We start from the raw sequence: 120,000 nt of genomic DNA on the forward strand, positions 1-120,000 counted from the left end.
TGAAATTTAAATTTTGACTGTTTTTGGTCCGATAAGACTAATGACTTTCCCTAAATAAAACTAATAATCTTGAAGATATTCCCCCCCTTGAAAGTTGTTTATCGGTTATTATAGACAATTGCAAATTTGCTTTTTCTTCGTAATAAAAAATTTATTTTTTTGTTTTACAATCGATAAGTATATTAAACAATGTTGCATCTGCTTGTTCCTTAAACCTGTTTGTTATCAAAAATGACAAGTAAAGAGAAATAATAGCAAAACAAAATAACGTAAAATGCATGTACAAAGGGATTAAAAGAATATTCAAACGCGTATAAAATCTCGCAAGAGTTTGAGTGCAAAAAGCTTGTACAATGAATTGTTCACGTGTGAGTTACTCTGGAGCAAAAATGATATGTTCCCGTTATCACGCTAAGGGAAGTTTTCAATAACAATAATTTGAACATTGAGATTGTAATCAGAATTTTTGGCATTATAATGGGTTTTTAATTCCCGGATACATTAAATGATAAATGATAAACATTTCAAAAAAACCCCTCAAATTTTGCCTATTAGACCTTCATTTGGAAACGGCGACATAGCTGCATATACTTTCATCTAAAAAAATTATTGGGTGTTTTTTTTATAATAAATATGTTTTGATATTTATCTTGAGGCATTGATAGAACAATTTTCCAGATTGACCAGACTTTTCAATGTATTGTTTCAGATATAAAGAATTATAAAAGATCTCTTCTTGTGCAAACAAACAAGTTGTAGTATTTGTCAGGAATTTTAATGTTCTAATTAAACAATCCTAACTCGGATTGATAATAGTTTTATTCGTCGACTTTCAAAATGTGAAGGTTTCTGGTTGAAATAACTGTTCATTTAACAATTCCCATCTGAGATTTTAAAAACCAGAGTAACAATAAATATGGCCTTTTATTAACAGTTAACTTTTCCTCAAACCAATTGAATCAGAAATTATGTTATTCTCTTGTCCCCAAGGTCATGTTTATATTGATAAAACGTGAGGTCCTTGTTTTTTTATTAGAGCCTGTTTTGTCTGAGAATGTAAATTAGGAGACTTTTACAATAGTTTTGAAAAATAAATTAAAGCAAAAGAAACAGTATCACAACAGTAAAACAAATCCTGAGATAACATGAAAGTATCAGTTATTCTTTGCTTAGCAAATGGAAGCAACTGATTCCTTTAAGAAAACGGTAACATGAACCTCGGGTGTTTTGATATTTCGAAATGCTTACATAAATTATTATAGATAATAATTGATTTTACATGACTACTGTAGGAATTTCCCTTTGTTATTATCGTCCATTTAAGTAACTAAAACAATATTTAGAAATTGTTAATGTGTTTACTCTTTGGTTAAGGCGAGTGATCATGGAAGAAATGATTTTAAAATCAGTATATATTTTGATTAACACGCTCATAGATGATGTGGTCTATATCGCTATAGGGCTTTTACTTACTGCATTGTCTGCGTTAGTTATAAACAGTGACGATACACATGCAATGCAATTATAATAACAGTCAAATTAAAATGTACGTATGTAAACGTTTTTGAGGGAATATCAAACGTGTGTGCATGGTGCAAAAGTCGGTTATCTAATTTTATTGATATGGTCTGTCTCTACACAGGTTCCACTTTAATAACAATTATAAGAAAGAAATATATTATCAGAAGACCAAAATGGTTTATTATTCCCATTAGACTATCAGATTGAAAATAACGTTTTAAAAATCCTGCAAACATATGAACTGCATTTGGCAAACATATTCCAAAGCACTGGAAAAAAAGACACAGCTATTCACTGTATAGTATTAAATGGCATATATAAATTAATATCTTTAAAAAAACATAAGAAAGGCGCTGATGACATCTAATTTTTGTTATCATTTTTTTGCCTTTTAAATTTGGCGGGTATTATCCGTTGCCTTGAGCAAGTTTTCGGAATGAGTCGTAATTTGCATATCAAACAGAGCATGTGAGCAACACAAACCTAAATGGGCTAATCCAGGAAAAAAGGATAAGTCAATAATAATTATTACAGAGTTAACTTGCAACAATCTATTTTTTGTTCCGTCGGTTTAATCGAAAAATTATCGGAGAATTTATACTTTCGGGCACTGGGTACCGGCAGCGATACTCACAATATAGAAAATGGATATACTCTCTGGTTGCATATGATATAATCAAAACAGATCTCCACAACAACTGCTTGCACTAGGCGAGTTCTACTACCCGTAATCTGAATTTCATAGTGCGAATTCACCGTATATTGAAACTGTTATATAGAAATATGCATGGTTCTTTCCCTTTGGTTTGGAATTATCAACATCGATGATTTTTATCTTATTGTTTCTATGCATATTGTTCCATAAATTCATCCCAGTTCATTTCAAAAATAATTTTGAGCGATCGCGTATTTGTTTCTCCTTTAAGCTCTTCGTAGATTTCTGACCAAATCAGCAACGGCGCTTTCACTTGTCCAAATAAGATCACGTGAGACTGTTTTCTACACAGCAAACTACCGATTTTAATCGTTAGACAAAATATTTTTGGAAATTAAATTTTTTTTTACTTTTCAGTTATCTTAGTAAATTACTGTTTAAAAGGCGATAATAATATCTCTGTTACACATTTTATAATTTAAAGGCTTTATTTTTGCATTCAGTTTGGCGAGTATTATCACTTCAATAAAACAAAAAAGAAAATATTAAATCTGTTTATGATCGATCAACATCAATTGACTTCAATTAACAATAAATATACTTTTCTGCCAATAAGTTAAAGTAGTATGACAACCATGGTAAAGATTTGGCAATTAAAATGAATTGGACTTTTGAATATAACACAATGATGTAAAACACTGGTCAACAGCATATCAAGAAAAAAGTACAAAGGTTTGCTTTTTTACATGATTGCCTACATTGTCTCTGCCAGACACATTTGGCTATTTTCATTGTACTTTAAATCATTGTTTAGGTCACAAAAATTTGAGTTGGTCTTGTTTCAGACTAATATGGAGCCGTTTTATAGACATTGACGTCATTTTCTATTTTGAGCTTTATACCGATGATGTGATTTATTTATTTTATGGATATATATTAACAAATACATGTATTGAAAAAAGATATTAGCAGTACATTGTATAAACATATATATGAATACTTTCAACATTGAATTTCATAAAGTCCTCTTTTTTATACCATGTAAACTCCAATAAAAAAAAAAAATTATTTCTAAAAATCTTAACTTCCACGATGTAATGGTCACAAACGGTAACTTTCAAAACATATCCTTTTTAAATACATTGAACGAGCAGGTTTACGGACAGAAGAAAAAAACATGCACTAACGGATAAAATTACGTAAAAAAACCGCGCCGTTGTTGTACGTTTTATAATATGTGTGATTAAGGGCGCCATACAAATAAATCTTACTGCAATGATTATATAAGAAATTAGTTTGCCTAGACATCAACAAATTGCTATGTTCTTAATACATCTACACAAAATATACATGTATAAATAAATAAATATTAAACAAATTAATAAATAAATAAATATTCAAGTGTGAACGAGTGTTTTTCCTTAGTACAATTGTGCATAAAGTCTACATTGTATAGATAAGTATTACCTAAATAGCGAAGTGTTGTCTCTAGCATATATTGAAAGGACGATAAAAGTCTTTATTTCATGCTTTCCAGTGTTTTATTGTAATATATCAGATGATTATATTCTGATAAACCACTAGTGAAATTTATAAAATATAATTTTCACTGTAGCCGGACTATATCCGAATGCGGATGAAAAGAAAATCATAACTAAATGGAATAACAGGCAGAAATAAATGCCGTCATACGTAAATTGTGATTCTTTAGGAAAAGAAAGTCGATGTCACCATACATCATGTTAAAAATGTAACAAAATTAGAGAAATTTAACAGAACTATATTTCAAAATTGATGATGTGACGTCATGATGTGATGACGTCACAAAGGAGAATGCGCGACGTTACGCGGCAAAATCAGTGAAAAATACTTAAAATCACTTAAAAAGCATGAAATAAAAAGAAAATTTATTTGGTTTACATATAAGATTGAAATATATTTCATTCGTGAACACCAGCTATTATATTTTCACTCGTGGCTACGCCACTCGTGAAAATATTTCATCTGGTGTTCACTTAGTGAAATTATATTTCAATCTTACATGCAAAACAAACAAATACCCTCTATGCATTCGGGGTTCACTAACCTTAATTTGAAATTTTGTGAACACCATTTTATTTTTTTGCCATCACATGTTTGGTGTTTGCGATAAGATTTTTATAGAAAACATACTAGGATATTTTAACCTTCCTTATAACACAAGAACATCGGAAAATATGTTCACAAATTTATATAAATGAGGCATATACACGGGGGGAGGGGACAATTACATCAGTTAAAAACATATGCTGGTTGATGTTGATTTATCTCCCATATGAAGATGATATTGAATGGCAAGATTAAAAATTTTTTAAGTTATTTTTGTTACGTTTGATCTTTTATTAAAAGAAAAATAAAAGCTATCCGATTCTAATACAGTTTCTTCATATTTACCCATTCATGCATTGTAATTGATGTAGTCTGATTTTTTTGAGAAATTATTATTGTCCTGTGACAAACATATAACGTGATGATAAAGAAAATGACTGAAAAAAGCTCAAAAACACTATAAAATCAAACAGTCTTAATTTGTGATGATGAAAAGCTAGCCCTTGTTTGATAATCATATAGAAATCAGCAACGTATGAGAATAATAGTCAAAATGCATATTGTGATCCATTTGTGTATATATGTTCCATATCCAGATTTTAATTCAATGAAAAAGATGGTCTTTTAGCAATCAAAACATTAAAGCTACATAGATGTTTAGCATATAGCATCGCGTTGTTGGCTTTGTACAAATCATGAACAAAATGTGAATGTATGTGTGGGTATTTATGTTTTCAATGTAAAGAGGAGACTATATCAGGGTCGAATATCATTTCATGTTTCTAACCATACATAAGATAATTCACAATTTTAAAACATACCGTTCAATTTCCCGAAAATGGCGTCTTCAAATTGGAGTTTAACTATCTCTTTCTAACCGATGCACATTTCACTGAAAAATATTTAGTTGGTCCAAACAATTTAGTTGGTATAAACAAAATAGATTTAAAAATACCCAGCAAACTTCCAAATTGTTAAAAAGTTTATTAAATATTATTGCCGCCTAGTATATAACTGACTTTGTTGATAGGATAGTATAAAGTTAATCGTCACTATTTTTTCATCACTATATTTGATGTAGTATTCAGCTCTAGTCATCTTGTTTGCAATACACTTTGAGTTTATAGAGGCAGACATCTGACTTATAATTAAAGTTTCTTAAAAAAAATATTCCTCCTAGGAAACTGTTTATTTCATGCCTGCTTGGTACACTTGTTTACAGACAAACACGAATTGTAAGTTCCGAAAAGGGGAAGTTCATTTAACGGCTGGCTGATAACTGTATGTTTCCGAGCTATATGTATCGCCTTAATTTAATTTTTGTAAGATTTCGTAGATAAAAGGAACAAAACTTCTGTTGCACAAAAATCACAAAATAGACTGATTTGATTGCCTCAAGGAAACTGATGACAATATACTGCTAGACATTAAAGCTACCAGTAACAGAAATGTTCTTAGTGTTAATAGTATTGACATCTTTGTAAAACTTGTTATTCAAATAATTGTAAAAGTACAAATTAAAGTTAAAGAAAAAACAATAACACAATTTGGATTCTCATAAAACATCTGCCGACAAAATTAGCTATAAAAGAATTATTATTGTTGTTCATTGTCGGAGATACAAAAAAAAGACATTAAACAAATGAAAACAAGAGGTAAAGAGACAAACACCAACAAACTAACAAACAAATTAAGAAGTCTTTTTTTTTGCATGTATCCTTTTGGTTGCGTATGTCTAAGTTTCTTAATTCTAATGTTTATAATTTTTTATTATCTCTAATAACTTTCTTATTTTTCCTGAAAATGATTGAACTACATTACGAGTTAAAAAGAGAACTTTGTAAAAAATATCTTATCTTGTTGTTTACTTAAAATATTGTGTTATAACCAAGCGAAAAAGGAGACCGCATTTGTTTTAAAAAAACAAATGCCTAGTGTTTAAAGAATATCATTTTCAGTTACTCGGTAAGAAACCCTTTTCACGTAAGTATACTATTTTTTATTCATTTTTTTGTAAAGAAATCCAACACATGATTATCTTTTAAGTCTAGTGAATTCAACTCATATTATAATGTCAGTGAGGCAGAATGAATACAGAAACCTTAAAGAAAGACGATATGTTATGATTGATTTTTACAATAAAATGGTAAATGTATTGAATTTGCAAAGTGTGTATTGCTTATATTAACAAAACCGAAATTGCAGAATTATTGATGTGAACAAGTGATGGGTACGGTATTCAAAGTAAAGGTTTTGTAATTAATATAAATGAGATTACATGTAAAGAAGTAAGCAAAGTGAATAATGTAATGATATTAATCACTGGTCACCGGTAAATGGAAAGATGGATATAAAAACATTAAGTGATGTAATGACATAAAAGGTTTGCATTAAATAGCGGCTATTTACGAAGTGTACTCTTAAGATGCTGACCTTGTGAAAATTAAGGGCGTTGTTAGATATAGCTAATAAGGTATGCACTTTTCTTGTTCAACAAGTATTTTAGTTCATCTGATCATGAATCTGTAACGTTGTCAATCATAACGCAATTTTGGAACAATTTTTTGTAGTATTCCAACTTCTCTTTACATACCAGCCTTTTCACATTATGTTCTACTAATTTAAACTACTTAGGTGCCCTTGTTTTAACTTACTATATACAAAATCGTCCTCAAATGGACGAGCTACATTTCTAAAATAACAAAAACATGTACAGTTACTAAAGCGATGAATTAAATCATAACTTTATACAGTATATAAAATAATTTCTGAAAGTATATTTTACAGTACAATATTGTACGAGTTGTTCTGTTGGAAGTACCAAAAGAAGGAATTGTTAATTTAGAAATAAATTTAGAAAAGTCTCTCGTATGCATTCATGCATATGAGTGTTTATATCAGTAAATCTATTTAAGAATTTAAGCAATATATTAAGAATTGCCAAGAGTATAGTTGAAATAACAAAGCATTTTCTTTTTCTGTTTAAATTTACAAATTTGTTTAAATGAAATGACAATTCTAAACCATTAAAATATCAAACATATTAGATGTCTTAATATTGTGATGCAAATATGAATTCCAGTATCATGGTATACATTTACTGCAAAATATGAATTAGCATTTACGGTATACATAAGATTGCATGAGTCATGGTATTAATATGCTCACGTCACACGTAAACTCACTATCCTCACTAAATATGATTACTCTTGTGACACGAAATCCTCCATTAGGCATCTAACACCTTAACAAATAACTTTCTAAAAATCTCCTTGTCAAAACAATTCTTTTGAGTTGCGTGAGATGTTATCACTATCTTTATTTTATTATGAAATTGAAACAAAACTTACTGCAATATTGACAGATATACTTGCGAAACTTCATAAACAACGAAATTGGTTTGCAAGCTTCAGGAAATTAAGAACATATTTATGTGATAAGAATGAATATTGTTTATTAACAAAGTAACAGCTTCAAGAAACAGGAGAATTAAAAGTTTTGTTTTCTAAGAACAAACTGTGATACAATTCTAACGTTCTAGATCATCAAAATAAATTAAATGTCTGTTAAATGACAAGCCTGTCTGTCTTCATTTAAACTAGGTGATACATAGTTTACGTGTGTTTGTGTGGCATAACTTTTAAACATATCACATCAAGCAACAATAAAGGTATTTCTATACAGAGATTTACGCAAAATAAAAACATCTAAACACCCCGAACCCGTACACGAACACGTGGAATTAAATGGTTTTGTCTCGCATATAATTACCATATCATCCATATTTGTAACTTAGCTTATCATATAATCTTTAAACATGTAGCTGGATATCACAGATATCGTAATTTGCAAAGTTGAAACAAAACAGATACAAATAAAACTACAATTTAACGCTTTATTATTCCTTACTACAACAAGGCGATTGTTACTCGGTTAGGCATTACTGGCTTCAAAAATCTTGGTTGCTATAAACGACCTTAGTACATGTGAAATTGATGTTAACACCCCTGAAGGAATATCAACGTTGTTTTTACATAAACCAGAATGTTAGAAGATTTCAAATATGGTTTTATGACTTAAAGTTAGCTACAGATTATCATTTTAGTTCGTAGAGTATGCATTTCCTTTGATTTCTTGTACAAAATTAAATGTTTTCCTGAGCAACATCTCTCTTAACCTTGATCTTAACCCACATAACTTATTATAAACAGACAATGTTATAAGGATCTTACACCGGCTGTCGGTACAGACCGGAATATCTAGCTCGAGAATAACTGGTTTCAGCGGTAATGAGGCTCTGTTGAGTTTCCGCTAAACAGTTACCGAGAGCTAGATATTCCTGTCTGTAACGATTACCGGTGAAGGGTATTTTTCTTGCATATTACAAATCTAATACAGTTCGAAAAGAAATTATGAAAACTAATATTTTCAGTTAACACTTTTATTCTTATAGAAACGTATGAGTACATAACTTCAGTCATAACGGCACAATGACGTCACCCTGAGAACGTTATTCATACATAAAAGGTGCGTGGGAAATACATGCTTAAAATAGTATTACGCGACTTGTCTTACATGGGGATTTTAGGCAGGTGTTTGTCAGCCATGTCAAAAAATATAAATGTATAAAATTAAAAAATACTATTTTTCTTTTCACCAAAAGTAAATCAGCAAAATTTAGATTAATCAAATATTAAGAACATTGAACGAACTGATTTTCGTATAACGCTTTTCTATTTTTTTATTATTATTTCTCTTTATTGTACAATGAAAACAATTAAATTCATGAAATAATACAATTATACAATACCATAAAATTTGATGTAATAACAGTGTTCTGAAATGATACACACAAATTCATACATTTGCAAAGTACTATTTGTATTTTCTTATTATATTTTTTTTAAAAAGGCAAAGTTTACTCTGCACAAACGTTTAAGTATTAAAGAGTTAAGTTACAACAACAATAAGTGTCAAAAATTTTGTTACAGCTAATAATGTCAGGTACTTTCGTTTTCATTGATTAATTTTATGTATTCTTTCCATACATCCAGCATTGTTTCAAACCTAAGCATTTTTTGGCATTAATTATTTCTGTTTTAACCAAAAATAGTAATTGATTTTAAAAGCCTCTAAGCTTTGCAATACGGACTTCATTTTATATTTGTAAATATAATGTTTTAATAATAATATTATATTATTCTCTGGAACTGTGAATCGGGAACAGCCGAAAATGACAGATTGTTCTGAAAAATGAAAAGATGAATTTGGAATTGTGTTTGTTAACCAGCCCTGCACGTCCCTTATAAACATGTTGACTATGTCACATTTCCAAAATAAATGTTTTATGGTTTCTGGATTGACATTACAAAATGTACAGTTGTCGTTGTCCCTAACATTAATCTTTTTCAGTAATACATTAGTACCTAAAATACGATGCGTTATTCTATATTGAAGCCATAAAAGTTTTGGATCCTTAGTCACTTTAAAGGGTAGGGAGTAAATACTTTTCCAGTTAAGATAAATATTAGAAAAATCATTTTGCTATTTTATTTCTGATTTTGTATGTCGATTATTATTGACCAGCACGTCGTATATTGCGCGACATCCTTTGCGACTTTTGTTAAGTATTTGGATGGCAATTGGCAATATCGGGTTTTTTACTTTGATGTCATTTTGATTTACATGAAAATCCGTCAAAGCTTTTCTAAAGGAACGTATTATACCTTCATATTCAAGAAAGTTTGAGCTAACATCAAATAATTTTTGAAATTCTTGAAAACTATAAAACAGCCCATTTTCATTTACAAAATCGTTGACAAACGAAACACCTTTTCTTAAGTAGTGTTTAAATTAAAACGATTTTCCTGCAATTTTGAAATTAGGATTTAACCATACCGGATTGGACAAGAAATCTGCCCAATTACCTGAACAAATCTTACATTGAAATAAATAAAATGAATTCAAAACATCCTTCCAAAACAAATTGTTTACTCTACTTTTATGTTGTAACAAATAGTCACTACCATATTTTGTCGACTGGTAAAGAGCTGGACAAAAAGCATATTTAGTGTTTGAAGAGAAAAGTCTTCTTATCCAAGTGATTTTCAAAGCACTGATGAAATGTATTAAGTCAACCGCTCTAAGCCCACCATTACATATATCTTGAAATGTTCATCTTGTTATCAACGATTTTAAACATGTCAAACTGGATTGCATTGTGTTTTCATCAATGCTCGATTGATCATTCTTCCGACCCTACCGATGTCCGTTTAGAATGATGTCATTTGTCAATAATCAAGTTGCAAATTAAGGGTGACTTCATTACGCTGCTGTTAATTTTATTAACTGATATCGATCAAACGTGTGGCGTTAATGTATGCGTTAAGTTATTTTAGCATCCATATTTAAACTCAGTAGATATGACTAAAGGCTTTCAAGATGTTCACATGGTATATAAATGATCTTTATATTCGTCTTTTAGATTAAAACGGACAGATAATCGTAACTATGGTAACCGTAAATGTTTACTGTTCATAAAATGCTTTTTAGCTTTAATACCTTGAATTAAGATCCTTTTCCATTTTTCATTTTTCCGTTTTTAATTCTACGACTTTACTTAAATAAAAAGTGCATGCATGTGAAAACTGAATTGATGATAATTATGCACTTTCAAAAAAAAAGAATTTGTTAACTATTTAGTCATTTAACCTTAAGATTTCAATTAAATCATGATTTATTTACATGAACTTATTTTTACCTATTGTGAAATTTAACAATATCTTAAAATTTGGGCATCACTTTGATTGTTCTTTTGGCCCCATTTTAATAGACAATCAAGGAAATGTCTATCGCCGTCGATACAGCTAATTTAATCAACAACACAAATTTGCCATTGTCCATAAAGAAATTAGACGACAATCAATTAGAGACATCAACGAACATTCTTCAATATATTCTTCAGAATCTAATTTGGATCAATATTTTCCATGTTGGCCTAACTTGCTAATCGTGACTTTAAGTGCATATCATTGTAAAATGAACGATCAATGCATAAACAGGTGATAACTTAAGTTACCAATAGTAACATAATTGTTTTGCAAAGAAAACTCGATGAGATGGTAACGAAAACAAACATACCAAGATTATTTTAAAACAATACATTTCTAAGAGGCTTATGATCAGTAAACATATCAAACATGTTTATCAAAAATATCTTTTAAACCTTTGCTTTGCATTTAAACTTTGAATATTATTATAATTGTTTGAAAATTTGAAGAAAAAATTGATACTGTATTATATCATCGGGTTTTTTTAAAGAAGTACAGTAAAGACTGTTTACAGTGACCTTCGATGGGAGAAAAGAAAAAAGGTCATTATAGACAGGGAGTCACTGTGGACAGTCTCTACATAATTCGGATATATGAACATATAATACCAATATTTTGTTGAAAAGCAGGATAGTACCATACTAAGGGTTTAATTATATTTTTTTTATTGATATTAAACATAGAAGTATTAAAATTGCATGTATAATTGGTTAAGATTATAAACTACACCATAACATTAGTATTTAAAAGCTACATATTCATTAAAATGTAATTTATATTGATAAATTTGTTTGTAAAAAATGTTTAATTTCAATTTTACTAATGAGATGTTACTGTAGAGACATTTTAATTTTGTATAATCAGCCTGTTTACTTTACGGAGTTCAATGTATTAATAAAACATTAGATACAAATCTTCACATAATTTCTACAGCTATAAGTGCTCCGAAAAAAATTAACAATCGAGGTTTCAAACATAACCACACCTTTAAGACGTTTGGCATTGTTTATCTTTACTCGCCAAAACACCGCAGCAATTATGTATATGCAGGTGTCTTTAATCATTCTATCGGCGAAAATTGATTGAATCTGTCGCCATTTTGTGTAATTGTCAACAAACAGACACAGTGTATTAGTGTGTCGCCAATTGGTCAATGCAAACTGCCGTAGATACAACGCGCGTTCTGATTCGTCAATCACAAGAATACGTAATGAGAAAGATAAACATAGTGAACTCTTGCCTTGCGGCGTGTATATTGAACTTTGTTGATGTTGACACGCGTTCTTAATTAGCGGATTAACGGTAATTGGTTGTAATTGAGAGGTAAACAAATTATTAACAGACCTAGCGGAGTAAATAAGTATGACGGAAAATTATAAAAATCGGGCGACTTCAAAATTTCTTTGAAGTTTGTTTTAGGCAAAGTCACTGATCCGAAGGCGACTTCTTCGCCAAAGTCGTCACCTAGTTCAAGCCTTGCTCCCCTTGCAAAAGTCGCTGTTCACGGCTCAAATACCGTAACGGGTGACTAAATCATGGTCGTTGTACGGACTAGACAGGGAGTCGCTACATACAGACCATTTATATAGTAAATACTGTTCGGCGCACCTAACTATGGTCGCTAAAGACAGAACGTCGCTATATACAGGGGGTCGCTAAGACAGTCTTTACTGTATCTATAATAAAACTGATTACAAATTCTTCAAGGAACTTAACTAAAGTCCAAAAGCCTAAAACATAAAATTCTATTTTCCCACAGTCTAGTACTTAAAACAGAAAATTATGCAAAAGATAATTAAGGAATAAACCAAGGATTTAATTGAAAAACGCATTTTATTTTAGCTGCTCTTAGTCCGATTTGAGTGCAATCCTTTTCACTTTTGGCATTTTTTTTTAAATTAAAAAGATTATTCACTAACAACAAAGTGAGCGAATGATCTTATATTTTGCTCACATGGTAATGATCTAGGCCTATATTAAATGGTACACGAATCTCTTAATGCCTTGTGCTTTCAATTTGTTGCAAACCTCTCTTCAAGTAATCTTAATTTATTAATGCCAGTCACATTGTTTGAGAATGCTGTATTAAATAACGCGCTTCTTGACTTGTGCTTATTTTCATAAAAGAAAATGTAGCTAAAAGTAAGCTATTGTATGTGATGAAAGAAATTAATTTACACAATACAAACGGCACTAACAATAACTAAAAAGAGGTCAGTATAGGCAAATTACTTTTTACTGTTTTAGTCACGCAGTGGAAATATTGTGATAAGTACTGCAAAATCACATGTAAATTCTCACTGAAATTTTGGATATTTTTATTTTTACTAATAATATTTTGAGAATAATGTTCCTATGACATAGGCCTAGACTAGTAACTTATGAACGCAATTCCAGACAATTCGCTGACTCCGTTTTTCCAGAATGATTATTCCAATTGTGAGAAATAATCCATAATTAAAAAGAGTTGCAACGTTTTCCACTGACATCGGGCTAAATTAGCTCAACAATACGATTTTCTGAAATGTTTCGCATATATTTCTGATTTAAGTGTCCAAGTCGATCTGTATAAGGAATTCAAGTTTCATGTTTCAAGGTTATTGGACCTCATTGGAGTTCCTTTAAGCTCATGAACGTATTTAAAACAGAACAACATTTAATTTAGAGGACATTGAATGAGTGTAGGTTCAATACTGAATTTATTGAACGTGTTAAAATTATATTATGCGCTAAATATTATTTTATTCAACGGGTTCAATAAGTTCAATAAGGAATCTACACGAATATAATATTCTATTTATCACATTCCCAAAATAAAATTAAGACTGTTTAAAGTGCAAAAGAATTATTTTTATTATATTTCATTGACGCGCCTTGAAGTGTAACGCTAACATTTTATCGCGTCTTTAAGTTATTCTATGTTTATATAACGGCAATGCAATACCATTTTACGGAGTTGCAAAATCGACAAGGGTATGTTTGATTAACATATTTATTTCCCGAATATAAAATTTTACATATATGCATGTACAATACAAATTAAACATTTTTATATTCAAGAAAAGTATTAGAACGGAAGATTTTTGTAATCTGTCGAGTTTTGTACTATATCAAAAAGTATGACAAATCGAGAATATAAATATTTGGGGAAAAGTAAAGATGCCAAAATGTGTAACACAAGTAAGAAACTATATAGCAATCAAAAAATGACTGCAAAGTATGGAATTAATGTTTTGTTAAGGCTAACAAAAACATAATTAAGAAGCAAAATTGGTTATGTAAAGAGAAAGAGAGAAGGAATTCTCACAAATAGATCAGAAACATATTTTTTGTTTCGGATATATTAATATATAACCATTTTTGAAGTGACATTGTATCAGGGATATCTCGGTTGCCAAAGAGAAGAGTATTAAGTGTAATGTTGCAATTGTTAAGACTTTGAAATAGCTTTTATCTAAATGTGTTAAAATTTGGGCATTCTAAGAAATAGTGTAATTCAGAACAAAAAATAAAAGTCTCGAGAGTTTGAATAAATTGTCTGAAACTTCAATTTTTACCTGTTTTTTTTTGTAAGTTACTCAACATAGTTATTAATGTGTAAATTACGATGCCGCTCAGAAACGGCACCAGTCAAAAAAAGAAAAGGCTATGACAAATTTATCATACAAATGATGTAAAATGTTGTTTTCAATTTTTCTATTCAAATTTGCGTTTCAAATTTCTTATAATAAATAAAAACAAATGTTTTTGTTTGCTACATTATTCTTGTTGTTGTTTTTGGTGATGATAATTTTGTTTTGTTTTTACATAACGAAAAATTGTTTTGTTATTTTTGTTTTTCGATTTGTTGTTATTTGTTTATTTATGTTTTATTTTGATATATGTCATCCTTGTTGTGCTTTTGAAAATATATATAAATGTACTTAAAAATTCTATTTTGAAGTTAATATATTCTATGTTTTTCAGAACTCGGCCTGTGGTCTTTCATTAACACTTTATGAACGTAGTTTATTACGGAAAATACGTGACTATCTCAGCAGGGTCAGTGCTGTTTAATAAACACCTTTTCTACGCTAATGAGATTTATAAGTCTGAGCAAAGTCTCTGTTTTTCCTTTCATACGTAGCATATAAAATGCAATAAGATATAAAATGTCAAGGCGATTTTTCTTCAGTATGTAAATCTGTATAAAAGAATGTATCATTTGAAGCTTCTGAGACATATCAAGACATACCTTTTTAACTAATTATTCTCAGTTTATGTCAAACTTTTTTAAAGTCTCAGACATATCAGTACAAAAGAACTCATTGACTATATATGTCTTTTAGTGAAGTAAGTTTGTTTCAGATATAAAATGGTAAAGTAAAAATACATTTTTCTTGAAGCCAGTATCATTTCATTATTAAATATCATCATAACAAGAAGTATCTATAAAAAAGGATACTCGGCCGAAGTAAAACTGATTAACTTCCATATGTTATTTCTAAGTTTTTGATACATACACAAATGTTAGCAATGCTTACATAACAATTACATATTAATAATTTATTGAAGCTAAAAAACAACCCATTTTGAAAACAAAGAAATTAAATTAAAAGCGTTTTGATATTGATGTCTCTTCAAAGTAAACTTTCAGGATCGTGACTCTTTATTTTGGACAAAACTTATAACTCACCAGAAATTGTAATGAGATCTAAATTCAGTGTAAAATGTTTTGTGTGAGGGAGTATCGTTAAACAGAACTTAAATGTCTAAGCTATTTAACCAGAAACTAAAGAACTATCCTGTACATTACTAGAACTATCCTTTACATTCTATTATTTAATGGCAGGAGCTATCCTGTACATTTTATTTTAGAACTATTATTTTAGAATTTCAAGAACTATCTTTACATTTTTTCAGAAAGAGCTATGAGATTCCCAGATTTCAATTTGTAATTTTAAAAAGACCAGTGAAAATTCTTCGTATATTCAGTACTGTCCTGTAAATTTTATAGGAAGTCAAACTGATTCTACGGAAAACGAGAAGAGAACATCAAACCATAACAAAATAAATAACACACACACAAACATGTCAGAAACGTGAATCAATTTTCTATAAAATGATGAATATCAGAATGCAGTTTGTATTTTTCATTTATTTCTTCATCACTTCAAAATATTGTTACAAAAGTAAGCGAAAGTACGAATTCTGTTAAACATCTTAATTTTGGTTAAAATTGAAGTTTACACGTATTATGCATGTTTAGTTGGTGATAACCAGGCAAATTACCATTTATGATAATTATCTCTTGAAAAAGATATTTCGCATTTTTATTTTTATTTTCTTGCTTTTAAAGAGTTGTCACATGTTTCCCATAATAAATGTGTTGAAATTAAGAATATTTTGTTTTGAAAGACGCTATATTGATATATGTCAGAACGATAACTCTATATGATATGAAATAATAACATAGTAACATAATTTCAAAAAATGAGAATACGAAACAATTCATTTATAGGCCCACTATCTTGTTATGCTTTTACATTTTTTTTGAAAAGCTTTTAAAAATATTTTGATCCCCTGCTATAGTTTCAAAAAGTTTCTCATTTAATTTTGACGTTTAACTTAATTATCATTTTTTTTTGCCAATTGGCAATTTTGCGCTAAAGTAGTTTGATGGAAGGCAAAATACTACTTTGTTTACATTTTGATACATTAATATCAAATAATTTCATATTCAGTGCTAAAGTTTAGGTGATCAGCATCTAACATGCTCTAAAACCATTATCTAAACGTCATAAAACTTATGTTTGCCCCTTCTGAAGAAGGAAAATATTCTTGTCTGAGATATAATAATCAAATGCCTTAATGCGATTTGACTAATTATTACTCGATTAAGAAATGGTATAATGTACAAATCGAGTTCAAAAAGACCATTCAATTAATATACGTTTTTTTTGTGTGTAACATTAAATGCATGTGTTGATATCTTCAACTAAAACGACCATCGGTTCTGGATTTTAACAAACATTACATAACAATGTTAATTTATCATGAATAATTATAAAGGTTAAATTGTAACAGATTTTCCTCCTTGATAAAGATGGTACCTTTAAACATACATACCTTGCAAATTTGGTTTGCTTTATTGTTTTGATGTTTGTGTTCATTATTGCTAGAAAATACATAACATGTTTATGAATTATAAAGTATACAGCTGCGTTATTTTATGTGTCGAAAGCTAAAAGCTTCTTATGGGATATTGGCAGAAACATATTATTTGTGAGTCAATAAAGATGATTGAGAAGATGATTATATAGACACTTGAGAAAATGAATCATAAACAAAAGAATGGTGTACGGATATTTAAAATATATATATAGGAAAAATGAACAGATGATGAGGTTGTCCATAAGGAAATAAAGCCAAAGTAATATAGTTAGAAAGAATAAGGAAAGAAATACAAAATGTTCCCTGTTCAATCTCTGTTAGAACGATACTTTGTTTAACAACAAACCACTTTTCAAACAACCAGTTATCTTTTTTAAAAAAGTAACAAATACATATGTTCAATGAATTAACATTTCTAAAAAACCAATCTCAATCAAACAACAAACATCTTTGACTTTGAATGAAGATAAAAGTATATGCATTTAGTAAGTTGTTGTTGGTTGATGTTGTTGTTGTTCTTTCTGCTGATCCTCTCCTGCGGGTTTTGTTCCGTTTTTGACCCGTTTGCTATTTTGTTGTTTCTCTGTTTTAATCACATACGTCTTATCCGAGTTTATATGATTTACCATACAAAAGCGTCAAAAACTTCACATGGTATAAACTTTTTTGTAATAATTTAAACAAAAGAGTAGATCTACAAAAGGTAATTTTGTTTTTGTTTCCTTTCGTTTAAATGTCATTGCATCCAGTCCTTTGCCGATGGGGCTCTTAAATTTCATTACAAATAATATGTACTTTTGTTTTTGTACTTTTACGATTTTTTTCAAACCAAACATATCAGCCTGATGGCGACAACAAAGGATTTGACGTATGCGATTATTGCAAACCAAAATCTACCGGCACACTCTAGACGTCTTTTCGGTCCGTTATTCATAACTACAAAGGCATAATGATAGCTTTACCATTATATTAAAAAAAGTTAAAATTATATAAAATTTTGATTATTGTTTTAGATCAAATTTTATTTGCTCCATTTTAAACAGCCCTATCAGTTGATACAGCTTGATAAAGATGTCGGATTTTGGGTGGTGTCTTTATTTTTCCCTGTTTGCAGGGATCCAATAACCCACAATATTCATGCATTTACAATGGGGTAACAATCAGTTTGAAGTTAAATCAAATCATTTACCTTTTTACAAAAGCCCGACAAATAGTCAATTTCTTGAAAAAATAAAAGATTTTTTAAACATCATTTGGTGCGTTTTGATTTTTAGACAATATTACACTACCTTTGTTATACCTGATTCAAATCGATTGTGTCGCCCGCAGGATACATTATCTTTCCAAATATCTCAGCTCTTAAAGTGCTTTGAATTAAAAATGCACCGGGATATTATAGGTGTTTATATCACTACTGATATTTGACATTTTGAATTTAAATGTACTTTTTTACAGTATTATAAACAATTTTTACGTTATTTGTTACTTTTTGCACAAAAGTGCCACTTGACATCTTGATTTATTCCAAATAATCGTTCGTTCCATAATAAAAAAGTTCCCCCGTTATATCATCACCATTTTACCAGATTTTTTTCCTAACATCAACAAAATGATATCATGGTCTTGAGGTATTGTACTGGCGTTGCCAGCAGAGTATGACTGTTTATATTTATTTAATATAAACAATTTATTAACGAGAAAAAAAAATATTGATTTATAATTTATATACAGATTGATATAAAAAGTCAAAGGTATTGGGGTGAGTTTATAAGAATATACAATTTTAGTGAAACTGAATTTTGGCATGATGGGAAAATTGTATATTTTTAATTTAATGAACATTTTAAGAAATCAAATAGAAATGGAGGTGAATATCAAACACATTGTCCCTGATAAATATTGATTGACACTTTGTAATAAGTTTCTTTGAAAATAGCCTTAACCTTAGTGGCAATGCTTTTTCATTCAAACACATTGAAGGAAAATAGACTATCTACCAGCATACATCAATATTAGTTAACAGTCAGTCCTACCAACTTCATGAAGTTACGTTAATTTTTTATTTTATTTGATGGGTCAGTCAGTGCGTTTTTGTGATATAGTCCAATCAATTTATATTATTTATAAATAAAAGCACTAGTGCTTCAAAAACATGGATCTCCGTGACAACACGCACTTGATGCTCGGATTTTTTGTTTTTGTATTGACATACAAACGGTACAATATATAGCTGCTAACAAGCTATTGAAAAATGTCGTTTAGTGCATTTGGACAACAATATGTAACAAAGGTCACGCAAACCATCACGTAAAGGCCTTAAATAGAAATGTACGTCATTCATTACGTGAATATTAACCTTTACAATAAATATTGTTAAAGAAATACCATATTAAAGGAATAACAAGTGTAAGGTCCCGGATCGCTCGCTTGACAAACAATGAAATATAATTACACTCTAGCAGCCATTTCGTTGCGAAGCAGACAATGAAATTGTTAAGATACATTTTATTGAAATATATCTAGTAATTCCAAGAGGGCAGAGCCAATATTGACCCCAGAGGCCATGAACAAATACTGCAGAGGTGCACCAGACGGTGCTTTACAAAAATATCATATGTGTGATTTCTGACAAAATGTATTATTATATAAGTCTGTGTAAATTCAAGTGCCCCCGGAGCGGGGCTAGTATTTCATTTTGGACACAATTTTTAGAAGATAGCTTCTGAGCGAGAAAGATCTCGAATCCAGGCGTCTAGTAGACAATGCTGCACATCAAATGTTCAGGCTCTGAGCTTCATGGTTTCTGACTGGGATGTTTAATTTCCTTGTTGACAAATAAGTTTATGAAAACTAAAGTGTCTGTTTTGGTGTTGTGTCATTAGTAAACAAAAGACTTTTTTAAAAAAATGGTTTTAAAAATGTGACCCTGTGGGTTTGGGCTTTAAATGAGTACTTGTGCTTCAGCAGGACTGGTGTTAATGCACGAGCAAATAGGCATGAACCCTTTATTATATTAGAATAAATGTAATTGATGTGTAAATTCTATGTATTCTATGTAACGTAAACATTTTGTATTTTTTAAGACATGCTGTCGCCATTCCATAAAGAAACTGAAATTTGATATACTACAAATACTTACCAAACATACAAAAAATATTATATTACCGTTACTAAGTTTGGTATCTGGTCGGTCCATTTCGTCAATACTATATATATATATTATTTGACGTAACAATAACATTAAGAGATCAACAAAATGAAGGTTATTATTTAATGCATTTTTTTTTCAATTATAGACAAAGAGTGTTCTTTTAAGCAAACAAGATATTCTGTGCACAATAAATATGCATGTATACCACCTGTATTCAACGTTTATATGTAACTATGTAGATATTTATATGTGATAAACATATTTATAATCATAGACCCGTTAAGTAAACCTTTAAGTAGGAATTTATACACTCACATAGTGCTTAAAAGTTCAAATGTGGTTTCAATTTTCTTTGTTTCGACTTGTTTATTCATTTTCGTTCTCAAAAACACTTACGAACTATATGCAGATTTTCAGGAAATTACTCGAAACTGGCACATTGAACGTTTCATGATCACTGCGGTATGGACAAAGTTATATGCTGTGTTTAACTGTTGAGTTTTGCTAATGCCGATGCTTAGGCATTCCCAGTGCTTTGAATTAACCACTTATATGAATAACTTAGCTTAAATGAAACGAGCGTGCAACATTTCCACATCGTTTTTTGTGGCGTTCGTTAATAATTTCATTTTACTTATGTTATGAATATAAAGTATTTTACGTATGTTGTTTTACGATGATGCCTAAAAGCTTTTGATAGAATACTGCCTAACATGTAATTTGTCACGTAAGAGAGATACTATGAGCACAAGAAAAGAGAAGAGAAAATGGATGATTAATGAAAGCTTGTAGGAAAATTTGACTGTCCGAAAAGAAGATAAGAGCTTACAAGGTTATATATTTATCTTTATCAAAAATGAAAATTTATAAACAAATATTGTTAACTGACAGGGTTGTTTAAAAAGAAAGTTATTTTCCTGCATAATTTGTTCGCAAATGGAACGGCTTGGTCTATTCTTCGTAATGATCACAGAGCTTCCTTTGTCAAAGATACAGCAATACATAAGTACATTGCTGGTCCTCACTTGCTCCCTTAAATATCATTTTAGAAGTTTGATAATTTTAGTTTTACTCTGGAACCTTTCGTGGAATCAGATTGGTCCTCGGTTATTTGGATTACCCATTACTTCATGAGCATTTTGTGAAAAATGACTGTTTTTTTCATTGAAACGTCTTCCGTTACAAGTTCAAATTTTGCCTATAAAACTATAATAAAAAACAGATTCAATCATTAATCAAAACTTGGCACAAGTGTTGACTGGACCATTTGCCCAATAGATTAAAAATAGAGTCAAATGCTTTTCAGCGTTGGTTACACGTTACCTTATGATCTAATCTGGGGTCATTTTTAGCCTCTCACAAGTCCAAAATTTTCTTGGCGATAAGGAGGACTGCCGCCCCCTTCAAACCCCCTTAACACAAGGGGGCATATCCCCCGTCTGGCAACCCCCTTATGTATCTTTTGGTTGGGAGACCGCGCCGAAAAAAGTGGTCACTTTTTTAAATAACATTTCTCAAAGAAAAAAAGTGTTGGGAGCCTAAATAAGGCATTTTTTAACCATATCAGACAACAAAAAGGGATTGAAAAAGGCGTTAAAAGGCGTGTATAGTGCGTCATGGGTTAACAGAAAATGATGAAAATACTTGAAATTACACAAAATCGCGTTTTTCCATGTTTAAACATGGCCTAACATAAAAATTTGAAGAAAAATTGTTGTTTTGTAGATTTTTTGATTTTTTTTCATTAACAGAAAATAATGAAAATACTTGAAATTACCCAAACTCGCGTTTTCCATGTTTAAACATGGCCTTACATATAAATTTGCAGAAAAATTGTTGTTTTGTATTTTATTTTTTTTTCATTAACAGAAAATGATGAAAATACTTGAACTTACCCAAAATCGCGTTTTTTCATGTAAAAACATGGCGTAACATATAAATTTGAAGAAAAGTTGTTGTTTTGTAGATTTGTTGATTTTTGTCATTAACCCATTACTTCATGAGCATTTTGTAAAAAAAGGTTGATTTCATTGAAAAGTCTCCCGTTACAAGTTCAAATTGCTATTTTACTATAAAAACTGCTTCAATACTAATCAAACTTGGCACAAGTGTTGACTGGACCATTGCCTTTGCAACAACATGCTCAGGCTTAAATTTCCTGTTACCATGGCAACGAGGGGACATCTCAAAATTGCCAAAAATCACAATTTTGCGTTGATTTTTTCCATCAAATTTATATCGCGTAATGGGTTCAAAATCAATAAAGTACAGCGTTACATGATGTAAAGAAGAATATTCTAGACTTATTCACAGTGACCTTAACTTCAATAACATTTAACCGTACCTGAGGTTTCTTTATGTTATTTTTATACCAATTACCTACGATTCTGGTCTGTGTATGTCATTTATAGGTCTAATTTGGAAATTCAAAATAAAATATTTTACCTGTTTTTTTTTACCAAGAATAAATCAAGTCCAAAGTCAATATCAAAGAAATAGTAAATTTGGTAAATGTTTGAAAGTATGAACTTGCTAGACGTGTAAAAATTAAGGTCATACTTGAATTTCTCTATGTACAAATGTTGACCTATGTGCTTTTCTACTCTAGTATGAGGGAGAGGAACTATATAAGTTTTCTTTCGTTCTTATCCCTTTCAATTTTATGTAACAATTATATACATATAAAATGATATATTCAAAATATTGATATAAATATGTTTAAACTTTTACCTTGATGTAACTGCCATTTCATTTTTGGAGATTTTTATTTTCCAGCAGATTTGAAATAAAGACAATTTATTAATTTTTAAAAAGAATAATCAGATATAAAAATAAGTTGGTCTTCGCTATTTCTGTAAACAGAAGCAGTATAGACCCTTTTATTTAAGACCGTATTAAAGTTGTCGCCCTTGGATGACGACAGACCTGAAATCGAATCCCACGGTATAGGACCCCCCTGTCAATGCTGGGATTTCCAAAAATTCTGAGAGGGCTTGATAAGTGTTGCTGAGAAATTCAAATTTTCCCCGCCGCCCAAATTTACCATTAAAATTTAAACCGGGTTTGCACCCCGTGCAACCCCGGCCCAAAAAAAATTTTATATTAAACCCTATAATAAGTAACGTTTGATTTTGTTATTGGGATATAACTTAATTACTTAATTTACTAAAATACTTTTGATGAGGAATCAAAATCAATTAATTCATCGCAATAAATATTTTGACATAATTTTGTTGTAGTTGTTTTTGTAATGTTTGTTTGTTTCTTGTTTTAATTATTTATTTATTTATTTATTTGTATCGAATTGTTCATGTTTTCATACCATGTAACTGTGCTTATTGGGAATGTTAGCAATGCAACATAACTTGTGTTATGAAGCATATTAAGAAATTTACACTTGAGTATGTAATATGTCAATGCTTAAAATACTATATACAACGCCAAAATGCATTTTGTTCATCAAAAAAAAAATCAAAACGTGTAAATGGAAGTACATTGTACTTCCAAATTGTTCATTGTTTTCAAATGTTGTCCATTTTGTCAGATATTGGCCTACAGCGAATGAGTTGGCTATTATTTCGATTTCTATGTAAATATTCTTGGGAATCCATACAAAGACGTAATTACTGCTTTATTGTCGTCTTGGAAACACACTATTATCAGTCAATCGAATGATAGAATTTGTTTTCAGTAATTCATTTGGCTGTTTATACACTATAAACATGGACATAAAATAAGAATCAAAGCAAAATAATGTCCGGCTTAAAAAGAGTGTTGTTAGACTAGTATTCTACGAACCCTTGTGAAAATATGGTATATAAAAGTTCCTATACATAGACCGAAAGGGTCCTACTAACCGGTCTTAGTTTACTACACTTTAAGCATTAATTGCAGCTTTTATAATTTAAAAGTCTCTGTTTAACTTTATTTCTGATGGCAACTCGTGTATTTGTAATTTTGTTAGATGTGATTAATTCAGGATACCTATTACAACACAAGTATATCAATTATGAATCTTCCTCTGTATGAAAATTTGAGAATTATTTGTTACATACTTATATATCTTCATTACATTTTATGCAACTACTTACAGGCCCACTCTATCCCAGAAATGCCTAAGTTTATTTAAAGTGATTAGGTATTTTGTACGGAAGTCTAAATACTATTTTGTTTACATCTTTCTACTTATATGAAAAATAATTTTCACATTCTGCGCTACTTTCTTTGAGTAGTAAGCATCTAACTTGAAATCCACTCGTTAAATATTATACATCTAATGTTTGTCATTTCTTAAGAATGAAAAGAAATCGTGTTTTATGGCATAATTTGCCATTAAAATTTAAAAATGGTTTTAGACGTCCAGTTGCAATTTATATATAAAAGATAAAGATTGATATACTTACCAATGCCGTTATAAGTAATGTATACCATGCAATAGAATGTGAATATATGTCATATTATTATAATGAATGTTTGATTTGATCTGTTTGGTTTTACGGCGCACCACACAATTTAGGTAATATGGCTCCAAAACAGGAAAGACGATTTTTGCTAACCTCGTTTGTTACAAACTTAAAGCAACACCGGGGGTCAAAACCACCTCACCTGTTGGAGAGTCTAGTAATTCAAACTCATTTAAGTCGCCTCTGACAATCACGCAGGGATAAACGGTGGCTGCAACAAGCAAGCCCTAATAAGCAACGAGGGGGTCATTCCAATGTAACTTAATGAAAAATAATATCGAGTATGATCTGATGAATTTAGATGTGTATCCGCAGAAAATGACATAAGATGAATTTCGTTTGTTTACTGAAGGCATGTATGTACATAAACCGTTGGGAATAAAATATGTTGAAACTCACTACTTAAATTGAATACTTTGCACGTTCTTTATAAAACATCATGACTTGTTGAGTGTCTGATATCATTATCTGAATATATCAGTGCTTACCAGAAAGTACATGTATATCTGACAACACAAAGACTTAATTTTGTTTAACACAAAACAACTTTCTATTTTTATCCCATTGAAAGTTTGTATTATTTCTTAATATTTTTTCTTATCTCAAAACCACAGGAACTTGAAATTCTCCTCGAATCAAAATCCAGTGACGTCACGGAATGGAAACGGCGACAAACTCAGATCGCGGGAAATAACCAGAAAACGTTGCATTATTCCTTCATAGCTACGCAGATTATGTTGGGGTGTAGAAAAGGCGTTTTATTCCTTGTGTTTATTTATACTGTATAGGGGGTATATTTTGGATATTATCATTAATACTGATAGAATTTCAAGTTTCTGTGCTCAAAACATGTATTTACGAAACAAATCAATATAGGTGTATAATATTTGTGAATGACATGAAAAAATACAGAATCGTAATAAATCATAGAAAACCATGTATAAATGCGATTTATCAAAACTTTATTTTGGGTTTAATTTATTTTAAGGTGAAAAAGTTTACTTTAATCAGAAAAAAATATAAGTATGGTAATTGGTTCGAAGTCTTTTTAAGTTTCCTATCATCCTTTCATGTTTATCTGTCTTAACATTTGCAACAGAATTGGTGAATAGTAAAAGAATACATATCTAGTTCTTAAACAAAACAAAGAATATTTCCGACATCCCGACGTTTTCAAATTGAAAACTGTAATTGTATATACTTACCATTAATTGAATTGTCTAAAATCAGGGAAAATGCTATCTTACTGAGAACATTTGACCTCAGGCCATACAATTCATTTTTTTTGTGATGTGAATAGAATAATTTCTTGATGAACAATGTTATTGATATAATTTCTAATCTAAAAATAAATAAACAATGTTATGTATTTGAAGGGTGGTGTATATGTTATGTAAGTGTTTCACTTTGTTCAATAATCCAGACGTTGTGAATAACACAAATAAAAAGATATAAAACATCTATTAAAACAGATTTGATCTTACTTTGTTGCATAAGCTCCATCTTAAAGCCTGATCGATTGCCTAAATCTATAAAAAGCTAATTAGATTTATATATTTGCACGAACACACTCAAACAAGCAAACACATTATCTATCAATGCAATGTAGACATTGCTTAAACTTTACAAATATCACTTTCTACTTAGGTAGATTAAGAATGAAATGTTCATTCGCTTGAACATTTTTTTTATTACCTAATGTCTTCTATAGATACTAATTCCTTACTTACAACTGATTAATTTAACCGCTGAAATCATGTTTGTTTGTTTGTTTTCGGTTTTAGGTCACATCGACACAGTATAGGTCATATCGCGACGTTCCAGCTTTGCTGGTGGAGGAAGACCTCAGGTGCCCCTCTGTGCATTATTTCAGACACGAACGGGCACCTGAAATAATGAAATGTGCAGTGATGAAATGAAAAGTTAAAGGGACAAAACACATTTTTATGGGCTTCTCGAAAAACAACTGAAATAATTGCATTTCATAATTATATATATATTTAATTCGAACCCACAGCGGAGAGGGGCAAGTGGTTTGAATTCAACGAACTTAACCACTCGACAATTGACAAGTATTGCAATTACATGCGCTAATGCTAAAAATGTTTGCCCTGCATTCAGAGAGAGGGAGCTGCTGCCATACCAGTCAGATGTTGAGACAAGTAAATCCAAAACTGACACACCAGCTTTAACGTCTAGACAATATTATGTATGTTCCATGAACAATCCCTTCGTAATAAGTTCAAAAATTATGAGAAAATGCCAAAATCCAAGCATGAAACAGAATTACAATAAAAGTTGTCAGACATGTTTTCTTCTAGCAGCTCTACAAATAACGGTATTGTAGAATTATACTCCCCTGAATAAAACCGTTACTCTATTGCCTGTCGAGGACAATTCGAGATAATTCTGCTGTAAGCAATTCCCAAATATCAGAAGTTTCATCATCTACTATTGCTTGTCAGTCAGCCAAAGGTAACTATCTGGTACAGAGAAAGAAACTTATGTTTTCTGTTTCAAGACGTAGAGCTGAAGAAAAGGTGTGTCATCCTCCTGGCTGGGGTTGAAACAAAGAAGGATGGTTAAAGACAAATAGGTCAGTGATAAACGTTTGGGAGACTCTCGAACAACTTCCTAAAGTGGTGTTCTTCGAATGACGAGTCCCAGTAATATAAGTTTATTATCAAAACAGGTGTATATAGTCTGTCTAATATATTGTACAGCTGGTTTGCTGTTTTACCATTTCCTTTACATGGTTGGCTGTTTAACTATACAAATAAACATTTTGAAGACAACAAATGTCTGAAACAATTTGTGCAAAAAATGAAAAGAAAAGAAAAACAGAATAAAGATCAACAGTGCAAGGCAACGTTTACAGAACATACATTATTTAAGAAGTAAACGTCTGTGTGTTCCAGACTATCAGTGAAAGCCAAGTCGCTATTTCTTTATACCAGTTCTTTACCTTAGCAGAAATAGAATAAAAGATATGCTCGCTGTTGGACTATCCACGGATATTACCATAGTTTATAGCAAGCTAAGATTTTCTTATCGACTCACAAAAGGAATATACTCATGCCGTGGCCGCTGTAAGGTTCCCATTCCCGGCTACTTATATCGAGTAGTCGCATTGTCCGGCACTCTTACTTCAACAAAAAATGTCAAGCATAATACTGTGAATGCTTCTTAAAAGAGATCATCTTTATTGCTTCCAATATCATGTCGCAAAAAATTCATTTGATTAGAAAAAGGTTAACTATTACTCATAAAAAATTTTATACCTAGTTCAAAATTAGGCAAATAAAAAAGTGTTCTAAATATGGCGTCGGCAAAAAAGAACATCTCCTACCGCCGAAAGCTTGACATTTTAAAGGTGATAATATTTGGATTTAAAAATTGGAGACGTGGATATGGTTACCTTCACAAAAGCAACTTCTTGTAACAATATTGCTTTTTTTATTTTTAGATTTTTCTTTTACATTTTTATACTGGAATTGACCATATAAACCAGAAAATCTATGCACTTGCTAGTCCAGAGTTCGTACCTTCATCAGCGGCAAATTTCATACTGTTTTTCAAAAGGGACTCGCTGTGACGATGGGGATACTGCATTTTTGACTCGTTTCTTAGACCTCTCAGTTTTGCTACAGTTATCTTTCTGTATTTTATGGATTATTTGAATTTCCTGGACTTGATGTGAAGGCCTTTTCTAAGACTGTCTTTGTTATAATGAAGAAAACCACCTGTTCTATGAATTGCATTGTTACAAGAACAAGATCTCCTATAAAATTCACTTTGTTTTATACTTGCAAGCAATTCTCTTGCATCTTCACTTGGAAAAATATTTCATTTAAAACGAAGTTTACAAATGATGCAATTTTGTCCCGATCTTCCCTAAAAAAGTTTTGATTTTTTGCTTTAAAACTATTGAAGCAATGGTACAGAAGAAACATTACAAAACACAAAAGACGTAAACAGTAAAGTCAAACACATTAAAAGAGTTATAACTTAATTTTAGGTAATTAATAAAGCATGAAATAAAATGCAAATAAAATATGTTATAAATGTTCTTAAAGTGCATTGATGTACGATTGCATATTTTCACAAGTTTTTCAAACATTGATAAAATTATTTTTATAATATATTTGTTAAAAACAAAATGGTATTGGAGTCATTAAGTATAAACATTTATGTAACGAATAATATTAATTTGTTCTAAACCAATATGTTATGTCTGCTAAACATAGATATATCTTATTGGATCTAAACAACAACACCTTATATAATAATTCGTGTTTGTTTGTGCTTTTTTTTCTTTTTGGTTGTTGTTTTGTTTTTGTAACCTATGATACTAAATATTATCACAATACTTGATAGTTTTGTATGGTCTAACTGACCTTTACGTACAAAATTCACTTTACCTGAGAAAAATAAGTTTCGTACGTTCATCTTGTGCTGTCGAAACTAATGTAAAACAAAACGTTACAATCAAATTTAGTTGAAAGGAGTCTATACAGGGGTTCTGTTTAAATCATACGCCCGTGAAATTTGGCATTACAAAAAATAATTTTCATAAAGTTAAGAAAAATAAAAGTTAACGATTCTTTCTCTCAAGATCATGGTTTTAAAAAATATGACAAACAAGATCAACAAGGAAAGACGGCGTTCATAAAGGCGACGTTCAATGAACACAACCCCAAACGACCAAGCAACAAGAATCAGTGACAAGGAGACCAGAAGGATCACAACCAAACAAACAAAAAGTCAAACTGATGTCAGTCTTCCTCCTGTGATGAATTTGGACTCGATGGTGGTTCCAGCAAGCTGCAATCAAATGCAATATAATATGCTTATACAAAATAATCATGGAATTGATGAGCGCAATGAATATTGTGTACAACCTTGTTATCAATCTGAAAACCGACGTTCTCAAACGAAATTTATGACTATTTATGATTGTATTATATGAGAGGTAAATGAAAACCAAATAAGCAGAACTTGATAGTTTTTTTTGGCCTCTTTATACTTAAAAATTTTCAAATGTACCTTTTGACCGATGAATAAATTGGCGTTCAATAACCAACTAAACATCTGCAAAGATTGGCGGCGTTCACTGAATGCAACCTCCAATTGATCCAGTAACAAGTACCAGCGGCAAGAAGCCAAGGGCACAAGACAGAGCATGGACAGGATAATCACTTTTATAATACATAAAAGGAAATTTAATAACCGACAAGGAGATCAATTAATAGTGCCACAAAGAAGTAAAAGGACACATGGGAAGGGGACTTGAATAACTGGGAAGGACTTCTTAGCCTTAGTGTTTTAACAATTTGTGAATAAGTACAAATAATAGCTATTACTTTGGTAATTTATTGTTGTTTCTTTAAATACTCGTTAACTCACTATAAAGTGTTGAGAATTGAGTACCGCTCAAGCCGGTGCTAGGGGGCGTGAGGGATGTTGTGATTAATGCTTCCGAGGGATCACTTTGTTTCCAGAATTTTGGAATACCCTCTTAAATTAGAACAGTTTAAATGTTGGTAGCATCAAAATTATTAAACAGTAAATGTGATAAAAACTACTATTTTGAGATAGACAGCGTATCAAATGGAATATAAATATGCACAAAAATATCAGACTTATATATGGGCATATCTGGAGTTTGGCAAGATACTGACGAGCATGGTATGACGCATGAATTACTTAACAAATTGCAAATTGTATGTTTTGCCGAAGTCGTTGCTTCCATGGTGACGGTGACTCTTGCCAGATGAAAGGTTACCGTAACGTTTTTTACAAGAATACAGTTAAAAACAGTGTAACTATGGAACCAACAGTTATCTGTCTTGAATTATGTGCAAAATCTAAAACATTAAAAATAACGCCTTTTATAAGCTGCAATAAAACTGCTTGCGTAATGCGCTTTATTGTTCGGTTTTCAAAATTCTTTACATCAATGAAAATATTAACTTCTACATATCTATTGACACCAAATTAAAGGTATTTGAACTATTTAAACTGTTTAACTTACCACCTAGGTTTTTGTTTGCTAGGGTTTTATTGTTTTGTTTTTTTTTGTTTTTTTTTTTTTTTGTTTTTTTTGTTGTTTTTTTTTGCTTTTGTTTAAATTTTTAGGTCTAACTGACTGATGACAATTTTAGCTTCATCCTTAAATTAGATGAGCATAGATAGAAATGATTATTTATAAATTGTACGACAATTTTGTATATTTACTTTAATTATTCACATAGTGTTTCAGAGTTTAAGTCGTAAGATAAAGATAAATATTGATGTTTTACCTCTTGAATGTATTTTCAAATCAACTTTTGGCATTTCATTTGGGATTTTGTAATTTTTTAAAGAAAAGCCCTGCGCCCCGATTTAGGGAAAGCAATCTTTAGCCCCATTAACAAAACAAGTAATAAGTGTTTTAATAAATTTTTCCCGGCTTTTTTTCTTAAACCGACAAATATAAAGCACAGGTAGGGGTTTTTGTTCTGTTTTTTTAAATTGCATATGTCATATGCCAAAGATATGTCGCAGAAAAAAAACGCCCGTACAAAAGGGAAAAGTGGTAAAATTTCGAAATCTTAAAAAAAATCGGATGGGGTTTCCCACTATGGGCAAAAAAAAAGTGTAGGGAAAATGTGTCATCGAGAAAACAGAACATCTGATGCATTGTTTACAGACTGGGACTTTTAAACTTTCATAGGGTTTTTCTAAACCTGAAGAAATTTTCCGGTGTCACTTTGTAGTTTACGAGAAAAGGGTTTTTCATATAAATCTTCCCGACCCCCGGAAACGTAAAGGACCAGAAAAGGACATGGGACTTCAAAAACGGGGAAAAAAGGAAAGTTTCAAGCAGAATGGATGCTAGTTTTCTAATTTCCCGAAAATTTTACCTTTAAGAAAGACGGGAAGAATATGAACATTCCACTGGGAAGTTTTTATATACGTGTTCAAACATGTTTTTTTTAAAATATTAAAATTTTTTTTTAAAAACGGAAAATTTTTTCCTCAAACAAAATGATAGGGATTGTTTATGTATTTTTGGGTTACCCTTTTATCATTAGGCAAAAAAAGTTTTATTCACTGATATTAGTTTGGGTGATTTTTTAAGGTTTGGGCAGTTTTCTAATTGGGAACCGATGTTATTTCACCCCTTGTCTTTTTTAAAAATGGTTTTTCGATTAAATGTTTTTTTTGGCGGTTTTTTAGACTTTTGTAAATAATTTCATTCACGGTTTCAGGGGTTATTACATGGTTAAATGTTTTATTTTTCCTTTTTACCATTAATGCTAATTCATATTAAAAGTATATAAATATTTACTTTGGAATAAATAAATAATATGAAATTGTCCTGGTTTTTTTTAACTTGTGTTTATAGTTTCGAAAAATTCTATTGAAGTGTTTTTAAAAATTAAATTGTATCCTTTAAAAGGGACAGTGCGTTAAAATAGAGTGCAGGTATTTCTTACCCTTCCCTTACCCCCACTGTCTGTCGTGGGAAAAATTTTAGAGCATAAAGTTGATATGCTACATTTTGTTCTGGGCTTTATTTTTATGCAACAGGGAAAAGATTTCAAAAAAAAAACATATTTGATTTCTCTTAACCCTTGGGTTATTTATGCTGAAGTTTCAGGGGGTTGACGACAAAGGGGATTAGGACCCAGCTATTAAATAAAATTCAAATTAAACTTAAACGTTTTTAAACAATTGGGGTTGGGGGACCAAAACGGTTTTTTTGAAATTTTTTAAACTACGTTGTATTATGGTCAAAACGAACAGGAATAATCTTTCTAATTTAAATTTTACATCCCAAAAATGGAAATAGCAGGTTTTAAATTCCCCTACCCTTTTTAAAAAGTAATTTAAAAAAAATAGCGTAACTACAGTACTTAAAAAACCAAAAATTGGGGTTTGGCCCAAAAAAAAAACGAATTATTTTTTATTTCGTTTTTGGGAGAGAGAGAAAAAAACACCAAACCCGACATCCAACTTTTACGGGGGGCATTTGATTGGGCAAAATTTAAAAATAAATTTGTAAAAACGAGGTTTTTAAAAGACAGGAAAAAATATTTGGGGAAAAATTTGCCCCCAAAGGTTTAAAAAAAAAGCACAGAAGGCGCTTGGGAATTTTTTTTTGGGGTCTTTGGAAAATCAGGGAAAAGGGTTTAAAGGTTTTTGAGATTATAAACCAAATTTTTTTTTTGATGTGCCCCCAATTTTCTTTCCCCGTCCCAGTGTTTAACTGTAGTAAATTTGGGTTTTAAGGGCTAATTTCAACCCCTGGGTATTTAAATTTAAAAGTGTTTTTTGGGCTTAAAAAATTTTAAAAAAAAGAGTTTGGGCCCCTTTAATGGGATTTTTAAACTCCAGACCTCTCGATTCCTAAGCCCAGCGTGCAAATCCCCGACCCCAGTGGGAAAAATTTTGTGGTAATGGCCAAAAAAAACATATTTTTCTAGATAAGGGTTTTTAAAACCCATTTTTATTTTTGACGCTAAAAAACCCGTTGTTTTAAAACAGAAAGTAAATAAACATTGCGGCTTACTATAAGCATGTATATCCATAAAGAATAAAACAATATTAGAAAACATCGACCCATTCAGGAACTATTTTTGCTTGAGAATAAATGCGCCTGTCAGTTGACAATCTTCACGCAATGATCTCCCCTGAATTTTTCGGCGTTAGTGTACATATACAGGGAAGTAACCTCTGCAAAAAAAGCGGACTACTTTAGGCATTTACAATTAACAGCATCAGGGTCTGAAATTATTTCGCTACCATTATTTGTTTGGTCTGACGACCCAAATAAATTTTAAAAAACTCACACATCATCGTACTTTCGACTTTTCATCATCGTTTTTCGACTTTTAACCATCGTGGTTCGTTATTTCGACTTTTCATCACCGAAGGGGCAGGTTTTCGAGGTGGTTTCACCACCTTTTGTTCAAGCGAGCGAAATGGTTGACAAGTGACTCTTCTGGTCGAGTTTTCTTCCCATTTATTAACTTCGTAAAAAGTACACAAATATGTTTCTATCCATATTGTAAAAATGATTAAATTTACATTTTCCCAAATAAAGTTCCAATACGCAAAAAATATCTTATTTCAAGAGCATTTTGGGTTGCAAACTTGTATTTCAAGCAGTTATTTTTTTGACATTTTTTGGGTCTTTCCTTATTAAGTTGCCAATTGTTATCTTCTATCGTACACCAAGCCATGTCTTTTTTACCCCTCCTGTTTGTTTTTTCAGTACACTCCTGAATGCCGTTTGAGGTGGCCCAGTTAACTGGTTTTTATCTATGAACGTCCGCTTCTGCTTTTGTTGACCTTTCCTCTTATAAGTCTTGCGAAATATGCATTTAAATTTAATTTTAAAAAGTTAAAGCTATCAACTAGCTTAAAAGGAGTTGCACGAGATCAAAAAAATGAAATGAATGTTGAAAATACTTAATTGAAAAAGTACCATCATTATAAAACCGCTTAATAACTTTTATCATGCATATTGAAACGCAAAGACATTGGGTCGAGTTATAGGTTGAAGAGTTTTTCCTGATGCTGCTAGGCGAAAAACAGTTTAATTTTTTTTCAAAGCACAAGAGCCCAATTTTTTTCTTTTTTTTTTGATTTTTTTTTAATATTTCCACTCGAGTTTCAATTAGCGTGTTGTTATATTTTATTATTATTGCCCCCTATATACCTAAATTACTAAAAAAAATTACGAAATAAATAGTTCTTTCATCAAAAGATAATTTTCTTTCTAATCAATAGTAAAACAATATGATTGAACGCATAAGTTTGCAAACCATAATGCTTGAAAATTTTAAGTTTGATATTTAATAATGATGAAAATAGATTTATGTAGTGTGGGACATGAAAATTAAAACATTTTTTTAAATAAATGGTTTTTGACAGATACACTATTTTGTCTTCGTTTTTGGGTGACTGCTTTAAAACTTACTTAGATAAGATAAATGAGTAGGTAGAAACCCCAGGGTCAGCAACCAAAAGCCCATTGTGTCAATTCCCTGAAAAAAAAAAAAACATGAACAATGGACCAGTTTTATATCAAACAATGTTCGTCAAAGCAGAGGATAAGATATGTTTGGGTGTTATTAATTTTATGACTGGTAAAAATGGTGAAAGTTGAAGGGAAAGATGGGGGCAAAGATACAAGGGGACGGAGGTTTCGAAATTGGGCCCTGTTTTAAACATAATAAGCCATAAAATTAAAAACATTTGGTTGATATTTTTTTTAAATTTGTTTTTCTTTTAAAAAAAACGAAAAGTATACGAAATTTTTTCTCGGTCTTTTTTAAACGTTTTTAGATTGTTTTTAATGGAAATGCGAAGAATGAAAATGATACATGTTATGCAAGTTGTTTATTTTTCCCAAACAAAATTTTGAATTTAAAAAGCCCGGGTTTTCCTAAAAGCAAAAACACGCGCGCGCCCCCTCAAATTTGGTTTTTGATGATAAAAAAATATAACTCTTGTCTTGTTCAAATTTTAAAAACTTTTTATGAGTGGCTCCCCTGAATGTTTAAAATTTCACCAAAAGTGTAAACCTATGGTAAAAAATTTTTTTTATGAATCTTTTTTTTAAATAACATAGAGATAAACTCAATGTAGGGAAAAAATAAAGCACAATTTATCTTTTTTTTGAAAAAAAAAGGCGGGCAAAAGTTTGCATTTTTCTACTTTTTTTTCTCGATTTTATAATAATTTTTATTAGAATGATTGATATGAAGTTTCTTTAAAGGGAAAAATTTCCCCCTGTCTGAATGAAAAAAGCCCGTTCAACCCCACTTCTATTTTTGATTTTTCAAAAATAAAAACGTCATTTTTTTCAAAAAAAATTCGTTTATGATATCAAAATACATCTTTTTGGCAACTAAAGGGGCTCTAAAGTTTCTTGCCCTGAAATAATTCAAAGTAATTAATTTTTTTTATTTTAAACATTTACCCTTTTTGAATGAAAGTGAATTTTGAAAACTCAAAAGCAATCTTTTTTTAAAACCCCACATTTTTTTAATTTCAAGCATTGGTTTCAATTATTCTTATTAACATTAATTTAATAACATCAAATACTAGTAATATGTATTGTGACTGAATACAAATTAAAAAGACAAATTCCGCAAAATAATTTAAAAACAGGAGAATCTGTTATTCAAATGTAGTGAATCCAAGAATAATGTGTTTAAAAGAAGAACAAAAAATATAAATATAAGATATCACACAAAATTTCTCTTAGCCTTTTTCAATGAATATCAGACCCAAAAGAAAAAATCGAAAAACCTAATTGGTCCGGCAAGGCAAATTTTTCCCTGTGACTTTTTGGTCTCGGAATTCATATCTTTTTAACACTGTTTTGGTTTATCATGGGGATAATAGTTGGCCACTGCGCAGAAAATGGTCGTTACGGTAATTAGCAGGAAAAATTTTAGTTGGCTTACCGCAAAATATGACCAAAAATTTTGTTAAGTTGGCAATATTCAAAAAGGATATTACGTATAAATTGATACTATTTCTTCAAGGGAAAAACTCGATTTACGTTTAAGTTTATTATTAGACATAACGAAACAGTATAAAGGTGCCCCGTAGTCATAGTGTCCCCCATTCCTACACAAAACTTGTATGAAAGGGAGAAGTTTTCTTTTTAAGATTAAATAAACACCTTTCCCAAAAAATGTCCAGGAAAAAGGGCATATTGATAAGAAAAAGCGGGGGAATACGGATCATAAAAAAAATCTGATCTGGTCGATTTTTTTGGGGAAACAAAGGGGACGCCAAAAAGTTCGTCGGAAATAAAGGAAATTTCCCGCAGCTGTTCACAGATTGGGCTATAAAAAATTCATACGGGTTTCTGAACGAAGAAATGTGCTGTTTCGTGTGCAAACGAAAGAAAATTGATATCAAAGTTTTCCGAAAATCGAAAAAGTGAGGGCCAGTTTTAAAAAATTTTGTTTTTCAAACGGCAAATGAAAAAACTGCGCAGAATGGTGCCAGTTTTTTATTCCGGAGGTTTACTGAAAAAAAGTCAAATTAAAATGAACAGGACGGAAACCCCAAAAGTAGCCCTTTTTAAAGTTCTTTCAATGGGGGAAAAATTTTTTAAAAGGGCTGTGCGTGTATTTCAAATCATGTTTTTCTTTTAAATGAACTGCTTTAACAGCAATGTTTCTGTTGTTGGATATATTTTTTTAAAACTGTTTCAAGCTAATCTTTCCGCACATGAAGTTGATCTTTTACAAAAATCAAAGGACAGTCTTTTTATCGTCATTTAAAATAAGAACATACTTGATGGATTTTCAGGCTATTAAGATCCATGGATTTATTGTCAAAGTACAACACTTGGTGAAAATGTTTTCATATACATATATCACTTTATATACATCACTGTCAAGCAACTAACTTTTTTTAATTTTGTACAAATGTATACATAGCTTTATTCTGCAAGTAACTTGTATTTGATTTATGTACAAAGAATGTATGTTTTTATTTACAAATAAATTGATTGAATATGTCTATTAATAGTGTTGTTTTACTCCTTTCTTCCTTCCTTTCTTTCTTTTTGCAAAAAAGTACAGTTACAGTGAATCAGTATTTTGTATGGAAGTGAAAATACCACTTTATTTAAATTCTGCTTCGTTTCTTACAACAAAAGAAGTCACATTCAATGCTATTTTCATCCTGCAAAAAGCATTTGAAAGGTTCTTGACCCATTATTACATTATTACAATTACAATACACATGTTTTACCTTTTTAAATAAGGAAAACATTTTCGTTTCTGAGACATAATGTGCGTTTAATTATTAAAACGTTTATTAATGAATCTCAACTGTGGAACATTGTAGCTTATGTGAGCAACTCCGAGTTTGCTTCCTTGAACTTAGAAAAACTAACCGATGTTTTTATCATAAAAAATGAAACATCCTAAACCGACAGATTATTGCACCCATCTTTATAGCTATATGATGCTAAAATATTCAAACAAACCGAATTACTGTCATGGTTATTTCTTTGATAAAAAGGTTTAAGAATTGATTTTCAAAATATTAAATAATAGAACAACCATAAGAACATGAATTTTACATAAATATACAGGTTTAAATTGATCTGTACTAATGATAAACACAGGTCAAATGGTGGTAAATGTTCGTCTAAAAAAACTAGGATATAGACCATTAGCGATATTTTCACAATTGTTTGTGTTTGTATGCACAAATATTGTTTGATACAAAGCATCAAAAGGCAAAATGTTTGTACCATTGTAACAAAATGCATGCGTCTAAGACATTGTAATATAAACATTTTTTGTATATTACAACCATGAACTATTCATATTTTATGTTTCATTGATATATATATAGATATGAAAAACGATCCAATAGTGACGTCATAACAACTTACATAACTATCCAGGAACGTCATCACAAACAAGAGCTGTCCGTAAGACAGCGCGCTCGACTTTTTTATTGCTTGCCAATAAAAAAAGTTTTTGCAGTAAAAGGCAATACAAGAATCTATGTGTTCTGTCCGTAGCTGGTCACTTGTCCACCAATCAAATAGGCGAGATAAAATGTGAAATATGCATATACTACTGATTTTAATTTCAAGTACAAAAAAGAGAAAAATAACTAGTTGTTTGATACCCTTGAATATTACAGCAATGTTTATATGACATAATTTATGGTAAAGTGAACAAGTGGATAGGAATGAATTTTTTTAGATTTTTTAAGTTTTTTAGTGCTTGCCTATAATACAAAACATTGACAGTTAAGGGCCATAATTCAAATAAAATCTTTGACAGAATTACCTTCTCCTGGACATGTTTGGGAATCATGATTGTAAACAAGTATTCCAACTTTCAAATTAATATCTCAAACAGTTCAGTCAAAAAGTGGACTGGTACTAAAAACTTAACCAAGATTCTAAGTCGATAAAAGGCCTTAATTTTTAAAACAAATCCTTGACAGAGTTACCTTCTCTTGCGTACAGATGGGGGTAATGATGTGAAATAGCATTAAAAGTTTCAAAGCAATATCTCAAAGGGTTAAGGCAATAAGTGGATTTTACCCATATTCAATGTATTTTCTAAGTCAAAAAGGGGCATAATTCTGTCAAAAACCTTGACAGAGTTATGTCCTCTTGTCTGTTGATGAAGGTCGTGATGGTAAACAAGTATGGTCAGTTTCAAAGCAATACCTCCAATGGTTTTGAAATAAAGTGAGGTGGTACAAAAAACTTAACCAAGCTCAATACACTTTCTAAGTCAAAAAAGGGCCATAATTCTGTCAAAAACCTTGACAGAGTTATGTACTCTTGTCTGTAGATGGAGGTTATGATGGTGAACAAGTATGGTAAGTTTCAAAGCCATACTTGTAATACTTCTGAAATAAAGTGGGGTGGTACGAAAAACTTAACCAAGGTGTGACGCCAACGCCGACGCCGACGCCGGGGCGAGTAGGATAGCTCCCCTTTTCATAGAAAAGTCGAGCTAAAAACTAATAGACGGTTCCGAATATTTCCGCCTATTGAGTTTTAGGGTTCGGAAATGTTATGAACCTGACCCCAATCATTTTCTCAGTATACCTGCAATCTGCATCCAGGCACATCTACGCACCATTTTTAATAAAACCGCGGTTAACTTTTTGATGAAGCAGTTGCCAAGTGAAAGCTTGTGAGCACAAGATGGCGGGTAGCAACAAGCAATAACGCACTGAAGTTAACGGATCATTTTCATTGGTTAAAAATATCTGTTGCGGAACCGTCATCTAAGTATCAAACATGATTTAATAGTGACGTCATCATTAATACAAACATAAAGCATGATTCACCAATTTTTTCATACTTAATATTGTTTATACATACGGCAAAATTGAAAATGTTGCCCTAAAAGTTTGTGCCCTAAAAAAGAAAACAGTGGATTTTGAAAGGGGTCACAGGTTATGAAGCCTGCATATCACATGCAAGAAAGATGAGACGAAAGAATCACTTAAGAACGCCAAAAAAAACGACAATATTGAAAATTTTGCAGGCTCGGTTTGATTGAGCCTGTTTATGAACGGTACTGGTAAGTGCAAGTTATGAAGAAATCTTGTTTCATTGTAAGGAAATTTGGAATCGGATATGTAAAGTTACAAGGATATTCCTTGCTCAAAAGACGGGAAAGATTTGAGCGATTTTGTAATGTACTACCTAATGATCATTGCTGTACAGATTCATCATACTAGATAGATACTTTAAATTACATCTCATGCTTAACCATTTTAAAGATCGTGATGCAATGGACAAGGTGGTTTTGCAAAAGCTTAAAATAGAATTAACTTTTAATTACATCTCCTCCTCACCCGCTTATCAGAGTTTGTTGAACAGAAATAATTATTATGTAGTAAAAAATATTGTGCAGTAACCCTAAACATTTTTAGCAATATAGTTAAGGATTCGCAGAACTTAATCAACTCTTACCACGCTGTATATATTAAACTTTAAATCTGAACACAACCATTCATTATTCTAGGGAAATTTTAAAACATGTACATTGTACTGACTAAATGGCAAACAGTGCAGACAATGATCAGTTAGCACAGACGAGCCATATGATATTGGTCTGCACTGGTCTCTTGGGTAGAATCTGGTGCAGCCAGCATGCTAAACTCTGATCTTCCATCATGAAAAGAGAACATGCATTGAATACATTAAATCTTTATTATCGTGGAAAAAGAACATTTACTAAAATAGAATGGACACGAAAATATCACGTAAATAAATACAAATAAAGTTATCAACTCTGACGCAAAGCAGTCCAGGAGGTGAAGTTTGGCGAAAACAATAGCTTGAAAAGACATGGAAACCATCACGTACTGATCACGCAATCAAATTTTTATGTAAGAAATTGTACATAATAAGGTCAAAGATATTTAAATAAAAAATCAAAATAGAAAAAATGTTATGTTACGTTCTGCAAATGACATCTTGTCCTGGCATGTACGGTGTTTTTAATACCTGATTGATTCAATTAAAAAATAAAGGTCGAAATAGCATTTAAACGACATAAATCAAAAACTGGTTATTCTTTGTCAGTTAAATTTTGAAATTGTGATGTAATATGTGAAAATGTTTAAACTAATAGATAAGCCACTGGTTGACTGCTATATGTAGACTTTGTCGTTGATGAGACGTTGAAATAAGACGCATTGCGGCATGTTACAAATGCGCGTAACCCTGAGGTTGTGACACTCCTAAGATAACTCAATATGATGCTATTCCGATTGTTGCCAACCGCTGACATCGCACAGAATACGCCACATTTTGCTTATGTAGTGATTATGGGAAGTAACCGCCCCAGGACGTTTGGTAAGGACAGTCAGTTATTTAGGCAAGTTCCTGTCATCAACGTCCAACCATCAAAACGTCTGATATCACTAATTCCAAGCCACACAGCAGGATAAAGAAGAGACTTTTATGTCATTACAATGAACATATTAAATGTTCTCTCATACATTCGTCAGGCAGTTTTTAAAGATGAGATTCATTCCGTAAAAATTCAAAATCCATTGTGGTCCGAGACCTGAAACAACATGGTTTTAATGCAATAAAAGGGGCTGCCGAAACAAAGTAACTGCCTTAGCTACCGCCATGCAAAATATCGTACAAAAGCAGACTTGATATTATCGGGTATGTAGTCAAAATGCACTAATTACAGAAAATGACATAATTGACATTTATAATTAACAGCATGTGACTAATTGCCATGTTTTCCAATTTGCTAAAGTTTATAAACAGTAGTCACAAAAACAGTTTCGATGCTGGAAATGAATTTTAAAAAAACCAGTAACAGTTATTTATATCCAAAAGTCACCACATTTAAAAACTCCCTAAACCCAGAGTCATTCCAAGCTGTGGCTACATTTAATCCTTTAAAAAATGAAATATTTAAAAGTTAACGAAGACAAAAATGCCCTAACTTTCTTTTATATTGGTTGTGTCCACCGGAGATCACAAAAAGTCAGGTAGTATAGGCCCCGGGTTTTAAGGCCCTAGAAGTTATGCATTGCTATAATTATTCAAGAATTATGGAAATTTTACAATGCCGTTTAGATATGTATATACATTGGGTGTACATGTATAGTATTATTTCCAGCAAAGGACTAAACTTTATATTATGAATGTATAAATTAAAAGAATCTTTATTGGTGGTTTTTTGTTGTTTTTTTTGTTGTTGTAGGTGGTGTTGTTTTACAACAATAATAAGGCCAAAATTTGGTCATTTTTTTAGTTTTAAAAAGGGCGTTGGGGGTTTGGGGGGGGGCAAATTTTCAGGGGGTTGAAAAATTGAGTACCGCTCAAACCGGTGCTAGGAGGCATAAGGAATATTGCACTTTTCATTATCCGTCATTGTACAGGCGCAATCGGACCGAGTCTGCAATTTTCATGTAATTTTGCAATTTTAATTGATTCCGAGGGTCATTATTTTCCATATATTTATAAAGCTAAAACTGTACTTTTATACGTGTAGTTAAGTAGATTGCTAAAATTGCTTCTGGTTAAAGAGATCAATATTCGCAAAGTAATCAATTATACATCATCCGAATTAATCGATGTTGACAAAAGTTAACCGATTTCTGTCACTATTACTCAACATGGTTAAAAAGCTCTGGACGTTCAACCGGAAACAGTAACTAAAATTAGCAGTATTTATGACGTCAATAACTGGTCCTTTTATAACTCTGAATCAGAAGAAAGTGGGTAAATAAACGGAAATTCTAGTGATTTTATACATAAGGATGGTGAACTTTGCCGTCAACTGTTATTATATCCCATCGAAACAAAAAGCCGATTGTGACAATTCAAATTCATGAACTCCCGATTTCATCTTAAAATTCGTGAATTCTTAATTTTAACTTCGTTAATGCACGTTTTTAACAAACAGAATTCACGAATTTACGATTTAAACTTCACGAATTCTCGATTCCAACGTCACGAAAACTTCGCGAATTCACGTTTTGGACTTAACGATGTCAGCCAAGTGAATTCACAATTTAAACTTCACAAATTTACTATTAACTTTATGAATTCATGATTTCATCTTTACAAATTCACGAGTTTAACTTTATAATTCAAATTCATGAACTCATGCCTGAACTTCACGATTTCAACTTTATGAATTTAAGTTGAAATCGTGAATTCATGAAGATGAAATCGGGAATTAATGTAGTTGAAATGTCTATCGTACATGGCTTTATAACTTCTTTTCTAACTAATTTCCGTTATATTTTATATGAGATTTCTTGTAAATTGTGAAGTACAATACTGCGCTAGTTTATAATCTCATTTTTCGTCCTTAGAATAAAAATTTCACTACTCTCGGAAATGCTTTAATAACTGTAAAATGAGGAAACATGGTCGTCATCCCAGTATAATACGAGTCCATGGTGCCTAGTATGAAGACACTTTAACCATTAAGTTACTGCTATCCATAAAAGTTATGGTTTCAACTTTAAGCTTCATGCCTCCAGATCTCCCGAAAATGATTAAGAAAACCAACTTTCAGGAAAAATAAAATAAGAAAAGAAAAATTATTCACAAAACAAGAAATGATATACATCTTATATGCAATGAATGGCTAATTGTACTGTATTTATCACCATATTACTACTGTTGACTAACGCAGTATGGGCTGTTGATATATATTTGGTAATTAACGTGGATAGGAAGTGCCGCAATGCGTAAATACGATAACTGCCCTGACGTAATGCAGCACGCCTCCAGAATCGTGCCTATTTTCATGAACATTTTGAAAATGTATTAAAAAGGTAAACTATTGTCAAGTAAACAAAGAACTAACTGTCGAAGTTTGTCGTCAATTTCCTATTCTGTATTCTTGACCCTCTTAATAAATCTAAAACAAGATGGTGCAAAGCGAATGAAAAACAGAAAGGAAATTGACGTCAAACTTCGACAAAAATAAATTATCGCATGGTGCTGAAAGTGTAAAACATGAGTAAGTTTCAAAACTAATAAACCTATACTTACAATAGCTGCATATGTATTTCATATATTAATTTATATATTCATTTTTTTTGTTTGAAAAGCGATATTAATAGATTCTAAGTGAAGATATACATGTATAGTTTGTACAATGAAACAAATGTGAATGATACTTTACGTAACTATGTAGATTTTAACATTATTTACTTAATTGAATGTGAACAAAGGTAACAACACCGAGTATGTTCTAATGTGATACGTATAACAACATTGAAATGATCTAAGACATTAAATTTAATGATCTCTTTTATTGGTTATTGTAAGTAGGACCAAAATACACACGAAAGTCCGCTTTTGCCAGTTGTTTGTTAAAATGGTAATTTAATATTCATTAAGTTCAATTCACACAACGGCGGTTGAGAGTCATGTGTCTTAGAAACATTTTTAAATCACATTTATTTATCAAGTAATGATTAGCATTGTTTATCCTTATTTTAATATGTATATAGTTTGTGACATAAATATGGATTTTAAAAGTATGAAAATTGTTTTAAGCCATTCAGACTCGTAATTTTTTCAACACATTTTTTCTGTACAAAATGCATTTTAAACAAAAAATAGTTAATTGTTTTTCATAAATGTTGAAAATACTTGATATTTAATATATATTAACATTTATGATGATGAAATTTTAAAATTTGGATATAGCGGCATGGCCGAGTTGTGAACACATCGGACTAGTGCATGTACTACAAGGATTGCTATACGCGTGGGTTCATACCCGTTCAGGGGTTGATTCCTTAATCAAGAAAGTTTACCACAGGTTAGTTCAAGGAACGATTATAGAGTTTGTCTATAAGCGAAAAGCTTGCTACACTATCGAACTAAAATAAATTCTGTATAAACAAAAGTTTCAAAAAGGGGGAATCCTTCGAGAGCACTCAAAACAAAGTTTAAAAGTGAAGATTGCAGACTCTTGTTCATGAGAGGTAATGGGATGTGCAAGATCACCCACGGTCCCGAGATCACTATAAGCCGAACACCAATCCCTGTTTTCCGAAAACAACAATGGATTTTTTTTCACCAAGATTTACGAGGTATTCATACCATAAATGGTCAAAAAGTCTGTCACGTGAATTAGACAAAGCTTCAAATCGAGCTGAATAAGAAATGATAAAAAGTAATACTAAAAGTAACAAAATCATGAAAGACGTAAATTTGCTATAATTTTCATAAAGTCTAAGACATACATCGTAAATATATATGCAGAATAAGAAGTATGTCATAGGATTTTTATGAAAGCTTTGCATGGTCATAGAATATGGTACAGGAAAAACTTCAAACCGAAATAAAAATGAGGGGATCGATTCCGTTTTGTAAATTTCAATTTATAAAATAGGATTTAAGTGTGAAATTTTTACCATAAATCTCTAAGAATTTAGTGAACTTCTGTGTAAAGACTATACTAATGACAATATTAATTACATTGTCTTATCTTGTACTATCATGAAATAAAACAACACTAAGCATGTATACAACTAGATGTATATTTTTATAATATACATGACATGTACTATAAAAATTAATAAAACTCTAAACTGTTAAAGACTCTATAAACGATCTTTAAGACATGTTAAACATACATTTGAAACAAAGTAAAAAATATAGCCGTAAACTGTGTAAAATCAATGTCTAAGGTGGAAAGCCGCATTATTTCATTTTGTTGATTTGTGTTTAGTTGGAGGTGAACCTTCATGACTAGCTTTTGTTGGGTGTCCTGTATGCGTGTCTTGTTTCTTCGCATGTTTCTTTACGTGTTTCAAGTGCGCATGCGCGTTGTCATGAAGCTGTTCCAAGTGTTCTTCATTCCTCACAACCAGGACCGGTATATGGGAATGATGGGATATGTAATCAGTGACACTTCCGGTGAACGTTTTGCGCGTTTTACCTTTACCTCTACATCCTACGACAATATAGCTGGCGTTCTTTTCTTTGGCCAAATTTATAATAGCAGGTCCAATATCACCACGAACACGTTCAGTCGTGCCATGCACCTGAACAAATAAAAGAAAGAAATTGCGCCTTTTTTAAATATTCACTGAAGACATATGCACGATAAAAGAACTTTAACACGTAGTGAATTTTGCCTGTAAATTGCTTTCAAGTTACAAAACATTCGATTTTAGATACATTTGTTAACTAAATGTCAGGCATTCGAAATATCATTATATATTTCTATTAAAAGACAGAAGAGGAAGTGAAAGTCTATCAACAATTCAACTACTTCTTAGACATGATAAAGAGCCTCAATATCAAAGTCATGAAATCAGTAATATGTGTTTCTTATATGATAATCGTTAAAAAGCTTTTAAGATTTCATCAAAAAATTACCCCTAGCTCTTTCATCTTCTGGGCGACATTGACAACAAACTCAGCTGATTTCTCTTCAATGTCTTTAAGTTCTTTAGCCATCTCAGCAACAGCATCAGATATATTGCCCGTAACTGTAATGTAATTTAAGCCGCGTCATGACAAAACCAACATAATGGGTTTGCAACCAGCATGGATCCAGACCAGCATGCGCATTCGCGCAGTGAATGCGCAGTCTGATCAGGATCCATGCTGTTCGCTATCAGTTTCTCTACTTGTTGTAGGGTTTGTAAGCCCTGATCAGACTGCGCGGCACTTACGAACTTTCGCTATATGTATATGCAGTATTTCGATAGAGCGGAAGTCAGTGCGCGAGCATGCGCTTTGCCATATCTCGTTCAGTTACCGCTCACGTTTTAAAGTCGGTTTGCTATGAAGCGACACTAAGTGTACATGGCTTTTACAACTAAAATATCAGACAAACACATTAAAACAATACACATAAACTACACATAGTTGTTTTCCATATTAATATTTTGCATTTGAAACTGATAGTCAAACAAATATCTCAATATTCTTACCGATTTAATGTATTGTTTACATGTGATGTGTTAGATTACTTTCGGTTCAGAAAATTCATTTGTTTACCATCAAAACTCATATGTTTACCATAGGAACCATATATAGATATAAAGCAAATTATACAAAGGTAAAGAAAAAAATGTCCGTTTCTGAACAAAAAATCGAATAAATAAATACAAAGTATTTTTAAAAAGTCCCTTCTTTAAGTTCATTTGAAAGGGGAATAATTTGGTGGAATTTTAGACAGGGAAAGGGAGTTATCATTCATGGCGACTGAAATCATGCAAGCAAGTTTGTAAGTGCGCGGATGCACAGGCTGGTTTGGATCCATGCTGGTCGCAAACGCATTATGTTGGTTTTGTCATGACGCGGCTCATATGTTCTTAACATCAACGAAATCATTGCTAAAGAGATAAAAGTTCTTAAAATGGCGGCATGATATTTTGTTGCATTAAACATATTTAACTTTTGTCAAGTTACAATGCGACACAACATACAGAAAATTTATACAATATCATGTTAAAATGGCTTCAACAGAAAGCTAAAAGCTTTATTTTGTTCCAGAACATTTTACTCAGTTTACACACAATATGCATCTGTGTTAAATAACCAAGACATTCTATGTAACTACTTACAGAATAGGACGTTAGATTATGAAAACAGCATAATTTTACTGTTTAAAAATTTCAAACACAAAAAACATTACGCACAGTTATATACCCTATATCCGTAGACACGTTGTGTGCTTCCGCGTGTACAGTAAAGTACATTACTTTTAACGCTGCCTGTACAATAAAGGTCATATTACCTTGTTTACATCAAAGTCACGTAACAAAAACATTTTTTTCAAAACTGATAATTAATTAAAAGAGAAAGGAATATAGATTTGAAAAATACTATGCAGTGGTCAAGGTCGGGAAATACTTTTATGACGCGTGCTTTTTTTACTATAATTACCTAAGTATCAACTTGTGAGTTAAGACTGGTAGGCAAATAATTACAAACGTTCTAGGGACCTATATTTTATATACATGTACATCAATATATAAATACCTGAATTTTCCAAACATGGGCTCTCAGTATAACGAATAGTGTCAATCAATTTGTGTCTATCTGTTTTTTATTGTTTGTTTTTTTGTTGTTTATTTTTTTGTTATTTTTCTTTTTTTTGTTTTTTTTTGGTTTTTTTATTTAACTAAGTGAAGATTTTAGCAGAATAAAATCTATACAGCAAATGAATAAGTACATGTTCATCCTTTTTAACATGATGGCGGCGGTTACAATATCAGCAAATGTGAAGAACATAGAAATATATAAACATACATTATCGTTAAAACCTATAATAATAAAGTCCAAGAAAATATACAGTTTCTATATCTATGTACCGATTCTTAAAGCGGACGAACTGACTAACGGGCGGATAAACGTAGTATGTTCATTTTTTCTGTGGTTAACTTATTGTACGACAGAGAAAGAGATAACGATCAGATGCTCGTACATTGGTTACTTTTATCTAGGGTTTAATAATGACGACATGGAACGTGTTTTTAATGTTGCCTATAAAGACAAAAATCTGATTAACTCGCCCACTCGTACAAATCTACGAAAGACCGGTAGGGCCATTTCAATCATGAATTCCCGGTTTCATCTTCATGAATTCACAGTTTAAACTTCGTGATTTTCCGTTTTCAACACACGGAATTCACGAATTCACGATTTCAGCTCCATGAATTCAAGATTTCAATTTCACGAATTCACGATTTCAACTTCACGAACTCAACTTCGTGAATTCACGATTTCAACTTCACGAATTCACGATTTCAACTTCATGAATTCACGATTTCAACTTCACGAATTCACGATTTCAACTTCATGAATTCACGATTTCAACTTCACGAATTCATGATTTCAACTTAACGAATTCACGATTTCAACTTCATGAATTCTCGATTTCAACTTCACGAATTACGATTTCAACTTTGAAATCGTGAACTCGTGAAGTTGAAATCGTGAAATCATGAAGTTGAAATCGAGAATTCATGACGCTGAAGTCGTGAAGTTGAAACGTCCCCTCCGGTCTTTCGTACAAATCAAATAGATTCGTGTTTCAATGCTTTTTTTATTACTTAGACTCAATTTTTGAGATCAATTGTGATTGTAGGAGAAAAAAAGTAAAATGAAGGATAAAAAATGACGTTATTTATCACAGTCTTACAAATGCCGCTTTTGCGACTCCGTAAAAATTGTATTGATATTTTGACGTGACGTCATTTGCGTTATACAAACATTGTAAAGACGAGCTAAATGTTAGCGTTTTACTATAGGCGCGTCAATGAAAAATGATTCTTTTGCACTTTAAACGATCTTTATTTTTGGTATGTGAATGTAAATAGAATATTATCTGTGTGTAAGTTCATTACTGAATTTATTGAACTCGTTGAATAAAAGAATATCATGCTCGCGAGAGACTCGCATAATATAACTTTTTTCAACTCGTTCAATAAATTCAGTATTAAACTCATTAGCATTATTTAATATCCTTTACAATGGTTACAAATATTACTTACTTGGGTCTGTAATGCACGTGAATTCTGATTTATGAGCACATATAATATGGTTGCCTGGTCTGTGAAGACAGTCTACATAAACTGAAATAAAACAGAAACGATTTTATTGCTTATTGATCTGGATGATTTTTAAGAAATAAAATATTCTCCTAAGGAGATTCTGTAAATTATCCCACTCAAGAACGACATTAATTGCAGACGGCATTATCTTCGTTGGGATTCTGTGGCCGAGTCATTTATATCATTGACTTAAATTTACTAGCCCCACAGTGTTGTGGGTTCGAGTCCTGCAATAATTTTATGTTATACTCTTTAATGTATTGTATGGTGGCTGATTTGGACCGCTTTTGTGTGTTGCTAGCGACAGCACGATAAAGCGCCAAACGGCGATTTGTCGGACTTTTGTGTTGTCGTCCTGTCGCTAACGATGCATGCCAAACGTTGCGTTCTCGTGCGGCTTGTTGTCGCGATGTCACATTGTCGCTCGCTCAAATCGAAGCATTGGCTTACATACGAAGCGACAGGGCGGCAACGCGCAGTTTGACGTGCTTCTCTAGAGACAAGACTGTGCTACAACGCGCCCTTTGGCGCTTTGTCGTGCTGTCGCTAGCGACAACTCGACAAACAAAAGTGTTTCAAATAAGCCACCATAAACAAATATCGCTTGTTATTTATTCTTTTATTTGATGATTTATTTGAATGATATACAGTAACTTATTTACTTTATTACAATTACGGTATTAAGATTTTCTAACAGGTTATATGGCCGTTCAAAATCTGTTTTTGCCATTTAACCAATGAATAGCAGCTTTAGTTTTATAAGTTTTGACCATATAACATGTTGAAATCTCTTTGGACAACAAACAAAAAAGGTAAATCAAAATAAAAACTTACATTTCAAAGCGTAATCGGCAAACTCGCTGCCATCCATGGCGATAATAACGGTAATCCCGTCCTTGGACACCGGATTTTTGGTTACGGCAGCCATACTTTAAACTCCTAAAATCCTTCTTTTATCAGCGAGAATAGGAAAATAATATTTATTCAAAATCAATAGATTATCAACCCACGGTTGTGTATGTTATTTTTCTTTGATTGTTTTTTTCTTTGTCGTAATGTACAGCCAATATCAAAGTCTAACATTTATAGATTTTAATATTGAATGTCTTAAAGTCAAATAATAAAATGATATGGAGTTACTTATTTAACAATATAGAACGGTAATTATTTCTATTATATGTAACGTAAGTAGCCCCCTAATTCATGAAACGGTCCATTACACTCGTAAAATAACGTGACTTTATCTGTATTTTTTTGCACTTGAAAGAGCAAGTTCAATGTCGTTTTTAATTTCAATTCTTCAAGGGTAAGGTCGATATTAGCATAAACCTTATTATTATATCTTAAAATTGTTTGTTGTGAATTCGAAATTATCCAAAAACAGACTCCAAGGTAAAATAAACCAAAATAGAAAAAGACTACATGGTAATGCTGACTGACGACCTTGTGTTATGCTGGACTGACGTCGGGCCTGACGTTAATGTCGCCTACGTTCAAACGATTATTCACCGTGAGGCCCGTCCGCTAATAAGATAAATGTTTATTTTTTGTAAATTATATAAATAAATGACCGGAGGAATACTAAATATTCTTATAAATCCATCTATGTCCAAATATCAAAAAAACTGTACCGACAAACTGAAGCTAAGCCGACAAAATGAGAGCAAAGTTATGCTAATCATCCTATTATCAATTTATCAAAAGATCTAAATTTCTTTATCGAAGCTACAACAAACAAAAGTTTAAAGTTGATAGAATCATTAAAGGGACTCCACTGAGGTTTGTTTTAACATGACGGGACTGGCAATATTGTTTTTGAGATGAATATTTCATTTGATGTATGCCTAGACCAATAACTTGTGTGCAAAATTTCAGACCATTCGCTTACTACCTTTTTCCAGAATGATTTTTTAATTTGTGAAAATGACCCAAAATTGAAAGCACACTGCAATGCTTTTCATTAATTTCGGACTTAAAAAGTATAAAAATACTAATTCCAATTTATTATTTTATATTTCCTAAATATATTTTGCATGTCTTTCTCTTCTAAGTGCCCCAGTGGATCTGTGTAAAAAAAATGATTTTATGTTTTTAGGCTTTTGGATCTCAGTGGAGTTCCTTTAACAAAAACTGATCACAGAACAATTGACCAGCAATTTATAACAAACACAGAGTGATTTAGAAAAAACAAATTTTGTTTTTGTTTGTTTATGCGGATTTTTATATTTCAATATCATTGCGTTTGTTGTTTTATTTTTGTTTTGTCGGGGTTCAAGCTTATACCGATGTTGTAAAAAAATGTCACTTTATTAGACCACTGTGTTACAATGCTCAAAGGTGACAATACACTTTAATGTCAAATACTTGAACAAGAAAAAAAAGACTATAATCACTTTGTTATCATATTCTTTAAAACTAGTTTATCTTTATCAATTGACAGAGATTCTCAAGCTAGATTGTAAACATGTTTTTGTTAAGCTTTAATGATCGGTTTTATCTAGTTATAAATTATCATTTTTTCACCCTGTCCAAAATCTAAGCCATATCAATCCGTAAAAGATCAATTTCGTTCTTTTCTCAAATTACAACTTGTCTTGTTTTGTTCGTCTATATTTTTGTGTATCAAATGACACAGTAGCGTGCTTATGAACGAAAAAGTATCGCCTATCACCAACGTACTTCACCGGAGTTATACGAAAACGCACGAGAAGACAAACTTGAATTCCGCTAGTCGTCGGATACAAAGAAAGGATTCGGTTCTTCGGTATAACCTACACTAAAAAATATAGATGTAAATAAAATGAAAGTAAATGTTGGGATTTGTTGAATTAGTTCATTTTTAATACCGTGTACGAGTCCACTTAAAAGTTGCATGTAATTGAAAAAAGTACATTACGTATATACTTACAAATGAGCCGCGTCATGACAAAACCAACATAATGGGTTTGCGACCAGCATGGATCGAGACCAGCCTGCGCATCCGCGCAGTCTGATCAGGATCCATGCTGTTCGCTTACAAAGTCTATAACAAGTAGAGAAACTGATAGCGAACAGCATGGATCCTGATCAGACTGCGCGGATGCGCAGGCTGGTCTGGATCCATGCTGGTCGCAAACCCATTATGTTGGTTTTGTCATGGAGCGGCTCAAATGTACTACTATATTTTTCGAAACCCAAAGAAAAAGCTGTATAACTGTGAACGATGTTTTGTGATTCGGTTTATAATGGGATGACAATGGGCATTCTTTAATTTAATTCTTTGATTGATTACGATTGTCAGACACATTTTCAATTAAACATATAAGTATTATTATTGATTTTAACTTTGAGTTTCCGTTAGTTGTCAAATAAATTTATTTGTTACTCATTATAGAAAGATTATATACTTTGTTTTGTATTTGAAAGCAGATGGTAGAACCACTTTCAATCAGTATTAACTCTGAGATTATTATGAATAATCGTCAAGGTGTTCATTGTTTGTTTGTTTGTTTGTTTATTTCATTTTACGCCTTTTCCCAACAGTATTTCAGTCATATAGGCGGGTAATTTCCTAACCATCGTTCCTGGAGAGTTACACCAGTACTAGACTACCTTCTTCCGTGTTAAACTACCAAAGCAACTCCCGGGGATCGAACCCGCGCCAGAGAGGTAACTGGATTAGAAGTCATAGACTCTAACCCTTCGACCACAGAGGCGGTCGAAGTGTTCCTATGAAAACGAATGTTATTGTATACGCCTACAGAAATATAAAAAAAAATATACTGGAGAACATTTTTTTTACCTTTTGACAAATCATCATGATATTTTTATATTTGTGCAGAAAAGGCACGAATTTACACACCAACATAACTTGGAAGTTTTTGGTCATCCCTTAAACGCATGATCGTTTACGTAACAGAAAGTTACTTTTAAGTTTTTTTACATAAACTACCTTACATGTACAAATTGACAATTTATCATACATGTTTATCACAACAAACCAGACTTGATAATAAACAGATATATAAAATCAATTTCAGTTTCTTTTTAATTAGTCTTTGTCAGGGATTAGTTGTTCGAAGTTTTGATAAGATGGGAATATATGAACATTGTTTGTCATGCTGACGGGAAATTTATCTACAGTTTGTAGCAATAGTTCTTCTTAAATGTCAATATATTTACAAAAAATGTTATGAATATCTACGTGCACACATGCGAGTGCACATGCGCGTTTAGATACATACAATCTCGATAATGTGTACAGATTTGTAATAACATTATTCTGAGTCCATTTTTACACCAATTAAGAAATTCAAAAAAAGGTGAATTGCTTCATGGAAATTTTAAAACAGGAGGTACTGGTATGATGTGAAGTTCTTTATTTTGTTATAAGCTCGTTTGTTTTGAAAAAAAGGTCAAGCTCATATGACCGCTGCGTCGTCATCGTCATTGACGTTGTCGTCGTGCAAAAACCGTAATGTGGCCCATTACTCAAAGAACTTCAAGATATATAATTCCTTGCTTATCGGGACAAGAAGAAGTTGAACAACAAGGAGCATTATTTGAAAGCTATATGCTAGGTGTTATACCTTTTTAATTTAACCTAGAAATTTTGTCAAAATTGCTTATCATACGTAGAATGATTTCAAAACTATATAAAAGGTTTTAGCATGAAACTTTGATCACGTGTTTATCGTGACAAGGCACAGTCGTCAGACTAGGGGTATTAGTCTGAACAAATTTATGTTAGGAGTTAAATATGCACTTTTATATTTACAATTTTTGTCAAATTGTTTATATAAGAGAATGGTTAAAAAACTGCGAAAGATATCAACATGAGAATCTTGGAATATTTTATTTTCATGATAATATACAGTTGTGGGAAAAGGGTATACTCCTGTAAAGCAATAATTTTAGGAGTTATGCTCGTTTTAACTTAGAATATTTAGGAGAATCGGTTATTGATAGTCATTGCCTTTGACAGGCGAGCATTTACACTGCACGTGGTCCTCTTGTTAATCATTCAATCAACTATACTTCCTGTAAATGGACAGCAAAGCGCATTTGGTTTATTATAATGTATTTAAACGTTACATTTTTGCAATTGATTTTATGGATTTCTTCAAGAAATTCAGTCAGTCAGTCAGTCTTTGCTAGTGAAATAATTATAAATCTCTCAGAAGAAAAATAATCCTTAACAATGTTGCATATATTAGATTCTACATTTATTTCATAATATTTTTACATATTGATTCAAGACATTTAAAACCTACACGCCTCTTTTCTGCTGCCACCATTTACTAAAATTCACCATTGAATAGTAACCGCGTTAATCACACAGTAGCGTCCAAATACTATAGAAGCGTCCTGGTGCCAATTTATAATGTTCTATAGAGAAGAATAACTCCTACGTTGGAGATAAAAAAGTCTCATACGGAGTTTATAACTCCTATGTAGGAGTTTATATCTCATACGTAGGAGATGAAAAAATATCCTAATTAGGACTTTGTAACTCTACGCAGGAGAAATCCTAATGTCTAATTTATACTTGGTTTTGTAACAAATTCGAAATAATAAAGCTAAACAGTTCTTTGAATTATAGATGATGCGTCGTCTTTATTGTTTCTTCAGTTTAAAAGGTGAATGAATGTGCAGCTTTTCTAGATGGTCGGAGTTTCTTGCAATAACCACTGGTACATGGGAATGATGAGTGATATAGTCGGCCACACTTCCGGTAAAGGTTCTGCGAATCTTTCCTTTACCACGGCAACCGACAACGACAAAGTCGGCGTTCTTCTCAGATGCAAATGTGATGATGGACGGCCCTACATCACCATGAACACTTTCTATGTGAGCATTCAGCTTAAAGAAAAAAACGTGAAAAATATATTTTGATTTTCAAGCATGGCAACGTGATCAACATGTTTTAGATATTTTCATAATTTTCAAATGTAGTCAAACGAATCTGTCAATTTATATTGAATGAAAAAAATATATACTTGTCATTGAAAACGGAAGAGTGTTAATGTTGCATTCCTCCAGATGAGTCAAACAATTTCAAAAAAATCAAACTTAAGAAAGATATTTATAGATTTCCTTTTTAAACATTTTCAAGCTCTATTTATTTTATTACACACAAAAAGAAATGGAGTAATACACTACATATATATTTATCCACTATTGTTCACAAGTTGTTTGGAAGTTTATATGACATGGGTTTTTTTTTATTTGATAATTTAATTCTTCATCATTAAAAAAAATAATCAGTACCTTCAGAAAACTTATTTTTTGCTTCAAATGATCAAACAGTTCAGTTGTCTTCTTTTCTTCAGCCTCTATTTCCTTGGTAATCAGCGACATATCTGTACTTCCTGACATTATAGCTAATGCTGTAATACAATAATTATGATCTTGAAATGTCTCGTATTTTTCGGTACAAAGATTGGAATAAGATAGGAATGGGTCAACTACTAGAGGTGGTATAAATTTTATCTCAGCAGTAAAGACATCCGTGTTTTAGTTTGTATTTTTTTCTTTTTCTTTTTCTCTTCAAACTCAACTGTATGTAGCTACCTGTTCATGATATTCATCAAGGAGCTTTTCATTTGCTCACTCGGTATCTTTCACTGATTTCTCGGTGAACCTTATAATGACCTACCAAAATGCATCTAATCATACATGCTTCGATTAAAAATATTTGTTGGTTTCAGTAGAACATTTGAGGGTTAAACAAATACATGTATGTGGATAGTAATTCCCTGAATTCGAAAACTGGTCAATCAAAGGTCGTTGAATGAAGGAAAGGATTTGTTTTCTATTTTTCAGCACGGTATGTCTTAAGACATATGCCCTTATATGGGTTTACTGCAAATAACAATATGGATTACCTGGTTGAGAGATTATTTTATATTCGGTCACATGCACTAACCAAACATTATTCTCCGGTCGATGTAAACAATCAGCATAAACTGAAAATAAATCAACATGTTACAATTCATTTCTATTGTTAATACAAACAGCGTAAATGATTTGGTTATTTTACTTAATTCTATGCGCGACAATTATCAATAATCTATACTTCTGTTCTTTCAATATAAGTCAAGTCTTATTGAGGCTAAAGGTCTTTGAATACAAGTCCTGTCTTATTTATGTAAAATATCTTTGAATGCAAGTCCTGTCTTATTTATGTAAAATATCTTTGAATGCAAGTCCTGTTTTATTTATGTAAAATATATTTGAATGCAAGTCCTGTTTTATTTATGTAAAATATCTTTGAATGCAAGTCCTGTCTTATTTATGTAAAATATATTTGAATGCAAGTCCTGTCTTATTAATGTAAAATATCTTTGAATGCAAGTCCTGTCTTATTTATGTAAAATATCTTTGAATGCAAGTCCTGTCTTATTTATGTAAAATATCTTTGAATGCAAGTCCTGTTTTATTTATGTAAAATATCTTTGAATGCAAGTCCTGTCTTATTTATGTAAAATATATTTGAATGCAAGTCCTGTTTCATTGATGTAAAAAAACTTTGAATGCAAGTCCTGTCTTATTTATGTAAAATATCTTTGAATGCAAGTCCTGTCTTTTTTATGTAAAATATCTTCGAATGCAAGTCCTGTCTTATTTATGTAAAATATCTTTGAATGCAAGTCCTGTCTTATTTATGTAAAATATCCATGAATGCAAGTCCTGTCTTACTTATGTAAAGTATCTTTGAATACAAGTCCTGTCCTATTAATGTAAAATGTCACATTATTATCGTTCCTTTTAAATTTATGAAAAGGGTCTCTGAATATAAGACATGTCTTATTAATAAAACGGTATTTGTATACATGTATAAACCCTGTATTATTAATGCAATGCAAGTCCTGTCTTATTGATGTAGAAGGTCTTTGAATATAAGTCCTTTGTTATTGATGAAAATGTCTTTGAATGTAAGTACTGTCTTACTGATGAAAAATGTCTCATAATATTTGATGAAAATTGTCTCTTAATTTAAACCCAGTCGTATTGATGAAAAAGGTCTCTCAATTTACCGTTAGTGTAAAGGGTATTTCAGTATAAGTCCTGTCTTATGTTGAAAAGGTTCTTTCATTTTGAACAAAAACACATCTGGCACTTCGTATTAAATTTTCATAGAAATTGTTCTTTGTGAAAGTAATTTTGTAAACATTTCGACATATGTAGTTTTTATTCAAGGTCTGTATTATAAATTGATTGAGAGTAACATATGTTATTGACCGATTTGTTAATATGGTCGTATATGCATGAACATTTATTTTATTTTTTTAAATCATAAACAAACAACACCTGTATTAAAGCGTATAATAACAATAAACGTTAAATGTTATATTGATTTAACAAATGAGGGAAAAAGTTGAAGCAATATGATTTCACAACAAACGATTGGTCTTCAAATGTATGAAAATGCTGAATGTAATCCAAGAATAAAATCAACAATCTTATAATTTTTGTTACTGGTCATATAAAATGGAATATCTTAATGATTTTCTAAAAAAAGATAATTTGCAAACCTATAGATCTAAAAGTAAATCTTTTAATTATTGTTAGTGGATGAAATTCGCTTACACTGCAGGGCATAGTCCGAGAATTCACTTCCATCCATGGCAATAACGACAGTTTGTGTATAATCCTTCTCTGCCAGCGGGCTGTCAACTAGCGGCTCCCTGTCTGCCATGTTGTCAAATCGTCAACTTTAAAACCAGTCTTTTATTGTTTTCCGGACAAACTTTTGTTCCTGATGACTTAAAAAATGATAAAAACAAGCTTCCAGATATTATACACGCACATATGTGTATCTCGGCAACATGAAATATTGATATTACGGTATAATATATTAACATCTGTTGACAATGTAAGAAAATATGTCCCGGTGTTTTATAGTTATTGAATAGCAGCTGGTGATATTTGTGTTTTCCTGCGATCGAAATCTCATTTCTATATCTATTTTTTATTTGCACCATTTTTCTTAATAATACTTTATGTATTTTTTACAGGAAGGAAATGATAAGAAAATGCCATTAACCATAGATAAGTCTTGAACGAATAAGGGACATGGAAATGCCGTTTACATTATTAGTTATAAAGATCGTTGACATGTTATATGGCCCTATATAAACGGCTATTTGTTAATATAACCCGAGCCATTATGCGAGGGTTATATTGCAAACAGCCGTTTATATACAGCCATATAACCTGTCAACAATCTTTATAATGAATTTATAATACAGCAAGCACCATTTTTAGAGAAAAAAGTAAGATTTCTTCATGAGTCTACTGCAGCCGTTATATAAAACTATTATCCAATGAAAAATGACGTTACAAACGCGCAGTATTATAAAAGAGAAATAGAATGCAGACTGGCACGTGTGCAAGTTACATGTGAGCTTCCTGATATTCCGTAACAAAACGTGCTTAGTATAATAAATTAAACCTTTACAGTGACTTTAAGTGTTGCCAAGGTAAAAACAAGTATCTTATTATAACCATTCTCATTTAAAGGGAAAAAGATCAAAATATATACCGTCGGGTGCCCTAAATTCCTGTCCTACAGTCAACACCCTTACTGAGTATGATAGAAAGTCTCAACAAATGTTCGTTACGAAAGAAAAGAGTTGAATATTTTTAAACATCAAAATTGATTTAATGTATCTGCTAAATTTCTTCATCATAGAACCACATTGGATTATAAGAAAATATAGTGTATCAATCTAGCACTGTGAAAGTCTAAGGGTAACGAATCATGGACATCCGTGGATACTGGCTACCATTCGACCATTGCAGAACATGATCATATGGTTAGTTTTGTTCTGCAATCGCCGAATGGTATATTTTAGTTAAGTGAAGAACCACATATACATATATATGGCAATCTAGTCCTTGTATGTTCATTTAAACATTTGAATTTTATTTGTTTTTCTTACTTTTTGAATTTTGTATTTATCATTTCATGCGTGTTCTGTCTTATGTTATTTGTTGATGTTGTTAAGTGATTGTTAATTTTATCACATGAGGTAGTCCTCCGCCAGTAATGATGGAACGTCGCAATATGACCTTAACAGTGTTTCCAAACCAAATCTGTGCTGGATAACCTTTCTTACTATCTAATGTATATATATTGTAATGTAAAATGATAAATTCTTGTATATTTGCTAAATGAAATATGTTTAAACTAATGTACATATCTATTATTCCATGTGCTTTACGTCTTGTTTTGTATACTGATGTTGCTATGGTGATGTCTGTTGTATATTTTATACATATACATACATGCTATTGTCTTGGTAACCATCTAACAACAAAATGGTCTGTAATATCTGGGTTATCCATTGTGTTCATGAACTTTTATATTTCTTAAAATTATGATGTGTTGGATTTTGCATTTATACATTGTATGAACATTTCAATAAAAAGGCGACATAAAGTGATTGTTTTTAATTATTTACAAAGATTATACTTTTATATGTATGCTTTTTTAGTTTACCAAGTGTCAATGTTACTAATTAACTTAAAGGGACTCCACTGTGGTTTTTTGACATGATGGGAATGAAAATATCTTTTCCAGATAAATGTACCATTTGATGTAGGTTAAGACCACTTATCTTTGTGAAAAATTTCAGATCATTCGCGCACTCCGTTTTCCAGAATAATTATTCAAATTGTAAAAATATGACCCAAAATGAAAAGCGTAAAAAACGCTTTTCACTCACATCGAGCTAAGAAAAGTATTAAAAGTCGATTTTCAATTTATTTCAAAATATATTTCTTAACTATCTTTGCATATTATATTTCTGTTTAAAGTGTCCTATCATGTTTTTAGGCTTTTAAACCGCAGTGAAGTCCCTTTAAAGCAGCATACCTGAAAAAGCATGCTCTATGATTCATAGATATACTCAACACTTGCTATATTTTTTCTCTTAAAATAGCTTTGGGAATGCCAGTATTCCTTTCACCTTCCAGCCGTAGAAAGTATGTGTTAACTTCAGTTAGTCATCTCGGAACGTTGAGTAAAACTGATTACAAATTACACAATGGTTTGCCTTTTTCTATGTTTTGTTTTGTTATTCCCCAATTTTTATAAAATATTTCTGCCGATTTTCTATCAACATTATTTATTGTTCAGAGAGAAGTTCGAGAAACTGTTGGCCGTTTTATCAACGTTCTACGACACATAGATAAAACGGTCCCCTGGTAATTATGATAACTCCTTCTGAACATTGACTTTATTTGTGGCAGCTACAATTTATTGAATACCTATATGTTATCAATCAAATACTTATTGTAAGGAATACATATTAAATGGTAAGTTGGAATTCTGGTATTGAATCATCATCATTATTTTTATATAGAGAGAATTTAATTTAGCAGTCTCATAACTGTCGTCCTAAATAAGGTATATTGAGACTGTTAAAGACTGGAATCATGTGGCCAAATAAGATTGTCGTCAAACAAATATAAAGGTAGGGAGACACAAATGTGTACCTAAAAATGAAGTGCTCATCATTACGTCTTCCTAACCCAATAATAGGTTTGGTGACTATAATCTGCTTTTGACCGAAAGATTCCAATATTTATATATATTCTGTGATCTAAATGATATAGAAGATGAATTCCACTTTTTAAATGTCCGACATTTTCTTATCTAAGGAGACAATTCGTTCCAAAATACTATTATTCCTAAACAAGTATGATTATTTTTGTATTGATGCAGATGGATAGAAAATGGAGAACGCAAAAGTTTACCTATAATTTTGTGATAAAGGTTTATGAATTGCGAGACATTTTTGTTATAATATGCTGACGTTAAATCCAGATGGCTTTGCGTTTTATATACAAAAAATTCATTGTCATTGTAATAACTTATTATTTTGAGTAACATGTCATCCACATACGAGGGGCATATTTTAATTAGTGGCAACGGAAGCGCGTTTTATTAAAGTCATACCTGTGAAAAATGATAAGAAGAGTCTTTCAAAAGCTCTACCTCAGAATCCATTCTGAAATGGCATTTTTGAGATGTTCTCTTGGTATACAATACCGTTTTAATTTCTGACGCGCATTTACCCTTAACCCACTTATTTTGCAACATGCTCTTTGCTTCTCTCTTAAATCATAATGTAACTCATCCATGATTACAACCACTATACAAAACCACATGTGCTAAAATTTTATTGCACGCGCAAATCGTGCGAAAATAGACTGTTGGTTAGAAAAATCAATAATCTTTCCAACGGTATATTATACATGTACCTTCACGTGCAAATCATAGTTAAATTGAGTTGTTGCAACTAATTAAAATATGCCCTTCGTACTCATACATGTATATGAAGCTTTTTAATTTATTTTTCATAAGTGGGGTTTTAATTAATAGTCCAAACTCAGAGTTCTTTTTTATTCTAAGTTTTACAACGCAATGGATATTGTTAATTTAGAAAAGAATGGTTTTTTGACTGAATCATTATCAATAACTCGTTTCATTATATAGTCAGTCTTATCAAATCAATGCATTCCTCTTTATATACATCTGATGCAAGGGAAGTAAATGCTAATATTTGTTATTGTAAGTTAAAACAGTTATTCCCCTTGTTATGATATTTATCCTTATGATATTACTGAATTTTTCACACACAAAAAATAAGCAGCAAAATATAGTGGTTAGTACTTATTAGTAGTTTATTAAATAAGTTGAATCTAGACATAACCGATTCTCATTTTAAGTGTGTAAATCTTTTTAAAACTAAAGGCATTGGATGATCCATATACATGTACATTGAAATGTAATTTTCTGTCTCATTAAAGAGTCTCAAAAATCTACAACATGCATTATTTTCATACATGTACTTTTGTCATGCTATCATTTGTGTATGTTTCATTTATACATCATACGGTGATAATCTTGTTATGCTTCAGCTATTATACATGTATGATTTATGTTCTGTTCTGTTCTGTTCCCTATTTTGGACACTTTCGCACTAATAGATAATTAAAAACAAAGATCTTTTTTTCAGGTAATCAAATCACCAAATGCTTATCATGATTAATGTCTACATTTCAGTAAAAAATTTGAAAACCCCTGTATTGAATTTATTTATTTCGTATCTGTTCACACGCGGTTGCAACTACATGTACACGTACATGCACATGTATTTGTAAACTGTGGTACTATGGACACTTTATTTAAAATGTTTATTTTTTTCGTGATAACATTAAGTGTGCAAAAGGATAAGACTAGTTTGTTGTTACTTTATTTGCAATAATTTCAATACATGCAATTTACATCAATTAAAACTGAATAGGGGCGTTTAAGTTAAAAGTGGGAAGCTTTTTTTTTCTTTTGGAAAGTGGGGACGTTCTGACCAGAATATACGGATGTTTTGACAAAAAAAATGGGAACGTATATACGTATAAACAACATACGTATTTGATTTTCATAAATATACCTACGTGTTAAAACAACGCATCAATAACAGAAATAACGCGTTGGTCTTTGATAATTGATTCTACTTCGAAACATTCCTGTCTTCACACTTTCCTCTTTAACACTCATATATGTATGATAGATTTGCGTTCGCTTCAAAATATATTTGGCACTCCCGGTTCTACATATTTGGCAAGAATCAAACTGATAAAACGCTTAGAAATTTAAGTGGGTTTTGAATCGACGCTGAAAATCATTCCGACCCATAATCATGAAACACTATATTTGGTAATTAGATAAAGTATTTTGAAAAATAGTCACATGGTTATAAAATGGCATGGGGCTTTATAGCGAGCTCGACGAGCTGGCCCGAAGGGCCTGCTCGCAAAGCGAGCTTTACGGTAACGCGAGTACCTGCTAAGTGATGGTTTTGAAAACTTTCGTTCGAAGTACCGAATTGGACACATCGCAACCTTTCGAATTTAAAGATAACGATAAAAACTGAGGAATTCTGACTGAAAACGGATGTGTAGACTGGTCACCCGCGCACGTCTATGGACAGGAAACCAGAATAACGGAAGCTGAACGGAAATGAAAATTGAAGGCGCCATTTTGTTTGAAAAATCTGATAAATTAAAACAATTTTTTGTCGAATTTTGTTGTGAAAACTATCTAGAATGAAAGAAAATGGTCTAACTAAGAAAATGAATCCGAACACCAATATCTTTTATTCAGTCGTTAACGCTGTACAGACGTTTAAAGTATTGTTTACGTGACGTCACAATGTAGCGCTAAACAGCACGTGCAAAACAAACAAATCAAGTACGCTATTTTAATGTCGCAAACGTTTTAAATTTTACATTTATTTCACTTAAAATAATCTTTATTTCGCTTGAAAAATTATAGAGTGAAATAAAATAAACAAAGTTTTATCAACGTTTTCAAAACTCGTTATTCATTTCACGACAGGGACGGGGTCATATTTAACACAGTACGTGTGACGTCACACGCACTCGTCACTGCATTTGAGGTTATTTCATACTATTTCACGTAAAAAGTACATCGAGCTCGCTTTGAGGCTTTGCCTTTTTCATATTAATATATCTGCAATAAAAGTCTCTGAAAATGATAAACAAAAAAGAAAACACTATTTGAATTTAATCTATAATTAATATACATGTATAAAACGTCATTTCAATAATTGCAAATTGACAGCAATAAATGTACATGTAGATGTAGTGTTTCTGTTAAACTGAAAGTGGCATTATTCAATGTACAAGAAATTATTAATTCTTAAAAAAAGATGGGGACAGTCTTTTTTTAATTTCTATAAATACTTTACTAGACATCGAAAAAAATGAGCAAAATGTCATGTCAAAAATAAATAGCCGTTAAAAAAATGATGACTATGTATGACTTTTCTCGGCATGTTTCTTATGGTGATGGAACGGATTATGTAAATGGAAGCCATGATGGTGTTTTAAGTGATCCTTATGCCGTGCTATCATCACGGGCACCTCTGCATGATGGGATACGTAATCGGTCACACTTCCGGTGAATGTTCGCCGCACTGAGCCTTTTCCTCGACAACCAATTACAATGTAATCGGCGTGTTTTTCATGTGCAACAGTAAGTATAGCTGGTCCGGCTTCGCCGTGGATACGGGCTATTTCTCCGTCTATCTGTATATCATTAAAAAATAAAATACAAATCTTAAAACCGAACAATAAAAAGGCTAAAAGTTATGTGTTTTATCAAGAGCTGCTGTAATGGCAATAGCAATATTTTATATATACTCTTAAATAATTAATCAAATGATGTATTTTACGGATGCTTTTTAAAGCGCTTGTTTTCATTGAACTGATTATATTTTAAAGTTGTTAAAATATTGGTTCATTATCACTACAAAAGCATATAAATGATTTGACAACTTTTACTTTAATAGAAATGAGGTTATCTTTCCACTTTTACCGAAATTACCAGATTCTAAAATAGTCATTTTTCAAATAAAAGATAAAATTATTATATAGTTAGTATATGTTGGTGTTTAATAAGTGAAAATTAAACAATTAAGCGACCGGTAGGGAGAAGATTAGAGTAAAGTTTTCATAGCTGTATGTGCTATCTTGTTTACAAAAATGTTTAATTTGATTTGCATATTCAAAACATTGCTCACTTGGTTGCAAAATATTGTGTAAACTTTGCATCAAGTTTAGGTCACTGATAAGAGGAGCACACTAGACATCCTAGATAAAAGTCAAGTATTTGTTTAGTGTACCATGTACATGATAACATAGATGGTAAACCTACCTTAAGATTGTCCATTTGCTGGGTTAGTTTTTCAACAAATGCATTACTCTTCATCTCCTCTGCTTCAATTTCTTTCGTCATCATTGTCATGTCTGTGTTACCTCCCATTACAGCTACAGCTGTAAATTTATATAGATATACATGAAAATGTAGATCTCTTTTTAATAGATAAAATTTCTAATCTGTCGTATATAATTAAAAAAAACCGCTAGTTTGAATATGCCGAAGGGCCGAAAGCTACGGCAAATTCAAAATAGCGTTTTAATTAATTTCTAATATACTATATATATACAAATATGCAAGCACTTCGTGTATTTGTTAAAAATACTGCAACAATATAGATGATTAAATGTAATAAAACTGTACATGGATCTCTGAACCTGAATGAATTCATAACAATTATTGTTTGTCACGAAATATCATGTTTTGAGGGGACTAAATTGCACGGCCTTTACGACCTACTAGGTGACCTCTCGTTATTAATCACTGTCTTCTAGTGAGACAGAGCAACAATGTCCACTGTGCAGAAACACATCTACTTCCTGTGATCGCAAAAGAATGATACAAGTTTGCAATATATGATACAGTGCTCGGAAGGAAGTAGAAGGAGGCTGTTATCACAATAACCCATATTTGAATTGTATAGGCTTGCAGTAAATGATACTGTGATCCCGTTTCTACACATCGGTATCTTGTTGTTAAAGATAAACAAATCTTGTCAAAACGTATTGTTTGTGCTTAATACTACGGATGCACAAGCAAGTACTAGTATCGGTGTTGATTGATATACAGTGGGCTTCATACACAAATACATTATCATTCATAACACATTCGTAAGACTCAAATTGTTTACCCAATCACACTATTCATATAGCATTTGTAAGAAAAGCAACAGTTTACTGTGTCTCAGATATTTACTCAATCACAACATTCATATAGTAGTCGTAAGAAAAGCAACTGTGTCTTCAAATTATTTACTCAATCACAACATTCATATAGTAGTCGTAAGAAAAGCAACTGTGTCTTAAATTATTTACTCAATCACAACATTCATATAGCATTTGTAAGGTACAGAACTGTGTAATTGTTGATTTACTTATACTCAGTTTTTCATCTGAATTAAATATACTCACCTGGGAATGATATAGTTTTATATTCTGTACTGTGCACGATAATGACGTGGTTACCAGGCTTATGTACATTATCCTTGTAGACTGAAATATTGAAACAAGATTTGCAATGATTACAAAATATATTTGAACCGTCTTTTTTTTTAAATTATTGTTGTTTGACTCAATGTTTAATATGTCTCAAATAATCTTTACTTTGGAACACGTGTTTAGTTTTAAGAAATAAATGGATGGAAATATAGCATTATAAATTATACGTTATAAATGACTCTGTTATCCATAAAAACGCGAAAGGGGGAATAATAACTGCAGGTCTATTAATAAATATATAAAATTGGTAAAAAGAATCAATTCTATTTCTGATACAAGTTTTGAGATAAAAGAAACATTCATTGAAAGCAATGACAACAATTATCGAAAATAGCAGATTTGATCCAATTATGACCACACTATATACAAGTTTTATTTTTGAAATTACCGGCGATAATGAACTCTTGTATAAGAATAAAATGGTACATACATTGCAGGGCATATTCGGAATACTCGCTTCCGTCCATTGCAATAACTACAGTGTCTCCTTTCTTTCCCCCGCTACCGCCGGTTGATTCTGGACCCCCGGGACCGGTCTGGGTGTTAGAATTCGTCGGGGATTTCGGAACTTCTGTCATTTTTCCCACTGCTAATTAAATCCTGTTTAATTTCGCTATATATTCCTTCTATAAATTATTTAATGCGATGGGCTTTGTGCTTTATATACACTTTATGTTTACAATGTATTTATTTATCGATCTTGACCTAATGTTTAAATTTAAACCACGTCAATTGTGACCGTTCGAATATTATCTTTAACAAAACCAGCGTTTACATTTCCACAGGGACTTGTTAAGGATTATAGGGTTGGCTATAGTCAATTTTGTCGGTGTGTTTTATATATAGAATTTATGAGGACAACTTTTTTAATTGATGAGTAATATATTAAAAAATGCATGCATTTCTTTTTTATGTGGCATATTATGATAAAATACATATGACTATGCAGTGCAAAAAAACAAGTCCGCGAAATAATCAGTACAAAATTTTTGTAAAAATGTTTGTTTTTCTGATTCACAGAACATCTATATCAATTTTACATAGACCAACGTTAACATAACATTTTGAACTTGCCCAATCGGGACCATTGATTGTCATACAATAAATTAATGAAATATGAAAACTTTGAATATTGTTCGGAAACACTCTATATAATTATGACAACGAATAATACAATGTACATGTTCATGTGTGCACAATCATGACTTATGCTGTTTAATTTTGTGTATTTGAGTTTATTATACTCGCCATCGGTTGCGCATATGGGCGAGCCTTCTGATGAGTATTTTGGAAGATAGTGCAAGATACAGATCAAGAAACATGCCCTTATTCCAGGAGTTTATCCTGATTCTTTAGTGTGTCAAGTATTTAAGCACTCATACACGGAACCTCTATTTCAAGTCTCATCAAAAAGACCCAGAGTGTCGAGATTACAAGTCTCGCGCTCTAACCGATTGAGCTATGAGGGCTGGCTTATTGCTAGAGAGACATTTAGTACATTTGTATTAAAGCAGAGCTGTCTCTTTTCCAATGGTTTAACAATGTGATAAAATTTACTAAGTTTTAGTCAATTTAAGTGTTCATATAGTCATGTACATGTATGATAAAAAGATCCAAACGGACTCCTGTGGTTCTGCAAAACATGGAAGAGTTTTGACCTACTGATAAACAACTGCAGTTCGCCAATCGGTGATATAATGCACCATTCTCATATAATTTAATACCTTTTATAATGTTTATGCCTTAAATAGGTCAATTCCCTCATGTAGACCCAACCTTCGTTATGGGTTTAAAAACGTTTAAATCAGTTAGTAAAAATCTATGGTTAATCAGTGATAGTCACCCGCTCATGCATTGTACTGCTTATATTTAAAGATGTAAATGATAATTTAAAAAGAGAACATTATTGAGGAGCATCTGACACTTGACTTTGCTGACCTGTTCATATACGTATATACGGGTAAAAATCCAGTCCGGACATTATCTGCTTTTAACTTGGTTTACAGAAGTATGAACTTATCTTGACCTTAACGGCACGCATTAATTTTATGTCAATGAAACACCTTTGTACTCTGCTATATGTGATTGACACTGTTCTTAAAATATGCTAATAAAATGCAAAAGATGATAATAGTTCACTTGCAGCTTTATTTGAAATATACGCAAAAGAAACTGTGCATGGTTCGTTTTAGTTTTTATAAATCCATGTGAAGTTATGTTGGCATAATTTATTTTGTTGCAAATTTAAACCATAAGAGCATAGTTTGTCTATCAAACAACAGGTAAAATTTAAATTTCACGTTACGCCTCACTAGAAACGTTTTGCGCCTTTTTTCCGTACACGGTCAATGTTAATTTTGTAGTAAAAAGTCAACACTTTCTTCCAAGTAATAAATAAAAGATAGGAAAATCAAGTATTCGATATATCATGACAAGAACAACTCTTAATTGAATATCAATTTTAAAATAGTATGAGTTGTTTCCCTTGAATTGATGACAATTTTTCCAATATAAGTATCAATGTTATATTATGTTAAATTAAGTTTTATAAAAATTTAAAGTAATAAGTTCTGAAAATGAATCTTTTTCATATATTATATTAAAAATAGGTCTGGCATTAAAATTTTGACAACTTTGGTAAAATGCTATTGAATTATTACTTTATTATATTTTAAAGTCTTAAAAGAAATCTCTTATTCCTCCTTGAACTTTAAGGTATATCTCAATACATTGTATGTATATGCACGGATTTACAAATCCGTGGTATATGCATAAATGATTTGCATGTGTAAAACATCTGAAAAAAAGATATGCAAAGTAGACTTTGTCAGACGGGCCAAAAACAATGTAAGTAATCTAATATTCGTTCCGTTCAGAGATATACAGCAAACTGGAATGGTTTGTGGTTACTTTAAAACTGTAGTAACTGATGTTATTGAAATCAAAATGATGCATACACGTCGCGTCCCAAACTTGCTTCTGCTAAAGCGAGACAGTTCGGAGGAAAAATGTGACAACATGGTTGGAGTGAACGTTTTGGTCATTTATTCCTCTGGATCACGGCAGTTAGCCAATTTGAATTATCAAGAGCACTCTTCAGCCACCTCATTATTTCTAGGAGGGTTGTCAAGTTTACCAGTAATAGTTTCTTTCGCTTTCGCGAAGAACTGATAATTTTTGTACATGCCAAAGCAGAGGCCGGTACAAGAAAGCATTTCATTATCAATCACAACAAAAGTGGCCTGCACCGTCAACAGTTCTACCTATTGGGCTAGTCGGACGGTTTAGACGACATTCTGAGACATACTCTATATAAATGACAAATCATTGTAATTCAATCAGTTTGGGTATTTTTCATTTTCACATAACAGTAAGCATTGCAAGCTTTTTAGATGAAAACATCCCAAAGGAAACTACATGTTTTCAATTAAAAACACTATTTTGTAAGCAGATAAATAAGCTTTAAAATAGTACCAAACATAAGGAACTTTCAATGGAGAAATCTGACAAAATTAATTTAGACCTTACATATGCACAGTTTCTCTTTCGTGTTAGAGTATGCGCCGCTATTGCTTATCTTGTAGACTTTTTAACTACGCTTAATATCTATAATAAACGCGTGCATCTTTTTTTATCTGGACAAAACCATTCAGCATAATGAAAATACTTACTGAGTAACGAACAGTGCTGACCATGATCAGACGGATGGGTGTTGCGGCTGAATTCACTTTCTGCCAACAGTGCAACAGGTAAATAATTAAGATCATATTCGTATGTATTGGTATATAATTTTCTATCGTTTTTTTTCTCTCTCTCAAAAATATTACGTTAAAAGTAACTTTGAGTTTCAAAAATAGCAATAAAAATTGCTGATATTTATACACTCTAGAAAAAAATGACGAGGGTTATTTAAGTGTCTTACTCATTAATTAATTAACTAACTTATTAATTAATTGATTGATTAATTAATTGATTTTTATTTATTTATTCATTTATTGTGAGGCTCATCTTTAGGGGTTGAGTGGTAAAGAGTCTTCAACATTTAAGGGGTGAGTGTCTTGGGAATGAAATGTCCAGCTTGTTCCCGTTTCCTTTATATCTATTTCTGTCTACCAAACTGGAATTCATCCCTTTAGTTGCAATACATGGCGCTTAATGGGATAACTTTAGTCACATTTCATGATTTATTAGCATCTTACTGGTTAAATATAAGAATTGCTTAAGATTGATAAGGGATGTTTATACCTATCTTGCAAAGAGAGGTGAGCGACATGTTTGCTTCGAGAGTGTCATCATTGAATGCTGCTGTCTAAGAAAATAACCGTAATATAAATCCGTGATTTAAAAGCCACAGATGGGGATATATTATCATTTTATATACATAATACCGTTGTCAAAACAATGGTATCAGGTAAACCGTAGACGTCTTTCCGCTAAATGTATCTGCTCTTTGGTTTAGTTTTTGTGCGTTAGGTCGATTAAAAAAATAAAAACATGCCTTTAATTTACAAAAATCATTGAAGATTTCCGTGAAATAGCAACTTGTCATGGTATGATATTGAGTAATCTTGACTGCTGAAATAAGTAAGAATAACATGCGTTACAGTAATATCTACTGCAACTTTGCTTTGCATAATTTATTTGTTTTTCGTATTATATTGAATTCGGACAGGTACTGTATTTCGGACAGTAGCGATGAAATTAGTGACTTTGAAATAATTATTCGTCATGACACTCAAGTTTGATTTTGCATTCGTGTAATTTAAATGATTTAAATCATTACCGCCTGTCTAAAGTCATAACAAGAAGTTGTGAACTGGTTAAAGAGAAATAATCAGTTATTTTAAAACTATGTGTAAATATCTTCTAATATTAATACTCTAACAGGTAATTTGTAGGCCTATTACATTAATCATGTTTTGAAAAAAAATTTATTATTCTCAGTTGACACTTAAACTGTTAAAGTAATGGACTCGCTTTGCTTTGAATTAGGCATTATTTGGTAAATGTATCTTTTGGCCCCATTAATATGGCCATATGTCAAACTTCAGACACAAAAGTAAGAACATACTGAACAGATAAAGTATTCCTCTCTTAGCTAAGATTAAGAAGCTAAATATTTAAGAAAAAGTAATCATAATGGTAGAACTTCTTTCAGTCTGTATTTAGTCCGAGATTATGAGGAAAGCCCGAGCGGGGCCACAGTTTTAATTTTTTCCCAATTTTATTTAATTTAAATTCAAGTCTTGTTATTTTATTATTTTGAAAAAGAAAAAAAATACCTGTGTTTGCTTTAAAAGTTAGAGCTGTTATTAATAAAACTTGAAAAATGTTAAGTGAAACATTTTCACAAGATTGTATTTTTGCACTAAAAAAATTCAGAGAACATCAAATAATTAACCAAAGTTTACTGCTTATCTTATTTAAATTGTTCATCTGATTTCAAAAATCTACATGGAAATGGAATATCTTTAAAAGACACATTTTTTAAAATAAAGTTATGATACTATTGTTTTTATCTTACAGGTAACAATGTCATGGTGTAAGCTGTGTGCATTAAGGAGAGGTTTTTCTACTTCATGTCATCTCGGTATAAACAGACCAAGGGTCAACGAGATCAACATTCAATTGCTGTCAGAAACTCTTCAACAACAGATATTCAGAAACAGTCAGTGCACAAAATCACAAGAAATAAGTAATATATTAATATATTTAATATATTTATTTCTTAGTATTATAATTTTTTTCAACTGACTATCTGATTAATACATCATTAATGATTTTAGGATGTTTATACGTACTTTAAACAGGGATTTACATAATTATACATCACTTTCAATTTCCAGGGATCCAATTTGAAGCAAATTCATGGTGTCCAACTATTAATTCAAGATTTCATATATCTAATTCAAGCAGGCTGACTCCTTTCTAAATCATGGTACATTGTACTTACAATGATTACTTACATGTTACAAACACTTCTGTACTGCACTTTTTATGATGTTAATATCAAGGTCAATATTAATGAAGTCAGCGTTTTATTTTCGTGCATCCACTTGGATGCAGGACATAAATAACTGTGCATCCAATTAGGCATTTTAAGGGTATATGGATACAGGATCCTGCTTCCTGTAAAATCCCTGTTTTAAACACTTTACATCACAACCTCAGCGTGAACCTCTGTTGTACGAAAACAGTGTCCTTTCTTCTTAATATAAGAATTCACATTACATATGAACGTGTAAATTTAATCTCTTTAGAGTAACGTATGTATGCAACAAACACAATCTTTATCATTTAAGAGTGTTGCTTTATCTAGCATAAATGGTCTGTGTATTACCAAAAAATAACCAAATACACTAGAAAAACTAACAAAGATAACACAGTTTTGGGATATTCCACTTTATTTAAAAGTGTTTGAAATGAAATAGGAAACTAATTGATGTGTTCATTAGAAAAAAAAATCTTATCTTATTTGATAAAACAGGGTTTTGAGAAGAATTGAAAAGATACTGAGAAAAATATGAAATATGTTGACCTACATTTATACCATTTTTCTTGCTTGAGAGTTTTTATTTGTTTCTATTTTTATAGGAGCACCTATACAAAGCTCTTTAGGTTAAGAATTGTTCACTTTTACGAGCAAAAATTTGCCATCGATTTTCATCTTTCAACAAGCAATACGTGTACTTGATGTGAACTATATTGGTAATATATAGTTCATAAAAAATATTTTTTACCTTTAGAAAAATGAGAAATGATATATATGTTGTTGTTTAGTGCAACTGTGCTTACAATGTTTAAAATATTTAATATAAAGATAACACAATACACCCATCTTGAATTTTTTGACTTCTTTATTTGTCACATCATATCTACATGATCTTATCTTAATGGTGCTGATATTTTTTCTTTATTGTTAGGTAAGTTTGATAGCTCAGGGGAGGAGATTCACGTGAAACAAGAACAAACTTTAGATGATGGTCAACTAAAAAAAGTAAAGAAACACTTGTCTCAGCATGAATTGTGGGATAAACAAACTAACCTGCACAAAGATGTCAATTTTAATCTACCACCGCTACTAGGTATGTCCAACTTACATGCTAATGAATTGTACTTATGTATTGTTCTTTATAAGTATGAAAATTTATCAAAATACAATAAAAACTTACTATTGCTGGATTATCAATAATGACTGGGTTATTGACTGGTCTCACAAGTGTGGTTAAATAAAGAATAAAACAAATAAATACTAGGACTGAATCTGGCAGTCTTAATAATGGATAAGCAGTGTGGTCTTAATTGTGAATCATGTTACTGTTCACATAAAAACAGAAAATTTTGCTCTTTTAAAAACTGGTGTTAATAGTAGGATGGTCTTTATTCTTGACTGAAAATTAATTGTTGTTGGTGTATTACTTTAAATCTGTAAAGCTACTTTGTATGCCCCATGATCAATAGATTGAGTGGGCATATTGTTTTAAAGCTGCCAGTTGGTCTCCTTAGACTGACCAAGAGGTCACAGGGTCAAAGGTAAAGAACAGCCTGACCTCTTAATATTAAATATTAAGGTGTCAGATTCGCATTGTCCGCCATGTTTGATTTTCACTAAGTGGGTCCAAATTGAAAGTAGCAAATTTTCATATAAAGACAAATCCTACTATGTAAAATGATTAATAAGTTGCAATAACATAGTGAAAAATCTGAATATACTTCTCTATATTCAGGGCCAAAGTCATTTGTTGAGCTGTAGGTTTTGTTTTAATTTCTTTCCTAGGTAAAGACATAGATGAACATTTTATGAATCTTGGGAAGAAGCAGGTGAAAGATTATGTTGACCTGGCAGAGTGTTTATGTTCGTCTGTCATTCCTACGATGCCATCAGAGTGGGCATTCTGTCCAGGTTGGGTGAAGTACGACGAGGATGGGATTCCAGTTCCTGTAGAATACCCAGAGGAATGTGTCATAGTGTTTGACGTGGAAACGATGGTACAGGAGGGAAATTATCCTGCCATGGCAACAGCTGTATCTGATAAATACTGGTAAGAGTAAAGATTGAATATTAATCCTAATATAGAATAAAATGTTGATAGATTCCCCTCCTCCTCATATCCAAAAAGATGGAAAAGTCTACACTGCCAATTCACTCGCTCTTATGTTTATTTACGTATCACTCTATATACACACATACATGTGATAACTGAAATGGGCCAAAACTGGATTTTCAGCTGGATTTTGGGGCTCAAAACTGGATTTTTTTATCGACTTAAATTTCAATGCGCTTTAAGCAAATTTCGTAGAAACCTTTTACACAAAGACCATTTTATAATAACAATGACAGAAAGTAAAAAGTAAAGTTCCTATTATTTTATTCATGATCTAATCAAGCACATTTAACAAAACAAAAACATAATACTATTACATGTCCTATATCTAATTTCTAGTCACATTTCAATATCAATGCCACATCAGTTCTTTCTGGAACAATCACATTCCTTTATCAATCATTGTCATCACATCACTTATCTAATGTCATCACATCACTTATCTTTATACAGTTGGCATACATTTTTAATAGCAGTCATGAGTGACTTTTCAGTAAATGTGCCAGGAAAGGACTTGACAAATCATTTTATTCTCCATCGTAAAATAATTATACAAAACGTGCTAAAAAAATTAAAGCAGATCAAAAGACGAATAGTTTTTCTCTTACAGTGTCTTATTATCCGGACATAAACATCTTTTGGACATCACAAAATACCGCCGCGTATTAAACAAATCTGCTAATTGCAGTCAGGTGGCTATTCAAAGACACGCTTAACGTGTGAATTCAATAATTATTATCCAAACAAACAATCAATTATCCAATTATCCAATAAACAATATCATAAAGTGTCACTCGTTAATCCTCTCATTCGGCACACTTGTACACTTACGTCCGAGATAATCGGCACACTTTGACTTTACCGTAAGGTGCGAGATATGGAATTTTACCGACAATTTTTTTTTTTGTGAGAGACAAATATCGGGATTTCATAAGCTGATATCGGGAATCGGGATTAGGGTCTCAATATCGGGATTTTTTAAAATCCCGTCGGGATATCACATGTATGTACACAATAGAGCTCCATAAAAAAACTTGTTAAACAGACATCTTAAACAATGATTCTTGCATATCAGACTGGCGTTTCTGTTAGTTTTTCCCATGCCAAATATTTCATCAGTAATTGGGAGTGCTAGATGAGTCGCATGCTGTACAATGGCATGCTTAGGATGACATATTTTACTGTTATGAATGATGTTGTAATTTCATATGCTGTTGTAAGAAAATAGTTACGGGTGTAATTACATAAATTTCAATGAAAAATTGTTATGTTATATTAAGGTAATGAGTTTAAAATATAATGGAATATGGTAGAATATGCAAGAAAAAATACCTGACATGTGTTTGTGGTTCGGATCGGAATATCCAATCCAAACCGCAACACTTGATAGATATTATAATGGACTTATTATAAACAATACATGTACATGAATAAATTAATTACAAATAATCAAACAGATCAGAGTCATTATAAATTAAAGTAAATATTCCCTTAACATAAACATCTTGACACATCACATGAAATTTATGCTACACAAAAAAATTTGATTGCTTAACAAAATGAAATAATTTTCAGGGTATAAAAGCAGTAAACCCTATTAAGGAGTGAAGCATTCTTTAAAGAAAGATAAAACAATGACAATGTGATATCTGACAATGAGAATAACATTTTTATATTCATCTAATATATTTGCATTGTAATTGAATGATGATTCAGCCAAACTTAAACTGTTCATGGATAAAAGTGGTACCGGGTAGGTACATGTACATGCAACTTTCCATGTCCCCCTTTCACCAGCTTAGACAACATTTTATACATGAAAATGGTGAAATTTTACACTAATGCGCAGTTTATTCTAGTATCTCAAAAAAGCCAAGCTTTAAAACAGTTTACTGTAAAGAATCTGTTCCATATTGTTGTATATTCTTCTTGAATATTATGTGTTGTTTTCTTCATTTCCATGCAGAATACGACAATTTCTTATGAGACAACTCTTCCCTATATACAGAAGTGTCATCTAAGGATTACTTCCCCTTGTTCAGAGCTCAATAATTACTATTTCAAAGTTAAATACTAAGGGTTTACAAATGCTGAATATTTAAATAAAATTACCATTTTAAAGTTATTTTTAAAGGCTTTTTTCCAGAACTCATTAAGAAATGCAAATAGCTCTAAATACATTGTGAAATATTTAACTTAGCAAATAATGTAAAATATTTTGATGTAAATGGCCTTTTACAATTAAAGGGAAAAAACTTGAGTGATATTAATATATTGTAATAAGTGCAATTAATCATTTTGCATACTTGTAGGTATATAAAATTGTCCCAAGTCGTAACAGACACTTTATTGTGTCCCCTTGAAAAAGGCCACATATGGGGTGTTACTTTTGTCTGCGGTGTCAGTGTCAACATCATACCCTAAGGCTTGTCCCATGCATAATTCAGTCACTAAAAGTGGGATTGACTCCAAACTTGGTATGCATGCTTTTTCAATGACCTGAAGTGCAGTGGACAAGAATCCTTACTCTGCACTTATGAATTTTTGGAGTAATTGCCCTTTGTAATTTTCATACTTTATTTTTGTCCGGGCCATTTCTCCTTAACTATTAAAGCTATGAACTTCAAAGGAATAGATCTCATTAAGAAGTAGTGCAGTGCACAAGAATCCTTACTCTGCACCTTTATTTTTGGAGTTATTGCCAATTGTTAATTTTCATACTTTATTTTTGTGCGGGCCATTTCAAAATTTTCATACTTTATTTCTGTTCTGTCCATTTCTCATAAACTATCCCTCTTGAAACTTATCCCTCATGTACAGACTCGATCAAACTGAGTCTGCATTTTTCATGTAATTTTGTGGTGATAATTGCTTCCGAGGGATCCCTTTGTTTCGAGTCTTCGTTGGATGATAGATCGCATTAAGAAGAAGCACAGTGCACAAGAACCAGTACTCTGCACTTCTTAAATATAATTGAGTTATTACCCTTTGTTAATTTTCATACTTTATTTTTGTCCTGGCCATTTCACATAAACTATAAAAGCTATGGACTTGAAACTTCATGGGATGTTAGATCTCAATGAGATAAAGTGCAGTGTTCAAAAACCAATACTCTTTACTTGATGATTTTTGAGTAATTGGCCTTTGTTATTTTTCTTAATTTATTTTTTCTTAATTTATTTTTGTCCGGACCATTTCTTTTAAACTATAAAAGCTTTGAGCAAAAAAGACAACATGTCAAGCATTTCAACTATAATTATAGATTCTTTAATTTTATTGATTTGATATGCTGATAAAACTACACTTTATCTAGTGTTATTAAATTTCAAATTAATTCTAAATATAAACAAAACATACAGTCCACATTCTTACAAATGAATGTAGAGCTATTTTTCATTTTATTAAATCAAAACTTATATAAATATTGCTTTATATAAGTGTTAACACTTCCCTTTATAGTTTGGTTAGTTGAAAGATAGTAAGACACCTTTTTTGCTCCACAATTCGATAAGAATAAAAATAAAGCTATATGTAGTCACCCGAGTGTCGCGTCAGCGTAACCACTTATGTTAAAGTTTCGACTTATAATTTATGTTAAAGTTTTTGTAATACCTCTAATATTTTCAAAGTCCATTGCTTTGAAACTTTGCACACTTGTTTACCATCATGACCCCAACCTGTAGACAGGAGGAGGTAACTGTATCAAGCATTTTGACAGAATTATGCCCCTTTTCCAACTTAGAATTTACATTTAGGTTTGCATACCACCTCAGATATTTTCATATTCTATTGAAACAAATAGAAATTTTATACTATTCTTTGAGGGCATAATAGGACTCTCTCTAAGGCCTTTAACTGTAACATTGATTTAAAGAAGAACTTTGTCCTTTTGTTATCAACTCAGAAAATTTTACATTATCAAGGCTCTTATACTATCAAGCACTAAGAATAGTTGAGCATTGCTGTCCTACGACAGCTCTTGTTAAAATTATAAAGCTTTGTAACATTTGAATTGAATGAAAGCAGACTTGCCATTATTCATTTTTAGCTCACCTGTCACAAAGTGACAGGGTGAGCTTTTGTGATCGCTTTTCGTCCGGCGTCCGTCCGTCCGTCGTCCGTCCGTCCGTAAACTTTTGCTTTAAATGACATCTCCTCATAAACCACTGAGCCAATTTCATCCAAACTTCACAGGAATGTTCCTTTGGTGGTCACCTTTAAAAATTGTTCAAAGAATTTAATTCCATGCAGAACTCTGGTTGCCATGGCAACCGAAAGAAAAATCTTTAAATATCTTCTTTTAAACAACCCTAAGAGCTAGAGCTTAGATATTTGGCATGAAACATCTTCTAGTGAGTGTCTACCAAGTTTGTTCAAATAAAAGCCCTGGGGTCAAAATTGGCCCCGCCCCAGGGGGTCATTGATTTTCCCTATATGCATATAGTAAAAACTTAAAAAATCTTCTTTTAAAGAACCGTAAGAGCTAGAGCTTTGATATTTGGCATGAAACATCTTCTAGTGAATGTCTACCAAGTTTGTTCAAATAAAAGCCCTGGGGTCAAAATTGGCCCCGCCCCAGGGGGTCATTGATTTTCCCTATATGCATATAGTAAAAACTTAAAAAAATCTTCTTTTAAAGAACCATAAGAGCTAGAGCTAAGATATTTAGCATGAAACATCTTCTAATGAGTGTCTACCAAGTTTGTTCAAATAAAAGCCCTGGGGTCAAAATTGGCCCCGCCCCGGGGGGTCATTGATTTTCCCTATATGCATATAGTAAAAACTTAAAAAATCTTCTTTTAAAGAACTCAAAGAGCTAGAGCTAAGATATTTAGCATGCAAACATGTTCTAATGGGTGTCTACCAAGTATGTTCAAATAAAAGCCCTGGGGTCAAAACTGGCCCCGCCCGGGGGGGGGGGGTCATTGATTTTCCTTATAAGTGTATAGCAAAAACTTAAAAATCTTTCTTTGAAAAAACCCAAATAGCTAGAGTTTAGATATTAAGCATGAAACATCTTTAAGTAAATATCTACAAAGTTTTTTCAATATAAAAGCCCGGGGTCAAAACTCTGGCCCTGCCCCAGGGGTGTCATTGTTTTTTACTATATGTGTATAGTAAAAACTTTAAAAATCTTCTTTTAAAAAACCCAATGAGCTAGAACTTAGATGTTTAGCATGAAACATCTTCTTATGGGTGTCTACCAAGTCTGTTCAAATAAACAAATATAAACCCTTGGGTAAAAATTGGCCCGGGGGTGGGGGGGGCTATATACAGGTGAGCGACCTCAGGGCCATCATGGCCCTCTTGTTTCAATAGTATGTTATCATTTATACTTTGTAAATAATGAATCAATTTTGTTAATTCAATGTTTTGGCCCATGTAATAGGCTAGAGAACTGAAACATTTTGTAGTTTAAGTTTCAAGATTTTTTAAGAATAGCAATAGCTTCATTCTAATAATAAATCATACACTTTAATGTGATCATCATATTGACTCACATACAATCTGTTATTATTCTGACAGTATGCCACACCTGTAGGACTATATATTCCTTGTTTTTTATCCAGCAGTATCTTCACCTTGGTCAGGTCAGATGATAATTGATGTATATTGTTTGACCCAAATCCACATACAAATACTGCCCTAGACCTATCTACAGTCAGTTGAAATTGCCTCTTCAGCTGGTCATCTTTGTAAATGGCATTGACTTTCCCATCAAAGGTTAAATCTATTACACAGTTTTTACTTTCGTCAGATACATATATAACTGTGTTGTCTGCACTGATTGTTAAAAAATGAGGATAATCAAACAGATATTTCCCATGCTGATCTTTATCAAATATTTTCAATACTTTACCAGACATGTCATGTATCTTCACTGTTGCTGGTAAAGTGTAAGATACTATAAGCTTGTTGTTACTATAGGCAACACCATAACAACCTTTTCCTACTTCTATATCTTCAGTGTTGGTCACTGTCATAGACTTGGAGAATGTTATCAGTCTTATTATTCCAAGAATAGGAAATGTTACAGCAACTTTGTTATTGTCAACTTTAGCAACAGTCCAAGGGTTGGGAGGCAGGTCTATTGTATCATGTGATGTAGTGCTGACTGACATATTCTTGAATATAATCAGCTTACTATAATTATAATGAGTAACCAGAAGACAGTTTTCAGATAATAAACATAAAGATGTATACCTGTCACATCTGAATTTAATATCTGTGTGATAACTTGCAGTTCTTGGTACTTCAGATTCATGTATTTCTTTATAGGTGAAAAATTTGTCACAGTCTTGTAAATTGGTTATATTTTGTTCAGAAGCTTTGCATTCTACTTTGCAATAATGAATTGAATTGTTTTTACATTGTTTATCTGCATCTAGTTTCAATTGTTCAATGATTCCTTGCCCTTTCTTCATAGCAACAAACAGTTGACATCTTTGATCTGTATTTTGGTGATGCACCAGCTCCCTTGATATGCTGTTTAATTTTGTTTTCATTTTTGTGGTTTCTTCAATGATTGTCTGCAAAACTTTCTTGTCATTCTTTTTTATGATTTCAATTTTCCTTTTAATTTCATTCTCCTGATCATTTAACAACTTTTCTAATTTCTTTTGAGTTCTTGTAAAGTGTAAATTTTCTCTTTTTTCTCTTCTTCAAGTCTTTGTAAGGTTTCATTTATTTTTTTCTCAAAGTTTTGAATTATATCTGTCTGATGTTTTTCAAACACTGACAATATTTCTTTCTTTTTTTTCATGACCATATCTAATATCTTTATTTCTTGTGAAGCAACATATTTCATGTTTATGTTCACATGTTGTTCTGTATTGTCCATATCCTTCATTAACTCATCAAGATTTTCAGTGAGCTCTTTGATTTCTTGGCTGTTTTCAATCCCTGGAACAAGAGCTGGCAAATGGCTGACCATACTACAGTTCCCATGGTCTTGTGTCTTGCATTCAGTACAGGCAAATTTCTTACAAGTTTGACAATAGAACTTGATCAATTCATCTTGATGAACAGAACATTTCTCTAGACAGAAATCCTGTGGCATGTTATCCTTATCTTTGATGGTATGAGATTTCATGTATATTTTATGGTATTTTAGACAAGTCACACACAAATACTCGAAACACTCCGCACAAAATCCTTCAGCAGGAATATATTGCTTGTCATGTTTATCACAAATCTCACAGAACATTTCCTGAACTTCATCAGAGTCCTGTGTAAAGGAGGTACTGAAATCACTTCCAACTGAAAATGCCATATTATTCAGTTATTTTTATAAACCCACACTTGTGTTTTGTTTAAAACAATCTAAATATTTAAAGTAGTGTTGATATTAAATTATAGTTATCTATCTTCATCTGAGTCCTGTGTAAATGAAGCACTGAAGTCTAGCTATCCTTGAATGTGCCATGATTTATTTTATTATCTAAAACATGAATTAACTTTGAAGACTGTCTTATCACAAAGTTGTGTTTAAAATTGTTCAAATGAGGAAGTATAAATCTATCCACTGAGAGATTTATTATTCTTGTTTAAAATGCGTGTAGGTACACCTTTTCATGATATTGACAATAGATTTATAAATAGCAGTTGTTACCATAAACTACTACTACTAAAGTATAAGATTATTAACGCATGTCTAACAACTGAGTACACTTTGCAATATGTTTTAATTTGTTTTGACTCATTTTTCATGCAAAATGAAGATATATAAAACATGTAATTGTCATGTTTTTGTAATATTTTGAAATTTGTGTATATTTTCCCATATTTAACCTTTAACTTTTAGCCTGATTTCATTGTAAACAAACTTACAGTTTGCAATCTTTAAACTTTTATTTACATTGGTTTTAATATAAAAGTTATCATAATATAAACACAGTATTGTCTGAACAACTTTTTATTACAGCTCAAATGAGTTATTATGTTTTAATGTTGTACACTACATTTAATGCGTTTTCATGTGGTGATGTATAATCATTAATGATAGTAAAAATGATAAGTCAATATAGGTTATGAAAAAGTCAGTACATGTATATATTATGAATAAATCAAGATAATCAATGTCTTCAAAATTTTCTTGTTATCCTGTTTTATCATTTCAATTTTCTTCATTATTTCATTCTCCTCATTTTTTTTGTTGAGCCCGCTTGCGGAGCGCCGAACAGTTATCACAATGGCAGTTTGGTGTATGTACATGCGTGCCTGCATCTGTCCATCCTCTATCACTAGCTGGTGGAACTTTAAAAACCTAGTACAAATGTTCAACATCATGAGACAGCTTGTCAGCGTGCTCAACTAGTTGCCCTTGAGCATCTAGTAATTACTTTTCTAATTTCCTTTGATTTTCTAGTATTTTTATATACCCGTTTGAAAAACGGGTCAAATTGTAGTATCCCCCTGGCGGGCGGGTTGGTGGCCGGTCGGTCAGCGTCCAATTTTTGTCCGGAGCATATCTCCTACACCCATTGAGGAATTTTAATGAAACTTCATAGAAATGTTACCCACTTTGAGAAGTCGTGTCGCGCACATGAACCAGGCCTCCAGGTCAAAGGTCAAGGTCACACTAAGAGGTCATTGAAAAGCGCTTGTCCTGAACAAAACTTCTACATGCATAGAGGGATTTCAATATAACTTGGCACAAATGTTTACTATTGTGAGACGGAGTGTTACATGCAAAATTTAGCTCCCTGAGTCCAAGTTCAAGGTCACACATGGGGTCAAAGTTCAGATAAAAATGTGAAAATGTGTATAGGGACCATTTTGTCATCAGTGATTGAGAAATAGAAACACAAATGGTCATTTTCATGAATACTGGTGTGAAACATGTAATTTAGGTTAATATATGCAAGGTCAAGGTCACTAAAGATGATTGTCATGGTCACTAAAGATGATAAAATATAGAGATTTTGTCCAGAGCATATCTCACATATGGAAGGTTTCTAATGAAACTTCATACAAATGTTCACCACTATGAAAAGTCGTGTTGCGTGCATGAACCAGGTCTTTAGGTCAAAGGTCAATGTTACACTTAGAGGTCATTGAAAATCGCTTGTTCAGAGCAAAACATGCATAGAGGGATTTCTATATAACTTGGCATATATGTTCACTATGGTGAGGTGGAGTGTTGCGTAATTTAGGTCCCTGTGGCCAAGGTCAAGGTCATACATAGGGGTCAAAGTTCAGATAAAAAAATCACTAGAGATGATACTATATACAGATATTTTCCGGATATTGCCAAGAGAATATCTCCTATTTGCATATCTATAATGCCCACATCTCTGTCAAAAGCTTCTGTGACTGGCGTATATTGCAACAATGTTGCCCTTTATTAATTTTCTTTTTTATGCCCCCAAAGGACAGCATATTATAATCACACAGTCCGTCCATCCATCTGTCTGTCATGTCTGTCTGTATGCTTACAAAATGGTACTTATGTGACTTTTCCTTTGATCTTTTTAGCTATTTTTAGTCACACTAGGCTTAAAAAAAGAAACACAAATAAAAACGAAATGAATAGGATCAAAGAGAATTTACTGATACCAATTAGTCACACAAGTACCTCTGCATTTGTACGCCTCCACTAATACAACATTGTGTCTGCAGTGTAAATTTGTCATGCAGTAAGGGATTTTGAAAAAGTTTGGCACAAATGTCTACCATATCAAAACGATGTGTTGCGTCCAAGAACCAGGTTCCTACCTCAAAGGTCAAGGTTGCACTTATTATATTTTGAAGGTTCACATTAGAGTGCAACTTCCAAATTCGAAAATTTCAAAAATCCAGAAACCTCTTTAATCTGAACAATTTTAAGGATCTCAAAATTTCTCCTTCTGTTTTCTGTCTTTGTCATCTAACTATTCTGATGTAGTTGACAGTATAAAACAAACACATACAATAAAAAAAATAATTTTATTTTATTCTATTTCACATGATGGTGCAAATATTTTTTTTGATTCAGACATTTTCTTGATATCTAATTCAACATTTGTTTAGTTCATAATTAATGTTTATAAACATACATTTGTGGTCATATGATAATTAAGATGATAATGATGTTATTGAATATTGTTATTTCACTGCCAGATTGTACAGATGATTCTAAATGTCCATCATAATTTTGTGTGTTTGCCACTTTGTGGCTAAGGGGTTGTCTTTAAGGGTTGAGGCATCAGAATTGCAGCTACTGTTTACCCCTGCATGATAGTAAGAGACAATTAAATGAGTTTGAATTACTGGAGTCTATGCATTTCGCAGCTCCAGGAGGTGAGATTGTTTTAACTTTAAAGTCTGTAACACAAGAGGTTAGCCAAAATTATCTTTCCTGTTCTGGTTCATTGTGACCAAAATAGTGTTGGTGCACCATAAAACCAAACAAAACAAACAAAGACCATGTGTCAAGCATTTAAACGATAATTATATATTTATTATTTAAGCTTAATATATGTTTGATGATTTATTGTTTTGATATGCTGATAAAACTACACATTATCTACATGTAGTGTTTTTAAATTACAAATTAGCAAAACTTACAGCCCACATTCTTACAAATGAATGTAGAGCTATTTCATATAATGAAATCAAAACTTATATAAATATTGCTTTATGTAAGTGTTAACACTTCCCTTTATATTTCATTTTGTTATAGGATAGTAATGGACACCTTTTTTAAATTATAAAGCTAAATTTGTAACATTTGAATGGAGTCGAAGCAGACTTGCCCTTATTATTTTTTTCAAAAGTAAATTGTTATCAGTGTTCTAAATCATTTATACTTTGTAAATAATGAACCAACTTTATTAATTCTATGTGTTGCACTTTTTGCCATGTAATAGGCTAGCGACCTGAAGCATTTATTAGTGTAAGTTTCAAGAAGTGGATGAAATAGAGTATTTTAGAATATTTATTCCAGTGATAAATCATACACTTTAATGTGATGACATTGACTCACATACAATCTGTTTGAATTCTGGCAGTATGCCACACCACTTGGTACACCTATTCCTTGTTCTATATCCAGTAGAATCTTTACCTTGGTCAGGTCAGGTGATAATTGATGTATGTTGTGTGACAAATGTCCACATACAAACACTGCTCCAGACCTATCAACAATTAGGTCATATGGTTTATTCAGTTTGTCATCATTGTAAATAGCTTTGACCTTCCCATCAAAGGTTAAACCTATCACACAGTTTTTATAATAGTCAGATACATATATAACTGTGTTGTCTGCACTGATTGTTAAGAAATGAGGATGAACAAACAGACATTTCCCATGATGATCTGTTTCAAATGTTTTCAATACTTTACCAGACATGTCAATTATCGACACTGTTGCTTGTCTGTCAGTGTCTGTGAATGAAACTATAAGGTTGTTGTTACTGTAGGTAACACCATGACAACCTTCTCCTACTTCTATATCTTCTGTGTTTGTCACTGTCATACACTTAGAGAATGTTATCAGTTTTATTATTCCTGATCTAGGAAATGTGATAGCAGCTTTATTATTGTCAACTTTAGCAACAGCCCAAGGGTTGGAAGGCAGGTCTTTTGTATCATATGATGTAGTACTGACCAACATATCCTTGAATATAAACAGCTTTGAAGATTCATGGTTACTTACAAGAAGACAATTTTCTGATAACAAGCATAGAAAGGACCAGATGTCATCTGTGACTTTAATATCTGTGTCATAGCTAGCAGTTTTTTGTACTTCAGATTCATGTATTTCTTGATAGGTGAAAAGTTTGTCACAGTCTTGTAAATTGTTTATATTTTGTTCAGAAACTTTGCATTCTACTTTGTAATAATGAATTGAATTGCTTTTACATTGTTTTTCTGCATCTGGTTTTAATTGTTCAATGATTTCCTGCCCTTTCTTCAAAGAAATAAACAGTTGACATCTTTGATCTGTACCTTGATGATGCACCAACTCTGTTGATATGCTGTTTAGTTTTGTTTTTATTTTGGAGGTTTCTTCAATGATTGTCTGCAAAATTTCCTTGTCATTCTTTTTTATGGTTTCAATTTTTCTCTTAATTTCATTTTCCTCATCATTTAATAACTTTTCTAATTTCATTTGATTTTCTTGTAATGTGTTAATTTTCTCCTTTTTCTCTTCTTCAAGTCTTTGTAAGGTTTCTTCAATTTTTTTCTCAAAGTTTTGAATTAAATCTGTCTGATGTTTTTCAAACACTGACAATATTTCTTTCTTTTTTTTCATGACCGTATCTAATATTTTTGTTTCTTGTGAAGTGACATATTTCATGTTTATGTTCACATCTTTTTCTGTACTTTCCAAATCTTTCATTAACATATCAAGATTTTCAGTGAGTTCTTTAATTTCTTGGCTATTTTCAATTCCTGGGACAAGAGCTGGCAAATGACCGATCATACTACAGTTCCCATGGTCTTGTGTCTTGCATTTAGTACAGGCAAATTTCATGCAAGCTTGACAATAGAACTTGATCAATTCATCTCGATGAATGGAGCATTTCTCCAGACAGAAATCCTGTGGCATGTTATCCTTATCCTTAATGGTATGAGAGACCATGTATCTTTTATGGAATTTTAGACATGTTCCACACAAGTACTCGAAACACTCTTCACAAAATCCCTCAGCAGGAACATATTGCTTATCATGTTTATCACAATGTTCACAAAACATTTCTTGAACTTCATCAGAGTCCTGTGTAGATGAAGCACTGAAGTCTATCCTGGAATTTGCCATGATGTTTTATTTAAATTTGTATTTCAGTTATAAGTATCCCTGCTGATCTGCTTAAGAATTATCAGTTTTCATGTTTCAGCTTTTGTTCCTCAGCGTTGAGTTCTTTAAAATAAATAAATACATGTAAATCTTGTGTTGATTTTAAATTGCTTAAATTGGGTCAGGTCATATGTTACTATGATGATCATGTGGTTATTTGTATTGTTGAGATCAGGTGCTTCAATTGTGATACTGTGAATTACATTATATATTGATAAGGTAATCTATTGACTATTATTTACATCTCTATCATCAAGATAGCTTATCAAAGTGATCTAAATGACACACAGTCACTGAGTATATACTACATTTGAACTGGAAAAAGCTTTTAAACATTTACTGTAAATTCAATACCAGAGATATATAAATAGTGAGGGAAGGGTTACCTGAGGTTTTCCTCCACAACATAAGCTGAATAATTGCCATATGATTCCCCAAAACGAACTAGACTTAAACTGTAAGTTGACGTTGGATTGGAGTTCTATGTAGTCATATAACAACCGGAAGGATCAAATGAGATGTGCATAGACCATTTAGATATTCCTCAGTCTTCAAAGCACTAACAGAAAAGCTATGTCCCAGAACGGGAACAAATAATATCAATAATATTCTTAGGTATCAATATATTCAACTGTAACATAATATGTTTTTCTGGGTGGAGTGGGAGGGCATTTGATCAAATCTGGGTACATAGATGACTCATTGTTAGTTTAATTTTGTGTTTTGTTGCAATAGGAACAGAATAGTAGGCATGACAAAAATCATTTGATGCAAAATAACAGCCTGGTTTGACTAATTTTAATACAGTTTCAAATGTGTCCATTTTAAAGTGATGATATTCAATAAATTCATTTAATTCTTTTAAATTTAAAATCATCCTATATTCACCATTCTTTTTAGGATGTATGAAAATTGGAGAAATATATTCCTCAGGATGATGTTCAATTTCTGTAATAACACCCATTTTTAATTGTTTTTCTATTTCTTTATCTACAATGTCATTTTCTTCAGGTGTAAGAAGAAGTTTTAATGGGATTTACACCCTCTTTAAATTCAGTGTGACGATGTTGAACAATGTCCAACACTGAATCATCACTGGTTACTTTTTATTATGCCCCCCTTCGAAGAAGAGGGGGTATATTGTTTTGCTAATGTCGGTCTGTCTGTCTGTCGGTCCGTCCGTCGGTCTGTCCGTCAGTAGACCACATAGTTTCCGCTGATTATCTTGAAAAGTATTTATCACAAAGTCTTCATATTTTACATAGTAATTGGTCATAACTAGTAGATGACCCCTATTGATTTTGGGGTCACTAGGTCAAAGGTCAAGGTCACAGGGACCTTAAATGTCAAAATGGTTTCCGCTGATTATCTTAAAAAGTATGTATCACAAAGTCTTCATATTTCACACAGTGATTGGTCATCACTAGTAGATGACTCCTATTGATTTTGGGGTCACTAGGTCAAAGGTCAAGGTCACAGGGATCTTAAATGTCAAAATGGTTTCCGCTGATTATCTTGAAAAGAAAGTATGTATCACAAAAGTCTTCATATTTCACACAGTGATTGGTCATAACTAGTAGATGACCCCTATTGATTTTGGGGTCACTAGGTCAAAGGTCAAGGTCACCGGGACCTTAAAATGTGAAAATAATTTCTGCTGATTATCTTAAAAAGAATTCATCACAAAGTCTTCATATTTCACATAGTGATTGGTCATCACTAGTAGATGACTCCTATTGATTTTGGGGTCACTAGGTCAAAGTCAAGTTTACAGGGGCCTTAAATGTCAGGATGGTTTCCGCTCATTATCTTGGTTATTATTTATCACAAAGTTTTCATATTTCACATCTTGATTGGTCATATCTTGTAGATGATCCCTATTGATTTTGGGGTCACAAGGTCAAAGGTCAAGGACACAGGGCCCTTAAATATCAGAATGGTTTCCACTCATTATTTTGAAAACTATTAATTACAAAGTCTTCATATTTCGCATAGTGATTGGTCATCACTAGTAGATGACCCTATTGATTTTGGGGGTCACTAGGTCAAAGGTCAAGGTCACAGGGGCCTTAAATGTCAAAAGGGTTTCCGCTGATTATCTTGAAAAGTATTCATCACAAAGTTTTCATATTTCACCTAGTTATTGGTCATAAGTATTAGATAACCTCTATTGATTTAGGGGTCATTAGGTCAAAGGTCAATGTCACATGGGCCTTAAATGTCAAAATGGTTTCCGTTGATTTTTCCATAATTGAACACTTCCATGTACCCATTTTTGGCAAGTTTATTTAATAAAATTACCAATTATGTGAGTCATGCTAGAAAGGGGGGTATATGTGTCGTTCGACATTCTTGTCTCCAATTTTCAACAAAATCCTTCAATCTACCAGCTTTAAAAATACCAACCTGCTCTGCTTCTTGGACGCAATCCTGGCATTTTTTGAAGGTGCCAATAATTGTCCTGCCGACCACGACCTCTACCATGGAACCCTCATCTGTAGTAAGGATGAGGGCATCTGCTAGCATAGCCACGATACTTGCCCCGAGGGAATCCTCGACCAAGATTACGACCAATCTTGTTCAGGTCATTGATATCCTTCACATTCTTGTTGATGTCTGTATTGTCACCATATAAGTGATCCGACTTGTGGAGCTCTTTCCGGCGAATATTTATCAATTTATTTGCCTGTCCGAGCAACGCAATAGTGTTTGAACTCCAGTCCTTATCACTAGGATCTAAAGTATCAGCATTCTTGTGAATAAGCTTGACAAGGTTGGATGTGGCTTTGATGATCAAATCTTGAATTATCTGCATTTGGTTGTCGTCGGCCTGTGTATGCATTTTCAGTAAATCTCCAGATTCCCTGGTTAACTCTGGTTTTAACCAACGCCTCACAATTCTGTGGCCTGTGTATGTCCTTCACTATATCTGACAGTTTATCTTCCATCAAACCACTTCTAAAAAACATGTTGAAAAAATGTGCAAGGGCATCATGGACTTCGCTGTCAACAGCGTCTTCCTGCTGGAATTTGTTCACTAATGAACTAAATATGCCTCCCCCAGTAGTTTTTCTTAGCACTTGAAAGAATGGATGCTTGTTCAGACATACAAGCATCATCATCATACTGTTCTTGGCACTCATTAGTCATTGTAATCATTATATTCACTGTACTCTTGATCAGCCAACTGTTCAGGGAAGGACTGTAATTTTTATTCTTGTTTTTTCAAGCGTGTGGCTCGTGCATTCAGATTTGCATTCATTTCCTTTAATATCAGTAACACTTCTTTCGTTACCCCACCCTCCTTGGTGGGCAACTGTTTTGTAGGTTGTTTACTGCTACTGCTGCTAATAGCAGCCTTGTTACTTGAAATTAACATAGAATGACAAGACAAACTAGTCTTGGTAGTAACTGGGGTTGTTTCATTTTGTTGGGAGACTTTTGTGGTCTTTTTCCCGTGATTTTTAACTGAACTTCTTTATCTGCTATTTTCCATGTGATGTTGTAAAGCAACTCTTCTAACGCACTTGGGTATGTCGTAAAATGTATTGTTGTAAATAATACAACAAAGGCAAATAATCAATATTTGCGAACAAATATTATAAAATTGTATCAAATTGTTACGAATAACAACAAAATAATAGAGTATTGCTACTGATAGCAAAAATATGTAAGACTGACTGGAACAACAAATTGTCTTAAACGTGAACGAACGAATCCATCACGGATAACGGTCAGCTACTGTAGAAATATGACTGCACTCTACAAGTAGCAAAAACGCACTGAGGAATATCGATACGGTCTATGCACATCTCATTTATCTCAATATCTTAGAGTTCTCAAAGAGAATTTTTAATTAATGAGAGTATTAATGAGTGCGTCTAGATGAATGCTATGATGATGATTCACTTAATGATCATAAGTTTACCTTTGTACAAGGTACATACATTTTGTAAATTGTTTTCATTGAAGGAACATTATTTCTCAGAAATAAATATGTTTTTCCTTCTTTAGAAAGGGCAAACATAGTTTAATGATGTTTAGATAATGGCATTTTTTGTCATAAAAGAAGCAAAATGTAAACAAAGAAGTAATTTGAGTTACATGAAATGACCATTAGGTTATGAAAACAACTTGATTTTAATTATTCTATTGTTTTATAAAAAAAAGTTCATCAGATAAAACTTTTAACACCGTTAAATGATATCTCTTTTGATTTATCATGAAGGTAATTGAATTTTATATTGAAATTTCAGTACCAATTGGACATTGATCTACAATTTTTATGAAATATTAATTCATCTTTATATTGTTTGTAAAATATCCAGGAGTGGTCAATAGATTTTGCTTGTATTAATAAATTGACAAATGTATGACAAACAATGCTCATCCAATACATCTGAGAATCTATGGGATTTGAAGATATGTCGCTGACTGTTTGCCTATTTTTATTTTAAAAAAACTGACCTTGTAGGAAATATAGAATGTTATATTACAGTTGCCCATATGCAAAAAGGATTGAGAAAAAAAATTGATTTCCTAAAGAATGCAGAAAAAAGCAACTTTAAAAATGTTGTAGGCTTGATTTAATTGAGCCTGTACATTGATGAAAGTGGTAGGTACAAGCTACTGTCCATGATGCCCTTGCACCGGCTTAGACGACATTTATACATGGTATACAAGTTGTGAAATTTTACACTCATACACTAATGCACAGTTTATTCTTGTACCTGAAAATGCAATGCTTGTATAGTATCTGTATAGTATCTGTTCATATTGTATATTCTTGAATATTATGTATTGTTTTTATTCAATTCCATGCAGACTATTATAATTTCTTATGAGACAACTCTTTCTTATATACAGAAGTGTCATTTAAGGATTACTCCCCCTTGTTCAGAGCTGTATAATCACTACAGTCAACTACCGTTATCTCGACAACGCTTTTCTCGATGTTTTGTTATCTAGATGAAAATTTGAAAATCCCGATTTTATTCCTTCTTTATCTATATTGGACATATTTTTTTATCTCGATATTTTTATTTTAATATTTCCGGTATCTTGAAGTAAAATTTCAGCCCAAACAGTTATATTCACACTATCATCCTTTGTTTACCTTGACTAATAATTTTTCGTCTGTCCACTGCAGAGGTGTGAAAAACACTAACCAGACGATATCGCTCAAAAGCCTGTGTCATAATGATGATTATGTTTGAAACAAGTCAAGCTGTTTTTATAAGGTTAATCTTATAAGCCTGTTGATCGACTTATGTCAAAAATGCGTGAAATTTCTGTTATTTATAAAATACAAAAAATGTACTTGAACTCTGTATTTAATTCATTATGACTTTAAATGTGAATGAGATAGTGAAAATATGGAAACATTATCATTGCAATATTGTTTCACAACATTAAAAAAAATCAAACAGCGGTCGAACAATCTAAAGAAGAGCCCGATCACTAACTGGGGAGGATATCTGGATCGACCATGCTGAAACCAATGTTTTTTCCATAGTGGTGTATTTACCTGAGTAAACCTCACTATGTGTATTTATCACAGACTTCTGTATTTCCGCTGGTAAACATCCGCTAATGTAACTTTATTTAAAATATTGACTTTGCAAAAAAAAAGACATGGAGATATCATACTGAGCTTATTTGACTTTAGGTATGCACATGTATTTTGTAAACATCAGTTTCTATCAGGTTCAAACCCAGATATGTTTATCTTGACATTTCATTATATTGATATTTTTTGGACAGTCCTATTGACTTTGATATAACGAGAGTCGACTGTATTTCAAAGTTAGATATAACCTGAAAACTAAGGGAATACAAATGTATGTTTAAATAAAATTACCATTTAAAAGTTATTTTTAAAGGGTTTTATCCAGTACTAATTAGTAAAGAATAAATGTGAATAGCTCTAAAACATTCTGGAATATCTAATTTACCAAATAATATAAAATATTTTGATGTAAATGGCTTTTTGCAATGAAAGGGAAACACTTTAGGTATATTAATATATTGTAATAAATGCAATTATGCATTCTTGTAGGTATAGTGTAGGTATATAAAATTGTCCCAAGTCGTAACAGGCACTTTATTTTACATTAATATGAACATTTACAATAAAATGAAAACATTTATCAAACTGTTATTATTCTTTTCTCTTGAATACTATGCTATTTATACTTCATTAGTTTATAATAAAAAAACCTAAGTCAGTTAAAAAACTAAGACTTCAAAGTTGTCATATTCAGTTGTCAGATCTGTATTCTTATTGAGCACCATACAAAAATTTCCCAATTCAGAATGCACTGGCTGATGCAAAAAGTATCTGCAGAAAGCCTTATTTTTACTATTTGACAACTGTCTGGCTTGTCATCTAACTATTCTGATATAGTGGACAGTGTAAAACAAACACATACAAAATCTTATTCTTTATTTTCTTTCTTTTATGTCACATGATGCCATGTTGCAAATATTTTTTTATGTTTAAACATATTTCTTGAAATATTATTCAACACTTTTTTAGTCATTATTGTTTAGTAACATACACTTGTGGTCATATGATAATTAATATGATCACAATATTACCTCCCTTTAATGAATATTGTTCTTTCACTGTCAGAAATTGTGCAGATGATTCAAAATGTCAATACTGTTGTATTTATCATATAAAATCATAATTTTGTGTGTTTGATGCAGAAAAGGTTGTCACTTTGAGGCTGAGGGGTTGCCTTTAAGGGTTGAGGCATCAGAATTGCAGCCACCATTTATCCCTGCATGATAGTAAGAGCCACTAAATGGGTTTGAATTACTGGAGTCTTTACGTCTCTCAGCTCCAACAGGTGAGATGGTTTTGACCTCTTGTGTTGCTTTAATATTTGTAACACCCAAGGTTAGCCAAAATCATCTTTGCAGTTCCTGGTGCCATATGACCAAAATTGTGTTTGTGTGCCGTAAAACCAACCAAGACAAATGAAGACCACATGTCAAGAATTTCATCATTAATTATAGATTTATAACTTATATTTACTTATAATTAAGCTTATATGTTAAAAGATTTATCATTTTGATATGACTGATAAAACTACAAATCATCTAATGTTATTAAATTTCAAATTAAGTTTAGATATAATTATCACATAAACAGTGGCGTAGGAGTGTAATAAAGCCATTTTATTAAAACGATTAGTTTACACTAGTATAATATCACATTGAGGTGACATCATTTGCACTATATAGAATCATAGTGTTAAAGCGCGCTATGAAAAATGTCTCGTTTTAACTGTAAACAGTCCTCTATGAATATGTGATAAATGTATTGTGCAACAACATTGACCTGGCACTCTTGCATTTGACCCTATAGTCGGTAAATTCCGTACATGTTACGATCTACTTGTAAATCGATTTAAATATTTATATTAAGCACATAGTAAGAAACCGTCATAGCGCAATCGGTAAAGCTCTTTCTCTTATAATTGTAAACTCGTAGGTTCGAATCCTGGTTAAGCCACTTTTTTTTTTAATTTCAAAAATTCGTGCAAACCGGTTTTTTGTGTCTCTACGATCTGTGTAGTGTTTTAATATCTGCATATAAAGCGTGTATGCGCTAACGCGTAAACGAATGCAAAATGTCGCATACAAAACCGTTGAAACATATGCGTTCTAGAGAAAAACTTGCGATTGTACATACGTCCGAGTTTTTACGAAAACACCCTGATAAAAGAAAAGGAAACGCCTTCATCAACAGGACGGCAGAATTATGTGGCGTCAGCAGGAGAACTGTATTTAGATACAGGAAATAATCTAGAGAGAGAGAGGTACTGACGTCACCAAAACGCCCTTCATGCCGCGACCAGTATAAACCCGTGGACAATTTTGACTTATCAGTGATAAGAAACAAGGTGCAAGAATTTTACGATGTTCGTCGCCAGTATCCAACAATGCAGAAACTACACGATGTACTGAGAAAAGAAATCCAGTATCCTGGCAGTCGGGAACTTCTCAGGAGAACACTACGCTACATTGGCTACAGCTGGAAGAGGACGGCTGACAACAGAAAGATTCTTACAGAAAAGCCCAATGTTGTTGCTCAGAGGATGGTGTTTTATGAGAGGAAAAGACTGTTGGAAGAAAGAGGCTTCCAGTTTATTTATGTTGATTAAACATGGTTAGACACCTCCTACACATGCAAGAGTTGTTGGCAAGGCCCGAATCTCACAGATGCAAAGCGCCCCCTCAACAAAGGTCAACGCCTTATTGTGGTTGATGCTGGATCAAGGAACGGATTTGTACCGGGAACCAAACTCATGTACAAAGCATCTGCGTCTTCCGGTGACTACCACTCTGAGATGAACGGCGAGACATTTGGGAAGTGGTTACGGGAGAAGTTGTTACCAAACCTGCCTCCACATCGTGCTATTGTGATGGATAACGCCAGTTATCACTCAGTGCAGTCTGACAGATGCCCAACCACTTCTTCACGAAAAGATTTCATTAAGGTACATGCAGTTCTTATAACTTAATGTATTTCTTGTCATTCACAAAATACAGTTTTTGCCGCATGTTGTTTCATTATATGTTTTCATTCTATTTAACAGGAATGGTTAAAGGCACATGGGGTGAATTTCACCGACGACATGGTGAAGACTGAATAACTCAAACTAGTAAAACTGAACAGACCTGCACCAACCTACGTCATCGATGACATCATTAGGCAACATGGTCACGAGATCCTCCGACTACCACCTTACCACCCTGATTTCAATCCAATTGAATTAATATGGTCCCAGCTTAAGTCCATCGTCCGTGTAAGAAATATGACATTCAGGTAAGTAAGCTATAGAATGAACTATATTAGAAATATAATGTAATGCTTATTGTCTCGAAACGTGTGAAAATGTAAGATTTTAAGACTTTATTTACTTATATAATAAATTAAAAAACAACATTGTTACAGGTCTACGTCGTTGTCTACTGAAATATTGCATATTTAAAATATATTTCAGATTGGATGTCTTATTGAAGTTGGCCGATGCAGCTTTCGGTGAGATCACCGAAGAGAGATGGCGATGAGCATGTGGCCATGTTGAAAAGGTGATAGAGAAAAGCAAGACACATGACTGCTACAGAGACCATAACATGGAGAAAATTATAATAAACCTTGCCGATACTTCTAGTGAAGACTCCAACTCAGAGACGGAAACCGCCAGTATGGGCAGTACGACAGACACTGCCAGTGAAATTGACTAGTCAATTCATTGTTTTGTATTTTAAATGTGCCGTTCTCTGTAATAAAGATATTGCAATGAAATAAAAAATATATATATTTGTATAATCTTAAAAGGCACCTTAAAACCAGACGTATTAACATGACTTCAAATTAATTATTGCAATAAAAAAGATAAAAAAAATACACTGATGTTAGGAATCGAACCAGAGACCTTCATATTGGTAGTCCGGCATATATACCAATACACCAAATCTCATTGACGTATGCGGGAAACAAATATATCGATATATTCGGTACCAGTGTTTATCCAATGACCTTTACGAAAGTTAATGAGATGCCAGGTCAATGTTGTCAGACAATAATATTATATTTGTGTAGGTTCACTTTTACTTAAGCTTATCTGTTAGATAATTTATTGTTTTGATTTGACCGATAAAACAACACAATATCAGATGTTATTAAATTTCAAATTAACTTTAAATATAAGCAAAACATACAGCCAACATTCTTACAAATGAATGTAAAGCTATTTAATATAATGAAATCAAAACTTATATAAATATTGCTTTATGTAAGTGTTAACACTTCCTTTTAAATTTCGTTTTGTTATATACATAGAAATGGACACCTTTATAAAATTATAAAGCTAAATTTGTAACATTTGAATGGAGTCGAAGCAGACTTGACATTATTAATTTTTTCAATAGTATGTTATTAGTGTTCTTAATCATTTATATTTTGTAAATAATGAATCAATTTTGTTAATCCAATGTGTTGCATGATTTGCCCTGTAAAAGGCTAGCGTCCTGAAGCATTTTATAGTGTAAGTTTCAAGAAGTGGAAGAAATAGAATAGTTTATTCCAGAGATAAATCATACACTTTAATGTTACCAGCAAATTGACTCACATACAATCTGTTTTTATTCTGGCAGTATGCCACACCCACTGGTCCATTTATTCCTTGTTCTTCATCCAGTAGAATCTTCACCTTGGTCAGGTCAGTTGATAATTGATGTATATTGTATGACCAATGTCCACCTACAAACACTGCCCCAGACCTATCAACAGTCAGTTGACATGGCATCTTCAACTGGTCAACCTTGTAAATGGCCTTGACTTTCCCATCAAAGGTTAAACCTATCACACAGCTTTTATTATAGTCAGATACATATATAACTGTGTTGTCTGCACTGATTGTTAAAAAATAAGGATTAACAAACAGATATTTCCCATGTTGATCTTTATCAAATATTTTCAGTACTTTACCAGACATGTCAAGTATCTTCACTGTTGCTAGATAGTCTATGTATGACACTATAAGCTTGTTGTTACTATAGGCAACACCATGACACCTTTTTCCTACTTCTATATCTTCAGTATTGGTAACTGTCATAGACTTAGAAAATGTTATCAGTCTTATTATTCTAAGATAAGGAAATGTGATAGCAACTTTGTTATTGTCAACTTTAGCAACAGCCCAAGGTTTGGAAGAAAGGTCTATTGTATCATATGATGAAGTGCTGACTGTCAAATCCTTGAATATGATTAGAGTACTAGAATTAAAATAAGAAACCAGAAGACATTTTTCAGTTAATAAACATAAAGATGACCAGGAGTCAGATGTGAATTTAATATCTGTGTAATAACTTGCAGTTCTTGGTACTTCAGATTTATGTATTTCTTGATAGGTGAAAAATTTGTGACAGTCTTGTAAATTGGTAGCATTTTGTTCCAAAGCTTTGCATTCTACTTTGTAATAATGAATTGAATTGTTCTTACATTGTTTATCTGCATCTGGTTTCAATTGATCAGTGATTTCCTGCCCCTTTTTCATAGCAATAAACAGTTGACATCTTTGATCTGTACCTTGATGATGCACCAACTCTGTTGCTATGCTGTTTAGTTTTGTTTTCATTTTTGTGGTTTCTTCAATGATTGTCTGCAAAACTTTCTTGTCATTCTTTTTTATGATTTCAATTTTTCTCTTAATTTCATTTTCCTCATCATTTAATAACTTTTCTAATTTCCTTTGATTTTCTTGTAATTTGTTAATTTTCTCTTTTTTCTCTTCTTTAAGTTTTTGTAAGGTTTCTTCAATTTCCTTCTCAAAGTTTTGAATTATTTCTTTCTGATGATTTTCAAATACTGACAATATTTCTTTCTTTTTTTTCATGACCATATCTAATATTTTTGTTTCTTGTGAAGCGACATATTTCATGTTTTTGTTCACATGTTTTTCTGTATGTTCCAAATCTTTCATTAACTTATCAAGATTTTCATTAAGTTCTTTAATTTCTTGGCTGTTTTCAATCCCTGGAACAAGAGCTGGCAAATGACTGACCATACTACAGTTCCCATGGTCTTGTGTCTTGCAGTCAGTACAGGCAAATTTCTTACAAGCTTGGCAGTAGAACTTGACTAATTCATCTTGATGAACAGAACATTTCTCTAGACAGAAATCCTGTGGCATGTTATCCTTATCCTTGATGGTATGGGAGACCATGTATCTTTTATGGAACTTCACACATGTTCCACACAAGTACTCAAAACATTCCTCACAAAATCCCTCAGCAGGAACATATTGCTTGTCATGTTTATCACAATGTTCACAAAACATTTCTTGAACTTCATCAGAGTCCTGTGTAAATGAAGCACCCAAATCTATCCTGGAATGTGCCATGATTTTTTATTTAAATTTGTATTTCAGTTATAAGTATCCCTGCTGATCTGCTTAAGAATTATCAGTTTTATTATTTCAGTTTTTGTTCCTCAGAGTGGAGTTCTTTAAAATAAATAAATACATGTAGATCTTGTGTTGATTTAAAATTGCTTAAATTGGGTCAGGTCATAAATTAGGTTGTTAATTTGATATGATGATCACATGTCTTGACTGTGATATTATGAATTACATTATATATTGATAAGATAATCTTTTGACTATTTACATCTCCATCAACAAGATAGCATATCAAACTGATCTAAATAATGACACACACTCACTGAGTATGTATCACACTCCAAAAAGATTTTAAACATTCAATATAACTTCAATACAAGAGATATATTAATAATTGAAGGGCACCTGAGGTCTTCCTCCACCACTAAAGCTTAATAGTCGCCATATGACCTATAATGTGTTGGTGTAAAGTAACCTCTTTCATTTTTATAGTTGCTTAATAATATATCCAGTAAGAAGTCAAAAACTTATTTCCATGGTATCAAAAGGTGTGTTAAAATTTTCTCTGACTTGCATACAAAGGTGAGTGACAATATCTTAGAGTTCTCCAAGAGAATATATGAGTGTAATAGTGAGTGATAAATGCTATGATGGTCATAAAGTTACCTTTTGTACATACATTTTGTAGATTGTTTTCTTTAAAGAAATATTATGCCTCAAAAATGAATATGTTTTTCTTTCTTAAGAAAGGGCAAACATAGGTTAATGATATCTAGATAATGGCATTTTTTGGTCATAAAAGAAGCAAAATGTAAGCAAAGAAGTATTTTGAGTTACATATACAAAATACTATATCACTATCACTGTACTAATTGCCAAAAAAGCAAAAGATGATTCAGGTAATTGGCCAATTGGTATCTTTTTGGAAACTAAAACAGGACATCAAAGAAGATACAGTCAAAATTGTATTAAGCGACAGCGCAAGGGAAACACCCAAAACGGTCGCTAAATGAAACGGTCTCTTAAGACAAAGCTTTGATAAAAGTCAAAATTTATAAATGACATTTTTCTTTGATAAAAGTCAAAATTTATAAATGACATTTTTCTTTTGCGGTGGGAACAATGTTGAATAATTAGTATGCTCTGATAATCTAAATGGATGCTTATGTAAAAAATTACTTTCTGATATTTATTGACAAAACAGTTTTGATCCATTACATACATGTTTGACATTTTTAACAAGGTTTTCCGAAGGAAAAAACTGGTTATTAGATTGAAGTATGTCGGCAGGCGGGCGGATGGGCGGACGGGCGGGCGGGCTTGCGTAAACAATTTCTTCTGTGCGCAACTCCTCATACATTTTTCAACGGATTTTGTCCAAACTTTCACAGAAGCTTTGTCATCAAGTGACCTGGCGCATAATTGTCTGGGTTTTGTGATTGGATAATATTTGACCTAATTATGGCCCTTTGTTTTTTTTCCTTATTCAGAATATATAGTGAATAATTTCTTCTGTGCCCAACTTCTCCTACATTTCTCAATGGATTTTGACCAAACTTTCACAGAGGCTTTGTCATCAAGTGCCCTGGCGCATATTGTCGGGGTTTTGTGATTGGATAATATTTGACCTAATTATGGCCCTTTGTTTTTTTTCCCAATATAGGATAATCATAGTGAACAATTTTCTGTGCGCAACTCCTCCTACATTTCTCAACGGAATTTGACTTAACTTTCACACAGGCTTTGTCATCAAGTGCCTTAGGGCATATTGTCAGGGTTTTGTGATTGTATATTATTTGACCTAATTATGGCCCTTTGTTATTTTTCCTTATACAGATTATATAGTGAACAATTTTTACCATGTGCAACTTCTCCTACATTTCTCAACAGATTTTGACCAAACTTTCACAGAAGCTTTGTTATAAAGTGACCTGGCGCACATTATCGGGGTTTTGTGATTGGATGATATTTGACCTAATTATGGCCCTTTGTTATTTTTCCTTATACAGAATATATTATGAAAAAATTCTTCTGTGCTGAACTCCTACATTTCTCAACGGAATTTGTTCAAACTTTCACAGTAGCTTTGTCATCCAGTGCCCTGGAGCATATTGTCGGGGTTTTGTGATTGAATAATTTTTTTATTTAATTATGGCCCTTTGTTTTTTTCCTTATACAGAATATAATTATAGTGAACATTTCCTCTGTAGCAATTTTCCTACATTATTCATGTTTTACATTGCACATAGCTACATTGTTTGTTGCTTGTATTTGTATTTCAAATACAACATATTTATCTACAATGGTGATAATTGAAAACCTGGTTTCATGGCATTGCCATGTTTCTTGTTCCAGAATTTTTTTAAAATTCTCCGTTGTTTTTCCTTGTCTCCAACACGAAAAACCTATTAGTGAAAAATGTTTTCTGTTGTGCAATTTTTCATTTGAAATAAACAAACTATATCTAATTGTTATGATAAATTAAATTGCTGATCAAGTTCGAGGTCAATTCAATGCAGTCTAAATGTCAACAAGCGAAGCATATAGACATCATCTCAATAAGGGGCGGAGTGTTAATTGCATTGGTTTTCCCATTTTATTGGATGATACACGTCACAAGTATACTTCACTTCATTTGCATACTCTAAAACGGTTTGGGAAATAGAGTTTTTCACACATTTATTTGTTGTGTTTTGGCAGTTGACATTTGTGACATTACAAGGCGGCGTTCCCTAAAAACACAATTACTTGACAGGTAAAAGTGGTTGTTTAATGAAAAGACTGATCTTTAGAGATGTGACCAAAATGTGTTTAAAACAGTGTTTACCACAAACACACTGTACAGATTTCGATCAAACTTACTGGTAATGATTATTGTGTTGTGTTTTACAAACAGTTCAGATTGATTTGATTCCTCAAATAAAAAGAGTTAAAATAGAAAGAAAAGCAAACATGTGAACTCTCCCACTTTCAGCGGGAGACTCACTCCCACTTTCTGCAGCCAAATTTTCAAAATTTTTTCTTTAAATGAGGTTTTTTATTACAAATTAAAGAAATCTCCTTCTTTTTGATATCAGAACTTTCTTCTTTGTTTATTGCAAATTCTGAAATCTCCCCCTTTTTGAAGAAAAATCTCCCACTTGATCATCATAAAAAGTTCACATGTATGGAAAAGATTTAAATGAAGAAGGTAAACTTTGGCTTAAGAAGACTTGTTTCAGGTGAACGATCTAAGGGCTATTTTTGCCTTCTTGTATATGGTGATAGTGGGTCTTATTTCACTACATGCTTGAACTTAGAGTCTGTTTTATTATTTAAAAATGCAATCAAAATTTAAGTATATACTCCTAATAATATGATCTTATATGAGTTTTGATATATTTTCTAGGTACTCATGGTGCTCTGACAATCTGGTGACAGATAAATTCCGATGGACATCAGGTCTGCGTTTACAAGAGTTAATTCCCTTGGAACCAGAAGTAACAACTAAGTCCACAGATGTTGGCCGATCCAGACTTGTTATTGGACACAATGTAGCTTTTGACAGATCGTTTGTAAAAGAACAGTATAATTTAGAGGTAAAACTATGTATAAGGGTATTTTTTTTACAAGCAGCATTTAGTGACTTGCCTGGCCACTATTAACTTGCAATCCAATCTGTTTTTAATTACGATGATCGGTTAGTTTTGGTATAAGTTTGACTATTATTTTCATGTGATAATATGGTGAAATATTGTTCTCTTTTGGGTGTCAGCAGGACACTTTTGGTTAAATTTTTAATGTATCCCTGAATGTTTTGCAGGGCTCCAGATAATTTTTTAGGGCATTGAGTATTTACTCATTGATTTTTTTGTGAATGAGTAAAACTTGAAATCTGAAATTTGGCAGGAGTATTTTTACTCCTTAAAATGTTTGTAAAGGAGTAAAACATTTAATATGCTTCCATGTTTATTGTATTATTATACTTGTAATAAAAGATATGTCAAAGTTATTTCTTATAATCTTGCATTTCCAAACAGCATACGTTTTATCTGAACCTGAGGAATGTTTTTGTTGCTCATACGTGGCAGCGCTAACTATTTCATTAATTATAACCTTCACAATTACTTTCCGGTCGATTTTTTTTTCGGCTTAAAATACGAGTCAATTTGACAGCGACATTGTACCGGATGTTTATGAAATTGTGTTAATTCCACCACCTTACTATACATACGATAATAACCGATGATAGTCGGAACTACAGGAAGTTACCGTTAGATGTTGCAAAGCATTCATAGTTACGAAGTTAATTTCACCACCATACTATACATACGATAACAACCGATGATGGTCGGAACTACAGGAAGTAACCGGTAGACGCTTGCAAAGCGTTCAGACGAAATAATCACCGAGTTTACTTTCGGTTACGTTTACGCGAAAGAAATGTTGCTCAATGCGTAACCTGAATTTTGTGTGCGTTTTCATACTCTTAAATTTTGTTTTGAATGCGTAAACGTGTTATTTCCATGCGTAATTTACGCGTATACGCATCTTATCTGGAGCCCTGGTTTTGTACTAAATTACTCTTGATATATTTCTTTGAGAAGTTGAAGGCTTTCTTCCTTTCTTACCTTCATACACTGTTTATGAATGTTGTATAAGAAAAAAAAATTGAATATTTGTTTCTGAATGTAGTGTATCAGTTAAAACGAGAGACAAATAGGTAAATAAGTACATGAATGATAACAGACATATATGATAGATAAAAATTTATAGTGATAATTTAAAGGCCTTTGAGCTTTGTAATTGCTGGATATATGTCCCAGTTTGTAGTCCGATGTATTGCACTTTGATCATAAGTGATTATGGCCTTAGTTATTACGAAATATTTAAGCAAATCAACAAGCAAAAACTTTCAAAATTTCAAAGTTCAAAGACAAATGTTTGAGACATAGAATACCTATTTACATAAATTGTAAATTCTGCCAAATTATTTTTTTAACGTAAAGAATCTGACATGCAGATCTCTCTTTTCATAATTTTTGATAGGCCCATTAAAAGTCATTTTTAAATTTCAAATGACTTATCAAATGAATTTATTTCTTATACTTGTAAAAGTCGTCAAAATTTGGATAATTTTGGTTTTAGTAACAAATGGATTTTTCTTTTGAAATCCTTGTACATGTATCTTCAGCTGTGCCTCAGACTCTCAAGAAGTCTACCTCACAGTGTATCACTTATATAATTGACAACCCACAAGATATCAACTCTAAGGTTTGCCAGTTTGCAAGCAGTATATACATTACTCTGTCTTCTGCTATTCTGTTATGAAAGTTTTAGGGACATTGATTTAATTAACAGCTGATTTGTACATGGTCAAGGTCATTTCACTGCAGTCTAAATACCAGCAAAGTAGCATATACATGTTCATAGAAAGTGGGCGGTGGATTGTTAAGTGTTATATCGATTTTGTTTGATGATACATATTTATTAATATACTTATTACTTTATATGCCAACAATACAGAGGTGTGAATTTCCGTTGTTGTTTTTTCACACATGCATTATGTTTTGATTGTTGATGCATGTATTAGCTAAATAAATGTGGCATTGCTAAAAAAAATCAAGAGGTATGATGAGTAAATTTGATCACTGAATCAAAAGATTGATCACAATTTGCTGATCAGGCTGAGCAAATTGTGGCTTTTAAGATAAAATGGGAAAATGTTCAGGGTAGTTCCAAAGTGGTTCCTGTAAAGAAGGTTAATAAGTGCTCATGGTTCCATGCCCAAGATTGACTGTATAATCAATATCCTAAAGAGTAGAAAGAGTATATAAAGTATTATATAGTGTTTAATAATATTTAATTGCAATTATTCAATACATAGAGCATATGCACGGGGGTGGAACCCCATATGAATCTCAAAAATGAGCATCGGTAAAAATGATATGTGAATTTCCGCTGCACCAGATGTGAAGCATAACATCAGATGTGACTGGAAAAATAGGCCGATCGCAGGGTAAGTTTTCATCTTTTCAAACATTTATATAAAATTCAATCCTTTTTTTAAGAATATCGAAATGTGATTCTACCCTCCTGACTCTCCTCTATATTACACCTTGTTGTTTTGAATTTCTATGCAGTCTTCATCGAGATATTTTTTCCGTCGAGGGTTCTGGTGTGTCCAAAACATGCAATATGAATGAAGAAAATGTCACTGAACGGACTCAAAAAACATAGATTTTACGAAATCTCACTACAGGTCGATGCTAAACATTCAAACAAATCCTGATTTAAATATTTATTGAGATTGGCTACATACAAGGGAATCGCTGCTCAAAATTGCATTTGAGCTCCAGATGTGCTGAAGAGATTCATAAGTGATGTAGAAAACCATCTGCAAAACTACGGACCTCTTCCATATAATCATTGAATAGCCAATGTATAGAAACAATATAGGTTTTGCATCTTTGGCTGAAAGTTTAATTGTAACATTAGTGTGTTTGATTACCACAGTGACAGAGCTTACTAGCTTATACTAGCATTAGAAATACTAAAAGGCTCGAGTACATGAAAATGTTGACGCAGAGCAGATAGTACTCTTATGAGTACCTATCGTGTCATATAATATGTTTCTTTAATAATGTTTACATTCATAAAAATATCTATAACTTTAATATTCCACAAGTTATAGTTATAGCGACAGACTGTTATGTGTAAATATCATGGCCTGATGCGACATCGAAGGTTTTTCTTTACAGGATATGGGCCGAGAACATTGTCTGTAAGGAAAACCCGAGATGCGGCCCCAGGTCATGATATTTCTACATAATAGTCGAGTTCGATATATTATAACTGTTTTATCGCATGATAAACAGAAATGAGAATTTTAATAAACATAAAATTTCAATTTATGATTGGCTTCTCTCCATAAATTAAATTTCCCACCCGAAACCTTGGTTACTTTTTATGTAACCCATGTCATCCATAATGTCTATCTGTTCATTGCAACTGACTTTATTTATCTTTGCAAATCCTTTCTGTGGAGAACATTTCATGGGACTTAATAGTTGTGAATTGAATATTAAATGTTTTTTCTTTGAATTGGAAAAAGTAATACGTGCACTTCTGGTGAATTCTTGGACTTTGGAGTCTGCGATACGCGGAATCTTTTGACACATGGGGACAATTTAAAAAGGCGAAAAAAGGATATGTAAGCGCTGATGACTTCCTCTTTTTTCACGATACACTTGACGTTTTATTCTTGAAAAGTTTTAAAACCTTTTTTTTTTGTGCCTAGAAAAACGACCCCATTTTCCTGAAAAAATAACAAAAGAAACGAATTTCGAAAGTGTTTATAATTTACAGTTCCCACTGAAATAAACAGTTATAAAGCGGAGAATAAGTTTAGTGATCTTTTTGCGTACATGAACATTTTCAGGAAACAATCTATGTGCATTATGAGCTACGCATGTCCGCCTCAATACGGTTAAGATATGTTAAAGTTTCTTTAAAACCATTCAAAGAATTACAGAGCAGGCATAAAATTCAGATAGGCATTGACCCATAATTGCGACTGTGGGCATGAAGTAACCATGTAAATATACTGCAGGGACGTTTCTTAATGTGGAAAATAAATATGCAAATCTTCTTTGATCTTTTTTTTTAAAAGTTTATCACTAACTTTCTTACAGCATCATAACAAAATTCAAACACGCTTCACATTACTCTCCTATTAAGCAGACAGTGCAATCGAGTGAATAATTAATCAATTAATTAATTTAGTTAATGCATGGTGGCATAAAAAGGGAAAGATTGCAGTACACACAACGTCAATAAGTCAAAAAAGGCCTTCCAACCATATCTACGTATTTTAAAAGCCTTTCGTATGCAGAATGTCTTATATCTCTTTCTATATGGATACTATGTTATTCAAGCTCGTCTCGTGAAAATGTGTCTATTTCGGATAATAGTATTTATTACAGAATGATACACAATAGAATAAATTCTAGATTGTTGCAAATTTTTCATGCTATGCACATATGAATCTCTTCAGCACATCTGGAGCTCAAATGCAATTTTGAGCAGCGATTCCCTTGTATGTAGCCAAATCTCAATAAATATATAAAACAGGATTTGTTTGAATGTTTAGCATCGACCTGTAGTGATATTTGCGTAAAATCTATGTTTTTTGAGTCCGTTCAGTGACATTTTCTTCATTCATATTGCATGTTTTGGACACACCAGAACCCACGACGGAAAAAATATCTCGATGAAGACTGCATAGAAATTCAAAACAACAAGGGGTAATATAGAGGAGAGTCAGGAGGGTAGAATCACATTTCGATTTTCTTAAAAAAAGGATTGAATTTTATATAAATGTTTGAAAAGATGAAAACTTACCCTGCGATCGGCCTATTTTTCCAGTCACATCTGATGTTATGCTTCACATCTGGTGCAGCGGATATTCACATATCATTTTTACCGATAATCATTTTTGAGATTCATATGGGGTTCCACCCCCGTGATATGGAATGAGAGTAGGTTTAATATTGAATTTATTGAACAAGTTGAATAAATTGTATTTTGAGAAATTTAAATCTACATGATTATAATATTCTATTTAATATCACATATCCGAAAAAAAAGAATTGTTTACAATAAAAAAAGATTCACTGATTTCATTGACTCGCTTAATGTAATGCTAACTTTTAGCGCATCTTTACACAATGTTTGTATAAAACAAATGACATCAGGTCAAAATATACTGTGAAGTCCCAACAGCAGCAAGGGAAAACGATTAAATAATATAATTATGTAAAATTATATGAAAAATACAGAAACAAATGTCACAAGAAGTTTAGTGTAGATGGGTCACACTACAAATTACAACAACATTAGCCCACTAGACAGCAAATAAACATCTTGAAATAATTGTTTTCTTCAGAAAACCAAGTTGAGGTTTATGGATACTATGTCAATGCATATAGCAGTGTGTGGCCTAACAAATTTACAGCGTGTACTGTATCAGGCTGCCAAAAATGACAGTCAACAGAAAATCGTGAAAGAATATGAACAACGAAACAAGCAAAGGAGAGCATTTGTTGTAAGTATTCTTAGAAGAAATAAGCATACATGTGAACTTTTTTTTATGATCAAGTGGGAGATTTTTCTTAAAAAAAGGGGGGATTTCAGAATTTGCAATAAACAAAGGAGAAAGTTCTGATATAAAAAAGAGGGAGATTTCTTTAAATTGTGAAAATACCCCTTATTTTAAGAAAAATCCTCAGAAAATGGGAATCTCCAGCTAAAAGTGGGAGAGTTCACTACATGTTAGTAAATAAGTAATAATCCAATAACAAGTGCAGAAATCTTTGCTGGTATGTAATACAGAGGAAATTGAATAATTGTAGGGTCAATACTAAATTTATTAAAATCATATTATGCAAGCTTCTTGTGAGAACCGCAATAAGAACCACAATAAGATACAATCAAAATTTTTTAGTTATTTTTATTTTGCATGAAGGATGGTAGATATTTTACAGCTTTGGGTATGGGGTTTGCATAAAGAATGTTCTTAAAATTTATCCTTCTAAATTTCTGAACTGGACTTGTCCATCTTTTAAGCTGGACATAACCATTCATCCTATAATGCACTGAAAATAAGTACTGACAATGATAGCAACCATTGTGGACAGATGTGACAGTGGCTCTTGGTCTGCTCTGGCTGAATGGGTAGATTAAGATAGTCTTACATGGTACAATACTAGCGCTATCATTATTACTTTTTTTCACATTAATATGCATATTTAAATGCCCCATCCAATTTTAATGTCTATAAGTCAAGGTCAAGGTCAATGTGTATTTACTGAGGAATTTCAAACTCTGTATGCGGATGAGCCATTATAAATGAAATCTTAAGGAGTTTCGGCTTGGCTATGCCTATTTTTGGGTTAAAAGGTTAAAGGTCAATGTGTTCTGGAAATCAAACCTGTTCATTTAGAATTTAATGTGCAGTTTACTATCAAATGCTCTGTAAAATAGAGTGTGCTGCTCAGAAGGCTTAAGTTTTAATGTATTTGGTACAAGATATTCACATATAGCTATTGATCAGTCAAATTAAGATTCCATTATAAGACAGTGTAACTGCAAGGTATCTGATGTATGAAATCACTTGCAACAGGTAATGAATAGAGGTAAGTACATGTAAAACTAATTACAAATAATACCAAATTGTGGTGAGTTTGACAAAATGCAACTGATATTGAAAGTTGATGGGGTTTTGACAAAATGCAACATACATATGTTGAGTTGCAGTACTTACAGCTTTGACAAATTGCAACTGATACTTGGTTTACTGAAATTGTGTTTGAAGAGAGTTTGACAAAATGCTACAGATGTTGTGTGGTGATGAAATGGTTTGACAAATTGCTACTGAAATTGTGTTGAAGTGAGTTTGACAAAATGCAACAGATGTTGTGTGGTGATGGGTTTGACAAATTGCTACTGAAATTGTGTTGAAGTGAGTTTGACAAAATGCAACAGATGTTGTGTGGTGATGGGTTTGACAAATTGCTACTGAAATTGTGTTGGAGTGTGTTTGATAGAATGCAACAAATAAATGTCGAGTGTTGATTGGTTTGAAAATTTGCCACTGAAATTGTGTTGGATTTAGTTTGACAAAACGCAACAAGTGTTGAGTGGTGATGGCTTTGACAATTTGCTACTGAAATTGTGTTGGAGAAAGTATGACAAAATGCAACAAATGTTGAGTGATGATGGGTTTGACAATTTGCAACAGATTATAAAATTATGAGACAGATTTTAATTTTAGAAAGTTTTCTAGGAGAGTTACCGGATGTCATCCAACCTTTACAACCCTGTAGTTCAAAAACTTTGCAACCTTGATTCCTCTTTAGTCATTGATTCCCTCCAGTCATTGATTCCTCTCCAATTATTGATGCCCCTCCAGTCATTGATTCCTCTCAAATCATTGATTCCCCTCCAGTCATTGTTTTCCCTCCAGTCATTGATTCCACTTTAGTCATTGATTCCCTTCCTGTCATTGAGTCCCTCAAGTCATTGATTCCCTTCAGTCATGGATTTCCCTACAGTCATTGATTCCCCTCTAGTCATTGATTCCCCTCCAATCCTCAATTTGTTGACAGAAACAAGCTTTAGCTATCTCTACTTTCTACATTGTTTTAGCTGACGACAATCTTGTGTTTTTCTGTATGAACCAGTAATTAGTTATTCTCCCAGCATGATGGCTAATCTGCAAGGTAAAGTTAGAAAATAGGATCTCATATTTCATTGGAAATTATTGTGTCCTTGTTGCCACATGTCAGCATTCATCATCTCTAGTAATTTTATATCTTAATCAGTATCTAACAAGATGTTATTAAAGACAAAGCAGTCTCAAAGAAACAAAAAGTTGAAGAATATCTTATTCTAATCATCCTACAAAGGTGATGCACTTGTTTTGCTCTTTGACAGCTGTATATAAATTAATGTTTGTTATACTGTGACGTATTAAAGAACAACTTGTTGGCTAATGACCTGCTAGTTTGATCACTCTGACGTTCTAAGATAAAAAAGAATGCCTTGAAATTCCATGGTTACACAAAATATTGTTTCTTTAATACGCGTCTTATGACATCATTATGTATTTCTTTAAATTACTCATGTTTGATTTGAAAATTATCTGTCAAGCAGTCATCTTTCTCCTGTTTTGTCTAACATCATTTTCCTGCTTTATTTTATAATCATGGCCATTTCAAATAAACCTGTACTTAAACTTTCACATGTATAACTCTTTTTTAAGACCTGTTCAATATTTCACCTAAATGAACTGTTAACTCATGTGTGATCATAATTAATATATTATATAATTGGTTTACTATTAGTATTATGCTTAATAGGGAACCTGTTGTTAAATCAAGTAGACTTTACTAGACTGGGAGATAGTGTGAGGAAAGGCATCTGTGGCTGAGTGGTTAAGGTTGTTGACTTCAAATTACTTGCCCCTCACCACTGTGTGTTCTATATACTAACAGGATTTTTTCATGTGAGGAAGCTATTCAGCTAGCTTATGGAACATCTATGGTTCTACTCAGGTGCCTGTTCATGACTGATTGTACAAGGTGGGGAAGTGCTGAGTTTGATCAATTATAGTCAATAACTCACTACACTATTATTCTTTAAGTCTCATGAGGAAATTTGGATATTTCTACCAATATCTGCTTAACTGACTGGTTGGATTTGTAATTTAAGTTCTTGTGGCAACTTTCCTACTGTACTGGTGTAAAAAGAGCTCCAGTATAAGGCAATATGTGGATCATGACAGACAACCAAGCACCTGAAGTGAACCACAAACATTGTATAAGCTAATTGGATAGTTTTTTAGCTCACCTGAGCATGCTCAGGGTGAGCTTTTAGGATTGATGATTGTCCGTCGCCCGTCCATTGTCCGTTCACATTTTGTTGTTAAAACTCTAGCGGTCGCATTTTTGCCTCAATCATCATCAAACTTGGTCAGGATGCTTATCTATTTGATAGCTCGGACGAGTTCGAACATGGGTTATCTCGGATGAAAAACTAGGTCACAAGAGCTAAAAATAGAAAAACCTTGTTAAAACTCTAGAGGTCACATTTTTGCCTCAATCATTATCAAACTTGGTCAGGATGTTTGTCTAGGTGAAAGCTCGGATGAGTTCGAACATGGGTCATCTCGGATGAAAAAGTAGGTCACAAGAGCTAAAAATAGAAAAACCTTGTTAATACTCCAGCGGTCACATTTTTGCCTCAATCATCATTAAACTTGGTCAGGATGCTTATTTAGTTGATAGCTAGGATGAGTTCGAACATGGGTCATCTCGGATGAAAAACTAGGTCACAAGAGCTAAAAATAGAAAAACCTTGTTAACACTCTAGCAGTCACAAGTTTGCCTCAATCATCATTAAACTTGGTCAGGATGTTTGTCTAGGTGATAGCTTGGATGAGTTTGAACATGGGTCATCTCGGATGAAAAAGTAGGTCACCGGAGCTAAAAATAGAAAAACCTTGTTAACACTCTAGAGGTCACATTTTGGCATCAATCATCATCAAACTTTGTCAGGAAGCTTGTTTAGGTGATAGCTCGGATGAGTTCGAACATGGGTCATCTCGGATGAAAAAGTAGGTCACTGGAGCTAAAAATAGAAAAACCTTGTTAACACTCTAGCGGTCACATTTTTGCATCAATCATTTTCAAACTTAGTCAAGATGCTTGTCTAGGTGATAGCTTGGATGAGTTCGAACATGGGTCATCTCGGATGAAAATGTAGGGCACTGGAGCTAACAATAGAAAAACTTTGTAAACACACTAGCAGTCACATTTTTGCCTCAATCATCATCAAACTTGGTCAGGATGCTTGTCTAGATGATAGCTTGCATGAGTTCGAACATGGGTCATCTCGGATGAAAAACTAGGTCACAAGAGCTAACAATAGAAAAACCTTGTTAACACTCCAGGGGTCACATTTTTGCCTCAATTATCATCAAACTTGGTCAGGATGCTTATCTATTTGATAGCTGGGATGAGTTCGAACATGGGTCATCTCGGATGAAAAACTAGGTCACAAGAGCTAAAAATAGAAAAACCTTGTTAACACTCTAGCGGTCACAATTTTGCCTCAATCATCATCAAACTTGGTCAGGATGTTTGTCTAGTTGATAGCTTGGATGAGTTTGAACATTGGTCATCTCAGATGAAAAACTAGGTCACAGGAGCTAAAAATAGAAAAATCTTGTTAACACTCTAGTGGCTACTGTTGTGATCCAAATATCCTGTAAATTGGTCTGAAAGTTTGTTTTGATGATTTCTAAGTCAAGTTCGAACATGGGTCATCTTGGATGAAAAACTAGGTCACACCTCCCAAATATTGAAAAACCTTGTTAACATTCTAGTGGTCACATTTTCGACTCAATTATCATCAAACTTGGTCAGGATGCTTGTCTAGGTAATTGCTTGGATGAGTTCAAAATCACATGTGAAACTAGGTCACCGGAGCTCAAAATAGAAAAATCTTGTTAACACTCTAGTTGCTACTGTTTTGATCCAAGTACCCTGGAAGTTGGTCTGAAAGTTTGTTTTGATGATTTCTAGGTCAAGTTTGAATATGGGTCACCTGGGTAAAAAACTAGGTCACACAGCTCAAATATGGATAATCCTTGTTAACAATGTATTGGTCACATTTTTGACTCACCTGTCATGAGACTTGGTCAGAATGCTTGTCTAGATAATTGCTTGGATGAGTTTGATGGGTCAGGTGAGCGATCTAGGGCCATCATGGCCCTCTTGTTTATATGAAAGAATTCAAAGTGTTCATGAGGATTAATACCAAGCAGCAATGAGGGGCAAATGGTTTGAATGTCAATGACCTGAACCACCTGGCTAAAGAGGCCTATGTAGTCACTTCAGGTTATCTATCTATTAGTAATTATAAGCATGGATAGACTAACCTGCAGCTCCTTAATATAATGTAAAGATAATGCTGTCATAAAAACCAAGCAGTTCTTAACCTCAACTTCAGCTTTGAGAGCAACAACTGGAGAGGAATCAATGACTGAGTTTCTTAAATGAACTAGTCCAGTTTACATTTCAGAACTGTTCATTATAATTTTAGGGATATCTAGTTGATAGATAAAGATCCTATTGTTTAGAGATGAGTAGGCTGGCCTGACTCTACTAAGGTGGCAAATTTAGTTCCAGCAGGTTATGGGTTAAATAAATTAATGTTTAATAGTGAGTCAGGAAATTGAGGCCTAACATTTGATTCTTTTATAATTATGTGATAAGAACTCTAACGATACAAGATTTATCTCTGATGTTAAAATTGTGTTTTATCAATAATATAGAATATATAATTAATAAAATTAAGGAATTTTTTTTACTGTTACAGACTGATGACTGGAAGGAAATGAGCTCATTAAATAATTTAGGAGACGTGTACAATCTTCATGTTGGAGATAAGAAAATTGATAAAGATCCTCGAAGTATATTTGTTGAAGGTTCTACAGCTGATGTTAGAGCCAATTTTCAGGTAAGAAATAATAAAACTGTCTGATGCTAAGTTGTGACAATTGCTTGTCTACAAGGTTGTCAGTATAACTTATAATTACCATTGCTTATAATCATATTATAATCACTAATTATTATAATGTACCATTGATTATAATATAACAAATATCCACCACATAACATAAGTTGTAATGGGGTATACTACATGTATAATAATAATAATAATAATGAAGGCTTTATTTAATGAGGCTACATATTCCCTAAAACTACCTCAACATTTTAACAACATACTGGCATGAGGCTGTCCCTCAGTCTGGCCATCATTCTGTGTGCGCCTCTTAAACCACTGAATACGATATTTGCATGTTACAAGCTCAAATCAATCACAATGAACAAGTATATTTTGATTGAATTATTTATTGCAGGCATATACTTTCATAAAACAGATCAATCTATATTAATACTAAAAGATCTAAGCTATAATTTCTCAGTACCTAAGTAATGATTCAGTGATTCAGTACCCAGGCAGAAGTTTTACCCAGCTGGATACCAGGGTACTCGAGCACTCATCCCAGCTCTACCGATTACTTTCACCGTTGCTTATAAACATCAATTTTGGTCATGATTAGTAGGGGTGTCATGGTTAGCTTAAATGCTAGCCTTTTAAACGGTGGCTTAATATTCGGGTAAATGTTTAACCGATTGTATTAAAAGAGTTTTTATACTCCTGTTTGAAAAACGGGTTGTATTATATTTTCTCCCCTGGCGGGCGGCTGGGTGGGCAAGCTGCTTCCAATATTTGTTCGGAGCATATCTCTTTCACCCATGGAGGAATTTTAATGAAACTTCATAGAAATATTCACCACTATGGGAAGCCGTGTCACGTGCATTAACCAGGCCCCTAGGTCAAAGGTCACACTAAGAGGTCATTGAAAAATGCTTGTCTGGAGCAAAACTGCTACATGCATAGAGGGATTTCAATATAACTTGGCACAATTGTTCACTATTGTGTCGCACGCAATAATTATGTCCCTGCAGCCAAGATCAAGGTCACACATAGGAGTCAAATTTCAGATAAAAATATGAAAATGTGTATTGGGACCATTTAGTCATCATTTATTGAAGGATTGAAACACACATGGTCATTATCGTGACTACTGGTGTGAAACATGTAATTTAGGTTTTTATATGCAAGGTTAAGGTCACTAAAGATGATTGTGAAGGTCACTAAAGATGATAAAATATAGAGATTTTGTCCAGAGCATATCTCCTACACATACGGAGAGATTGTAATGAAACTTCAATGAAATGTTCACCACTATGAGAAGCTGTGTCCCATGCAAGAACCAGGTCTCTAGGTCACAAGTCAAGGTCACACTTAGAGGTCATTGAAGAACACTTGTCTGGACAAAACTTCTACATGTATATAGGGATTTCAATATAACTTGGCACAAATGTTCACTATTGTGAAGAGGAGTGTGGCATGCAAAATTTAGGTCCCTGTGGCTAAGGTCAAGGTCACACATAGGGTTCAAAGTTCAGATAAGAAAATCACTAGAGATGATGATATATCCAGATATTTTCCCAGCATATTCCCAAGATATCTTTCCCATTGCATATCTTTTATATGCCCCCATTTCTCTCAAAGCTTTGGACGGGTTATTTCCAAAAAAGTTCCTTTGTTAATTTAAAAAAAAACCTTTTCCCCTTTTGATAAATATCACATTTTGTTTGTTTTTTTTTATGCTCAACAACAATTAAAAAATTCTTTTAAAAGTACTGTTTCTGTTATGAATTACAACACAAATAACATCAATCGGGGGGAAAAAAACAATTAGATACAAACAAAATGTCAACCCTTTAAAAGAAACAAAGAACTTAAAAAAACAATCAAAATTTTTTGTTTTGGGGTTTTATAAAATTAAGGTTATTGAAAATTTTTAAAAAGGGTTGGGCAAATTAACCCACCCAAACCCTTTTAAACCCGATCAACTCTTTTTTAAAGTTCCTTTGTTTTAATTTGTCATATGTAAAAAAAAGTTTTTACATGCATTTTTCAGGAATTTCCCAACAATAATGATGGATCAAAAACCAATCAACAGTTATTTTTTGAATGATTGAAAATAAAACTTGGTCTATCATGTAACATTGCTAGAAAGTTACATAAAGTAAAAATCTAGTAGTTGTTTAACCTTTAATCAAATTTCATTGACACTTTTGCTCATATTATTATCTTTAGGTTTTTCTATTTTCATAGAAGACTACCAGTCTTGCAGATTACAAACTTGTCATTGATAAAGTTGTCATTCTGGTTAGGTAACAGACTGTTAAAACTAAAATCGTTTTCACACATGTGCTTTGGTTATGAAATTTGTAACAAGAGAAATTAACCTGGTGTTGTTGTTTTTTTCACAATCAAGTACAACCGTTAAAGCATGTGGTGGGAATTTTCATTCCATTTTGTAAAGAAATATCCCATGTGTATAAAACATTTCTTACATCAGTCTGCAACAAATTAATTGCAAAAATAACATGCATAAGTTTTTACGAATTTATTTTAGTTTGATTGTGTTGGAAGCTATAAGCTTATTGAAACACTCTTGAATCCGTTCCTGGAACTAACCAGTACATAGCAATGAGTTTTAAGTTTCTTGCTCGAGGAAACAAGGACTTGCCCTTGACAGGATTTGAACCCATGTGGCCAGCAGTCCTTAGACTACTAGTACAATGTGTTAACCACTCAGTCACCTAATTATAGTTGATATAATGGCTTTATCTAGTTCAGTATGTTAACTTTATTGTCAAAATGTCTTCAAACTAAATAGTCAAGTAAATGTAACTTTTAAGCGTAGAACTAATTGCAAAAGTTTTGAAAGCCACACTACAGGTAAGAGTATGATGCCTCTTTTATATTTGTAAAGTTTTTCAGCTGGCATTTTCTAACAACATAGGTTCGAAATTTGCAATTTTAGAATAAAATCACCCGGGGGCTGAGAGATAAGCCACCATACATAAAAAATAAAAAAGTGTAATTATTTGCTATGCCAACATTGTATATGACTGTTATGAGGCTATTAAGATTGGTGATGTCATGTGACTGTGAGGGAGTTATCCAGCTAGCTTATGTGTCAGCGGTTCTACTATTAGGTGCCTGCTTGTGCCAAAAATATTGCATTGAGGGGCACCTGATGTCTGCGTTGGACAGTTGCCATATTTACAGTCTTGGTGCCACATTAACTACAACCAAAAAAAAAAAAGTATTCTGTTGTCTGCCTCGATATGTCTGTGCAATATGTTTGTCTGTACAATAGCAGCTTAAAGTCTGATTTGATTTTCATAAAACATGAACAGGACTATAGTCTGTCCCATTAAAAATGGAAATGAACTTTTGCCTGGTATGAATTAACAAAACGACGTTGAATAAAAAATAAAACTTTTTTGTAAACTAAAAAAAGTCACCCTCGAGATTTTTCAGGATTTTACTCTAAAGTGTCTACTTTTCTTGTGAAAGCAAATTTTGATTTCTCTATGGTAAATCTCTGTTGTTTATTTTCTGTAGCCATTGCGGAAGTACTCTTCATTTGAAGATGAACGGGAGAAAGCATGTGTCATGTTTCTAAAATATACATGAGTTTCTCGGGGTCGTTTCATGATTATTTTACAAAGCTGGATCTACAAGATGCAACAGTTTAGTTGCAATGCATGATGGAAAACTTTAAAAAATAAGCAACAAGAACATCGAGTCACATGGAGTAGATCTAGAAATTGCACTTACTTTTAAGATGAATAGTTTATTAATGTCACGACAAATTCGCATTCTAAAGATTCTTTCATTGCCAGTTTCTTCTATTCAGTTCCGTAGATCCCACTTTTTACTTCAAAAATCCTGAATGACATGAGTCAAAACTCCTAGATCTACACTTTTGATGATCAAGATTTGTTTAAACTAATAATCCGTTTCATTATTAAAACATTGTTCAATTTGTGAATTTATCTGGGTTAACAAATGAAATATGTAAATGAAACACATCATAATTCAGCATGTTCCAAATCCATAATTCAAGAACGGCCCATCAATTTTAGTACTGTTGTCAACATCACAATGCTTATGGATTCCTGGCGAAAAAAAATTATTACGTCAACAACAATTTACGAAATATATGATGTAACAAAATGCCTCGCGCTATTCCAGTTGCGGCATTGACAGAGGGCGGTTAGGCATATGTAACCTCAAACAGATAATTTTCAGCGTTGAGATAAATTTGTCTTGATGGCATTTAAAGTAATTTTTGTATACCCAGATTTTGCAACTTAATTGTAAATTAAAAAATTACACCTTCAATTCATATATTAACAAAATAAAACGATTGATAACATTTAAAATTAATTTTAAACATACTAAAAATGACATGAATATACAACAGTACAATACTTTTCCATTAATTACATAAAACATTCGTTTTGATTTTATATTTTTGAACTATGTTTTATATTTCTCAGAAATAGTTCCCTACATATATTATCTCGTTATTTAAGACTTCTGTAAATTCTACTCTTTTAGCTACAAAATATACAATACGTGGTATTTTTTTCTCCCGCGAAAAATATCCTAGATCTTTTGTTTGAATATTTTCAAATTTTCGGAAGGCTAAAAATATTGAGAACGTCACTGGGCATTTCTCTTTGACTTGATCTACCCTTCATATTAACAAAATAATTATATGTACTACAAAAAAGCAGCACTTATTGTCGCTTATTTGAACTTACTCTTAATAATATCAAATCACCGCCTGTATTTCTTGACATTTTGTTGAATTGTGAAACGGAAAGTTAAATCTGTATTTACGAGCTTAAAGTGTAAAGGCTTACGTTTGATTGCTTAAACTAGAAAGCATGATATTATATTCTTATAATTTACATTTTCCTCGAACGCAAGTCTGTGTTCTCTTGTTAGCGAGGGAGTTAGTTAAAGTAGACACAATGGTGACAAGCAAACCAATGCTGAACGTATAGTGAATCAGTTTTCTTTATATTTTTTGTCAGATTTGCATGATAATGTAGTATTTGTTGGCGATTTCCAGTGAAACACCGATTTTCAACAAGTGGGTCCATGGGGTAAAAAATATATTTAAAAATTCGACCTTTCCTGATTGAGTCAATGTTTGTCTTAAGACATTCATATACCACCCTATGACAATATCTGAAAGTTTTGTATACAACGCTCTCGCAGTTTTCGTGTAATGATCTCTCAAACATAGGTGGCTGAAGACTAAATTTATTACGTATAAACCTCCGTTATTAGAGCCCTATGATGTATAATGTACACTTATTTGATATAATATTTTTTGAAAACGTTGCTGAACTTAACATTATCGTAAACGTTTAATATAGCAATATTTTTTTTTAAGTGCTAAACGAACTGACCAAGACCGAAGAATAAATTTCTTATGATATGTTTGCATTACAAATAGGTTGCAACATAAATAAATAAAATCATATATATGCTTCAAATTATTTTTTCAGACCGTATATTCTAGTTGAAGTCATCGCATATAAACACAAATGCAACTTTTTATTTCGATGTAGAAAACAAAATAACCAACTTTTTGCAAAGTCCACATATATCTAACATACGTGGCCAATCATTAATAATTCACAAAAAAATAACGAAGGTTTTGGTTTATAAAAATACAAAAATGTTTTAAATCTGATCAAAGATCTATTTCATTTTCAACACAAGAATGAACAGATACAGAAAT

The 120,000-nt window shown here is 32.1% G+C and overlaps 6 protein-coding genes across 6 annotated transcripts; 1 reads left to right on the forward strand and 5 right to left on the reverse strand.

Annotated features, from left to right (window-relative positions):
* Nucleotides 1–45,393: 45,393 nt before the first annotated feature.
* On the reverse strand, nucleotides 45,394–50,642 carry LOC132730829 (universal stress protein YxiE-like). Its single transcript, XM_060716876.1, has 4 exons — nucleotides 50,278–50,642; nucleotides 49,384–49,464; nucleotides 46,256–46,368; nucleotides 45,394–45,918 (listed from the first exon to the last, which is right to left on the reverse strand). Exons 1-4 carry the CDS (start codon nucleotides 50,369–50,371, stop codon nucleotides 45,580–45,582), a joined length of 627 nt encoding a protein of 208 aa, XP_060572859.1. The 5' UTR covers nucleotides 50,372–50,642; the 3' UTR covers nucleotides 45,394–45,579.
* A 3,602-nt stretch (nucleotides 50,643–54,244) lies between these two features.
* Nucleotides 54,245–58,243, reverse strand: LOC132730830 (universal stress protein Slr1101-like). The gene is made up of 4 exons (XM_060716877.1): nucleotides 58,015–58,243; nucleotides 56,310–56,390; nucleotides 55,693–55,811; nucleotides 54,245–55,284 (listed from the first exon to the last, which is right to left on the reverse strand). The coding sequence occupies exons 1-4, from the start codon at nucleotides 58,121–58,123 to the stop codon at nucleotides 55,039–55,041; spliced, it is 555 nt and encodes a 184-aa protein (XP_060572860.1). The 5' UTR covers nucleotides 58,124–58,243; the 3' UTR covers nucleotides 54,245–55,038.
* Nucleotides 58,244–64,237: 5,994 nt separating this feature from the next.
* Nucleotides 64,238–67,145, reverse strand: LOC132730831 (universal stress protein Slr1101-like). Its single transcript, XM_060716878.1, has 4 exons — nucleotides 66,824–67,145; nucleotides 66,307–66,387; nucleotides 65,174–65,292; nucleotides 64,238–64,545 (listed from the first exon to the last, which is right to left on the reverse strand). The coding sequence occupies exons 1-4, from the start codon at nucleotides 66,969–66,971 to the stop codon at nucleotides 64,270–64,272; spliced, it is 624 nt and encodes a 207-aa protein (XP_060572861.1). The 5' UTR covers nucleotides 66,972–67,145; the 3' UTR covers nucleotides 64,238–64,269.
* Nucleotides 67,146–70,851: 3,706 nt separating this feature from the next.
* LOC132730834 (DNA polymerase subunit gamma-1-like) lies at nucleotides 70,852–116,358 on the forward strand. The gene is made up of 8 exons (XM_060716880.1): nucleotides 70,852–70,977; nucleotides 71,920–72,088; nucleotides 73,317–73,478; nucleotides 74,171–74,435; nucleotides 102,589–102,778; nucleotides 108,127–108,285; nucleotides 114,123–114,263; nucleotides 116,302–116,358. The coding sequence occupies exons 2-8, from the start codon at nucleotides 71,926–71,928 to the stop codon at nucleotides 116,356–116,358; spliced, it is 1,137 nt and encodes a 378-aa protein (XP_060572863.1). The 5' UTR covers nucleotides 70,852–70,977; nucleotides 71,920–71,925.
* LOC132730835 (uncharacterized) lies at nucleotides 85,269–87,472 on the reverse strand. The gene has a single exon (XM_060716881.1). It carries the CDS (start codon nucleotides 87,241–87,243, stop codon nucleotides 85,417–85,419), a length of 1,827 nt encoding a protein of 608 aa, XP_060572864.1. The 5' UTR covers nucleotides 87,244–87,472; the 3' UTR covers nucleotides 85,269–85,416.
* Nucleotides 97,075–99,366, reverse strand: LOC132730833 (uncharacterized). The gene has a single exon (XM_060716879.1). The coding sequence runs from the start codon at nucleotides 99,201–99,203 to the stop codon at nucleotides 97,380–97,382; it is 1,824 nt and encodes a 607-aa protein (XP_060572862.1). The 5' UTR covers nucleotides 99,204–99,366; the 3' UTR covers nucleotides 97,075–97,379.
* Nucleotides 116,359–120,000: the final 3,642 nt, after the last annotated feature.

Source organism: Ruditapes philippinarum, unplaced genomic scaffold, assembly GCF_026571515.1.
Source record: "Ruditapes philippinarum isolate M1 unplaced genomic scaffold, ASM2657151v2 ctg3508_1_1_1_1, whole genome shotgun sequence".
Lineage (NCBI taxonomy): Eukaryota > Metazoa > Mollusca > Bivalvia > Venerida > Veneridae > Ruditapes > Ruditapes philippinarum.

Excerpts from the sequence above, each read along its gene's own strand:
- LOC132730829 (XM_060716876.1), bottom strand. The coding sequence starts at position 50,371 with ATGGCTGCCGTAACCAAAAATCCGGTGTCCAAGGACGGGATTACCGTT. Across the intron at positions 46,369-49,383 it reads CACGTGCATTACAGACCCAA|TTACGGGCAATATATCTGAT; the intron begins GTAAGTAATATT and ends ATTACATTACAG. Across the intron at positions 45,919-46,255 it reads AGAAGATGAAAGAGCTAGGG|GTGCATGGCACGACTGAACG; the intron begins GTAATTTTTTGA and ends TTATTTGTTCAG.
- LOC132730830 (XM_060716877.1), bottom strand. The coding sequence starts at position 58,123 with ATGGCAGACAGGGAGCCGCTAGTTGACAGCCCGCTGGCAGAGAAGGAT. Across the intron at positions 56,391-58,014 it reads CTCGGACTATGCCCTGCAGT|TTTATGCTGATTGTTTACAT; the intron begins GTAAGCGAATTT and ends ATTTATTTTCAG. Across the intron at positions 55,812-56,309 it reads TAAAATAATCTCTCAACCAG|CATTAGCTATAATGTCAGGA; the intron begins GTAATCCATATT and ends ATTGTATTACAG.
- LOC132730831 (XM_060716878.1), bottom strand. The coding sequence starts at position 66,971 with ATGACAGAAGTTCCGAAATCCCCGACGAATTCTAACACCCAGACCGGT. Across the intron at positions 66,388-66,823 it reads TTCCGAATATGCCCTGCAAT|TCTACAAGGATAATGTACAT; the intron begins GTATGTACCATT and ends TCAATATTTCAG. Across the intron at positions 64,546-65,173 it reads AGCAAATGGACAATCTTAAG|ATAGACGGAGAAATAGCCCG; the intron begins GTAGGTTTACCA and ends AATGATATACAG.
- LOC132730834 (XM_060716880.1), top strand. The coding sequence starts at position 71,926 with ATGTCATGGTGTAAGCTGTGTGCATTAAGGAGAGGTTTTTCTACTTCA. Across the intron at positions 74,436-102,588 it reads GCTGTATCTGATAAATACTG|GTACTCATGGTGCTCTGACA; the intron begins GTAAGAGTAAAG and ends TATATTTTCTAG. Across the intron at positions 114,264-116,301 it reads ATGTTAGAGCCAATTTTCAG|GAATTTCCCAACAATAATGA; the intron begins GTAAGAAATAAT and ends TGCATTTTTCAG.
- LOC132730835 (XM_060716881.1), bottom strand. The coding sequence starts at position 87,243 with ATGGCAAATTCCAGGATAGACTTCAGTGCTTCATCTACACAGGACTCT.
- LOC132730833 (XM_060716879.1), bottom strand. The coding sequence starts at position 99,203 with ATGGCACATTCCAGGATAGATTTGGGTGCTTCATTTACACAGGACTCT.